This window comes from Oncorhynchus nerka, linkage group LG27 (assembly GCF_034236695.1).
Source record: "Oncorhynchus nerka isolate Pitt River linkage group LG27, Oner_Uvic_2.0, whole genome shotgun sequence".
NCBI lineage: Eukaryota > Metazoa > Chordata > Actinopteri > Salmoniformes > Salmonidae > Oncorhynchus > Oncorhynchus nerka.
The window spans coordinates 75,642,318-75,786,496 of NC_088422.1; the positions used below are offsets into that span (position 1 = coordinate 75,642,318).

The 144,179-nt window shown below is 44.3% G+C and overlaps 5 protein-coding genes across 9 annotated transcripts in view; 3 read left to right on the forward strand and 2 right to left on the reverse strand.

The window, feature by feature from the left end:
• Positions 1-17,734: 17,734 nt before the first annotated feature.
• LOC135565124 (synaptotagmin-7-like) lies at positions 17,735-76,720 on the forward strand (the record flags this gene model as incomplete). Its single annotated transcript, XM_065011166.1, has 9 exons — positions 17,735-18,285; positions 21,415-21,551; positions 58,452-58,467; positions 64,174-64,258; positions 70,683-70,947; positions 71,255-71,424; positions 72,436-72,550; positions 72,789-72,988; positions 73,781-76,720. Coding segments are annotated over 9 exons (1,644 nt in total), but the record flags the coding sequence as incomplete, so codon positions are not given.
• Positions 76,721-100,705: 23,985 nt separating this feature from the next.
• Positions 100,706-103,017, reverse strand: LOC115112430 (succinate dehydrogenase assembly factor 2, mitochondrial-like). Its single transcript, XM_029639490.2, has 4 exons — positions 102,826-103,017; positions 101,894-102,117; positions 101,521-101,630; positions 100,706-101,314 (listed from the first exon to the last, which is right to left on the reverse strand). The coding sequence occupies exons 1-4, from the start codon at positions 102,850-102,852 to the stop codon at positions 101,184-101,186; spliced, it is 492 nt and encodes a 163-aa protein (XP_029495350.1). The 5' UTR covers positions 102,853-103,017; the 3' UTR covers positions 100,706-101,183.
• A 193-nt stretch (positions 103,018-103,210) lies between these two features.
• Positions 103,211-107,131, forward strand: LOC115112429 (cleavage and polyadenylation specificity factor subunit 7-like). Of its 2 annotated transcripts, none has more exons than XM_029639488.2 (9): positions 103,211-103,747; positions 104,106-104,315; positions 104,486-104,589; positions 105,003-105,148; positions 105,259-105,613; positions 105,735-105,856; positions 106,024-106,171; positions 106,273-106,507; positions 106,696-107,131. In XM_029639488.2, the coding sequence occupies exons 1-8, from the start codon at positions 103,664-103,666 to the stop codon at positions 106,505-106,507; spliced, it is 1,404 nt and encodes a 467-aa protein (XP_029495348.1). In that variant the 5' UTR covers positions 103,211-103,663; the 3' UTR covers positions 106,696-107,131. The 2 variants fall into 2 exon arrangements, with proteins under 2 accessions (XP_029495348.1, XP_029495349.1); XM_029639489.2 differs by having other exon boundaries at positions 103,212-103,747; positions 105,738-105,856.
• A 316-nt stretch (positions 107,132-107,447) lies between these two features.
• Positions 107,448-108,528, reverse strand: LOC115112431 (DNA-directed RNA polymerases I, II, and III subunit RPABC5). 2 transcript variants are annotated; one of them, XM_029639491.2, is made up of 3 exons: positions 108,421-108,528; positions 107,894-108,011; positions 107,448-107,728 (listed from the first exon to the last, which is right to left on the reverse strand). In XM_029639491.2, exons 2-3 carry the CDS (start codon positions 107,986-107,988, stop codon positions 107,620-107,622), a joined length of 204 nt encoding a protein of 67 aa, XP_029495351.1. In that variant the 5' UTR covers positions 107,989-108,011; positions 108,421-108,528; the 3' UTR covers positions 107,448-107,619. The 2 variants fall into 2 exon arrangements, with proteins under 2 accessions (XP_029495351.1, XP_029495352.1); XM_029639492.2 differs by lacking the exon at positions 108,421-108,528 and adding an exon at positions 108,221-108,405.
• Positions 108,529-115,952: 7,424 nt separating this feature from the next.
• The window catches only part of LOC115112434 (diacylglycerol lipase-alpha-like), a 39,620-nt gene continuing 11,393 nt past the window's right edge, over positions 115,953-144,179 (forward strand). The window contains exons 1-19 of one of the 3 annotated variants that reach the window (XM_029639494.2): positions 115,953-116,520; positions 116,597-116,705; positions 132,206-132,307; positions 132,488-132,699; positions 136,370-136,471; positions 136,678-136,816; positions 136,949-137,008; positions 137,135-137,222; positions 137,367-137,501; positions 137,644-137,721; positions 137,823-137,947; positions 138,352-138,502; positions 139,202-139,285; positions 140,927-141,004; positions 141,291-141,371; positions 141,603-141,745; positions 143,451-143,519; positions 143,610-143,682; positions 143,820-144,028. In XM_029639494.2, the coding sequence (XP_029495354.1) occupies positions 132,213-132,307; positions 132,488-132,699; positions 136,370-136,471; positions 136,678-136,816; positions 136,949-137,008; positions 137,135-137,222; positions 137,367-137,501; positions 137,644-137,721; positions 137,823-137,947; positions 138,352-138,502; positions 139,202-139,285; positions 140,927-141,004; positions 141,291-141,371; positions 141,603-141,745; positions 143,451-143,519; positions 143,610-143,682; positions 143,820-144,028 (1,922 nt within the window). In that variant the 5' untranslated portion in view covers positions 115,953-116,520; positions 116,597-116,705; positions 132,206-132,212. Of the gene's footprint in view, positions 116,706-132,205; positions 132,308-132,487; positions 132,700-136,369; positions 136,472-136,677; positions 136,817-136,948; positions 137,009-137,134; positions 137,223-137,366; positions 137,502-137,643; positions 137,722-137,822; positions 137,948-138,351; positions 138,503-139,201; positions 139,286-140,926; positions 141,005-141,290; positions 141,372-141,602; positions 141,746-143,450; positions 143,520-143,609; positions 143,683-143,819; positions 144,029-144,179 lie in introns of all 3 variants that reach the window. The other 2 variants (XM_029639497.2, XM_029639495.2) reach the window with 2 other exon arrangements.

Below are 144,179 nucleotides of genomic sequence, written 5' to 3' on the forward strand. Positions count from 1 at the left end.
GAGAAGGGGAGAGGGAGGAAGCAGGAGGATGGGAGGGAGGAGCAGAGAAGGGGGAGATGGAGGAGGGACGGAGGAGAGGGTGGAGGGGAGGAGCAGAGAAGGGGAGAGGGGAGGAAGCAGGAGGAGAGGGTGGAGGGGAGGAGCAGAGAAGGGGAGAGGGAGGAGGGACGGAGGAGAGGGTGGAGGGGAGGAGCGAGAAGGGGGAGAGGGAGGAGGGACGGAGGAGAGGGTGGAGGGGAGGAGCAGAGAAGGGGAGAGGGAGGAAGCAGGAGGAGAGGGTGGAGGGGAGGAGCAGAGAAGGGGAGAGGGAGGAGGGACGGAGGAGAGGGTGGAGGGGAGGAGCAGAGAAGGGGGGAGAGGGAGGAAGCAGGAGGAGAGGGTGGAGGGGAGGAGCAGAGAAGGGGAGAGGGAGGAGGGACGGAGTAGAGGGTGGAGGGGAGGAGCAGAGAAGGGGAGAGGGAGGAGGGACGGAGGAGAGGGTGGAGGGGAGGAGCAGAGAAGGGGAGAGGGAGGAAGCAGGAGGAGAGGGTGGAGGGGAGGAGCAGAGAAGGGGAGAGGGAGGAAGCAGGAGGATGGGAGGGAGGAGCAGAGAAGGGGAGATGGAGGAGGGACGGAGGAGAGGGTGGAGGGGAGGAGCAGAGAAGGGGAGAGGGAGGAAGCAGGAGGAGAGGGTGGAGGGGAGGAGCAGAGAAGGGGAGAGGGAGGAAGCAGGAGGATGGGAGGGAGGAGAGGGTGGAGGGGAGGAGCAGAGAAGGGGAGAGGGACGGAGGAGAGGGTGGAGGGGAGGAGCCGAGAAGGGGGAGAGGGAGGAGGGACGGAGGAGAGGGTGGAGGGGAGGAGCAGAGAAGGGGAGAGGGAGGAAGCAGGAGGAGAGGGTGGAGGGAGGAGCAGAGAAGGGGAGAGGGAGGAGGGACGGAGGAGAGGGTGGAGGGGAGGAGCCGAGAAGGGGAGAGGGAGGAGGGACGGAGGAGAGGGTGGAGGGGAGGAGCAGAGAAGGGGAGAGGGAGGAAGCAGGAGGAGAGGGTGGAGGGGAGGAGCAGAGAAGGGGAGAGGGAGGAGGGACGGAGGAGAGGGTGGAGGGAGGAGCAGAGAAGGGGAGAGAGGGAGGAGGGACGGAGGAGGGTGGAGGGTGGAGGGGAGGAGCAGAGAAGGGGAGAGGGAGGAAGCAGGAGGAGAGGGTGGAGGGGAGGAGCAGAGAAGGGGAGAGGGAGGAGGGACGGAGTAGAGAGGGTGGAGGGGAGGAGCAGAGAAGGGGAGAGGGAGGAGGGACGGAGGAGAGGGTGGAGGGGAGGAGCAGAGAAGGGGAGAGGGAGGAAGCAGGAGGAGAGGGTGGAGGGGAGGAGCAGAGAAGGGGAGAGGGAGGAAGCAGGAGGATGGGAGGGAGGAGCAGAGAAGGGGAGATGGAGGAGGGACGGAGGAGAGGGTGGAGGGGAGGAGCAGAGAGAGGGGAGAGGGAGGAAGCAGGAGGAGAGGGTGGAGGGGAGGAGCAGAGAAGGGGAGAGGGAGGAAGCAGGAGGATGGGAGGGAGGAGAGGGTGGAGGGGAGGAGCAGAGAGAGGGGAGAGGGAGGAAGCAGGAGGGAGGAGGGGTGGAGGGGAGGAGCAGAGAAGGGGAGAGGGAGGAAGCAGGAGGATGGGAGGGAGGAGGGGAAGAAAGACTTGGATAGAGGATGGGAAGGGGATTAGAAGGGAGATAGGAGTGGTGTTGGCGGCCATTGTGTGTGTTGGACTGTGACAGACATAACGACAGCGGGACTGAGGGCGGAGGACAGATCCTTCACAAGGCTGCAGCATTACGCCGTTCCTAGCGGGGAGACATCCATGATACACTCCACCTCTTCTACCCCACCCTCTCCCCCATTCTCCCTACTCTCTCCCACATCCTCTGATGTCTCCTCTCATGTCTCCTCTCTCCATCTCACTTGATTCTGTTTCAACCCCGCTCATCCTGTCACTCTCTCTCACTCTCTCTTTCTTTCTCTCTCTCTCTCTCTCTCTCTCTCTCTCTCTCTCTCTCTCTCTCTCTCGCTATCTCCTTTCGCTCTCTCTCTCTTTCTCTCTCTCTCTCTCTCTCTCTCTCTCTCTCTCTCTCTCTCTCTCTCTCTGTGTTGAGTACCCTTCCCACTCAATCCTACATTGCGTCTGCCTTTCTCCATTTTCTTTCCCCTTCTCTTCCCTCTCCCTCTCTCTTGTCCCACTCCCTGTCTTCAGTGTTATCTTCTCTCTCCTTCCCCTACTCTCTAGCCTCCTGAAGATTTGATGATAGTGTTAAATGATAGATGAGCTCCACTTGATAGCATATTCTTGACAGTTTGAAATCGAGACTTTTCGGAGTCCCTAAAACAACTGTGTGAGTGAATGACTGTGTGTTGGTGGATGGGTGGGCAGTGGGGTTAGGTCATTTCCAGAGATCTGCCCTCTATTGATAAGTGTTTATAACAAACAGGCCATGTAATTTGAGACAGAGAATGTGACAGTAAGTCTATAGTAAAACCCTTTCCTGCTCCAAACTGCCTTTTGAAAACCTTTCATTATAGGGTAAAGGTTTCCTCTACTACATGTGATGTATATGTTTTCAAAGGAACCGAAATGAAAGGAAAATCCATCATTATTTGATTTTACAAGAATCACATTGTAAATATTAGGTTTGGTGAGTAACACCTATTAATCAAGTTAGTTTAGAAACTCTTTAGTATTACTTTGATATGAAACTATAAAAGTATGAGTCAAACCATATCAAATGTATGATCAGAAACACAAGTCATTATAAGATGATGTATTTAAGGCTGATTACCCATCACTCATAGTGCAGGGTTGATGTGTCCCCTCACTGTGCTCTTACACATTTCAAATGGAAGAGCTGTTTTCCAGGCTGTTTGAAGGGTGTAGTACTCTCTTTATTCATTGAAAATGTAATGAGCATTGAAATGAAAAACAAGATTATGTAGCTGTACTTTGTGACAGTGTGTGTTTAGTGTTTACTGAGTGTTTGGCTTCAGTGTACAAATTGTCACACACCCTGCATTCATTTGATACACAAGGCCAGGCCAATCATGTAGCTGAGTTCCAAGGTTTATCATATATTTGCAGTCATCAGATTCATCTCAAAATGTTTCATTATAATTCCACTGACTGTTGTGAATTGTGGAAACAGCATCTATTTTAACACCTATGTTTTATGTATGTTTGGGCGTGTACTGTTTCTGAGTGTGTAGTGTTTCTGAGTGTGTACTGTTTCTGAGTGTGTAGTGTTGGATGTGTGTTGGGAGTGTTGGATGTGTGTGGACGTGTCTAATCCCCACTGTGTCTGATGCTTGATGCTCCATCCGTTCATTCTGTATGGTTAACAGATGTATGGATTATTGCTGTGGAGAGGGTTTGGATTCACATGTAGATCTTGAGAGCTGGCTGTATGTAGTAACGGTCATCAAAATTGTTAAAAGGTTTAAAATCAATTCTAATAACTGCAACAGTTGGACAATAGATGAAGATACTCCAAAAAAATGTCATGTTTAAAATATTTCAGATATTTACTGAATTATAGCACATAAAACACATTACTGGCACAGACAACTAATGAATGGAGTTCAGGCATTCAATTTATTGTACAATTTCCCTTTTTTATGCACTCATACAGTGCATTAAGAAAGTATTCAGACACCTTGCCCTTTTCTATATTTTGTTACGTTGCAGCCTTATTCTAAAATTGATTAAATCGTTTTCCCCCCTCATCAATCTACACACAATACCCAATAATGACAAAGCAAAATAGCACATTTACATAAGTACCTTTGGCAGCGATTACTGCCTCAAGTTTTCTTGGGTATGACGCTACAAGCTTGGCACACCTGTATTTGGGGAGTTTCTCCCATTCTCCACTGCTGATCCTGTCAAGTTCTGTCACTTTGGATGGGGAGCGTCGCTGCACAGCTATTTTCAGGTATCTCCAGAGATGTTAGATCAGGTTCAAGTCTGGGCTCAAGGACATTCAGAGACTTGTTCCAAAGCCACTACTGCGTTGTCTGGGCTGTATGTTTAGGGTCATTGTCCTATTGGAAGGTGAAACTTCACCCCAGTCTGAGGTCCTGAGCACTCTGGAACAAGTTTTCATCAAGAATCTCTCTGTACTTTTCTCCTTTCATATCTCTTTCGATCCCGACTAGACTCCCAGTCCTTGTCACTGAAAACCATCCCCACAGCATGATGCTGCCACCACCATGCTTCACCGAAGGGAGGGTACCAGGTTTCCTCCAGACGTGATCCTGCCACCACCATGCTTCACCAAAGGGATGGTACCAGGTTTCCTCCAGACGTGACGCTTGGCATTCAGGCCAAAGAGTTCAATCTTGGTTTCATTGGAACAGAGAATCTTGTTTCTCATGGTCTGAATGCTTTAGGTGCCTTTTGGCAAACTCATCGTGGGGTGTCATGTATCTTTTCCTGAGGAGTGGCTTCCGTCTGGCCACTCTACCATAAAGGCCTGATTGGTGGAGTGCTGCAGAGATGGTTGTCCTTCTGGAAGGTTCTCCCATCTACACAGAGGAACTCTGGAGCTCTGTCAGAGTGACCATCGGGTTCTTGGTCACCAAGGCGCTTCTCCCCCGATTGCTCAGTTTGGCCGGGCGTCCAGCTCTAGGAAGAGTCTTGATGGTTCCAAACTTCTTCCATTTAAGAATGATGGAGACCACTGTGTTCTTGGGGACCTATAGTGCTGCAGAACGTTTTTGGTACCCTTTCCCAGATCTGTGACTCAACACAAGTCTGTCTCGGAGCTCTACGGACAATTCATTTGACCTCACGACTTACTTTTTGCTCTGACATGCACTGTCAAATGTGTGACCTTATATAGACTGGTGTGTGCCTTTCCAAATCTTGTCCAATCAATTGAATTTATCACGGGTGGATTATAATCAAGTTGTAGAAACATCTCAAGGATGATCAATGATCAACCACCAAAAATGTGTCCTGTATATGCCTACCTGCACTCACCTGCGCTGTCTAGACTGGCTCATTAATTACTTGTTGCGTTCTTGTCACGTTCTGTTGCATAATTCATCAAGTATTTTTTTTATTTTATTTAACCTTTGTCTAACTAGGCAAGTCAGTTAAGAACAAATTCTTATTTACAATGACGTCCTACCGGGGAACAGTGGGTTAACTTGTTCAAGGGGAGAAGGACAGATTTTTACCTTGTCAGTTCAGGGATTCATTCCAGCATCCTTTCAGTTAATGGCCCAACACTAACCACTAGGTTACCTGCCACCCCAAGTATGTCAATAGCAGGATACCCTCAGATTAAAAATCAACACGCTTGGCTCCAGAGTACATACTTTGCAACATCAAATGTAATATCACTATAATCAGTGTTCATTTTCAGAAGAGGCTTTTATTTCATTTGTAAACATTTCAACTGTATTAAATTCAAACTTTTTTCAATTCCTCAAAAAAGGAACACCCATCAAAATAGAGGTATCTTTGTTCTCTTGTGATGTAAGTGTCTAGACGATGCGTTAAATCCCCGACTAAGCAAGCGTTCTTTTAGATGCAATGGATCGACTGTGTATTCCATTGAGCCCATTTCTGTGGTGTGTTTGACAGGTCATTACAAACATTTCCACGGTCGTAACATTAACGGGGGGAAAACGACAGGCACAAGCAAGAGTATGAAAGAGTCACAGGAGTAAAATGAAAGCAATCAATCCATCAAAATTTAAGTGACAAGTGGATTTTTCACCCCTCAAACACAGGAAATAGATCCTCAGGTGGGCGGGGCATGCACGTGCTACTGTATGTGCTGGCTCGCATCCAATGTGTTGCTCTTCTGTCTCTGCCTGGGGTCATTTAGCATATTTTTGGCACCTGATGGTATTCTAAAGGCTCTGTAATGAAGGCTCCGCTGGTAAAGAGTTTTCAGATGTTAACGGCAATCAAGACAGCGCACAGAGAGACACAAGGCAATGGACACGAAGGAAATGATTTATCTCCTTCTCTCTCTCTCATTCGCTCTCTCATTCTTTCTCTCCCTCTGTCTCTCTATCTCTCTCTCTCCAGGGGAAGAGGAACAAGCCTGGTGTGGAAGCAGCCAGCACCCCAGATTCAGTTCAGATTCGTGGCCGAGGGGAAAACAAAGCCATCAAGTAGGTGATGGGGGGGGGGGGGGGGGGGGGGGGCTACTCACTACAGCACAGCTAACTGGGACTGTCAAGAGGATCAGAGGCAAATACCTGGGTGTGCTCAAATAAAAGGCTAAAACACTGAATCCCGCTGAGATACGGAGGGGAAGGAACATATTTAGCAAAGTAAAGGGCGGTTGTGGTTGTTAAATAAGCGTTTCTTGATAACTCTTCATTTTGAAAACAAAAGGCACAAATTATAGCATATTTCATTTCACAGGCTTCAGATAAAGAGCATGTTAAAGTCCAGTAAAATGAGGAACTACATGATGTGTCCCTGAACACTCAATGGAACGGTAATAATGTCTTACTGACAAAGGAAAAAAGGGGACCTAGTCAGTTGTCCAACTGAATGTATTCTACTGAAATGTGTCTTCCACATTTAACCCACCCCTGATAAGCCACTAGTTTACTGTCCAACTGAATGGATTCTACTGAAATGTGTCTTCCACATTTAACCCACCCCTGATAAGCCACTAGTTTACTGTCCAACTGCAGTGTTACTTTATTTTACAGCCTGAAGGTTATTACCTTGTCTGAGTTTCAGTTGAAATTTGCACTACATCCAGAGTTGAAACCTAAAACCAATGTTCTATTTGGATTTCACTAAGGTACCCTTTATCTCAATGCCTTGTAAAGTAAAATAGTCAGAATCACTTAAACAAGCACTATACCTAATATTAAGCGTATCATAGTACATTTATAACTGTAGCCCAATCCCAATAAAAAATAGTATTTGATGTCCACTTTAACTGCAGCAATGTTTTGATGATATATTCTACTGTATCACTGTTTGTTGTTAACATTGCAGTCCTGACTGACGGTGGTCTCTGTCTCCAGCTAACCCAGCAGTCCTCTCCCTCCTCTGTCACCATACCACCTGTCCTCCCATTCCCCCTTTCATCACTCTCCTCCCTGTTTCATTTCTCCCATTCCCCCTTTCATCACTCTCCTCCCTGTTTCATTTCTCCCATTCTCCCTTTCATCACTCTCCTCCCTGTTTCATTTCTCCCTTCTCTCTTTCATCACTCTCCTCCCTGTTTCATTTCTCCCATTCCCCCTTTCATCACTCTCCTCCCTGTTTCATTTCTCCCATTCCCCTTTCATCACTCTCCTCCCTGTTTCATTTCTCCCATTCCCCCTTTCATCACTCTCCTCCCTGTTTCATTTCTCTCCTTCTCTCTTTCATCACTCTCCTCCCTGTTTCATTTCTCCCTTCTCTCTTTCATCACTCTCCTCCCTGTTTCATTTCTCCCATTCTCCTTTCATCACTCTCCTCCCTGTTTCATTTCTCCCATTCCCCCTTTCATCACTCTCCTCCCTGTTTCATTTCTCCCTTCTCTCTTTCATCACTCTCCTCCCTGTTTCATTTCTCCCATTCCCCTTTCATCACTCTCCTCCCTGTTTCATTTCTCCCATTCCCCCTTTCATCACTGTCCTCCCTGTTTCATTTCTCCCATTCCCCCTTTCATCACTCTCCTCCCTGTTTCATTTCTCCCATTCCCCCTTTCATCACTCTCCTCCCTGTTTCATTTCTCCCATTCTCCCTTTCATCATTTCTCCCTCTCCTCCCTGTTTCATTTCTCCCATTCTCCCTTTCATCACTCTCCTCCCTGTTTCATTTCTCCCTTCTCCCTTTCATCACTCTCCTCCCTGTTTCATTTCTCCCATTCCCCCTTTCATCACTCTCCTCCCTGTTTCATTTCTCCCATTCTCCCTTTCATCACTCTCCTCCCTGTTTCATTTCTCCCTTCTCTCTTTCATCACTCTCCTCCCTGTTTCATTTCTCCCATTCCCCCTTTCATCACTCTCCTCCCTGTTTCATTTCTCCCATTCCCCCTTTCATCACTCTCCTCCCTGTTTCATTTCTCCCATTCCCCCTTTCATCACTCTCCTCCCTGTTTCATTTCTCCCTTCTCTCTTTCATCACTCTCCTCCCTGTTTCATTTCTCCCTTCTCTCTTTCATCACTCTCCTCCCTGTTTCATTTCTCCCATTCTCCCTTTCATCACTCTCCTCCCTGTTTCATTTCTCCCATTCCCCCTTTCATCACTCTCCTCCCTGTTTCATTTCTCCCTTCTCTCTTTCATCACTCTCCTCCCTGTTTCATTTCTCCCATTCCCCCTTTCATCACTCTCCTCCCTGTTTCATTTCTCCCATTCCCCCTTTCATCACTCTCCTCCCTGTTTCATTTCTCCCATTCCCCCTTTCATCACTCTCCTCCCTGTTTCATTTCTCCCATTCCCCCTTTCATCACTCTCCTCCTGTTTCATTTCTCCCTTCTCTCTTTCATCACTCTCCTCCCTGTTTCATTTCTCCCATTCCCCCTTTCATCACTCTCCTCCCTGTTTCATTTCTCCCTTCTCTCTTTCATCACTCTCCTCCCTGTTTCATTTCTCCCATTCCCCCTTTCATCACTCTCCTCCCTGTTTCATTTCTCCCATTCTCCCTTTCATCACTCTCCTCCCTGTTTTATTTCTCCCATTCTCCCTTTCATCACTCTCCTCCCTGTTTCATTTCTCCCTTCTCCCTTTCATCACTCTCCTCCCTGTTTCATTTCTCCCATTCCCCCTTTCATCACTCTCCTCCCTGTTTCATTTCTCCCATTCTCCCCTTCATCACTCTCCTCCCTGTTTCATTTCTCCCATTCTCCCTTTCATCACTCTCCTCCCTGTTTCATTTCTCCCATTCTCCCCTTCATCACTCTCCTCCCTGTTTCATTTCTCCCATTCTCCCTTTCATCACTCTCCTCCCTGTTTCATTTCTCCCTTCTCCCTTTCATCACTCTCCTCCCTGTTTCATTTCTCCCATTCCCCCTTTCATCACTCTCCTCCCTGTTTCATTTCTCCCATTCTCCCTTTCATCACTCTCCTCCCTGTTTCATTTCTCCCTTCTCCCTTTCATCACTCTCCTCCCTGTTTCATTTCTCCCATTCCCCCTTTCATCACTCTCCTCCCTGTTTCATTTCTCCCATTCCCCCTTTCATCACTCTCCTCCCTGTTTCATTTCTCCCATTCCCCCTTTCATCACTCTCCTCCCTGTTTCATTTCTCCCTTCTCTCTTTCTGTCTCTCTCCCTTTTTCCAAAATATGTTTTACCTGTGTAACCAACCTTTGTTGTTTCACTTTGACTTATAACATACTATATATTACTCTGTGATTGACGTTGAATATATGTTTAACTCTTTCACTGTTTTCTAATTCCTTGTACAGAGGAAGGTATAATCTATTAATTTGTCCATGAGTCTGGATGCTGTGTAAGCTCACAGAATGGATGATATGCTTTTCCCATAGCCCATCCCCTTTAGACCTATAGACTTTTTACCTTCCTTAATTCACTTGTTTTCCTACTTTATTTTCAAAGACATAAATGTTTTCCTCTGAAACTCTATTAGGAACATTATAATGGAATTACTTTTATAAATGCAGGGCCAGGGCCGGATTACCAAACGGGCACGTGCCCCTAGGCCCCTGACCTCCAGGGGGCCCCTAACCCATTTTTTTGTGTTAAATTGGGGGGCCCCAGATAGCATACGATATCAAAATGTGTGGAATTGCAGGGAATTTGGTTTAAAATTGCAACGTTTTTCTCCGCCTCATGGCAAAATGTATAGAATAACAGGAAATTACCTTGAAAATGGCTAAACCTTCCCTCAGCCTCATGGCAAAATGTGAACAAAAGCATGAGATGAGCTATAAAACAGTACATTCTTCTCTCTGCCTCATGGAAAAAAAGTGTAGAATTGGAGGAAATTAGCACAAAAAAATTTGGCAGCTCATTGCATGATTTAATAATCATGATTTTAATGCAGTTTGGAAGTACAAGCTAGACAGATCTGGGCAGACAGGGGGCAGAGACCAGCATCTGACCTCTGTGACACTGCAGAAAAATGGGCAAATGAGATGGCAGTTGACGATTTAATGTAGAATTATGAATCCCTCCTATGGACATTTTACATTTTTCTCTTGTTGACTTTATATTCACTTTAAAGGACCTGTTCAACAAAGTTCTTGATATAGATTTATTACCCATGGCACTCGCCGACCACCAAGCCATGCTTTGCAGACCCGCTATCAGAAATTACAAAAACCTTTTAATTTACAGGGCAAATCCTTCTTCTTTTATTTGCAACTTCGCTCTGCCATGCGAGCATATGATGTCCCCTGGGGCGAAACACTACCAACACACCCCCTCCGCAACATTTTGAGAACCGGCCTCAACCCAGGGGTCTGTTTTCTGATCTATACTTGCATTTCTTAAAAGCATTTTAGAAGCCCCTGCAATTTACCTACTATAGAAGAGAGACCTCTTACCTTCATTCACTGAAATTAACTGGTCTGTAAATCTCTGTTCTAGAAATCCTAATTATCAGAATATCCATTTTTAATTTTGTCCACAGATCTTATCTTACCCTGCGCAGACTATTCCAAAGGAAAATTAATCCAACCCCAAAATGCTCTCTATGCCTTCAAGGTGCTCCTGGTACCTGTGGGTCGGTGCAACTGTCCTGTGGTGGGAGGTGTGGGTGGGTACAGTGATCCTGTGGGAGAAGGTAAAGGTTTTCTCTCTGCATCATGGAAAAATGTGTTGAAATATAGTAAGTTAGCTGATTTCAGAAATTGGGGCCCACGGAGGTCGATGCCCTAGGGCCCCTACCCCTAATGTGGTAGTCCGGCCCTGTGCAGGACCCCCTACCCCTAATGTATTTCCCAATTATTTTCTACAAATATTAGAGGTGTATCTCTATTGCCTGGATTGACATTTCTCTCATTCATCTATTAAACTAAGGTTGTTTCCCTATCCTGTCTCTCCAAGAAACATCCTTCACTTTGCTCCACTGTGATTGGCTCTGCTGCTCTGACCTATCTTTCTTTCTGTCCCTGAAACTCCTCCCTCCTACTCCACTGTGATTGGCTGTACTGCTCTTACCTGTCTCTCTCTCTGGCCGCAGTGATCTAGACAGGGACTTTTGGAATAACAATGACAGCAGCAACGTGCAGCAGAGATGGAGCTCCTACCCGCCCAAGGAGTTCCTCTTAAACATGTCCCCCTATGCCCCGTATGGAGACCCTCGCCTCACGCCCAAGTGAGTCTCGGTCGCGGCTGGTAAGGGACCCCTCTCTCTGTGCAGGGCTGTAATGAAGCGGGGGAGCCAAGCCTCTTACATTGAGTTCTGTGCCTCCGTACCCCCAACCCTCCACAACCCCCTCAGACTGACTCACTAGAACAACACTACATTCTAGAAACAGACAAACATTGCAGACAAAATATGCATCCAAAGACACAGTACATTGTCTACATAGGAACATGCCACCCTAGTCCACTTACATGCATTTCTCTCTGCCGGACATAGACTAAGTGCTACATGATGCACAAAGTATGTGCTTTATATTCTACACAAGTAGCTCATTTGTCAAGCAGTAGCTCTGAACCCAAGGCATAACCTAATGCATATGTCCCGGTAAAGGTCATTGCTAAGGTCAAATATAATAGCCTAAAGGGGCCAAATGGCATGAGTAATTGATGTTATCCACATAACATGCACATCTTACATACAGTATCTTCTGTCTTGGGAGAGTTCCGTTGATTGGCATTAGTAATTCCTTTTCTTGCAGCCAACAGGGTCTGAAAGGTAAAGCTATTTAGTATGCATTGTTGACCATGCAGAACTAGATTGAGTTGTACAGGGCTGCTACTAGGATGTTTCTACTTGCCTCACCTTAGAGGTGACTGACATCAGTATAGGGATGGCCAGGCGTGAGGTCAGCCTTGTCTCCCTCCAGCCCTCTGATCTTCATCTCGGGTGCGTCGTAAATTTGACCCTATTCCCTCTGGTTAAAATTAGTGCACTACATAGGGAATAGGGAGCCATTTTGGGATACAGAAGGGGGTTGTCTCTAGTGGTGTTACCAGGACAGATCAAATATTAATTGGATGGAGACACTAATAGATGCAGATCATGTCTGAAGCTGCCCCCACTATAAACACTATAAACACACTATTCATTATACTAGCCTTTCCCATCTGGACACATGAATATGTAACATGAATCTTTAAAATACACACAATATAGACATACATAAACTGAACATACTGAAACTGAACATACTGAAACTGAACTTGCTGAAACTTTACATACTGAAACTGAACATACTGAAACTGAACATACTTAAACTTTACATACAGAAACTGAACATACTGAAACTGAACATACTTAAACTTTACATACAGAAACTGAACATACTGAAACTGAACATACTGAAACTTTTACCTAAATGCCAACATTTACCTATATACCAACCAACCAACATTTGAAAAGCCCCCTATTCCTTACAGCCCTGCCAGCCTCACTAACCCTTAACCTCTAACCCTTCACCTCCAGCCCATGGAGTGCTACCATGGAGACGGACAACCCTCAGACCATCTGAGCAGAAACCCTTTATAGATCCCACTCACACAGCCTAATCAATACCCACCTTTCCACTGAAACCAACCAACTAACCAACCATCCCCTAATCTTAAGGGTATTAACCGTAAACCCATTGCCCTCGGTTTAAACCGTCCCCTCAGCTCTGTCATCGAGGGTTGACCGTTGTTTTGGGCTTTTGCTCCTAGTTTTTGCTGTTGTCGTTTTTTTGTCACATTCTATAGGAGTCCTGTGTTGTTCCCTAATCACCTCTCCTCACTCTCGTTGTGCCTCGTGGTTTTGTGCCACCACCACCACCTCCACCACCAGGTGCTATAAGGCTGCCTCTCCTTAGTCAGACCGCCTGAGCCCTCTGGACACACCAGTTACTCTATAGCTGTACAGTACAGTACATTAATCACTAAAGGCTCTAATGTCATTGATGTTTTTCCTGCGCTGAGAAAGTAGTTTTTTTATCTTATTTTATAGCTTACCAGAGAAAAGATAAAGAGAGGGTTTATTCTCAATGGGTGTATTGTCTTTAGAGTTCACGGGATGTGATACAGTGAACCTGCTAGGATCCATTGATCCCTTTTTGAGATCCAGTCAAATGTTTGACCGTTTCACCGTCATGTTACGAGGTCTTGAGCAAAAGGGATGGGAACCCCTGTGCATAAGCTACATATAACTTACCTTATATCTCCCTAAATGGTCAACTCCATCCCTACCCCTACCCCATGCTCACTGTAGAACTGTTGCAGGCTGGACGCACATATCCTCTGTCTAAAGTGTTTTCCCTCTCGGCCAGCAGCTGTGTTCTGACTGTGTCTGTGTGTCTCCACTGAGTGTAGTGACCCTGTAGTGAAACTGTGTCTCGTCTGTCTGCTGTTGTCTCTGTGACGTTGTCTAGGTTACGGCTGCTTGTGCTGCTCTGGGCTACGCGGGAGAGGAATGAAGTGTGTACTCAACAGATTCACTGTGCTGATTAACTGCTATACACTACAATGTATTACTAGAGGCTTTCGAGCCACTCACTCCAACAATGTCATTACACACACCATAATCTTTCAATCAAGCCTATCTGTTTCATTTAACGTTGTAGTTCCTACTGTACATAACAAAGTAGATCAACTGTTTCTTTTAAAATGTAAAGAGGCCATAGATAGCCTACATAATTCAATGATCATGACCCCCTCAGTTGTATTGCAAACACCATGAAGCCCTTGATAGAATAATCCATTTGGTCATGTATATTTAATGTGCAGTATAAAGTACAGCTGCAGAATGGCCAGTCAGTCTAACTGACAGGTACTCAAAACACAGCCAGCATCTGTCTGTCTCAGTCCCACTGCACCCAAACACACACCACTCTGTCACTCTTCCCATCTGGTTCAGACAGACAGACAGATATATACAGTGAATCTCAGCCCACCTCCCTCCTGCTAACCCAGCAGCAGCACAGCATACTGACTTGCTGGATCCTCGCGGCTGGCTGCTACTCCTCTGTATTGGAAACCTGTAGCTGGATTGATAACACTACCCCCATCCTAATGCTATTCTGCTGTGTGGTTCACTTTCCGGGTTGTTCTTCCTCACTGATTCTACTGTTACTATCCACCTCTCTCTCTCCTCCTTCTGTCTCTCTCTCTCCTTTATGTCTGTGTCTGTCTGTCTATCTGGTGCCCCCTGTCTCTCAGTGGGGTGGAGAAGGGGGATGGGGGCGGGGCTGGGTGTGGGAGCGGGGCAGGTCCCAGTCGCAGTGACAGCGTGAGAAGCATAGTGACGGGGCTGGGCCCTGGCAGCAAGGCTGGGCGCTGGCAGACGGTCCAGAGCCACATGCACTCCGGAGGCCTGAGGCCCAGAAAGTGAGTGACATGAGTGACACGGGTTGGCTGGGCATGAGGTCACGCATGGGGGTTATTGCTGAGCAGCGCAGAGGCATGGAATGGATGGTTTGGGGGACTGCAGTCAGAAGCAGCAAGGCTTATATGTGATATATGCTGCATTCGGAAGTGCAGAGATTTATGAAAGGAAGAATGGATGGAAAGAGGGAAGAAACTATTGAAGGAAATAATGAGCTGAAAATGTGAGTGCTTGTACTGACATTTTCTGATGCATGGGAACATGTTGTCATGGTAAGGCTCTGTTGACTAAAGAGAACATCCTCTCTCACAAACAAATACCAAAAGTTAGGCAACGTCTGCCACTGCTTCATCACTGTATTGGACCCCAAAAGATCTACTTTTTGATTTGGAATCTTATAGCAGGGCCGTTCTTAAGACGCCTGAAACCCCCCTCATGTACACTCTTAGAAAAAAGGTGCTATCTAGAACCTAAAACGGTTCTTTGGCTGTCCCCATAGGAGAACCCCTTTGAAGAACCCTTTTGGTTCCAGGTAGAATCCTTTTGGGTTCCATATGCAGTAGAACCCTTTCCGAAGAGGGTTCTACATGGAACTCTAAATGATTCTACCTGGAACCAAAAAGGTTTCTACTTGGAACTAAATGTGTTCTCCTATGGGGACAGCCAAATAACCCTTTTTCTCTAAGAATGTATTACCATTTTAACACTTTCAGTCAAAATCCAATTCCCTTTTTACCTGCCTTCTTCACTCCTCTACTTTTTACCTCCCCCTCCTCCTAATCAAATCTAACTTTTTCCCCATTTGTGGTCTGTAATTGGTTTCTAATTTAAAGGTAGCCATGTGTGTCTATGTTTCTGCTGTAAGATATGTCTCACTCTCCCCTCTCACTACCTCTGCCCCTCAAGGCTCTTTAATTACAAATCTCTGAAGGTTTTTAGTTAGTTGAATTTACTTTCTGGGTAGGAGATATCTGAGAAGCCCTCCTTAAGTTAGCAGGGGGAGGATACAGGCAGCAGATAGAAGGACAAATAGCCTGCTTGTCCATTTGAATGACAGGGTAGGTAAGTCATTTACTATACATGCAGACAAATTAAATATCTATTTGCAGTTGAATGTATTCAACCTTGGACAATAGAGATATTGAAATAGTAGAGAAAAGTACAGTGAAAGAATTAGGTGTTGAGCTTGCTACGTACGGTATGTGGGTAGGAGCTGTAAAAAGCCTAAGACAACTTTATGACACAGGAAAAATGTATTTCTGTGTGAATTGGACTCCCAGATGTCTGGCTGGCCCTATGCCACGTATTCCATCCAGATTTATTGATGAATCATTCTGTCAGTTATGACAAAAATATTTGTTGGACTGTAAAATGTAGCGCATACTGCAGCTGATGTGGAGCATACTGCAGATGATGTGGAGCACACTGCAGCTGATGTGGAGCATACTGCAGCTGATGTGGAGCATACTGCAGCTGATGTGGAGCATACTGCAGATGATGTGGAGCACACTGCAGCTGATGTGGAGCATACTGCAGCTGATGTGGAGCATACTGCAGATGATGTGGAGCACACTGCAGCTGATGTGGAGCACACTGCAGCTGATGTGGAGCACACTGCAGCTGATGTGGAGCACACTGCAGCTGATGTGGTGCATACTGCAGCTGATGTGGTGCATACTGCAGCTGATGTGGCGCACACTGCAGCTGATGAGGAGCACACTGCAGCTGATGTGGTGCATACTGCAGCTGATGTGGTGCATACTGCAGCTGATGTGGCGCACACTGCAGCTGATGTGGTGCATACTGCAGCTGATGTGGAGCACACTGCAGCTGATGTGGCGCATACTGCAGCTGATGTGGCGCATACTGCAGCTTGGCACTGAATGCATCATTGTTGGAGGTGCAGAGTGGAATTATTTTATTGAAAGACTTTTATATGATGTTGCTATCTATGACCTGCTGCTTTCATAGATACATTTCTATCTCTGAATCACATTTATTCTTTATATTGTTATATTTTTCTCTTGTCACTGATAGCTTGGAAGCTTATCCCTATCTTTCATACCTAATGCATCCATCCATATTATTTCTTCCCTACCTCATTCTTTAGATTCTTTATGCCATATAAAAGGTCCAATGATAATACTTTGGATGAGATGAGTGAGAGGAAGGATTTAGGCAGTGGTGATACAGGTGAACAGAGAGAGTGGGAAAGCATGATACTGATGAACTTCAATCAAACCAACCTAATGTCTTATATTATATACAATCCAATCAAATCTGATGGCACTTGTAGATTTTCTGGAATGTTTAAAGCAACGTCCGTACACTCATCAAATTTGCTGTAACTGCTATTAGCACATACCATAAGCCCATCCCAAGACACTTCCATACCCACTGACCATTCATATAATGACTGTAACACTCATTCTCACTAACCACAGCCCATCTTCAGTCAACACATTGTCCTGAGCTGTATGTGAGCTATCTGAAAGGCCGTGGGGTGGGGGGGCAAAATGCTGAAGTATGACTGGTATTAATCTGGTCCACAAATCCCTCCCCTTGGGGGCCTGCCTCTGGTGCTCTCCAGTAGAATTACTACAGCGCTGTGGAGCCCAGGGCCTACTGAAGAGCACAGTCAACACAGCCAAAGGCTGTAAATCCTCCAGCGCTGCACTAGCCTAAGACAGAGGCTGTTTAGCCAGAGCTTACAGTACTCATGAAGGGCAGACATCGAAGGGGGAGAGTAGGGAAGCACTATTAAACTAGTGTAAAAGCAGATGGATGATTAGAAAGACAGAGAGGTTTGAGGGAAGGGAGAGGGTTGTTTGGTCAAATTAATGGGTTGAACTGATGGGTAAGGCAGGCAAGATGAATAGAGCTGACAAAGACCAGTTGACCTAAGAGAAGCAGCATAGTGTGAGACGTAGCTAGGAGGCTAGTGTAAAGTCATCATGGGTTAGAGGAGGACAGATGAATGGGATGAAAAAAAATATGGATAAAAGGAGGAGGAAGAGGTCAAGGTAAATCAGGGAGAAAAGTGACATGAAAAGGGTAAGAGCAGTGGATGGAGTAAAATAGAGATAAAGGCTGTTAGCTCCTGTTTGGTGTTGGGCTGAGCATTGTCAAAAACCCAAGCCTACCCACAGACTGTCAGACACTCACATACAAGCATCTTCTACAACTGTATAACTGCTGCTGAACTGATTTAACCTGACAATGCTCTATTTCCTGTTTTTCATCTCTCCATACCCTCCTTTCTCTATGTTGAACTCTCTGGGCCCGTCCTCATTTTTGTTCCCTCTGGTACTTGTATTGTACTCACACCATCACTCTCCCTCTGTATCTCCTGTTTTCCAATTATGTATCTCTTCTGTCTATCTCTCTGGTTACCACTATCCTTCTCATCTGTCCCTCCTTCCCTCGTCTCTCACGTGCAACTCCTGCAAAACCCTTGTTACCCTCTCTTCCCTTGCTACTCTGTCTGGTCAGTTTTGGGGACCCCTCCCTCTCAGCCGCCTCTACTCTGGAGCACATTCCATCCTCTGCAGCAGCCCGTCCTCGCCCCCTGGTGCGACAGCAGAGTCTCCAGCAGCCTCTCACCCACCAGCCCCCTCCGGGCCCCAATGACCCCCCAGCCACCTCCCAGAGTCTGGGCCAGCTGCACACAGGGCCCGGGGGCGGGGGGCACCGGGGAGGCCCGCGGGGGGTGCGGGGGAGTCCGGCGGGGACAGGTGCTTCCCGGTACAGAGGAGCAGGAGGAGGACGCTCCAGGTCCAACCCAGGCAGCTGGGACCACATGATGGGACAGATCCGCAACAGAGGACTGGATGTCAAGTCTTTCCTGTGAGTCTGCTGATCTAGGAATGTTCTAGATTCTGCTCTTGGTTCTATTCTGAACCTGTCTGCACTGTCCTCTGTCTGTCTCTTTGGGCTTTCTCAACCTCACTGTGTTGTCCTTATTATATAAATTCTCCCCCTTCTCCTCGGGTAATTGTCTTAAAGAGTTTCATATACTGTAAGATTCACTCCCAAAATGCCAAGCCTAAGCCATGTACTGTAGCTGTAATGACATATTTTAACTTCTTGTCTTTTGGCATTACTTGAATATGTTGTGTAATTGATGCATTGTTCTTGGTTATCTGTCTGTATGCCCTTTAGTGTCTTTAGTGTCTGTCATTATCTTTGCATAGGTCACACTTGTCTACCTGAGGGTAGGGGGCAAACTATTTGAGCTAATAAGTATGCTGCAGCTGCATACCATACTCTGATGTGTGTGTGTGTGTGTGTGTGTGTGTGTGTGTGTGTGTGTGTGTGTGTGTGTGTGTGTGTGTGTGTGTGTGTGTGTGTGTGTGTGTGTGTGTGTGTGTGTGTGTGTGTGTGTGTGTGTGTGTGTGTGTGTGTGTGTGTGTGTGTGTGTGTGTGTCACATGTATAGCCTGTGTGCATCAACATAGGTGCAGGGGTTAAGCAGCAGCATGTAGAAACTACACTGCATTGATCTTCTGTCTACAGCATCATTACTCCCACGATGGACTGTCACTATTAGATACAGAGAGAGATAAAGCTAGAGAGGAGTAGTGTGTGAAATACGGAAAGAGAGGGGGTATAGGATGAAGGTTAAACCCAAGGAGACGAGGAGGAGTTGTTGAGGTGAAGAGAGTTCAATTCACTGTGTGGATATGGATGAAAAACAACCACTTCCTAATTCAATTTAGCTATAACTTTAACAATATTCTATGATAAAGCTAAATGTGCCTAATGTACCACTAAATGTACTTTTCACCATACACTTTATGGTTCCCAGAATAATTAATCAACCACTGTACAAAACAGTCAAATTTATTTTTTTATTACCCTGCCGTTAGCAGTACTTCAGTACTTCACAGACCCCTCACAGCATATTGGAGAGAGTAGATCTACTGTAGGTGGAGGAGCGATCTGGAGGCCAGAATCTCCTGACACATTTGATGCTGTCACCGATTTTCCAATGAATCGGGTATTGAAATGATTGGCTGGGGATGAACCATTTGTTTGGTAAACAAAACATTGATTCCTTCTCCTGTGTGTGAACGATGATGGATGTCTGAGGCTGTGTAGGGCAGCTTGCGGACACCCCTGACCCCTCTGCCCTCCACTTGAGTCTCTCTGGCCCATTAACACAGGCCACAGACAAGTGACCGCCTCACTGAATCATCACTCAATAAAAGCAGGGCAAATATGTGGAACATTGAGGGAGAGGTGGCCTTGCCCACAGTCCCTGTAAACATGAATCTTTCTGGACTGGGACCAGGCTCTGGGGGATGGTAGGATGGGAAAAGGTGGAAAGATCTAGGCAATGGAAAGATCTAGGCAATGCTGTAAGGGTTTTCCTGTGGTGAAGGAGAAGCGGACCAAAATGCAGCGTGGTGGTTATTCATGTTCTTTAATAAAGGAACTAGACATGAAATAACTAACAAAACAATAAATGTGCGAAAACCTAAACAGTCCTATCTGGTGCAAACACAGAGACAGGAACAATCACCCACAAACACACAGTGAAACCCAGGCTACCTAAGTATGATTCTCAATCAGAGACAACTAATGACACCTGCCTCTGATTGAGAACCATACTAGGCCGAAACATAGAAATACCCAAAACCTAGAAAAACAAACATAGACTGCCCACCCAACTCACGCCCTGACCATACTAACTAAATACAAAACAAAGGAAATAAAGGTCAGAACGTGACAAATGCGGACTGTCTAATTGTTATGATTTTCTTTATATTGCGGATATGCAGAGATGCAGAGAATGAAGTTGGGTTACTTTTTTCTCCAACATTGTGACCTTCCATTATAGAGCTTTGCTTTTGGTACCAATGAATGAATCCTGCACAAAATGTGCTTTTTTTTCATGAGGAATGATATTTGATTTAATGTGAATGAAATGGTTTGGTGAACTACCACCTTGGATAGTACTTTATTTTGATCATCATGATTTAGTGACTGTAAAGAATGTGTATTGATCTACTTGGATTTTAAAACACAGACAGCATTTCTGTTTTGTCTGCTTCGACTCAAGAGATAAGTATGGTTGCGTTAATCTTTTTGCAGGCGGTCGTGTTCTTTTGATAAATGTCATTTTGAGAGAGAGAGAGAGAGAGAGAAATAGAAATTACATGAAAATAAAATATTTGGGTCAAAGTTGGAGGGAAAGAGAAACTGCTCTAAGAGGGAGGAAAAGAACAAGCAGGATGAATGCCAATACATTTTTACATCGTGATGAATAGCTGTATGATGCACAGACTCCATGTGTCATTTAGGTAGCTGGACATGGAGCAAAACATCTTCAGCCTCCTCACAGACTGCACTAAAATATGATAACTACTACTATTAACTACACACTATGAGTTTGTCCCCCAAAGACAATATGTTGTGATATTCTTGTGCAAGAAGACCGAAGATGATTAGAGAACAATGAAGGTCAGAGTGGGTTTTGTTGAACAGGGGTCAGGAATGTGTTTTGTAAAGGCCCAGTGAGGGAAGGAAGAGAATGATGGAGAGAGTTAGACAGGACAGGGTTCAAAGAAACAGTGACTCACAGCTTTACACAAACCGGGGAAGAGGATCCCTTAGGGGAAGCTAAGGGTGTGTGTGTGTGTGTGCGTGTGTGTGTGTGTGAGCAGAAGTGTGTGAATGTTTGCTTGTTAAGAGCACTGTGTGCCTGGCCCCTTTCAGATTTCAGCATATGACTAAAACCTGTAACACGGTACGCTTCAAAGCTCACAGAAAATAAACCATCTGTGTCTACAACAGCTTGGGTTCAATTAAATGTTTTAAGGGTGAGGTTTTGTATCAATCCAAGTGATAATATGTAAATGTTTCACCAATCAATATCACATTGACCTTTCTTTCCTCTTTACAGTTTTTTTTAACTACATGTCTCTACTCTGTCTCTGTACTCGTTGTGTGTGTGGGTTGTTGTGTGGAGCAGCGAGGGGAAGATGGTTGTTCTGTCTCTAGCCATCGGGCTGGCTGAACAAGATGACTTCGCCAACCTCCCAGATCTACAGGAAGCACCAGCGTGCCAAGAAAACTCAACTCCACCGGACAAATCAAGGTACCAGCCAGGTTACGAACAAAAGAGTGAAAGGAAGAGAAAGAGAGAGAGAGAAAGAAAGAAAGAAAGAAAGAAAGAAAGAAAGAAAGAAAGAAAGAGTGAGTTGAGAGATAAAGCCCTGGTGAAATGAAATAAGAGAGATTGAGGGGAAATAGTTGGTGTAGACTTCTCAGCAGTGTGTGTGATGTTCAGAGCAGATCCTTGTGGTCCAGTTTTGAAGCTGCTGTGTGATCGGCATGATACACAGTGAGAGGGAGCCAATTATGACCCAATGGGGACGCTGTAATTGGATGTCTGACAAAAGCATCTGATTGGTTGGTTTCAGTGTCTTGCTGCTGTGAGAGTCCTGAGTTAGTACATTAGTATCAGGATTAGATATAGTCACCCTGAGAAGGTAGCAGGAAGTAATGAACTTTATTACATATTCAACCAGTTTCTGCTCACCTTGTCTCTGATCCCAGGCAATCAACCATTGCCCAATTCCCAGGCAATCAACCATTGCCCAATTCCCAGGCAATCAACCATTGCCCAATTCCCAGGCAATCAACCATTGCCCAATTCCCTCTCATGATTGAAATAGGAATTAGCAGGTAATAACACTAGAATGTCCTTTCATCAGGTGTTAACTATGTGTCTACATCCTGTCCCACTTCATTGGTCCTAGCCTTACCGCAACATGTTTGTTTACTTTTGCCATTCTAAGTCAGCTTTGGCTTTGCTTCCTCAGTTTTTCCATCTTTCCTTTTTCATGCACCCTAGTTCTTTTCATGCTCCCTCTCATCCTGCCTCCCCCTTGTGCCTCCCGCTCTTCCTCGCCAGCTCGAAGAGGGTTTGATCTGCATGTCTCCGTTCCTCAGCAGGGAGCATGGAGGGGGCGGACTCATTATTCTGGAGTGTGGTCCCCCCGTGTGAAATGCCTGTCTAACCCTTCTTCTGCCACCGACTCCATATGCATTCCCCAACAGCTGTCAGAGACAAACACGTTAACAGGAAATAGGAACCAGAGCAACTCTTGTGGTGAGCTAACAGCTAGATAGGCTGCCGTGTTATCACCTAAAACGTTCTCAGGAGTTGAGTGCTCTGCTTGCCTCCTGTCCCTCATGGGTAGTGGACTGTACATAAATCCCTATTATTGGGTAAGGAGTCCTACTGTGTAAGGTGGTGTAGTAGTGAGTGCTTTTTCATGGTAGCGTTCAGTACATTTCTGTCCCAGATGAGCAATAGAACAACTCTTACATTCATCAGACGGTAGTTCGTTTTCACTGAATTTTTCTGATGTAGACTATTTTGTACTGCATCTTATGATTTCAATACAATTTGTAATGCCTCCTGGAATTTCCACATTTCCTTTCTACTCAGTTCTAAAAGGAACAAAATATGAACGATGGTAGATGGAGTTCTGTGCAACGGTCAGAATACATACGAATCTTGTTCTGAAGGAACGCTATTGTGCTGTATTGGCCTGTGGGTTTGTCCTGTCGTGGTCATACTAATCGTATTTCACGGTCATGCCACGGTTATGACCTGTTCAGCCTTGAAATGCCTACATTGCAGTCACGGTGTGGAGGCACGCCTGCATGCTCATCTTCTCCCTCTTCCTGGCCGGATGCCTGTCCAACACCCGTCTTTAATCAAAGCGATCTGGTGCGAGGCACAGTCGCGTGGGCCAACTTGTCTAGTGTCCTTCCACAATGAATAACCACTTTCAATCATCATCTCTGTCCATCTCCCAGTCTCTCTAGTTACCCCTGTGTGGGTCCCAGTGCCCCTGCCTTGATGGATCCCAGCAGACTGAAGATGATGGAAATGGATGATCCCTCTGTGTGTGTGTGTGTGTGTGTGTGTGTGTGTGTGTGTGTGTGTGTGTGTGTGTGTGTGTGTGTGTGTGTGTGTGTGTGTGTGTGTGTGTGTGTGTGTGTGTGTGTGTGTGTGTGTGTGAGAGAGAGAGAGAGCACACATATGCTGTCAGACAAAAAGAGAAACCTTTGCTCTCAGGTTGCTAGAGAAATGTACACTCACTGCCAAAAGGACAGAAGTATTCACTCAAAGAGAAATGGAACCATTCAGATGCCTAGAAACATACAGTTCAATGAGATTAATAAATACACATACAGGATCAGATGAAAGGGTGTAAACTGACATTGACAGACAAAGCATATACCCGCTGTCCATATACACACCTTACTGTGTATTAGAATAGGATGTCCTTGCATAGACAGAGAAAGGGTCATTGGCAGAGAGGGAAGGTCAATCATTCTCTCAAATGGAGAATATGTTCTGCTGCATCCGTGAGACCTGTCTTGTTTATCCCTGTAGAACCGAGTACAACGGAATATTATCTATTTCGGGCAGAGAGGGAATCTTTATTCAGATGGATGGAGAATGATATGCCTTGGCTCATTCTCAGGAGACAGGAGTGTGCACTCAGATGCTTAGAAGCAGGTAATCAAAGCTTCGTGAGAAGCATAAACTAGAGGCAGCGTAATCTCTGTTTCTTTTGCTATGGCAGCTCAATTAGAAAGGAATCACAGTGTTACAGCACAACTCTAAAGCCAGTGATAACCAAGCTCTATCCACAAGGAGATGAGGGAGGAAAACAATGGAATTATCCTGGAAGTCATTTGTATTTATTAGTAGTCTGGAAAAATTTGTGCTGAGAGATTAGTGATGCTCCACAAAGTAGTCTAACCCCAATGTTGTCTGACTCTAAAGCATGCTACTGCAGCTGCTTCTATGGACCATTGTTCTGTTCTCTGACGATACCATTCTTACAGATATGATATCTGATCCAGAAAGTGTTTGTATTGTAAAAACTCGGTCCAAAGGGTGAGTACAGTATTCTGTAGGCTATACCTTAAAGCTGGTTATTGAAGTTGCGGTCATCGAGTCATGCACTGGTGGCTGAGGTCCATTGTGTCAGAGGCCTTAAGCCTCACGGCTGACTGGAGTCACTGGACTAACCCTCCCACCAACATGCAGTAGCTACGGAGTTTTATCATGGCAGCTCGATATCATTACCATCTCCGAAATAAACTCTGCTCTAGCATGACAGTGGCCCCAGACACGCAGAGAACACGTAAATAAGGAACTCAACACTCCATGCTCTTTGAGCCTGGACCACCAACTCCTTGGAGCCAGAGTTTCTTCATCTGGCCTGTAATCAAACTGAGTCAAGCCTTATAATTACTCTTCTGGCTTGGCAATGGTCTCCATGGCCGCCTCTGGAGCTAGCTCAGGGTAACTTGATTGGCTGGGAACAGCAATATAGGTCAGCACAAAAGAAACATTTTGATAAAATGTCAGCTCTGTCTCAGGAAGTCATTCACCAAGCCTTGCTGAGGCGTTTGAGTCGGAACACAAAGTTGATTAAAGGAAAGCACAGTTATATAATCTGATGGAAAACAGTGAGAAATCCGCTTCGGAAGTCCCGTGTGGAAAAAAGCGCAGCATAAATTCACCTTAATCAATGTCTAAGTGAGAAATGACATCACTACCATCTCTTTACTTTATTAGTGTTTGTGCAATAAGAGGGAGTTTAAAGATCAGTTGAAACATCTACCAGCATTCACAGAGGTATCAACCAATCAGGAAAACTCAGAAATATTCAAACAGCAGTTAGCTGGACAACATATAGTAGATGGCTCCATTAGTTGTATTAAGCTGGAGCGGAGGGAAGTGGCCTGCTGATTTGCACTGAGTGGGATGACACCAGAGCTCCGGCCTCATCCTTCACAGCTTGGGGACCTGTGCTTGTGTTGCACTGCTCTCCTGGGGTGTTGTATGATCAGCATGCCCATATACTGTATGTTTATGGATACAACTCATCTCTCATGTTTTCATCACTCCACCCCCTCTCCCATCATTAGAAACCACCCCTCACTCCCACTCCACCTCACCTCCATCTCCTCCCTCCATCATGCTGCCCTCTACAACACCAACCCCGCTCCTCTCAATTCATCTCTCCATCTCTCATTCTTTCTCACTGACTCTCTCTGCCTCTCATGCAGTCTCTCTTCCTCCCTTGATCTGATTGATCTATTAACCCTTTACTTACCTTCCCTCCCTTTGTCAGCCCTTTCTTTCCCTCCCTCTACCTCTCTATCTCTTTATTCATCTAATCGTGCTTCCCCTGGGGGTGTTGACTGGCGCTCTGATGGGATGATGTCAGAGCTCTGGTCCTCTGTCAGGGTGGATGACTGTCTGCCCAGGCAGCCTGGCTGGGTTACATCTGCATCACTGCTGAATATCACAACAGGGGAATGAGATTCCCCTGTGGGCAGCAAACACACACACACACACACACACTCTCACACACAGATATGGAGATGGCGAAAAAGGAGCAGGGACACATAGACACTCCAGAGATTCACATACACTGTATGTAATCAAAATGCAAAACGTGACTTGGGCTCAGCCTGTTTGGGGACCTGTATTTGATACTTAAGCAAGTCAATTGTTTTTGCAGTGAAGCACCACCGTTTCTCTCCAATAATAGTATGAATAGTATGCTCATATCATGCATATCTCATGGATGCGTGCCTGCTATGAATGGTATTATCAAGAGAACACAGAAAGTTGTTCTGCTCTACCAAACTCATCATTTCCACCTCCATATAACACCATTAACTCTATTTAACTCCATTAACTATCTAACTCCATCTATATCAAGGCACAAGGCGAGACCCAAATGCAGACACATGGGGCGTATGGCAAGAGTATGGTCGTGGACTGGCAAAAAGGTCAAAACCAGATCAGAGTCCAGGAGGTACAGAGTGGCAGACAGGCTCGTGGTCAAGGCAGACAGAATGGTCAGGCAGGGAAGTACAGAGTCCAGGAGGTACAGAGTGGCAGACAGGCTCGTGGTCAAGGCAGTCAGAACGGTCAGGCAGGTGGGTACAGAGTCCAGGAGGTACAGAGTGGCAGACAGGCTCGTGGTCAAGGCAGTCAGAACGGTCAGGCAGGTGGGTACAGAGTCCAGGAGGTACAGAGTGGCAGACAGGCTCGTGGTCAAGGCAGACAGAATGGTCAGGCAGGGGAGTACAGAGTCCAGGAGGTACAGAGTGGCAGACAGGCTCGTGGTCAAGGCAGTCAGAACGGTCAGGCAGGTGGGTACAGAGTGGCAGACAGGCTCGTGGTCAAGGCAGACAGAATGGTCAGGCAGGTGGGTACAGAGTCCAGGAGGTACAGAGTGGCAGACAGGCTCGTGGTCAAGGCAGACAGAATGGTCAGGCAGGCAGAATGGTCAAGGCAGACAGAATGGTCAGGCAGGTGGGTACAGAGTCCAGGAGGTACAGAGTGGCAGACAGGCTCGTGGTCAAGGCAGGCAGACTGGTCAGGCAGGTGGGTACAGAGTCCAGAAACAGGCAAGGGTCAAAACGGGGAGGACTAGAAAAAGGAGAATGCAAAAAGCAGGAGAACGGGAAAACCGCTGGTTGACTTGGAAACATACAAGACTAACAGGAAACACAGGGATAAATACACTGGGGAAAATGAGCGACACCTGGAGGGGGTGGAGACAATAACGAGGACAGGTGAAACAGATCAGGGTGTGACAATCTAACTCAATTAACTCTATCTAACTCCACAAACTCTATCTAACGCCATTAACTATCTATCTCCCTCACTAGCTTTAAGCACCAACTGTCAGAGCAGCTCACAGATTACTGCACCTGTACATAGCCCACCTATAATTTAGCCCAAACAACTACCTCTTTCCCAACTGTATTTAATTAATTAATTTATTTTGCTCCTTTGCACCCCATTATTTTTATTTCTACTTTGCACATTCTTCCATTGCAAAACTACCATTCCAGTGTTTTACTTGCTATATTGTATTTACTTTGCCACCATGGCCTTTTTGCCTTTACCTCCCTTCTCACCTCATTTGCTCACATCGTATATAGACTTGTTTATACTGTATTATTGACTGTATGTTTGTTTTACTCCATGTGTAACTCTGTGTCGTTGTATCTGTCGAACTGCTTTGCTTTATCTTGGCCAGGTCGCAATTGTAAATGAGACCTTGTTCTCAACTTGCCTACCTGGTTAAGTAAAGGTGAAATAAATAAAAACTCTATCTAACTCCATGAACTATATCTAACTCCATGAACTATATCTAACTCCATGAACTATATCTAACTCCATGAACTATATCTAAATCCATTAACTCTGTCTAAATCCATTAACTCTATCTGACTCCATTAACTCTATCTAACTCTGTCTAACTCCATTAACTCTATCTAACTCCATGAACTAATTGGAGGCCACGGAAGGAGAGTTGTATGACATTGAAGCTTGCCTGGAGGGTTGTTAACACAGTGTCCAAAGAAGGGCCAGAAGTATACAGAATGGTATCTAACTATATCTAACTCCATTAACTCTATCTAACTCCATTAACTCCATTAACTCTATATAACGCCTTCTAACTTCATTAACTCCATCTAACTCCATTAACTGTATCTAATGCCATCTAACTCCATTAACTGTATCTAATGCCATCTAACTTCATTAACTCTATCTAATGCCATCTAACTCCATTAACTGTATCTAATGCCATCTAACTCCATTAACTCTATCTAATGCCATCTAACTTCATTAACTCTATCTAATGCCATCTAACTCCATCAACTGTATCTAATGCCATCTAACTCCATGAACTCTATCTAATGCCATCTAACTCCATCAACTGTATCTAATGCCATCTAACTTCATTAACTGTATCTAATGCCATCTAACTTCATTAACTCTATCTAATGCCATCTAACTCCATCAACTGTATCTAATGCCATCTAACTTCATTAACTCCATCTAACTCCATTAACTGTATCTAATGCCATCTAACTTCATTAACTCTATCTAATGCCATCTAACTCCATCAACTGTATCTAATGCCATCTAACTTCATTAACTCTATCTAATGCCATCTAACTCCATCTAATGCCATCTAACTTCATTAACTCCATCTAATGCCATCTAACTCCATCAACTGTATCTAATGCCATCTAACTTCATTAACTCCATCTAATGCCATCTAACTTCATTAACTCTATCTAATGCCATCTAACTTCATTAACTCCATCTAACTCCATTAACTGTATCTAATGCCATCTAACTCCATTAACTCTATCTAATGCCATCTAACTTCATTAACTCTATCTAATGCCATCTAACTCCATCAACTGTATCTAATGCCATCTAACTCCATGAACTCTATCTAATGCCATCTAACTCCATCAACTGTATCTAATGCCATCTAACTTCATTAACTGTATCTAATGCCATCTAACTTCATTAACTCTATCTAATGCCATCTAACTCCATCAACTGTATCTAATGCCATCTAACTTCATTAACTCCATCTAACTCCATTAACTGTATCTAATGCCATCTAACTTCATTAACTCTATCTAATGCCATCTAACTCCATCTAATGCCATCTAACTTCATGAACTCTATCTAATGCCATCTAACTTCATCAACTGTATCTAATGCCATCTAACTTCATCAACTGTATCTAATGCCATCTAACTTCATGAACTCTATCTAATGCCATCTAACTTCATTAACTCCATCTAACTCCATTAACTGTATCTAATGCCATCTAACTTCATTAACTCTATCTAATGCCATCTAACTCCATCAACTGTATCTAATGCCATCTAACTCCATGAACTCTATCTAATGCCATCTAACTCCATCAACTGTATCTAATGCCATCTAACTTCATTAACTGTATCTAATGCCATCTAACTTCATTAACTCTATCTAATGCCATCTAACTCCATCAACTGTATCTAATGCCATCTAACTTCATTAACTCCATCTAACTCCATTAACTGTATCTAATGCCATCTAACTTCATTAACTCTATCTAATGCCATCTAACTCCATCAACTGTATCTAATGCCATCTAACTTCATTAACTCTATCTAATGCCATCTAACTCCATCTAACTTCATGAACTCTATCTAATGCCATCTAACTTCATCAACTGTATCTAATGCCATCTAACTTCATCAACTGTATCTAATGCCATCTAACTTCATGAACTCTATCTAATGCCATCTAACTTCATTAACTCCATCTAACTCCATTAACTGTATCTAATGCCATCTAACTCCATCAACTGTATCTAATGCCATCTAACTTCATTAACTCCATCTAACTCCATTAACTCTATCTAATGCCATCTAACTTCATTAACTCTATCTAATGCCATCTAACTCCATCTAATGCCATCTAACTTCATGAACTCTATCTAATGCCATCTAACTTCATCAACTGTATCTAATGCCATCTAACTTCATCAACTGTATCTAATGCCATCTAACTTCATGAACTCTATCTAATGCCATCTAACTTCATTAACTCCATCTAACTCCATTAACTCTATCTAATGCCATCTAACTTCATTAACTCTATCTAATGCCATCTAACTTCATTAACTCCATCTAACCCCATTAACTGTATCTAATGCCATCTATCTTCATGAACTCTATCTAAATGCCATCTAACTTCATTAACTCCATCTAACTCCATTAACTGTATTTAATGCCATCTAACTCCATCAACTGTATCTAATGCCATCTAACTTCATGAACTCTATCTAATGCCATCTAACTCCATCAACTGTATCTAATGCCATCTAACTTCATGAACTCTATCTAATGCCATCTAACTCCATTAACTCCATCTAACTCATCTAACTCCATTAACTCTATATAACGCCATCTAACTTCATTAACTCCATCTAACTCCATTAACTGTATCTAATGCCATCTAACTTCATGAACTCTATCTAATGCCATCTAACTCCATCAACTGTATCTAATGCCATCTAACTCCATTAACTGTATCTAATGCCATCTAACTCCATTAACTGTATCTAATGCCATCTAACTCCATTAACTGTATCTAATGCCATCTAACTTCATTAACTCCATCTAATGCCATCTAACTTCATTAACTCCATCTAACTCCATTAACTGTATCTAATGCCATCTAACTTCATGAACTCTATCTAATGCCATCTAACTCCATCAACTGTATCTAATGCCATCTAACTCCATTAACTGTATCTAATGCCATCTAACTTCATTAACTCCATCTAATGCCATCTAACTTCATTAACTCCATCTAACTCCATTAACTGTATCTAATGCCATCTAACTTCATTAACTCCATCTAATGCCATCTAACTCCATCAACTGTATCTAATGCCATCTAACTTCATTAACTCCATCTAATGCCATCTAACTCCATCAACTGTATCTAATGCCATCTAACTCCATTAATTCCATCTAACTCCATTAACTCTATATAACGCCATCTAACTTCATTAACTCCATCTAACTCCATTAACTGTATCTAATGCCATCTAACTCCATCAACTGTATCTAATGCCATCTAACTTCATTAACTCCATCTAATGCCATCTAACTCCATCAACTGTATCTAATGCCATCTAACTTCATTAACTCCATCTAACTCCATTAACTGTATATAATGCCATCTAACTCCATCAACTGTATCTAATGCCATTTAACTTCATTAACTCCATCTAACTCCATTAACTGTATATAATGCCATCTAACTCCATCAACTGTATCTAATGCCATCTAACTTCATTAACGCCATCTAACTTCATTAACTCCATCTAACTCCATTAACTCCATCTAATGCCATCTAACTCCATCAACTGTATCTAATGCCATCTAACTTCATGAACTCTATCTAATGCCATCTAACTCCATCAACTGTATCTAATGCCATCTAACTTCATTAACTCCATCTAATGCCATCTAACTCCATCAACTGTATCTAATGCCATCTAACTTCATTAACTCCATCTAACTCCATTAACTGTATCTAATGCCATCTAACTTCATTAACTCTATATAATGCCATCTAACTCCATCAACTGTATCTAATGCCATCTAACTTCATTAACTCCATCTAACTCCATTAACTCTATCTAATGCCATCTAACTTCATAAACTCTATCTAATGCCATCTAACTTCATGAACTCTATCTAATGCCATCTAACTTCATCAACTGTATCTAATGCCATCTAACTTCATCAACTGTATCTAATGCCATCTAACTTCATGAACTCTATCTAATGCCATCTAACTTCATTAACTCCATCTAACTCCATTAACTCTATCTAATGCCATCTAACTTCATTAACTCTATCTAATGCCATCTAACTTCATTAACTCCATCTAACCCCATTAACTGTATCTAATGCCATCTAACTTCATGAACTCTATCTAAATGCCATCTAACTTCATTAACTCCATCTAACTCCATTAACTGTATTTAATGCCATCTAACTCCATCAACTGTATCTAATGCCATCTAACTTCATTAACTCCATCTAATGCCATCTAACTTCATTAACTCCATCTAATGCCATCTAACTCCATCAACTGTATCTAATGCCATCTAACTTCATGAACTCTATCTAATGCCATCTAACTCCATTAACTCCATCTAACTCATCTAACTCCATTAACTCTATATAACGCCATCTAACTTCATTAACTCCATCTAACTCCATTAACTGTATCTAATGCCATCTAACTCCATCAACTGTATCTAATGCCATCTAACTTCATTAACTCCATCTAATGCCATCTAACTCCATCAACTGTATCTAATGCCATCTAACTTCATTAACTCCATCTAACTCCATTAACTGTATATAATGCCATCTAATTCCATCAACTGTATCTAATGCCATCTAACTTCATTAACTCCATCTAACTCCATTAACTGTATCTAATGCCATCTAACTTCATTAACTCCATCTAACTCCATTAACTGTATCTAATGCCATCTAACTTCATGAACTCTATCTAATGCCATCTAACTCCATCAACTGTATCTAATGCCATCTAACTCCATTAACTGTATCTAATGCCATCTAACTCCATTAACTCCATCTAATGCCATCTAACTCCATTAACTGTATCTAATGCCATCTAACTCCATTAACTGTATCTAATGCCATCTAACTTCATGAACTCTATCTAATGCCATCTAACTCCATCAACTGTATCTAATGCCATCTAACTCCATTAACTGTATCTAATGCCATCTAACTTCATTAACTCCATCTAATGCCATCTAACTTCATTAACTCCATCTAACTCCATTAACTGTATCTAATGCCATCTAACTCCATTAACTCCATCTAATGCCATGTAACTTCATTAACTCCATCTAATGCCATCTAACTCCATCAACTGTATCTAATGCCATCTAACTCCATTAACTCTATCTAACTCCATTAACTCCATCTAACTCCATTAACTCTATATAACGCCATCTAACTTCATTAACTCCATCTAACTCCATTAACTGTATCTAATGCCATCTAACTCCATCAACTGTATCTAATGCCATCTAACTTCATTAACTCCATCTAATGCCATCTAACTCCATCAACTGTATCTAATGCCATCTAACTTCATTAACTCCATCTAACTCCATTAACTGTATATAATGCCATCTAATTCCATCAACTGTATCTAATGCCATCTAACTTCATTAACTCCATCTAACTCCATTAACTGTATATAATGCCATCTAACTCCATCAACTGTATCTAATGCCATCTAACTTCATTAACGCCATCTAACTTCATTAACTCCATCTAACTCCATTAACTCTAACTTCATTAACTCTATCTAATGCCATCTAACTTCATGAACTCTATCTAATGCCATCTAACTTCATGAACTCTATCTAATGCCATCTAACTTCATCAACTGTATCTAATGCCATCTAACTTCATCAACTGTATCTAATGCCATCTAACTTCATGAACTCTATCTAATGCCATCTAACTTCATTAACTCCATCTAACTCCATTAACTCTATCTAATGCCATCTAACTTCATTAACTCTATCTAATGCCATCTAACTTCATTAACTTCATCTAACCCCATTAACTGTATCTAATGCCATCTAACTTCATGAACTCTATCTAAATGCCATCTAACTTCATTAACTCCATCTAACTCCATTAACTGTATTTAATGCCATCTAACTCCATCAACTGTATCTAATGCCATCTAACTTCATGAACTCTATCTAATGCCATCTAACTCCATCAACTGTATCTAATGCCATCTAACTTCATGAACTCTATCTAATGCCATCTAACTCCATTAACTCCATCTAACTCATCTAACTCCATTAACTCTATATAACGCCATCTAACTTCATTAACTCCATCTAACTCCATTAACTGTATCTAATGCCATCTAACTTCATGAACTCTATCTAATACCATCTAACTCCATCAACTGTATCTAATGCCATCTAACTCCATTAACTGTATCTAATGCCATCTAACTCCATTAACTCCATCTAATGCCATCTAACTCCATTAACTGTATCTAATGCCATCTAACTCCATTAACTGTATCTAATGCCATCTAACTTCATTAACTCCATCTAATGCCATCTAACTTCATTAACTCCATCTAACTCCATTAACTGTATCTAATGCCATCTAACTTCATGAACTCTATCTAATGCCATCTAACTCCATCAACTGTATCTAATGCCATCTAACTCCATTAACTGTATCTAATGCCATCTAACTCCATTAACTGTATCTAATGCCATCTAACTCCATTAACTGTATCTAATGCCATCTAACTTCATTAACTCCATCTAATGCCATCTAACTTCATTAACTCCATCTAACTCCATTAACTGTATCTAATGCCATCTAACTTCATGAACTCTATCTAATGCCATCTAACTCCATCAACTGTATCTAATGCCATCTAACTTCATTAACTCCATCTAATGCCATCTAACTCCATCAACTGTATCTAATGCCATCTAACTCCATTAACTCTATCTAACTCCATCTAACTCCATTAACTCTATATAACGCCATCTAACTTCATTAACTCCATCTAACTCCATTAACTGTATCTAATGCCATCTAACTCCATCAACTGTTTCTAATGCCATCTAACTTCATTAACTCCATCTAATGCCATCTAACTCCATCAACTGTATCTAATGCCATCTAACTTCATTAACTCCATCTAACTCCATTAACTGTATATAATGCCATCTAACTCCATCAACTGTATCTAATGCCATCTAACTTCATTAACGCCATCTAACTTCATTAACTCCATCTAACTCCATTAACTCCATCTAATGCCATCTAACTCCATCAACTGTATCTAATGCCATCTAACTTCATGAACTCTATCTAATGCCATCTAACTCCATCAACTGTATCTAATGCCATCTAACTTCATTAACTCCATCTAATGCCATCTAACTCCATCAACTGTATCTAATGCCATCTAACTTCATTAACTCCATCTAACTCCATTAACTGTATCTAATGCCATCTAACTTCATTAACTCCATCTAACTCCATCAACTGTATCTAATGCCATCTAACTTCATTAACTCCATCTAATGCCATCTAACTCCATCAACTGTATCTAATGCCATCTAACTTCATTAACTCCATCTAATGCCATCTAACTCCATTAACTGTATCTAATGCCATCTAACTCCATCAACTCTATCTAATGCCATCTATCTCCATTAACTCCATCTAACTCATCTAACTCCATTAACTCTATATAACGCCATCTAACTTCATTAACTCCATCTAACTCCATTAACTCCATCTAACTCATCTAACTCCATTAACTCTATATAACGCCATCTAACTTCATTAACTCCATCTAACTCCATTAACTGTATCTAATGCCATCTAACTTCATTAACTGTATATAATGCCATCTAACTCCATCAACTGTATCTAATGCCATCTAACTTCATTAACTCCATCTAACTCCATTAACTGTATATAATGCCATCTAACTCCATCAACTGTATCTAATGCCATCTAACTTCATTAACGCCATCTAACTTCATTAACTCCATTAACTCCATCTAATGCCATCTAACTCCATCAACTGTATCTAATGCCATCTAACTTCATGAACTCTATCTAATGCCATCTAACTCCATCAACTGTATCTAATGCCATCTAACTTCATTAACTCCATCTAATGCCATCTAACTCCATCAACTGTATCTAATGCCATCTAACTTCATTAACTCCATCTAACTCCATTAACTGTATCTAATGCCATCTAACTTCATTAACTCCATCTAACTCCATCAACTGTATCTAATGCCATCTAACTTCATTAACTCCATCTAATGCCATCTAACTCCATCAACTGTATCTAATGCCATCTAACTTCATTAACTCCATCTAATGCCATCTAACTCCATCAACTGTATCTAATGCCATCTAACTTCATTAACTCCATCTAATGCCATCTAACTCCATTAACTGTATCTAATGCCATCTAACTCCATCAACTCTATCTAATGCCATCTAACTCCATTAACTCCATCTAACTCATCTAACTCCATTAACTCTATATAACGCCATCTAACTTCATTAACTCCATCTAACTCCATTAACTCCATCTAACTCATCTAACTCCATTAACTCTATATAACGCCATCTAACTTCATTAACTCCATCTAACTCCATTAACTGTATCTAATGCCATCTAACTTCATTAACTCCATCTAATGCCATCTAACTCCATCAACTGTATCTAATGCCATCTAACTTCATTAACTCCATCTAACTCCATTAACTGTATATAATGCCATCTAACTCCATCAACTGTATCTAATGCCATCTAACTTCATTAACTCCATCTAATGCCATCTAACTCCATCAACTGTATCTAATGCCATCTAACTTCATGAACTCCATCTAATGCCATCTAACTTCATTAACTCCATCTAACTCCATTAACTGTATCTAATGCCATCTAACTCCATCAACTGTATCTAATGCCATCTAACTTCATTAACTCCATCTAATGCCATCTAACTCCATCAACTGTATCTAATGCCATCTAACTCCATTAACTCTATCTAACTCCATTAACTCCATCTAACTCATCTAACTCCATTAACTCTATATAACGCAATCTAACGTCATTAACTCCATCTAACTCCATTAACTGTATCTAATGCCATCTAACTTCATTAACTGTATCTAATGCCATCTAACTTCATTAACTGTATCTAACTCCATTAACTCCATCTAACTCATCTAACTCCATTAACTCTATATAACGCCATCTAACTCCATCAACTGTATCTAATGCCATCTAACTCCATTAACTCTATCTAACTCCATTAACTCCATCTAACTCATCTAACTCCATTAACTCTATATAACGCCATCTAACTTCATTAACTCCATTAACTGTATCTAATGCCATCTAACTTCATTAACTCCATCTAAGCCATCTAACTCCATTAACTGTATCTAATGCCATCTAACTCCATCAACTGTATCTAATGCCATCTAACTTCATTAACTCCATCTAATGCCATCTAACTCCATCAACTGTATCTAATGCCATCTAACTCCATTAACTCTATCTAACTCCATTAACTCCATCTAACTCATCTAACTCCATCAACTGTATCTAATGCCATCTAACTTCATTAACTGTATCTAATGCCATCTAACTCCATTAACTGTATCTAATGCCATCTAACTCCATTAACTGTATCTAATGCCATCTAACTCCATCTAATGCCATCTAACTCCATTAACTGTATCTAATGCCATCTAACTCCATTAACTGTATCTAATGCCATCTAACTTCATGAACTCTATCTAATGCCATCTAACTTCATTAACTGTATCTAACTCCATCAAGTCTATCTAATGCCATCTAACTTCATTAACTCCATTAACTCTATCTAATGCCATCTAACTTCATTAACTCCATTAACTGTATCTAATGCCATCTAACTTCATTAACTCTATCTAATGCCATCTAACTCCATCAACTGTATCTAATGTCATCTAACTTCATGAACTCTATCTAATGCCATCTAACTTCATTAACTGTATCTAATGCCATCTAACTCCATTAACTGTATCTAATGCCATCTAACTCCATCTAATGCCATCTAACTCCATCAACTGTATCTAATGCCATCTAACTTCATTAACTCTATCTAATGCCATCTAACTCCATCTAATGCCATCTAACTTCATGAACTCTATCTAATGCCATCTAACTTCATTAACTCTATCTAATGCCATCTAATTCCATCAACTGTATCTAATGCCATCTAACTCCATTAACTCTATCTAATGCCATCTAACTTCATTAACTCCATCTAATGCCATCTAACTCCATCAACTGTATCTAATGCCATCTAACTCCATTAACTCTATCTAACTCCATTAACTCCATCTAACTCATCTAACTTCATCAACTGTATCTAATGCCATCTAACTTCATGAACTCTATCTAATGCCATCTAACTTCATTAACTCCATCTAACCCCATTAACTGTATCTAATGCCATCTATCTTCATGAACTCTATCTAAATGCCATCTAACTTCATTAACTCCATCTAACTCCATTAACTGTATTTAATGCCATCTAACTCCATCAACTGTATCTAATGCCATCTAACTTCATGAACTCTATCTAATGCCATCTAACTCCATCAACTGTATCTAATGCCATCTAACTCCATTAACTGTATCTAATGCCATCTAACTCCATTAACTGTATCTAATGCCATCTAACTCCATTAACTGTATCTAATGCCATCTAACTTCATTAACTCCATCTAATGCCATCTAACTTCATTAACTCCATCTAACTCCATTAACTGTATCTAATGCCATCTAACTTCATGAACTCTATCTAATGCCATCTAACTCCATCAACTGTATCTAATGCCATCTAACTCCATTAACTGTATCTAATGCCATCTAACTTCATTAACTCCATCTAATGCCATCTAACTTCATTAACTCCATCTAACTCCATTAACTGTATCTAATGCCATCTAACTCCATTAACTCCATCTAATGCCATCTAACTTCATTAACTCCATCTAATGCCATCTAACTCCATCAACTGTATCTAATGCCATCTAACTTCATTAACTCCATCTAATGCCATCTAACTCCATCAACTGTATCTAATGCCATCTAACTCCATTAATTCCATCTAACTCCATTAACTCTATATAACGCCATCTAACTTCATTAACTCCATCTAACTCCATTAACTGTATCTAATGCCATCTAACTCCATCAACTGTATCTAATGCCATCTAACTTCATTAACTCCATCTAATGCCATCTAACTCCATCAACTGTATCTAATGCCATCTAACTTCATTAACTCCATCTAACTCCATTAACTGTATATAATGCCATCTAACTCCATCAACTGTATCTAATGCCATTTAACTTCATTAACTCCATCTAACTCCATTAACTGTATATAATGCCATCTAACTCCATCAACTGTATCTAATGCCATCTAACTTCATTAACGCCATCTAACTTCATTAACTCCATCTAACTCCATTAACTCCATCTAATGCCATCTAACTCCATCAACTGTATCTAATGCCATCTAACTTCATGAACTCTATCTAATGCCATCTAACTCCATCAACTGTATCTAATGCCATCTAACTTCATTAACTCCATCTAATGCCATCTAACTCCATCAACTGTATCTAATGCCATCTAACTTCATTAACTCCATCTAACTCCATTAACTGTATCTAATGCCATCTAACTTCATTAACTCTATATAATGCCATCTAACTCCATCAACTGTATCTAATGCCATCTAACTTCATTAACTCCATCTAACTCCATTAACTCTATCTAATGCCATCTAACTTCATAAACTCTATCTAATGCCATCTAACTTCATGAACTCTATCTAATGCCATCTAACTTCATCAACTGTATCTAATGCCATCTAACTTCATCAACTGTATCTAATGCCATCTAACTTCATGAACTCTATCTAATGCCATCTAACTTCATTAACTCCATCTAACTCCATTAACTCTATCTAATGCCATCTAACTTCATTAACTCTATCTAATGCCATCTAACTTCATTAACTCCATCTAACCCCATTAACTGTATCTAATGCCATCTAACTTCATGAACTCTATCTAAATGCCATCTAACTTCATTAACTCCATCTAACTCCATTAACTGTATTTAATGCCATCTAACTCCATCAACTGTATCTAATGCCATCTAACTTCATTAACTCCATCTAATGCCATCTAACTTCATTAACTCCATCTAATGCCATCTAACTCCATCAACTGTATCTAATGCCATCTAACTTCATGAACTCTATCTAATGCCATCTAACTCCATTAACTCCATCTAACTCATCTAACTCCATTAACTCTATATGCCATCTAACTTCATTAACTCCATCTAACTCCATTAACTGTATCTAATGCCATCTAACTCCATCAACTGTATCTAATGCCATCTAACTTCATTAACTCCATCTAATGCCATCTAACTCCATCAACTGTATCTAATGCCATCTAACTTCATTAACTCCATCTAACTCCATTAACTGTATATAATGCCATCTAATTCCATCAACTATATCTAATGCCATCTAACTTCATTAACTCCATCTAACTCCATTAACTGTATCTAATGCCATCTAACTTCATTAACTCCATCTAACTCCATTAACTGTATCTAATGCCATCTAACTTCATGAACTCTATCTAATGCCATCTAACTCCATCAACTGTATCTAATGCCATCTAACTCCATTAACTGTATCTAATGCCATCTAACTCCATTAACTCCATCTAATGCCATCTAACTCCATTAACTGTATCTAATGCCATCTAACTCCATTAACTGTATCTAATGCCATCTAACTTCATGAACTCTATCTAATGCCATCTAACTCCATCAACTGTATCTAATGCCATCTAACTCCATTAACTGTATCTAATGCCATTTAACTTCATTAACTCCATCTAACTCCATTAACTGTATATAATGCCATCTAACTCCATCAACTGTATCTAATGCCATCTAACTTCATTAACTCCATCTAACTCCATTAACTGTATCTAATGCCATCTAACTCCATTAACTCCATCTAATGCCATGTAACTTCATTAACTCCATCTAATGCCATCTAACTCCATCAACTGTATCTAATGCCATCTAACTCCATTAACTCTATCTAACTCCATTAACTCCATCTAACTCCATTAACTCTATATAACGCCATCTAACTTCATTAACTCCATCTAACTCCATTAACTGTATCTAATGCCATCTAACTCCATCAACTGTATCTAATGCCATCTAACTTCATTAACTCCATCTAATGCCATCTAACTCCATCAACTGTATCTAATGCCATCTAACTTCATTAACTCCATCTAACTCCATTAACTGTATATAATGCCATCTAATTCCATCAACTGTATCTAATGCCATCTAACTTCATTAACTCCATCTAACTCCATTAACTGTATATAATGCCATCTAACTCCATCAACTGTATCTAATGCCATCTAACTTCATTAACGCCATCTAACTTCATTAACTCCATCTAACTCCATTAACTCTAACTTCATTAACTCTATCTAATGCCATCTAACTTCATGAACTCTATCTAATGCCATCTAACTTCATGAACTCTATCTAATGCCATCTAACTTCATCAACTGTATCTAATGCCATCTAACTTCATCAACTGTATCTAATGCCATCTAACTTCATGAACTCTATCTAATGCCATCTAACTTCATTAACTCCATCTAACTCCATTAACTCTATCTAATGCCATCTAACTTCATTAACTCTATCTAATGCCATCTAACTTCATTAACTTCATCTAACCCCATTAACTGTATCTAATGCCATCTAACTTCATGAACTCTATCTAAATGCCATCTAACTTCATTAACTCCATCTAACTCCATTAACTGTATTTAATGCCATCTAACTCCATCAACTGTATCTAATGCCATCTAACTTCATTAACTCCATCTAATGCCATCTAACTCCATCAACTGTATCTAATGCCATCTAACTTCATGAACTCTATCTAATGCCATCTAACTCCATCAACTGTATCTAATGCCATCTAACTTCATGAACTCTATCTAATGCCATCTAACTCCATTAACTCCATCTAACTCATCTAACTCCATTAACTCTATATAACGCCATCTAACTCCATTAACTGTATCTAATGCCATCTAACTTCATGAACTCTATCTAATACCATCTAACTCCATCAACTGTATCTAATGCCATCTAACTCCATTAACTGTATCTAATGCCATCTAACTCCATTAACTCCATCTAATGCCATCTAACTCCATTAACTGTATCTAATGCCATCTAACTCCATTAACTGTATCTAATGCCATCTAACTTCATTAACTCCATCTAATGCCATCTAACTTCATTAACTCCATCTAACTCCATTAACTGTATCTAATGCCATCTAACTTCATGAACTCTATCTAATGCCATCTAACTCCATCAACTGTATCTAATGCCATCTAACTCCATTAACTGTATCTAATGCCATCTAACTCCATTAACTGTATCTAATGCCATCTAACTCCATTAACTGTATCTAATGCCATCTAACTTCATTAACTCCATCTAATGCCATCTAACTTCATTAACTCCATCTAACTCCATTAACTGTATCTAATGCCATCTAACTTCATGAACTCTATCTAATGCCATCTAACTCCATCAACTGTATCTAATGCCATCTAACTTCATTAACTCCATCTAATGCCATCTAACTCCATCAACTGTATCTAATGCCATCTAACTCCATTAACTCTATCTAACTCCATCTAACTCCATTAACTCTATATGCCATCTAACTTCATTAACTCCATCTAACTCCATTAACTGTATCTAATGCCATCTAACTCCATCAACTGTTTCTAATGCCATCTAACTTCATTAACTCCATCTAATGCCATCTAACTCCATCAACTGTATCTAATGCCATCTAACTTCATTAACTCCATCTAACTCCATTAACTGTATATAATGCCATCTAACTCCATCAACTGTATCTAATGCCATCTAACTTCATTAACGCCATCTAACTTCATTAACTCCATCTAACTCCATTAACTCCATCTAATGCCATCTAACTCCATCAACTGTATCTAATGCCATCTAACTTCATGAACTCTATCTAATGCCATCTAACTCCATCAACTGTATCTAATGCCATCTAACTTCATTAACTCCATCTAATGCCATCTAACTCCATCAACTGTATCTAATGCCATCTAACTTCATTAACTCCATCTAACTCCATTAACTGTATCTAATGCCATCTAACTTCATTAACTCCATCTAACTCCATCAACTGTATCTAATGCCATCTAACTTCATTAACTCCATCTAATGCCATCTAACTCCATCAACTGTATCTAATGCCATCTAACTTCATTAACTCCATCTAATGCCATCTAACTCCATTAACTGTATCTAATGCCATCTAACTCCATCAACTCTATCTAATGCCATCTAACTCCATTAACTCCATCTAACTCATCTAACTCCATTAACTCTATATGCCATCTAACTTCATTAACTCCATCTAACTCCATTAACTCCATCTAACTCATCTAACTCCATTAACTCTATATAACGCCATCTAACTTCATTAACTCCATCTAACTCCATTAACTGTATCTAATGCCATCTAACTTCATTAACTGTATATAATGCCATCTAACTCCATCAACTGTATCTAATGCCATCTAACTTCATTAACTCCATCTAACTCCATTAACTGTATATAATGCCATCTAACTCCATCAACTGTATCTAATGCCATCTAACTTCATTAACGCCATCTAACTTCATTAACTCCATTAACTCCATCTAATGCCATCTAACTCCATCAACTGTATCTAATGCCATCTAACTTCATGAACTCTATCTAATGCCATCTAACTCCATCAACTGTATCTAATGCCATCTAACTTCATTAACTCCATCTAATGCCATCTAACTCCATCAACTGTATCTAATGCCATCTAACTTCATTAACTCCATCTAACTCCATTAACTGTATCTAATGCCATCTAACTTCATTAACTCCATCTAACTCCATCAACTGTATCTAATGCCATCTAACTTCATTAACTCCATCTAATGCCATCTAACTCCATCAACTGTATCTAATGCCATCTAACTTCATTAACTCCATCTAATGCCATCTAACTCCATCAACTGTATCTAATGCCATCTAACTTCATTAACTCCATCTAATGCCATCTAACTCCATTAACTGTATCTAATGCCATCTAACTCCATCAACTCTATCTAATGCCATCTAACTCCATTAACTCCATCTAACTCATCTAACTCCATTAACTCTATATAACGCCATCTAACTTCATTAACTCCATCTAACTCCATTAACTCCATCTAACTCATCTAACTCCATTAACTCTATATAACGCCCATCATTAACTCCATCTAACTCCATTAACTGTATCTAATGCCATCTAACTTCATTAACTCCATCTAATGCCATCTAACTCCATCAACTGTATCTAATGCCATCTAACTTCATTAACTCCATCTAACTCCATTAACTGTATATAATGCCATCTAACTCCATCAACTGTATCTAATGCCATCTAACTTCATTAACTCCATCTAATGCCATCTAACTCCATCAACTGTATCTAATGCCATCTAACTTCATGAACTCCATCTAATGCCATCTAACTTCATTAACTCCATCTAACTCCATTAACTGTATCTAATGCCATCTAACTCCATCAACTGTATCTAATGCCATCTAACTCCATTAACTCCATCTAACTCATCTAACTCCATTAACTCTATATAACGCCATCTAACTTCATTAACTCCATCTAACTCCATTAACTCCATCTAACTCATCTAACTCCATTAACTCTATATAACGCCATCTAACTTCATTAACTCCATCTAACTCCATTAACTGTATCTAATGCCATCTAACTTCATTAACTCCATCTAATGCCATCTAACTCCATCAACTGTATCTAATGCCATCTAACTTCATTAACTCCATCTAACTCCATTAACTGTATATAATGCCATCTAACTCCATCAACTGTATCTAATGCCATCTAACTTCATTAACTCCATCTAATGCCATCTAACTCCATCAACTGTATCTAATGCCATCTAACTTCATGAACTCCATCTAATGCCATCTAACTTCATTAACTCCATCTAACTCCATTAACTGTATCTAATGCCATCTAACTCCATCAACTGTATCTAATGCCATCTAACTTCATTAACTCCATCTAATGCCATCTAACTCCATCAACTGTATCTAATGCCATCTAACTCCATTAACTCCATCTAACTCATCTAACTCCATTAACTCTATATAACGCAATCTAACGTCATTAACTCCATCTAACTCCATTAACTGTATCTAATGCCATCTAACTTCATTAACTGTATCTAATGCCATCTAACTTCATTAACTGTATCTAACTCCATTAACTCCATCTAACTCATCTAACTCCATTAACTCTATATAACGCCATCTAACTCCATCAACTGTATCTAATGCCATCTAACTCCATTAACTCTATCTAACTCCATTAACTCCATCTAACTCATCTAACTCCATTAACTCTATATAACGCCATCTAACTTCATTAACTCCATTAACTGTATCTAATGCCATCTAACTTCATTAACTCCATCTAAGCCATCTAACTCCATTAACTGTATCTAATGCCATCTAACTCCATCAACTGTATCTAATGCCATCTAACTTCATTAACTCCATCTAATGCCATCTAACTCCATCAACTGTATCTAATGCCATCTAACTCCATTAACTCTATCTAACTCCATTAACTCCATCTAACTCATCTAACTCCATCAACTGTATCTAATGCCATCTAACTTCATTAACTGTATCTAATGCCATCTAACTCCATTAACTGTATCTAATGCCATCTAACTCCATTAACTGTATCTAATGCCATCTAACTCCATCTAATGCCATCTAACTCCATTAACTGTATCTAATGCCATCTAACTCCATTAACTGTATCTAATGCCATCTAACTTCATGAACTCTATCTAATGCCATCTAACTTCATTAACTGTATCTAACTCCATCAAGTCTATCTAATGCCATCTAACTTCATTAACTCCATTAACTCTATCTAATGCCATCTAACTTCATTAACTCCATTAACTGTATCTAATGCCATCTAACTTCATTAACTCTATCTAATGCCATCTAACTCCATCAACTGTATCTAATGTCATCTAACTTCATGAACTCTATCTAATGCCATCTAACTTCATTAACTGTATCTAATGCCATCTAACTCCATTAACTGTATCTAATGCCATCTAACTCCATCTAATGCCATCTAACTCCATCAACTGTATCTAATGCCATCTAACTTCATTAACTCTATCTAATGCCATCTAACTCCATCTAATGCCATCTAACTTCATGAACTCTATCTAATGCCATCTAACTTCATTAACTCTATCTAATGCCATCTAATTCCATCAACTGTATCTAATGCCATCTAACTCCATTAACTCTATCTAATGCCATCTAACTTCATTAACTCTATCTAATGCCATCTAACTCCATTAACTGTATCTAACTCCATTAACTCTATCTAATGCCATCTAACTCCATCTAATGCCATCTAACTTCATGAACTCTATCTAATGCCATCTAACTTCATTAACTCTATCTAATGCCATCTAATTCCATCAACTGTATCTAATGCCATCTAACTTCATGAACTCCATCTAATGCCATCTAACTTCATTAACTCCATCTAACTCCATTAACTGTATCTAATGCCATCTAACTCCATCAACTGTATCTAATGCCATCTAACTTCATTAACTCCATCTAATGCCATCTAACTCCATCAACTGTATCTAATGCCATCTAACTCCATTAACTCTATCTAACTCCATCTAACTTCATTAACTCCATCTAACTCCATTAACTGTATCTAATGCCATCTAACTTCATTAACTGTATCTAATGCCATCTAACTTCATTAACTGTATCTAATGCCATCTAACTCCATCTAACTCCATCTAACTCATCTAACTCCATTAACTCTATATAACGCCATCTAACTTCATTAACTCCATCTAACTCCATTAACTGTATCTAATGCCATCTAACTTCATTAACTGTATCTAATGCCATCTAACTTCATTAACTGTATCTAATGCCATCTAACTCCATTAACTCCATCTAACTCATCTAACTCCATTAACTCTATATAACGCCATCTAACTCCATCAACTGTATCTAATGCCATCTAACTCCATTAACTCTATCTAACTCCATTAACTCCATCTAACTCATCTAACTCCATTAACTCTATATAACGCCATCTAACTTCATTAACTCCATCTAACTCCATTAACTGTATCTAATGCCATCTAACTTCATTAACTCCATCTAATGCCATCTAACTCCATTAACTGTATCTAATGCCATCTAACTCCATCAACTGTATCTAATGCCATCTAACTTCATTAACTCCATCTAATGCCATCTAACTCCATCAACTGTATCTAATGCCATCTAACTCCATTAACTCTATCTAACTCCATTAACTCCATCTAACTCATCTAACTCCATCAACTGTATCTAATGCCATCTAACTTCATTAACTCCATCTAACTTCATTAACTGTATCTAATGCCATCTAACTCCATTAACTGTATCTAATGCCATCTAACTCCATTAACTGTATCTAATGCAATCTAACTCCATCTAATGCCATCTAACTCCATTAACTGTATCTAATGCCATCTAACTCCATTAACTGTATCTAATGCCATCTAACTTCATGAACTCTATCTAATGCCATCTAACTTCATTAACTGTATCTAACTCCATCAACTCTATCTAATGCCATCTAACTTCATTAACTCCATTAACTCTATCTAATGCCATCTAACTTCATTAACTCCATTAACTGTATCTAATGCCATCTAACTTCATTAACTCTATCTAATGCCATCTAACTCCATCAACTGTATCTAATGTCATCTAACTTCATGAACTCTATCTAATGCCATCTAACTTCATTAACTGTATCTAATGCCATCTAACTCCATTAACTGTATCTAATGCCATCTAACTCCATCTAATGCCATCTAACTCCATCAACTGTATCTAATGCCATCTAACTTCATGAACTCTATCTAATGCCATCTAACTTCATTAACTGTATCTAATGCCATCTAACTCCATTAACTGTATCTAATGCCATCTAACTCCATCAACTCTATCTAATGCCATCTAACTCCATTAACTCCATCTAACTCATCTAACTCCATTAACTCTATATAACGCCATCTAACTTCATTAACTCCATCTAACTCCATTAACTCCATCTAACTCATCTAACTCCATTAACTCTATATAACGCCATCTAACTTCATTAACTCCATCTAACTCCATTAACTGTATCTAATGCCATCTAACTTCATTAACTGTATATAATGCCATCTAACTCCATCAACTGTATCTAATGCCATCTAACTTCATTAACTCCATCTAACTCCATTAACTGTATATAATGCCATCTAACTCCATCAACTGTATCTAATGCCATCTAACTTCATTAACGCCATCTAACTTCATTAACTCCATTAACTCCATCTAATGCCATCTAACTCCATCAACTGTATCTAATGCCATCTAACTTCATGAACTCTATCTAATGCCATCTAACTCCATCAACTGTATCTAATGCCATCTAACTTCATTAACTCCATCTAATGCCATCTAACTCCATCAACTGTATCTAATGCCATCTAACTTCATTAACTCCATCTAACTCCATTAACTGTATCTAATGCCATCTAACTTCATTAACTCCATCTAACTCCATCAACTGTATCTAATGCCATCTAACTTCATTAACTCCATCTAATGCCATCTAACTCCATCAACTGTATCTAATGCCATCTAACTTCATTAACTCCATCTAATGCCATCTAACTCCATTAACTGTATCTAATGCCATCTAACTCCATCAACTCTATCTAATGCCATCTAACTCCATTAACTCCATCTAACTCATCTAACTCCATTAACTCCATCTAACTTCATTAACTCCATCTAACTCCATTAACTCCATCTAACTCATCTAACTCCATTAACTCTATATGCCATCTAACTTCATTAACTCCATCTAACTCCATTAACTGTATCTAATGCCATCTAACTTCATTAACTCCATCTAATGCCATCTATTCCATCAACTGTATCTAATGCCATCTAACTTCATTAACTCCATCTAACTCCATTAACTGTATATAATGCCATCTAACTCCATCAACTGTATCTAATGCCATCTAACTTCATTAACTCCATCTAATGCCATCTAACTCCATCAACTGTATCTAATGCCATCTAACTTCATGAACTCCATCTAATGCCATCTAACTTCATTAACTCCATCTAACTCCATTAACTGTATCTAATGCCATCTAACTCCATCAACTGTATCTAATGCCATCTAACTCCATTAACTCTATATAACTCCATTAACTCCATCTAACTCATCTAACTCCATTAACTCTATATAACGCCATCTAACTTCATTAACTCCATCTAACTCCATTAACTGTATCTAATGCCATCTAACTTCATTAACTGTATCTAATGCCATCTAACTTCATTAACTGTATCTAATGCCATTAACTCCATCTAACTCATCTAACTCCATTAACTCTATATAACGCCATCTAACTCCATCAACTGTATCTAATGCCATCTAACTCCATTAACTCTATCTAACTCCATTAACTCCATCTAACTCATCTAACTCCATTAACTCTATATAACGCCATCTAACTTCATTAACTCCATCTAACTCCATTAACTGTATCTAATGCCATCTAACTTCATTAACTCCATCTAAGCCATCTAACTCCATTAACTGTATCTAATGCCATCTAACTCCATCAACTGTATCTAATGCCATCTAACTCCATTAACTGTATCTAATGCCATCTAACTTCATGAACTCTATCTAATGCCATCTAACTTCATTAACTGTATCTAACTCCATCAACTCTATCTAATGCCATCTAACTTCATTAACTCCATTAACTCTATCTAATGCCATCTAACTTCATTAACTCCATTAACTGTATCTAATGCCATCTAACTTCATTAACTCTATCTAATGCCATCTAACTCCATCAACTGTATCTAATGTCATCTAACTTCATGAACTCTATCTAATGCCATCTAACTTCATTAACTGTATCTAATGCCATCTAACTCCATTAACTGTATCTAATGCCATCTAACTCCATCTAATGCCATCTAACTCCATCAACTGTATCTAATGCCATCTAACTTCATGAACTCTATCTAATGCCATCTAACTTCATTAACTCTATCTAATGCCATCTAACTCCATTAACTGTATCTAATGCCATCTAACTCCATCAACTCTATCTAATGCCATCTAACTCCATTAACTCCATCTAACTCATCTAACTCCATTAACTCTATATAACGCCATCTAACTTCATTAACTCCATCTAACTCCATTAACTCCATCTAACTCATCTAACTCCATTAACTCTATATAACGCCATCTAACTTCATTAACTCCATCTAACTCCATTAACTGTATCTAATGCCATCTAACTTCATTAACTGTATATAATGCCATCTAACTCCATCAACTGTATCTAATGCCATCTAACTTCATTAACTCCATCTAACTCCATTAACTGTATATAATGCCATCTAACTCCATCAACTGTATCTAATGCCATCTAACTTCATTAACGCCATCTAACTTCATTAACTCCATTAACTCCATCTAATGCCATCTAACTCCATCAACTGTATCTAATGCCATCTAACTTCATGAACTCTATCTAATGCCATCTAACTCCATCAACTGTATCTAATGCCATCTAACTTCATTAACTCCATCTAATGCCATCTAACTCCATCAACTGTATCTAATGCCATCTAACTTCATTAACTCCATCTAACTCCATTAACTGTATCTAATGCCATCTAATCATTAACTCCATCTAACTCCATCAACTGTATCTAATGCCATCTAACTTCATTAACTCCATCTAATGCCATCTAACTCCATCAACTGTATCTAATGCCATCTAACTTCATTAACTCCATCTAATGCCATCTAACTCCATTAACTGTATCTAATGCCATCTAACTCCATCAACTCTATCTAATGCCATCTAACTCCATTAACTCCATCTAACTCATCTAACTCCATTAACTCTATATAACGCCATCTAACTTCATTAACTCCATCTAACTCCATTAACTCCATCTAACTCATCTAACTCCATTAACTCTATATAACGCCATCTAACTTCATTAACTCCATCTAACTCCATTAACTGTATCTAATGCCATCTAACTTCATTAACTCCATCTAATGCCATCTATTCCATCAACTGTATCTAATGCCATCTAACTTCATTAACTCCATCTAACTCCATTAACTGTATATAATGCCATCTAACTCCATCAACTGTATCTAATGCCATCTAACTTCATTAACTCCATCTAATGCCATCTAACTCCATCAACTGTATCTAATGCCATCTAACTTCATGAACTCCATCTAATGCCATCTAACTTCATTAACTCCATCTAACTCCATTAACTGTATCTAATGCCATCTAACTCCATCAACTGTATCTAATGCCATCTAACTCCATTAACTCTATATAACTCCATTAACTCCATCTAACTCATCTAACTCCATTAACTCTATATAACGCCATCTAACTTCATTAACTCCATCTAACTCCATTAACTGTATCTAATGCCATCTAACTTCATTAACTGTATCTAATGCCATCTAACTTCATTAACTGTATCTAACTCCATTAACTCCATCTAACTCATCTAACTCCATTAACTCTATATAACGCCATCTAACTCCATCAACTGTATCTAATGCCATCTAACTCCATTAACTCTATCTAACTCCATTAACTCCATCTAACTCATCTAACTCCATTAACTCTATATAACGCCATCTAACTTCATTAACTCCATCTAACTCCATTAACTGTATCTAATGCCATCTAACTTCATTAACTCCATCTAAGCCATCTAACTCCATTAACTGTATCTAATGCCATCTAACTCCATCAACTGTATCTAATGCCATCTAACTTCATTAACTCCATCTAATGCCATCTAACTCCATCAACTGTATCTAATGCCATCTAACTCCATTAACTCTATCTAACTCCATTAACTCCATCTAACTCATCTAACTCCATCAACTGTATCTAATGCCATCTAACTTCATTAACTGTATCTAATGCCATCTAACTCCATTAACTGTATCTAATGCCATCTAACTCCATTAACTGTATCTAATGCCATCTAACTCCATCTAATGCCATCTAACTCCATTAACTGTATCTAATGCCATCTAACTCCATTAACTGTATCTAATGCCATCTAACTTCATGAACTCTATCTAATGCCATCTAACTTCATTAACTGTATCTAACTCCATCAACTCTATCTAATGCCATCTAACTTCATTAACTCCATTAACTGTATCTAATGCCATCTAACTTCATTAACTCCATTAACTGTATCTAATGCCATCTAACTTCATTAACTCTATCTAATGCCATCTAACTCCATCAACTGTATCTAATGTCATCTAACTTCATGAACTCTATCTAATGCCATCTAACTTCATTAACTGTATCTAATGCCATCTAACTCCATTAACTGTATCTAATGCCATCTAACTCCATCAACTGTATCTAATGCCATCTAACTTCATTAACTCTATCTAATGCCATCTAACTCCATCTAATGCCATCTAACTTCATGAACTCTATCTAATGCCATCTAACTTCATTAACTCTATCTAATGCCATCTAATTCCATCAACTGTATGTAATGCCATCTAACTCCATTAACTCTATCTAATGCCATCTATCTTCATTAACTCTATCTAATGCCATCTAACTCCATTAACTGTATCTAACTCCATTAACTCTATCTAATGCCATCTAACTCCATCTAATGCCATCTAACTTCATGAACTCTATCTAATGCCATCTAACTTCATTAACTCTATCTAATGCCATCTAATTCCATCAACTGTATCTAATGCCATCTAACTTCATGAACTCCATCTAATGCCATCTAACTTCATTAACTCCATCTAACTCCATTAACTGTATCTAATGCCATCTAACTCCATCAACTGTATCTAATGCCATCTAACTTCATTAACTGTATCTAATGCCATCTAACTCCATTAACTCCATCTAACTCATCTAACTCCATTAACTCTATATAACGCCATCTAACTTCATTAACTCCATCTAACTCCATTAACTGTATCTAATGCCATCTAACTTCATTAACTGTATCTAATGCCATCTAACTTCATTAACTGTATCTAATGCCATCTAACTCCATTAACTCCATCTAACTCATCTAACTCCATTAACTCTATATAACGCCATCTAACTCCATCAACTGTATCTAATGCCATCTAACTCCATTAACTCTATCTAACTCCATTAACTCCATCTAACTCATCTAACTCCATTAACTCTATATAACGCCATCTAACTTCATTAACTCCATCTAACTCCATTAACTGTATCTAATGCCATCTAACTTCATTAACTCCATCTAATGCCATCTAACTCCATTAACTGTATCTAATGCCATCTAACTCCATCAACTGTATCTAATGCCATCTAACTTCATTAACTCCATCTAATGCCATCTAACTCCATCAACTGTATCTAATGCCATCTAACTCCATTAACTCTATCTAACTCCATTAACTCCATCTAACTCATCTAACTCCATCAACTGTATCTAATGCCATCTAACTTCATTAACTCCATCTAACTTCATTAACTGTATCTAATGCCATCTAACTCCATTAACTGTATCTAATGCCATCTAACTCCATCTAATGCCATCTAACTCCATTAACTGTATCTAATGCCATCTAACTCCATTAACTGTATCTAATGCCATCTAACTTCATGAACTCTATCTAATGCCATCTAACTTCATTAACTGTATCTAACTCCATCAACTCTATCTAATGCCATCTAACTTCATTAACTCCATTAACTCTATCTAATGCCATCTAACTTCATTAACTCCATTAACTGTATCTAATGCCATCTAACTTCATTAACTCTATCTAATGCCATCTAACTCCATCAACTGTATCTAATGTCATCTAACTTCATGAACTCTATCTAATGCCATCTAACTTCATTAACTGTATCTAATGCCATCTAACTCCATTAACTGTATCTAATGCCATCTAACTCCATCTAATGCCATCTAACTTCATGAACTCTATCTAATGCCATCTAACTTCATTAACTCTATCTAATGCCATCTAACTCCATCTAATGCCATCTAACTTCATGAACTCTATCTAATGCCATCTAACTTCATTAACTCTATCTAATGCCATCTAATTCCATCAACTGTATCTAATGCCATCTAACTCCATTAACTCTATCTAATGCCATCCAACTTCATTAACTCTATCTAATGCCATCTAACTCCATTAACTGTATCTAACTCCATCAACTCTATCTAACTCCATTGTATTAAAGTAGAGAACACAATGAAATATTTCAGAAAATGTCAGTTTTCCACATAAGGCTACGCAGTCATTTGTCATTTGTTCCATATAATGGAAGATTTAAAAAAAAATGTTAGAGATGAGGGACACTTCATCATTTCCATTTCAAACTTCTTTAATCTACCTTTGTTCAATTATCTTTCCCCACAACACTCTCCTTCCCTCCGGTTGGTTACACTTCAAGAAGTCTCAGTGCTTCCTTTGATTTGTTAGTATTGCTGCCCCTTTCTGAAAATCAGGAAGCATCTAAAGGCATTTATCTAGTAGATGACATAACATTGTATGCTCCCCTGCAACACAATATACAAAGATATGCACATCAGAATGTGTTTGTTTCACAGTATGTCATCAGGTCCAGGTTCTCTTTAGCACCTTTAGAACAGAGTTAACACTACTCGCTTTCTTGTTTGTGGAGCAGGGAACTACCGCACCAAAATCAACATTGTAGAAAAAATATGAATAACTCCAGCGTACACGACTTTACCTCTGCATATTTATTGTCAACAAGACCTTGGAAAAGGTTGTACACCAAAACGTTGACAGTAAGTATGCACAGAGGAGTTGTTTATCTATTTCATTTACATTTACATTTAAGTCATTTAGCAGACGCTCTTATCCAGAGCGACTTACAAATTGGTGCGTTCACCTTAAGACATCCAGTGGAACAGCCACTTTACAATAGTGCATCTAAATCTTTTAAGGGGGGAGGGGGTGAGAAGGATTACTTTATCCTATCCTAGGTATTCCTGAAAGAGGTGGGGTTTCAGGTGTCTCCGGAAGGTGGTGATTGACTCCGCTGTCCTGGCGTCGTGAGGGAGTTTGTTCCACCATTGGGGGGCCAGAGCAGCGAACAGTTTTGACTGGGCTGCGCGGGAACTGTACTTCCTCAGTGGTAGGGAGGCGAGCAGGCCAGAGGTGGATGAACGCAGTGCCCTTGTTTGGGTGTAGGGCCTGATCAGAGCCTGGAGGTACTGAGGTGCCGTTCCCCTCACAGCTCCGTAGGCAAGCACCATGGTCTTGTAGCGGATGCGAGCTTCAACTGGAAGCCAGTGGAGAGAGCGGAGGAGCGGGGTGACGTGAGAGAACTTGGGAAGGTTGAACACCAGACGGGCTGCGGCGTTCTGGATGAGTTGTAGGGGTTTAATGGCACAGGCAGGGAGCCCAGCCAACAGCGAGTTGCAGTAATCCAGACGGGAGATGACAAGTGCCTGGATTAGGACCTGCGCTGCTTCCTGTGTGAGGCAGGGTCGTACTCTGCGGATGTTGTAGAGCATGAACCTACAAGAACGGGCCACCGCCTTGATGTTAGTTGAGAACGACAGGGTGTTGTCCAGGATCACGCCAAGGTTCTTAGCGCTCTGGGAGGAGGACACAATGGAGTTGTCAACCGTGATGGCGAGATCATGGAACGGGCAGTCCTTCCCCGGGAGGAAGAGCAGCTCCGTCTTGCCGAGGTTCAGCTTGAGGTGGTGATCAGTCATCCACACTGATATGTCTGCCAGACATGCAGAGATGCGATTCGCCACCTGGTCATCAGAAGGGGGAAAGGAGAAGATTAATTGTGTGTCGTCTGCATAGCAATGATAGGAGAGACCATGTGAGGTTATGACAGAGCCAAGTGACTTGGTGTATAGCGAGAATAGGAGAGGGCCTAGAACAGAGCCCTGGGGACGCCAGTGGTGAGAGCGCGTGGTGAGGAGACAGATTCTCGCCACGCCACCTGGTAGGAGCGACCTGTCAGGTAGGACGCAATCCAGCGTGGGCCGCGCCGGAGATGCCCAACTCGGAGAGGGTGGAGAGGAGGATCTGATGGTTCACAGTATCGAAGGCAGCCGATAGGTCTAGAAGGATGAGAGCAGAGGAGAGAGAGTTAGCTTTAGCAGTGCGGAGGGCCTCCGTGATACAGAGAAGAGCAGTCTCAGTTGAATGACTAGTCTTGAAACCTGACTGATTTGGATCAAGAAGGTCATTCTGAGAGAGATAGCGGGAGAGCTGGCCAAGGACGGCACGTTCAAGAGTTTTGGAGAGAAAAGAAAGAAGGGATACTGGTCTGTAGTTATTGACATCGGAGGGATCGAGTGTAGGTTTTTTCAGAAGGGGTGCAACTTTCGCTCTCTTGAAGACAGAAGGGACGTATTTTTCCTCTAAGTCTCTTTCTCAGCTTGTCATGGTGTCCCTGAGCAAGTGAGAAAAAGTCCCCTCTCTGTCCCCTGGGATGGGACCTGCTGCTTGGTCTAATTAATGGGAGGATAGGTTAGGCTCTCTGACCTGGGGTTAAGGTCATATGATCAGGGTTCGGGTGTCAGGATCTGGCTAGGGATTACAGCATCGATCCCCAGGGGATGTATTTAATCTAAAGTATTGAGTGTGTATTTGTGTTTCGGTATTTGTCGTGTGATGTCATGTGCGTGACAGTGCATATCATTTGTCATTGCTGTATTAAGACCAGACTAAAATTTGGAAGAGTAATATCAAAATGTACAATATCTCTTGGGGGAGAGTCATTGTTCTATAACAGTCTGAGGTGTTGCGACGGGATTGGGCAGAGGAGTTAGAACAGGAGAAGGTTAATGTTCTGTCAGAGCCTGTTGTACGAGGGCAGGGTACAGCTGGGGGTGATTCTACAGTTTTCCTATAGACTTTTCCAGTGAATCAGCTGTTTGCTCCATGGCATCTTCACCCCCCTAGGGGCACGGCGGTATTTGGGTATGGAGAGAGGATGAGTAGGCATGACTGAGGTCAAGGGGCCTGATGACAATGTGGCCTACTGTCCCTGTCCCTGCTCCACAGGAGGTTTAGATTGCCTTGGATTCTATTACCTCCTTATGGGAGGTAATGGTTACCCGGCCGTATCCCTAGGAATACGGCCGGGTCCCATACAACCTTCGGTGGGTGTGTACAGTTTGGTAACCATGGTTACTCCAGCCCCAAAAGGATAAATTATATAACCATTGAATTTGTGAGGGAAGGAGAGCAATGGACTAGTCTTTACTTTACAGTAGCTCATATCAATTGGCTAGTCTTTACTTTACAGTAGCTCATATCAATTGGCTAGTCTTTACTTTACAGTAGCTCATATCAATTGACTAGTCTTTACTTTACAGTAGCTCATATCAATTGACTAGTCTTTACTTTACAGTAGTTCATATCAATGGACTAGTCTTTACTTTACAGTAGCTCATATCAATTGGCTAGTCTTTACTTTACATTAGCTCATATCAACGGTCTAGTCATTACTGTACATTAGCTTGTATTTCGCTGGCTTCCTATCAGTACTCAGAGCCCATCAGAGCTCTCCTATGATGTTTATAGCAGTCCACTACACACATAACCTCCCTCAATATTAGCCCACTACAGTGGTGTAGTGCTGTTGTTTAGGTGTGTGAGTGCAACAATCTGTTAAAAATGATGTCATAACTTCTCAGTCAAAGTTTGTACCAACAGATATAGCGTATTGAATATTATTATAGAATATGCATAAAATGCATCTTCCAATTGCAACGTCTGCACTATGCCCACACATATTGTCTCAAGAAAATGGTATAGTTTATATGTTTATTCGTCACATGCTTCGTATACAACAGGCGTAGACTAACAGTGAAATGTTTACTTACGGGCCCTACCCAAATATGCAGAGAGATCACCAAGTTAGGCATATGTAATTTCAAAATAGGCCATCATCACTGTCAATCGTTAATAATAATTGTTCACGTTTTACTGGTGAAATGCCCAAACTGCGTGAAAAGGAGTGCGTAGCTGGCTGCAGGGAAGTCAGGCGCAGGAGAGCAGAAATGGGTAGCAAACGGAGCCCTTTATTGAGGCGAACAGAACACGGTACATAGAAACTAAACACAAACGGGTTACAATAACCCGGCGCAAACCAGCCTGGAGTACACATACATTTACATATAACAATTCCACACACAGACATGGGGGGAAACAGAGGGTTATATGCACAGCGAGTAATGAGGGAATGCAAACCAGGTGTGTGGGAAAACAAGACAAAACAAATGGAAAATGAAAGGTGGCGATAGCTAGAAGACCGGTGACATCGATCGCCGAACGCCGCCCGAACAAGGAGAGGGACCGACCTCGGAAGTCGTGACACTGCATCTGCATGCAGATCATTTGATCTCAATCAGTTTCATGGGAATATGCATGTAGAGCTTCTTCAATGACTGTTTTGTGAGAGAATTAGAGCAGATGATTTTAACATTCTTGTATTTTGTTTCAATCAAAGCATACAGTATAACCTGCTTAGTGGCGCGCGCTGTGACTATTCAACTTCAGCTAACCATCCTAAAATGTCATTAGAAATGAGGAAGTGTTTTTGGTGTAACAGTATGGTTACAGTGGGGCAAAAAAGTATTTAGTCAGCCACCAATTGTGCAAGTTCTCCCACTTAAAAAGATGAGAGAGGCCTGTAATTTTCATCAGAGGTACACTTCAACTATGACAGACAAAATTAGAAAACAAAATCCAGAAAATCACATTGTAGGATTTTTTATGAATTTATTTGCAAATTATGGTGGAAAATAAGTATTTGGTCAATAACAAAAGTTTATCTCAATACTTTGTTATATACCCTTTGTTGGCAATGACAGAGGTCAAACGTTTTCTGTAAGTCTTCACAAGGTTTTCACACACTGTTGCTGGTAAGTCGCTCTGGATAAGAGCGTCTGCTAAATGACTTAAATGTAAATGTAATGTAAATGTATTTTGGCCCATTCCTCCATGCAGATCTCCTCTAGAGCAGTGATGTTTTGGGGCTGTTGCTGGGCAACACGGACTTTCAACTCCTTCCAAAGATTTTCTATGGGGTTGAGATCTGGAGACTGGCTAGGCCACTTCAGGACCTTGAAATGCTTCTTACGAAGCCACATCTTCGTTGCCCGGGCGGTGTGTTTGGGATCATTGTCATGCTGAAAGACCCAGCCACGTTTTCACTCAAAATCTCACGATACATGGCCCCATTCATTCTTTCCTTTACACGGATCAGTCGTCTTGGTCCCTTTGCAGAAAAACAGCCCCAAAGCATGATGTTTCCACAGTAGGTATGGTGTTCTTTGGATGCAACTCAGCATTCTTTGTCCTCCAAACACGACGAGTTGAGTTTTTACCAAAAAGTTATATTTTGGTTTCATCTGACCATATGACATTCTCCCAATCTTCTTCTGGATCATCCAAATGCTCTCTAGCAAACTTCAGGCGGGCCTGGACATGTACTGGCTTAAGCTGGGGGACACGTCTGGCACTGCAGGATTTGAGTCCCTGGCGGCGTAGTGTGTTACTGATGGTAGGCTTTGTTACTTTGGTCCCAGCTCTCTGCAGGTCATTCACTAGGTCCCCCCGTGTGGTTCTGGGATTTTTGCTCACCATTCTTGTGATCATTTTGACCGCACGGGGTGACATCTTGCGTGGAGCCCCAGATCGATGGAGATTATCAGTGGTCTTGTATGTCTTCCATTTCCTATTAATTGCCCCCACAGTTGATTTCTTCAAACCAAGCTGCTTACCAATTGCAGATTCAGTCTTCCCAACCTGGTGCAGGTCTACAATTGTGTTTCTGGTGTCCTTTGACAGCTCTTTGGTCTTGGCCATAGTGGAGTTTGGAGTGTGACTGTTTGAGGTTGTGGACAGGTGTCTTTTATACTGATAACAAGTTCAAACAGGTGCCATTAATACAGGTAACGAGTGGAGGACAGAGGAGCCTCTTAAAGAAGAAGTTACAGGTCTGTGAGAGCCAGAAATCTTGCTTGTTTGTAGGTGACCAAATACTTATTTTCCACCATAATTTGCAATTAAATTAATTAAAAATCCTACAATGTGATTTTCTGGATTTTTTTTCTCATTTTGTCTGTCATAGTTGAAGTGTACCTATGATGAAAATTACAGGCCTCTCTCATCTTTTGAAGTGGGAGAACTTGCACAATTGGTGGCTGACTAAATATTTTTTTGCCCCAATGTATAGGCTTACTATGCTATGCTATTATATTTGGTTTTGTTATGTAAAATACAAATTAATTATTATGTGATCTTGCGGGACATTGATTAATCTTCAGATTTTTTCCCCCACAAATATTAATGGAGTTAGATAGAGTTAATGGAGTCGTGTATTCTCAACTGTAAAAAGTGAGGGAGCTCCCTCGCTCTCCGGCAGCACTACATCACTGGCCTACTAGTAGGTCTCACTTCAGAGCAGTGAGGGTCTGTCTGTTTATTTCAAAGGATCTTTGACCTTCAGATGTTATTACACTCAAGGGTGTGTCTGTGACCTTTACACCTAACTACAGTATGATACTAGGGTATAACTACCAATATTATTTGGTTACTATTACACTATTCTCTATTGACACTAGGGTATTATGCTATGCTGACTCAGGTTTTTGTGTAGGGCAGTGGATCCAGGGCTGTGTGTATGTGCCTGTCTGTCTGTCTGTCTGTCTGTCTGTCTGTCTGTCTGTTGTGTGTGTCTTTGTCTCTTGTATTAGTCTTTAAGTGAATAATGGGGATGGTGTCATGGGGAGGTGGGTAGGGGATGGTACTGGGAACAGGCGGGCAGGAGGGGGTTTTCTTCTTGTGCTCTCTCTAGCCTTGCAGCGGAGTGTCCCCACCTTTTCCCTTTGGTCTCAGGCTCTGGGCACAGGTAACAATCCATAAGGATATTATCACAGGTCATGGTGAGAAGTAGAGGCCTCGCCTGCCTCCATATGCCCCCGCTAGTGTGTGTGTGTGAGTGTGTGTGTTTGTTTTCCTGGAGGCACTCACCTGCACCTGTCATATGTCCTCCAATTCCGTTGTGTCTTGCTGTTGATGTGGCTGCCTTTTTGCTGCCCTCTGTGACCCCCTGCCAAGCCCCCCATGCTGCACACCTACCCTCCTTTCACTCCCTCCATCCCAGGTGCTTGCTGTCTCTCCAGCCGTTGCCGTGCCAACAGAGCAGCCCATATTCTTTAGCTGGTGATCTGGGAAGGGAAGCAGCAGGGTTTGGTCCAGGCTCCATCAGCCACCTCTGGCAGCTGCATGCCATTACAAGTTGACTGACATGACCCTCACTGTGCCCACACACAACCATGCCACATGTCACGTTAGCCCCACGTTAGCCTCATCAGTTAGCCTTAACAGTAAATATGGAAGAAGAGAGAAGATGACCTTACCTAACTCTATGTAGTTAGAGTGCTTTGTATGGAGTCCCTCCTGTTAGCCTGTTTGGAGTCATTTGTTTTGATGGTAGGAAGTTGATTGAATCAGACTGAGACAGTCATTCCCTGTGGGTGGGACACGAGTCTCTAGACATCGACAGCAGGCTTTGGGTTAGATCCAACCTTTAATGAATCAGCATACAGGGAGATCATAGACTAAGGAAGGAAAGAGAAATGGAAAAGATAGATTAGGACTGAGGGCATAAAGAGGAAGGACAGCAGGAGATGTTGGATCTGAGAAAATTGTCGTGATTCAGTAAAGATAAGATAAACGGAAGACGAGGCAAGATGTGTCAGTTGTTGCGATGTTTGTCACTTTGACCTCTCCACCTTCCATCATCTTATGTCTCCCCTCAGTCAACCCCCTCCCCTGCAGTCTACGGTGTGAATCCTCCTGACAGCTTTCCCCTCCAATCACAGCTATGCCAATCAAGAGACCCCCCTGGAACCAGGCTCATCCACATGACCTGTTTTGCTTACACTTACCTGTCTGTCTGTATGTCTGTCAACATTCATTGTATGTGTCTTTCTCTGTCTGATGCCCCACTCCTTACTCTATACGTGCTCCATTATTTGCCTGTGTCCCTGTCTGTGACTGGGTGTCAACCCGTGTCTGTCTCGTTCTGTCTCTTTGTCTGTCTGATCTGGATAACTCAGTCTTATCCTCGCCAAGTGGATAAACTCTGTTATTTATTTGTTGCTCATTCAACTTCACTGATCACCTACACCTAGGGTTCAGTGATCCATTTGTTTGCTCTATAAGGCACTAAATGGATGTTAGACAGGAAGGGGAATGACTAAAGAAATGGGGGTAAGTGGTGTACGTAGAGTTGCAAAATTCTGGTAACTTTTCCAGAATTCCAAAGTTTTCCAGATATCCTGGTTAAAAGATACCAGATTTCCTGCTTATTCCCTCTTTATTACAGGAATCTTCCAACAGGGATTTCTAGAAAACCGGAGAATTTTGGAAAAGTTACAAGAGTTTTGCAACTCTACCTACACCACTTACCCCCATTCCTTTAGTCATTCTCCTTCCTGTCTAACATCCATTTAGTGCCTTATAGGGAAAACAAATGGATCACTGGACAGACAGACAGACAGACAGAGACAGACAGACAGACAGACAGACAGACAGACAGACATGATATGGTGCGTAGTCATCCCTAGATTCTCAGATACAGGCAGCAAAAACTAGCTGAGAGATTGTTTTGTATGTGCATGTTGTTGCTTGCGCTATGCTAAACTGTAGTATAATTGCACAGTGAAACTCTGCATGCCTCTGTTGTACTGTATATAGGTAAGTGACATCCAGCCAGCCAGCCAGTGTTCATGGAAGGACACAGTGCACTAGAGTTACAGTCTCTCTCTTATGTTAGGCAGCCCAACCCAACCACAGATACTGGATTTGAATTTGTGGACTGACCCTTCACACAGAGAGAGCCCGACCAGACAGAGACATGTCTGTGGTCCTACAACAGTGACTGACCCTTCACACAGAGAGAGCCCGACCAGACAGAGACATGTCTGCGGTCCTACAACAGTGACTGACCCCTCAAACGACCAGGAACACAGACATCTGTAGCCTCAACCACAAAATTACTGATACTTCAGGAACCACAATTACCATCCTCCCTCCTCCTTGATAACCCATATGGCTAACATGCCCACATGCATCCTCTAACATCCCTCTGGATTGGGATTAACCTCACTCAGCCAAACGATTAGTTCCTTGTATCTATTTGGCGGTTAACATGTTGTGTGTGTGTTATGTTTATACCCTCCCACATTACATCTTATCCCTCCTTTTCTCTTTTTCTCTCGCTCGCCTACTTCTTTTTCCTGCCAGACTTTCCGATGTACTGCCTCCAGCCATCCCCCTCCCTCTCTGACTCGTCCTCTTATTTTGCATGCCCATGTCAAGTCTGTTTCTCGTCTCTATTCTTTAGTCCTTATTGTGCTCTCTTACGAAAAGTTAGTCTTGTTTTTTTTGTTTCCAGGCCTCTTATCCTCTCCTATCTCCTCTATTTCTATTCCAGCTTCAACTGAACTATGTTGTGGTGTCTGTCTCTGTCTCACGTTCATTTGAGTCAGTAACCTCACTTTGTTCATTCTGTTAATCCTCCTAGTCTTAGCAAAGACAAATCCCCCCTTTTCTCTGCAGAGATAAATCTTCAAATCTACTTCTTCTTCTGCACTCATCTTTCCCACAGCACCCATTCCTAATCCCACTTCCTCTCCCTCCATTTCTACAGTGCACCTGCACTCTGTTTTTCCTCTTTCTTCCTCTTGTCATTTTCCAGTGTGTAACCTGTAATTAGTGTTGTCTGTCAGTGTCTTGACTTGTGTCACCTGCTATAGCTCAGCATGTCTTCTGCTCACCAGACTGTTACAACATATTGGCTAGGAACACTTTGTCTCCAACACCCAGTCCTCCCCCACCCTGTCCTTCCTCTTTTACTCTTTCGTTCATTAATTGTGCCGATGTTTGTGGCTGTTTCGCAAATATCACACTGCTACATGATTGTAGTGAGAGTGTAAGTCACTAACATTCCCTTGTTACTCCCAAGTCTGGGGACATTATCAGTCACATTCAGATCTGGACTCTGTATAGTTCAGCCCTGACACAAGACCTTGCAGCCTCACCTGTGGTGGGAAGCCATTTGATGAGCTGCAGTTGCAGCACAGACCTGAGGCTGGCTCTTTGTCTTCAGAAGCAGGATTCTCCTAGTGCTCCGTCGGCCTCTCTCTCAGTGTCCGTCCTGACTGTGTCTCTGACCCCCCCACAGCAGGAGCCTGGGTAAACCTGGGAGCCAGACCCCAGATGAGGCAGGCCGCCTCGGGAACTCCTCTGTCACAGACCTGACCAACTCTGTCACCACCAGCGACATTCACATGGTGAGAAAACCTGCTCCCTTCCCCCCTGTCTGTGTTAATGATTGTTCATCTGTACTCCTCTCTGCGTGTCTATGGGTTTGTCCACATCCACCCACTTGTGGCAGCATTTAGATTTGCAAGATGTCTTAAATGACAAAACATGCTAATTACATGACATTTCCCAACCCAGCTTGGCTATCACAACGGAGAAACTCAGCAGAATATGCTTTATTCAGCAAACGCTGGTAATTACGCTGCGAACACAGTGGTGTGAGTGCTGGGTGGACAGGGCGCGGGTGGGGGATGGGCCTGGGTTATTATGTGGGTTGCACGTCTGCGTTATGGAGGTCCCGATGATGCTTAATGATGATACTTTCACTTTGAGGGGGAGCCAACAGGGCCTGTCAGTTGGATCAGACCTGCAGTTGGCCACAGTCTCTTTCCATCTCTGGTCTCTCACAATGTGAGTCGAAGACTTTCACTAGGCCTAGTTAATATCTATAACTTTTTTTTTTATCACTGAGGCACATTTTCTTTTTTTGGGGGGGGGGGGGGGGTCATTGTGATACTACCTATGCAGGATTTTAGAAGTTTTATATGTGTTTATAGAAGTGAGTTAGTTTGAATAATCCCGGTACCCAGAATCAATTATTGCGTGCGCTGGCCAGCTACGTCAGTCTGTCACAATGGATTTTTTTAACATTTATTTTCATTTCACCTTTATTTAACCAGGTAGGCCAGTTGAGAACAAGTTCTCATTTACAACTGCGACCTGGCCAAGATAAAGCAAAGCAGTGTGACAAAAACAACAACACAGTTACACATGGGATAAACAAACGTACAGTCAATAACACAATAGAAAAGTCTATGTACAGTATGTGCAAATGTAGTAAGATTAGGGAGGTAATGCAATAAATAGGCCAAAATACTTTACATTTAGCATTAACACTGGAGTGATAGATGTGCAGATGATGATGTGCAAGTAGAGATACTGGGGTGCAAAAGAGCAACAAAAAAATAAATAATAATAAATAACAATATGGGGATGAGGTTGTTGGGTGTGCTATTTACAGATGGGCTGTGTACAGGTACAGTGATCGTTAATCTGCTCTGACAGCTAATGCTTAAAGTTAGCGAGGGAGATATGTCTCCAGCTTCAGTGATTTTTGCAATTCGTTCCAGTCATTGGCAGTAGAGAACTGGAAGGAATTGCGGCCAAAGGAGGTGTTGGCTTTGGGGATGACCAGTGAAATATACCTGCTGGAGCGCGTGCTATGTGTGGGTGTTGCTATGGTGACCAGTGAGCTGAGATAAGGCAGGGCTTTACCTAGCAAAGACTTATAGATGACCTGGAGCCAGTGGGTCTGGAGACAAATATGTAGCGAGGGCCAGCCAACGAGAGCATACAGGTCGCAGTGGTGGGTAGTATATGGGGCTTTGGTGACAAAACGGATGGCACTGTGATAGACTTCATCCAATTTGCTGAAAAGAGTGTTAGAGGCTATTTTGTAAATGACATCGACGAAGTCAAGGATCGGTAGGATAGTCAGTTTTACGAGGGTATGTTTGGCAGCATGAGTGAAGGAGGCTTTGTTGCGAAGAAGGAAGCAGATTCTAGATTTAATTTTGGGTTATAGATGCTTATTGTGAGTCTGGAAGGAGAGTTTACAGTCTAACCAGACACCTAAGTACTGTAGGTACAGAGTGGAGGTTCGATTAACCTCTCTGGTACACGCTAGCGTCCCACCTCGACAACAGCCAGTGAAATTGCAGGGCGCCAAATTCAAAACAACAGAATTCCCATAATTACAATTCCTCAAACATACAAGTATTATACACCATTTTAAAGATAAACTTCTTGTAAAACCAACCACAGTGTCCGATTTCAAAAAGGCTTTACTGCGAAAGCACACCATGCGATTATGTTTGGTCAGCACCTAGTCACAGAAAACCATACAGCCATTTTCCAGCCAAGGAGAGGGCTCACAAGTCATAAATAGCGATTAAATTCATCACTAACCTTTGATGATCTTCATCAGATGGCACTCATAGGACTTCATGTTACACAATACATGTATGTTTTGTTCGATAAAGTTCATATTTATATCCAAAAACCTCCTTTTTGTTCATGCGTTTTGTCCAGTAATCCGAATGCTCAAGTCCAGACTAAAAGTTTTTAAAAAGTACAATAAAAGTTAGTAGAAACATACCAAACGATGTTTAAAATCAATCCTCCGGTTGTTTTTGTCATAAATAATCAATAATATTTCAACCGGACCAAAGCTTCGTCAATAGAAAAAGAGAAACAAGAAAGGCGTGTTCCCGATCAGGCGCATGGCTGATGTCTGGAAATTTCCACTGGCCACTGATTGAAAGTGCTGTATCTCCCTCATTTTTCAGAGTAAAAGCCTGAAACAATGTCTAAAGACTGGCCACATGTAGAAGAAGCCATAGAGCTCGTGAACTGGATCCTAAGTTTTTGTATGGTGGATAGGCTTTTAATGGAAAAACAGCCTTTCAAAATAATAGTACTTCCTGGTTGGATTTTCCTCTGATTTTTGCCTGCCATATCAGTTCTGTTATACTCACAGACATTATTTTAACAGTTTTGGAAACTTTAGAGTGTTTTCTATCCAAATATGCATATCCTATCTTCTGGGCCTGAGTAGCAGGCAGTTTAATATTGGCGCGCTTTTCATCCAAAATTCCGAATGCTGCCCCTTACACTAGGGAAGTTAATCGGCATGTCTGATTAATTAGGGCCGATTTAAAATTTACATAACAATCGGTAATCTGCCTTTTTTGATGCCAATTATGGCCGATTACATTGCAATCCACGAGGAGACTGCGTGGCAGGCTGACCACCTAGCTAAAACTTATCTTATTAAAAAAAAAAAAATCTTCACATAATCACTAGTTAACTGCACATGGTTGATGATATTACTAGGTTAACTAGCTTGTTCTGCATTGCATATAATCAATGCGGTGCCTGTTAATTTGTCATCGAATCACAGCCTACTTCAACTTGATGATTTAACAAAAGCACATTAGTGAAAAAAGCACAATCGTTGCAATAATGTACCTAACCATAAACATCAATGCCTTTCTTAAAATCAATACACAAGTATACATTTTTATACCTGCATATGTAATAAAAAGTAATTAATATTAGCAGGCAATATTAACTAGGGATATTGTGTCACTTCTCTTGCGTTCAGTGCAAGCTGAGTCGGGGTATATGCAGCAGTTTGGGCCGCCTGTCTCGTTGCAAACTTTTGAAAGGCCATTTATTCCTAACAAAGACCATAATTAATTTGCCAGAATTTTACGTAATTATGACATAACATTGAAGGTTGTGCAATGTAACAGTAATATTTAGACTTAGGGTTGCCACAATACGGTTCCGTATTTCACTGAAAGAATAAATGTTTCGTTTTCGAAATTAGTGTTTACGGATTTGACCATATTAATGACCAAAGGCTCGTATTTCTGTGTGTTTATTACATTATAATTAAGTATATGATTTTATATTTGATAGAGCAGTCTGAGAGGTGGTAGGCAGCAGCAGGCTTGTAAGCATTCATTCAAACGGCAGCTCTCAGCAATGCTGGGATGCACAGCGCTGTTTATGACTTCAAGCCTATCAACTCCCGAGATTAGGCTGGCAATACTAAAGTGCCGATAAGAACATCCAATAGTCAAAGGTATATGAAATACAAATGGTATAGAGAGAAATAGTCCTATAATTCCAATAATAACTACAACCTAAAACCTCTTAACTGGGAATACTGAAGACTCATGTTAAAAGGAACCACCAGCTTTCATATGTTCTCATGTTCTCATGTTCTGAGCAAGGAACTTAAACGTTAGCTTTTTTACATGGCACATATTGCACTTTTACTTTCTCTCCAACACTGTGTTTTTGCATTATTTAAACCAAATTGAACATGTTTCATTATTTATTTGAGACTAAATTGATTTTATTTAAGTATTATATTTCAAGTTCAAATAAGTGTTCATTGTTCATTCAGTATTGTTGTAATTGTCATTTATTACAAATATATATACAAATCGTCCGATTAATTGGTATCGGCTTTTTTCGGTCCTCTAATCATCGTTATCGGCGTTGAAAAATCATAATCGGTCGACCTCTAGTCCAGAGTAGTGATGCTAGTCGGACGGGAGGGTGTGGGCAGCAATCGGTTGAAGAGCATGCATTTAGCTTTACTAGCATTTAAAAGCAGTTGGAAGTCACGGAAGTAGTGTTGTATGGCATTGAAGCTCATTTGGAGGTTTGTTAACACAGTGTCCAAAGAAGGGCCAGATGTATACAGAATGGTGTCGTCTGCGTAGAGGTGGATCAGAGAATCACCAGCAGCAAGGGTGACATCATTGATATATACAGAGAAAAGAGTCTGCCCGAGAATTGAACCCTGTGGCACCACCATAGAGACTGCCAGAGGTCCGGACAACAGGCCCTCCGATTTAACACACTGAACTCTATCTGAGAAGTAGTTGGCAAACCAGGCAAGGCAGTCATTTGAGAAGCCAAGGCTATTGAGTCTGCCGATAAGAATGCGGGGATTGATAGAGTCGAAAGCCTTGGCCAGGTCAATGAAGACGGCTGCACAGTACTGTCTATTATCTATGGAGGTTATGATATCGTTTAGTACCTTGAGCATGGCTGAGGTGATCTGTTTGTTAACTTGGCTTTCAAAGATTTTAGAAAGGCAGGGTAGGATGGATATAGGTCTATAACAGTTTGGGTCTAGTGTCTCCCCCTTTGAAGAGGGGGATGACCGCGGCAGCTTTCCAATCTTTGGGGATCTCAGACGATACGAAAGAGAGGTTGAACAGGCTAGTAATAGGGGTTGCAACAATTTTGGCGAATAATTTTAGAAAGAGAGGGTCCAGATTGTCTAGCCCAGCTGATTTGTAGGGATCCATATTTTTCTTTCAGAACATCAACTGTCTGGATTTGGGTGAAGGAGAAGCGGGGGGGACTTGGGCAAGTTTCTGCAGGGGGTGCTGAGATGTTGGCCGGGGTAGAGGTAGCCAGGTGGAAAGCATTGCTAACCTTAGAAAAATGCTTATTGAAATGATTGATTATCGTATATTTATCGGTGGTGACAGTGTTTCCTATCCTCAGTGCAGTGGGCAGCTGGGAGGAGGTGCTCTTATTCTCCATGGACTTTACAGTGTCCCAAAACTTTTTGGAATTAGTGCTACAGGATGCAAATTTCGGTTTGAAAAAGCTAGCCTTTGCTTTCCTAACTGACTGTGTATATTGGTTCCTGACTTCCCTGAAAAGTTGCATATCGCCGGGGCTATTCGATGCTAATGCAGTACGCCACAGGATGTTTTTGTGCTGGTTGGTGTGGTGTGTGTACATATTATGTTAATAATATGATTAACCTCGTGTTCTGACCCTCACATGGTCTGGGGTTGGAGAGGTGTGTATAGTGTAGGTGGGCTCAGTATGTGGTTGTATTTTGTGGAGTTGTAGGTTCTGTATCTATGTAGGTTATGTGGGTTTCAGGCAAAGCGATTGGGCAACAAGTAAAAGAGAATAAAAAAACAGATTGACCCTGAAAAATGTTGAAAACTAGGTGGGGCAAATTTCAGGAGCGCTGTCTCAAAGACGATGTGTGCATGCATGCGTCCATGTAAGTATGTCTGTGTGCGCATGTGTGTGTTCATGAAAGACAGACAGACATCAGACACCAAGAGAGTGAAGGAGGAGAGATGATCAGATTTTGATCGAGGAGGCAGAGCAACAGCGAGATGTGTGGGAGAGAATACAGAATGTGAGATTAAATTCCAGGAACTGCACCTTGGGCCAAGCCTCTGGTCCCTCTCTATCAGATAGCAGCCTTTTAACTGGATTTCCTTCCCTCCCTCGGGGCCCAGCTCCAGTTAGGCAGGGGGTCTCTCTACTCACAGAATATCTCCTGCCTCTCCGCTCAAGATATGCCTTCTCCCCCATCGCTCCCTCCCTTATCGCTCAGTAAAGCCCAGACATATGACATAACATTATCTGAACGTTAGGCTAGCATGATGGCAGCATTGCACGTGAGTTCCAGTGCTGTTTGACTGCCCCCTTGTGGATGAGAAACAAAGCTCCTTGTTCACCTTGGGTGTTCATGTCCCTGAGTGTTTCATCTGTGTGTTCCATGCTGGGAAAGGGTGGGGGTATTGGGATGAGGGTTGTTGAGTGTACAAAGGAAGAATCTCAATTGCATACTCCTCGCGTTCTCTCTCCTTTCTCCTCGCCTCCGTCTCAAAACCCATTGGATGAGAGTGCCAGAGGTCCCTCCCCTCTGACCTTCTCCAATGTGTTTTGAGAAGGAGTCAAGGAGAGAGGACGCGAGGAGTATGCAATTGCGATTCTACCATCGTATAGACTGGATAAATATTAGAGTTCTCTGCTGCTGTTCTCTCCCAGCTCTCTCCAGGCTCAGAAGAGGACACAGAAGGGCCTGTGGTTGAGAAGCTGGGCCGGATTCAGTTCAGTGTGGGCTACAGCTTCCAGGACTCCACCCTGACCGTCAAGATCCTTACGGGCCAGGAGCTCCCCGCCAAGGACTTCTCTGGCACCTCAGACCCCTTTGTCAAACTCTACCTGCTGCCGGACAAGAAGCACAAGCTGGAGACCAAGGTCAAGAGGAAGAACCTCAATCCTCGCTGGAACGAGACCTTCCTGTTTGAAGGTCAGACTGTGAAATCACCCTGCATACGAGGCTGCGTACCTAATGGCGCCCTATTCTGCACTACTTTTGTTCACAGCCCTATGGGCCCCTGTAGTGCACTACATAGGGAATATGATGCCATTTGGGACCCAATGGCAACTACTGCACATTATAAAAAACACACATCTGGTCTTAGAACTATACACATAACTAGACGTATGGCTATTGGTTATCCTGTATAAAGTCTGAAAGAGTACTCCCTAAATCTCTGTCCAGCACATATCAGCCTCTTATCTGTCTGTATATGTATCTGTCTGTTCCCCCCCAGGGTTCCCCTATGAGAAGGTGATCCAGAGGACCCTCTATATGCAGGTGCTGGATTACGATCGTTTCAGCAGGAACGACCCCATCGGGGAGGTGTCCATTCCCCTTAACAAGGTGGACCTGGGCAACCAGCAGACCTACTGGAAGGAGCTGAAGCCCTGCAGCGACGGCAGCGTGAGTAAAGTACACACACAGACTAGGACAGTTGCAGAGGGACAGGGGAGGAGGGGAGATGAGGGGAGGGGTGGAGAGAGGGAACAAGGAGGGATGACTGGGAGACAGAAGGGGGTAGAGGGGATGGAGGGAGAGAGGGTTGGTGAGAGGGAACAAGGAGAAGGAGGGATGACTGGGAGACAGAAGGGGGTAGAGGGGATGGAGGGAGAGAGAGGATTGGTGAGAGGGAACAAGGAGAAGGAGGGATGACTGGGAGACAGAAGGGGGTAGAGGGGATGGAGGGAGAGAGAGGATTGGTGAGAGGGAACAAGGAGGGATGACTGGGAGACAGAAGGGGGTAGAGGGGATGGAGGGAGAGAGGGTTGGTGAGAGGGAACAAGGAGAAGGAGGGATGACTGGGAGACAGAAGGGGGTAGAGGGGATGGAGGGAGAGAGAGGATTGGTGAGAGGGAACAAGGAGAAGGAGGGATGACTGGGAGACAGAAGGGGGTAGAGGGGATGGAGGGAGAGAGGGAACAAGGAGAAGGAGGGATGACTGGGAGACAGAAGGGGGTAGAGGGGATGGAGGGAGAGAGGGAACAAGGAGAAGGAGGGATGACTGGGAGACAGAAGGGGGTAGAGGGGATGGAGGGAGAGAGGGAACAAGGAGAAGGAGGGATGACTGGGAGACAGAATGGGGTAGAGGGGATGGAGGGAGTGAGAGGGAACAAGGAGGGATGACTGGGAGACAGAAGGGGGTAGAGGGGATGGAGGGAGAGAGGGTTAGTAAGAGGGAACAAGGAGGGATGACTGGGAGACAGAAGGGGGTAGAGGAGATGGAGGGAGAGAGGGTTAGTGAGAGGGAACAAGGAGGGATGACTGGGAGACAGAAGGGGGTAGAGGGGATGGAGGGAGAGAGAGGGTTGGTGAGAGGGAACAAGGAGAAGGAGGGATGACTGGGAGACAGAAGGGGGTAGAGGAGATGGAGGGAGTGAGAGGGTTGGTGAGTGGTGATGTCATTGTGTTTTTCAGGGGAGTCGAGGAGACCTGCTGTTGTCACTGTGCTACAACCCTCAAGCCAACACCATCACTGTGACCATCATCAAAGCCCGCAACCTCAAAGCCATGGACATTGGAGGCACCTCCGGTACAGTACATACAATACTCTGTCATCACCTGTTTCCTGTGCTACAGTCTGTCTACCTTAACATGTGTCAATGTGGTTTCAGTATCTCTCCATCCATACGGCATCCAAAATGACACCCTATTCCCTATATGGTGCAATACTTTCTATGAGCCCTGGTCAAAATAAGTGTACTGTATAGGGATTAGGGTGCCATTTGGGATACAACCTCTGTGTTTAAGTGATGTGTCTCCCCCATCAGATCCCTATGTGAAGCTGTGGCTGATGCACAAGGACAAACGTGTGGAGAAGAAGAAGACGGTGACAATGAAGTGCTGTCTGAACCCCGTGTTCAACGAGTCCTTCCCCTTCGACGTCCCCGCCCACGTGCTCCGAGAGACCACCATCATCATCACCGTCATGGACAAGGACAAGCTCAGTCGCAACGACGTCATCGGCAAGGTACCGCCCCCTCGTAACGCCCAGACCACCAGCCACGTACATCACCAGTCCACACTGACCCCTGCTGGCACATACTGAGACACATGCACACGCACACATACATAAACTCATAACACACACACACACACAATGATCCTGCTCTCACACACACTAACACAACGACACATTAACAGTCACTGTCTCAAGATTGCTCTTACATACTGGCACAGTGAGATTGATATCCATTGATTGTGTGGTTTGTTTGTGGCACACAGAAGTACTATCCCATTGATTTTCTGACACACTGTAACCCTCATACAGGCTTCCTTACTATGGATCCAGTGTCTGATAGTGACCCCTCAGTAAACTAAACACGCCTCATCACAAGCGCTGGCCCTTTCACCCACAGTCTAATCACCAGCAGTAAAACACAGCTGCGGCTTGCTTGGGAGCCTTCATCTCTCTGTCTAAACATGTCTCATTCTCACACAAATCTTTCCCCCTGTTTCCCCTACTTTGAAAATTGCTGAGAGTAAAACAGCTGTTTCATCTTAATGAATCTCCTCAGCTCCCGATATGAATTAAGTTCAGATTAGGGTGATTGGCAAGCTTTATGGTAACAGCAGGGACACTCCAGACTTCAGAGAGTTTAGTTTACCTCTCTCTGTTTGAGTAATATCGATCTCTGTGACGTTAGATATCCTGCTTATCCATCTCACCCCCTCGCTCTCTTTCACTCCATCTCTCTCTCCTCCCTTCCTCCCCTTCTCTTCCTCTCTTTCTTCCCACCCTCCCTCTTGCTCTCTCTCTCAGATCTATCTCTCGTGGAAGAGTGGTCCGGCGGAGGTGAAGCACTGGAAGGACATGATGGGTAAACCTCGTAATGCCGTGCAGCAGTGGCATGCCCTCAAGGCCTGATACTGTAGGTCCAGTCACATCCACCCAGACCACCCCAGCCCCCTGCCCTGCCCTCCCACCCTATCGTTATGCACAAGGCTGACTCGCTGCAGAACATGGGTACAAATAGCCACCCAACGCATCCACCCTACGCATCCACCCTCTCCTCCTGCCTGTCCTCTCTCAGATCCCTAATGAACTTCTCCATCCTCTACTCCCCTCTGTTTAACCGGGTCCTTTCTGAGTCTTGTTGCTTTTAAGTCATACCTTCCTCTCAACCATTGTTTTTTCTCCTTGGTCCACCTTTACTTTGGAGCGGTACACTCTGCCAGCCCTAGGGTGAGCCTCAGCCACCAACAAAAACAGGTTCAAATAGACCATATAAGAACCCTGCGTAAGGAGCTGGTGAGGGGCATGTCTTTCAGGAAACATTATATCTGTGACTGTGTGACAGACTGACCGACAAGGAATCCAGTTCCACCATTAATCCTGTGTCTCTCCATCGTTCTCCTGTGGCAGTGAGGGGAGGCTTCTTCTCTCCCTAATCACTGCTCTCTCTGTCGTCAGAAGCGATCTGGTTGGCTGTTCATTTTTTTTGTTGCTTCCCACATTGACCCTTTGGTCCGTTCCCTTCTGCAAACACACAGAGAATATAACAGGAAGGATTGATAGAGAGAGAGAGGCAAACCAATGGAATAGAAGAGGGCTGGACTGTCTGGATGATAATGGAATTAGACAAGACACTGTCACTCCACCCCGTTCATCATCTCTGATCTCTTTCTCTCCCACCACTGTAGTGATTCTTCCCCGGCTGGACCCCCTTGTTGTCTGTGCGTGCTGTGGGTGATGTGCTGTAACTCCAAATGAAGTTCTAGATGAAAAAAGGGGAAAATGACTGATCATTTACACTGGTCCATGGGGGAAATGTAAAAAGACATTCCTATTTTCTGGAGAGAAAAAAAAAGAATAATGACAGAAAAAGAGTAAAGTCATCAATGTTGTGTTTTGTTTTTAAAAAGCCTAAAGAGACCAATCAAAATGTTCTTCCAGAGACAGTAAATAGAAGCAAAAAGACAGCTATTATTCTGTCGTATTCTCTCTGTGTGTGTGTGTGTGTGTGTGTGCGTGTGTGCGTGCGTGCGTGCGTGTGTGTGTGCGTGCGTGCTTGCGTGTCAGCGAAAGTTAGAGTGTGAATGCGAGTGCAAGTGTGTGAAAGTATTGGGCTTGCACTGCTATCAAATGAATAACGACAATATTACTGATAATAATGATGACAATAATAATCATCAGTATTCTACTGGATATGTTTGAAGACTTGGAGAGGTCACAGCAGCTAAGCAGTGACAGAGAGAGAGGGGTACAGTCTGTGGGGTAGTGCCTGCTACCTGGTGTGGAACGGTAAGCAGAGGAGGAACTTGACATGAACCACCAGTCTTCATCTGAGCTGCTTTCTCTCAATTGCATCATCCACTGCAGATAACCATAAATAAATGCCCCTCTCCCAACCGAGTCAGTTTTGTTTCTAATGGAGCACTAAGCCAATTGATCTTGTCCCCATCAAGGTTGGTAACGTTACCTGTTTGTCTCTCTCAGTCATTTTGTGTAATTCTGCCTGTCTGTTGGAACGTGTGTCTGGCAGTTGGTCTGTAAGTCATTTAGTCAACATCTTATTCATTAGTGTGCATGTTACAGAACACATTGTTATAAGAATATTAGTAGATAAATGTTTAGGGTCTTAGTGGAAGGCTGTTGCATTACTGGCCAAACCCCCTCTGCTCTGTCCTGCTCCTGATGTTAGATAGTTGGGTGTTAGTGGGTCTTCAGGACCAGGGCTGTTTCATTACAGACCAAACCCCCTCTGCTCTGTCCTGCTCCTGATGTTAGATAGTTAGGTGTTAGTGGGTCTTCAGGACCAGGGCTGTTTCATTACAGACCAAACCCCCTCTGCTCTGTCCTGCTCCTGATGTTAGATAGTTGGGTGTTAGTGGGTCTTCAGGACCAGGGCTGTTTCATTACAGACCAAACCCCCTCTGCTCTGTCCTGCTCCTGATGTTAGATAGTTGGGTGTTAGTGGGTCTTCAGGACCAGGGCTGTTTCATTACAGACCAACCCCCCTCTGCTCTGTCCTGCTCCTGATGTTAGTTAGTTCGGTGTTAGTGGGTCTTCAGGACCAGGGCTGTTTCATTACAGACCAAACCCCCTCTGCTCTGTCCTGCTCCTGATGTTAGTTAGTTAGGTGTTAGTGGGTCTTCAGGACCAGGGCTGTTTCATTACAGACCAACCCCCCTCTGCTCTGTCCTGCTCCTGATGTTAGATAGTTAGGTGTTAGTGGGTCTTCAGGACCAGGGCTGTTTCATTACAGACCAAACCCCCTCTGCTCTGTCCTGCTCCTGATGTTAGATAGTTAGGTGTTAGTGGGTCTTCAGGACCAGGGCTGTTTCATTACAGACCAACCCCCCTCTGCTCTGTCCTGCTCCTGATGTTAGTTAGGGTATTAGTGGGTCTTCAGGACCACGGCTGTTACGGACCAAACCCCCTCTGTTCTGTCCTGCTTCAGGACCAGGCTGTTCCATTACTGGCCAGACCCCCTCTGCTCTGTCCTGCTCCAGATGTTAGATACTTAGGGTGTTTGTGGGTCTTCAGGACCAGGCTGTTCCATTACTGGCCAGACCCCATCTGCTCTGTCCTGCTTCAGGACCAGGCTGTTCCATTACTGGCCAGACCCCCTCTGCTTTGTACTGCTCCTGATGTCATCCTGGTGTGACCTGTTCCAAGCTTAAGTCTCTCTCTCATCACACAATGGGCTGAATGATAACTACAAGAGTAATAATATCAACTAAACCTATTTTCTGTTTACATTTGACTGTTTATTTGTGTCTACTGAATGTGTGTGTGTGTGTGTTTGCAATGTGTGTATGAGTGTGTCAACATCTGACTGTTTGTGTTTACCGTGTATGTATGTGTGCTTGGTGTTCACTTTTGCCATTTTCATTTTCTTAATATGGAATCTGTTTTTTGGCTGTTTTTATTCTGTATAAAGTAATTTAGATGTTCAGTTAATTATTTATGTTGTCGCTGATCGCTAAGGAGGAGACGCTAATGATTACTGGGATGTTGGAACGTGACAAAGGGCATGTGTCTACTTTCTATTTGTTGGGGTTTTATGGGTTGGTTGGGGAGGGGGCCATAGACATTCGAGAATCTGAGTGAAGAGAGAAACAAAGAGAAGAGAGAGAGGGGAGCTCATTACATCTGACAATACCACATACAGCATATTCTATTCTAGCCCTCTTCTGTTGGGTAGAGGGACCGTTCACTCAGGCCTGTGTGCATCAGGGGCCTTGTGTTCTGGTTTATCATTTAATAGGTGGCTTACAGAACCACAACATGCTGTCCCTCCGCTCTAGGTCTGGCCCAACACGCTGTCCCTCCGCTCTAGGTCTGGCCCAACACGCTGTCCCTCCGCTCTAGGTCTGGCCCAACACGCTGTCCCTCCGCTCTAGGTCTGGCCCAACACGCTGTCCCTCCACTCTAGGTCTTGCCCAACACGCTGTCCCTCCGCTCTACGTCTGGCCCAACACGCTGTCCCTCCGCTCTAGGTCTTGCCCAACACGCTGTCCCTCCGCTCTACGTCTGGCCCAACACGCTGTCCCTCCGCTCTAGGTCTTGCCCAACACGCTGTCCCTCCGCTCTCACGTCTGGCCCAACACGCTGTCCCTCCGCTCTAGGTCTGGCCCAACACGCTGTCCCTCCGCTCTAGGTCTGGCCCAACACGCTGTCCCTCCGCTCTAGGTCTGGTCCAACACGCTCTCCCTCCGCTCTAGGTCTGGCCCAACACGCTCTCCCTCCGCTCTAGGTCTGGCCCAACACGCTCTCGGTCTGGCCCAACACGCTCTCCCTCCGCTCTAGGTCTGGCCCAACACGCTCTCCCTCCGCTCTAGGTCTGGCCCAACACGCTCTCCCTCCGCTCTAGGTCTGGCCCAACACACTCTCCCTCCGCTCTAGGTCTGGCCCAACACGCTGTCCCTCCGCTCTAGGTCTGGCCCAACACGCTGTCCCTCCGCTCTAGGTCTTGCCCAACACGCTGTCCCTCCGCTCTACGTCTGGCCCAACACGCTGTCCCTCCGCTCTAGGTCTTGCTCAACACGCTGTCCCTCCGCTCTACGTCTGGCCCAACACGCTGTCCCTCCGCTCTAGGTCTTGCCCAACACGCTGTCCCTCCGCTCTAGGTCTGGCCCAACACACTGTCCCTCCGCTCTAGGTCTGGCCCAACACGCTGTCCCTCCGCTCTAGGTCTGGTCCAACACGCTCTCCCTCCGCTCTAGGTCTGGCCCAACACGCTCTCCCTCCGCTCTAGGTCTGGCCCAACACGCTCTCCCTCCGCTCTAGGTCTGGCCCAACACGCTCTCCCTCCCCTCTAGGTCTGGCCCAACACGCTCTCCCTCCGCTCTAGGTCTGGCCCAACACGCTCTCCCTCCGCTCTAGGTCTGGCCCAACACGCTCTCCCTCCGCTCTAGGACTGGCCCAACACGCTGTCCCTCCGCTCTAGGTCTGGCCCAACACGGTCTCCCTCCGCTCTAGGTCTGGCCCAACACGCTGTCCCTCCCCTCTAGGTCTGGCCCAACACGCTGTCCCTCCGCTCTAGGTCTGGCCCAACACGCTCTCCCTCCACTCTAGGTCTGGCCCAACACGCTCTCCCTCCCCTCTAGGTCTGGCCCAACACGCTCTCCCTCCGCTCTAGGTCTGGCCCAACACGCTCTCCCTCCCCTCTAGGTCTGGCCCAACACGCTCTCCCTCCGCTCTAGGTCTGGCCCAACACGCTCTCCCTCCGCTCTAGGTCTGGCCCAACACGCTCTCCCTCCGCTCTAGGTCTGGCCCAACACGCTCTCCCTCCGCTCTAGGTCTGGCCCAACACGCTCTCCCTCCCCTCTAGGTCTGGCCCAACACGCTCTCCCTCCGCTCTAGGTCTGGCCCAACACGCTCTCCCTCCCCTCTAGGTCTGGCCCAACACGCTCTCCCTCCGTTCTAGGTCTGGCCCAACATGCTCTCCCTCCCCTCTAGATCTGGCCCAACACGCTCTCCCTCCCCTCTAGGTCTGGCCCAACACGCTCTCCCTCCGCTCTAGGTCTGGCCCAACACGCTCTCCCTCCCCTCTAGGTCTGGCCCAACACGCTCTCCCTCCACTCTAGGTCTGGCCCAACACGCTCTCCCTCCGCTCTAGGTCTGGCCCAACACGCTGTCCCTCCACTCTAGGTCTTGCCCAACACGCTGTCCCTCCGCTCTACGTCTGGCCCAACACGCTGTCCCTCCGCTCTAGGTCTTGCCCAACACGCTGTCCCTCCGCTCTACGTCTGGCCCAACACGCTGTCCCTCCGCTCTAGGTCTTGCCCAACACGCTGTCCCTCCGCTCTACGTCTGGCCCAACACGCTGTCCCTCCGCTCTAGGTCTGGCCCAACACGCTGTCCCTCCGCTCTAGGTCTGGCCCAACACGCTGTCCCTCCGCTCTAGGTCTGGTCCAACACGCTCTCCCTCCGCTCTAGGTCTGGCCCAACACGCTCTCGGTCTGGCCCAACACGCTCTCCCTCCGCTCTAGGTCTGGCCCAACACGCTCTCCCTCCGCTCTAGGTCTGGCCCAACACGCTCTCCCTCCGCTCTAGGTCTGGCCCAACACGCTGTCCCTCCGCTCTAGGTCTGGCCCAACACGCTCTCCCTCCGCTCTAGGTCTGGCCCAACACGCTGTCCCTCCCCTCTAGGTCTGGCCCAACACGCTGTCCCTCCGCTCTAGGTCTGGCCCAACACGCTCTCCCTCCGCTCTAGGTCTGGCCCAACACGCTCTCCCTCCCCTCTAGGTCTGGCCCAACACGCTCTCCCTCCGCTCTAGGTCTGGCCCAACACGCTCTCCCTCCCCTCTAGGTCTGGCCCAACACGCTCTCCCTCCGCTCTAGGTCTGGCCCAACACGCTCTCCCTCCGCTCTAGGTCTGGCCCAACACGCTCTCCCTCCCCTCTAGGTCTGGCCCAACACGCTCTCCCTCCGCTCTAGGTCTGGCCCAACACGCTCTCCGTCCCCTCTAGGTCTGGCCCAACACGCTCTCCCTCCCTCTAGGTCTGGCCCAACACGCTCTCCCTCCGCTCTAGGTCTGGCCCAACACGCTCCTCCCTCCCTCTAGGTCTGGCCCAACACGCTCTCCCTCCCCTCTAGGTCTGGCCCAACACGCTCTCCCTCCGCTCTAGGTCTGGCCCAACACGCTCTCCCTCCCCTCTAGGTCTGGCCCAACACGCTCTCCCTCCGCTCTAGGTCTGGCCCAACACGCTCTCCCTCCCTCTAGGTCTGGCCCAACACGCTCTCCCTCCCCTCTAGGTCTGGCCCAACACGCTCTCCCTCCGCTCTAGGTCTGGCCCAACACGCTCTCCCTCCCTCTAGGTCTGGCCCAACACGCTCTCCCTCCCCTCTAGGTCTGGCCCAACACGCTCTCCCTCCGCTCTAGGTCTGGCCCAACACGCTCTCCCTCCGCTCTAGGTCTGGCCCAACACGCTCTCCCTCCGCTCTAGGTCTGGCCCAACACGCTGTCCCTCCGCTCTAGGTCTGGCCCAACACGCTGTCCCTCCGCTCTAGGTCTGGCCCAACACGCTGTCCCTCCGCTCTAGGTCTTGCCCAACACGCTGTCCCTCCGCTCTACGTCTGGCCCAACACGCTGTCCCTCCGCTCTAGGTCTTGCTCAACACGCTGTCCTTCCGCTCTACGTCTGGCCCAACACGCTCTCCCTCCGCTCTAGGTCTGGCCCAACACGCTCTCCCTCCCCTCTAGGTCTGGCCCAACACGCTCTCCCTCCGCTCTAGGTCTGGCCCAACACGCTCTCCCTCCCCTCTAGGTCTGGCCCAACACGCTCTCCCTCCGCTCTAGGTCTGGCCCAACACGCTCTCCCTCCCCTCTAGGTCTGGCCCAACACGCTCTCCCTCCCCTCTAGGTCTGGCCCAACACGCTCTCCCTCCGCTCTAGGTCTGGCCCAACACGCTCTCCCTCCCCTCTAGGTCTGGCCCAACACGCTCTCCCTCCCCTCTAGGTCTGGCCCAACACGCTCTCCCTCCGCTCTAGGTCTGGCCCAACACGCTCTCCCTCCCCTCTAGGTCTGGCCCAACACGCTCTCCCTCCGCTCTAGGTCTGGCCCAACACGCTCTCCCTCCCCTCTAGGTCTGGCCCAACACGCTCTCCCTCCGCTCTAGGTCTGGCCCAACACGCTCTCCCTCCCCTCTAGGTCTGGCCCAACACGCTCTCCCTCCCCTCTAGGTCTGGCCCAACACGCTCTCCCTCCGCTCTAGGTCTGGCCCAACACGCTCTCCCTCCGCTCTAGGTCTGGCCCAACACGCTCTCCCTCCGCTCTAGGTCTGGCCCAACACGCTGTCCCTCCGCTCTAGGTCTGGCCCAACACGCTGTCCCTCCGCTCTAGGTCTGGCCCAACACGCTGTCCCTCCGCTCTAGGTCTTGCCCAACACGCTGTCCCTCCGCTCTACGTCTGGCCCAACACGCTGTCCCTCCGCTCTAGGTCTTGCTCAACACGCTGTCCTTCCGCTCTACGTCTGGCCCAACACGCTGTCCCTCCGCTCTAGGTCTTGCCCAACACGCTGTCCCTCCGCTCTAGGTCTGGCCCAACACGCTGTCCCTCCGCTCTAGGTCTGGCCCAACACGCTGTCCCTCCGCTCTAGGTCTGGTCCAACACGCTCTCCCTCCGCTCTAGGTCTGGCCCAACACGCTCTCCCTCCGCTCTAGGTCTGACCCAACACGCTCTCCCTCCGCTCTAGGTCTGGCCCAACACGCTCTCCCTCCCCTCTAGGTCTGGCCCAACACGCTCTCCCTCCGCTCTAGGTCTGGCCCAACACGCTCTCCCTCCGCTCTAGGTCTGGCCCAACACGCTCTCCCTCCGCTCTAGGTCTGGCCCAACACGCTGTCCCTCCGCTCTAGGTCTGGCCCAACACGCTCTCCCTCCGCTCTAGGTCTGGCCCAACACGCTGTCCCTCCCCTCTAGGTCTGGCCCAACACGCTGTCCCTCCGCTCTAGGTCTGGCCCAACACGCTCTCCCTCCGCTCTAGGTCTGGCCCAACACGCTCTCCCTCCCCTCTAGGTCTGGCCCAACACGCTCTCCCTCCGCTCTAGGTCTGGCCCAACACGCTCTCCCTCCCCTCTAGGTCTGGCCCAACACGCTCTCCCTCCGCTCTAGGTCTGCCCCAGCACGCTCTCCCTCCGCTCTAGGTCTGGCCCAACACGCTCTCCCTCCGCTCTAGGTCTGGCCCAACACGCTCTCCCTCCCCTCTAGGTCTGGCCCAACACGCTCTCCCTCCGCTCTAGGTCTGGCCCAACACGCTCTCCCTCCCCTCTAGGTCTGGCCCAACACGCTGTCCCTCCGCTCTAGGTCTGGCCCAACACGCTGTCCCTCCGCTCTAGGTCTGGCCCAACACGCTGTCCCTCCGCTCTAGGTCTTGCCCAACACGCTGTCCCTCCGCTCTACGTCTGGCCCAACACGCTGTCCCTCCGCTCTAGGTCTTGCTCAACACGCTGTCCCTCCGCTCTACGTCTGGCCCAACACGCTGTCCCTCCGCTCTAGGTCTTGCCCAACACGCTGTCCCTCCGCTCTAGGTCTGGCCCAACACGCTGTCCCTCCGCTCTAGGTCTGGCCCAACACGCTGTCCCTCCGCTCTAGGTCTGGTCCAACACGCTCTCCCTCCGCTCTAGGTCTGGCCCAACACGCTCTCCCTCCGCTCTAGGTCTGGCCCAACACGCTCTCCCTCCGCTCTAGGTCTGGCCCAACACGCTCTCCCTCCCCTCTAGGTCTGGCCCAACACGCTCTCCCTCCGCTCTAGGTCTGGCCCAACACGCTCTCCCTCCGCTCTAGGTCTGGCCCAACACGCTCTCCCTCCGCTCTAGGTCTGGCCCAACACGCTGTCCCTCCGCTCTAGGTCTGGCCCAACACGCTCTCCCTCCGCTCTAGGTCTGGCCCAACACGCTGTCCCTCCCCTCTAGGTCTGGCCCAACACGCTGTCCCTCCGCTCTAGGTCTGGCCCAACACGCTCTCCCTCCGCTCTAGGTCTGGCCCAACACGCTCTCCCTCCCCTCTAGGTCTGGCCCAACACGCTCTCCCTCCGCTCTAGGTCTGGCCCAACACGCTCTCCCTCCCCTCTAGGTCTGGCCCAACACGCTCTCCCTCCGCTCTAGGTCTGCCCCAACACGCTCTCCCTCCGCTCTAGGTCTGGCCCAACACGCTCTCCCTCCGCTCTAGGTCTGGCCCAACACGCTCTCCCTCCCCTCTAGGTCTGGCCCAACACGCTCTCCCTCCGCTCTAGGTCTGGCCCAACACGCTCTCCCTCCCCTCTAGGTCTGGCCCAACACGCTCTCCCTCCGCTCTAGGTCTGGCCCAACATGCTCTCCCTCCCCTCTAGGTCTGGCCCAACACGCTGTCCCTCCGCTCTAGGTCTGGCCCAACACGCTGTCCCTCCGCTCTAGGTCTTGCCCAACACGCTGTCCCTCCGCTCTACGTCTGGCCCAACACGCTGTCCCTCCGCTCTAGGTCTTGCTCAACACGCTGTCCCTCCGCTCTAGGTCTGGCCCAACACGCTCTCCCTCCGCTCTAGGTCTGGCCCAACACGCTGTCCCTCCCCTCTAGGTCTTGCCCAACACGCTGTCCCTCCGCTCTAGGTCTGGCCCAACACGCTGTCCCTCCGCTCTAGGTCTGGCCCAACACGCTCTCCCTCCACTCTAGGTCTGGCCCAACACGCTCTCCCTCCCCTCTAGGTCTGGCCCAACACGCTCTCCCTCCGCTCTAGGTCTGGCCCAACACGCTCTCCCTCCCCTCTAGGTCTGGCCCAACACGCTCTCCCTCCGCTCTAGGTCTGGCCCAACACGCTCTCCCTCCGCTCTAGGTCTGGCCCAACACGCTCTCCCTCCGCTCTAGGTCTGGCCCAACACGCTCTCCCTCCGCTCTAGGTCTGGCCCAACACGCTCTCCCTCCCCTCTAGGTCTGGCCCAACACGCTCTCCCTCCGCTCTAGGTCTGGCCCAACACGCTCTCCCTCCCCCTCTAGGTCTGGCCCAACACGCTCTCCTCCGCTCTAGGTCTGGCCCAACAGGCTCTCCCTCCCCTCTAGGTCTGGCCCAACACGCTCTCCCTCCCCTCTAGGTCTGGCCCAACACGCTCTCCCTCCGCTCTAGGTCTGGCCCAACACGCTCTCCCTCCCCTCTAGGTCTGGCCCAACACGCTGTCCCTCCACTCTAGGTCTTGCCCAACACGCTGTCCCTCCGCTCACGTCTGGCCCAACACGCTGTCCTCTGCTCTAGGTCTTGCCCAACACGCTGTCCCTCCGCTCTACGTCTGGCCCAACACGCTGTCCCTCTGCTCTAGGTCTTGCCCAACACGCTGTCCCTCCGCTCTACGTCTGGCCCAACACGCTGTCCCTCCGCTCTAGGTCTTGGCCAACACGCTGTCCCTCCGCTCACGTCTGGCCCAACACGCTGTCCCTCCGCTCTAGGTCTGGCCCAACACGCTGTCCCTCCGCTCTAGGTCTGGCCCAACACGCTGTCCCTCCGCTCTAGGTCTGGTCCAACACGCTCTCCCTCCGCTCTAGGTCTGGCCCAACACGCTCTCCCTCCGCTCTAGGTCTGGCCCAACACGCTCTCGGTATGGCCCAACACGCTCTCCCTCCGCTCTAGGTCTGGCCCAACACGCTCTCCCTCCGCTCTAGGTCTGGCCCAACACGCTCTCCCTCCGCTCTAGGTCTGGCCCAACACGCTGTCCCTCCGCTCTAGGTCTGGCCCAACACGCTCTCCCTCCGCTCTAGGTCTGGTCCAACACGCTCTCCCTCCGCTCTAGGTCTGGCCCAACACGCTCTCCCTCCGCTCTAGGTCTGGCCCAACACGCTCTCCCTCCGCTCTAGGTCTGGCCCAACACGCTCTCCCTCCCTCTAGGTCTGGCCCAACACGCTCTCCCTCCCCTCTAGGTCTGGCCCAACACGCTCTCCCTCCGCTCTAGGTCTGGCCCAACACGCTCTCCCTCCGCTCTAGGTCTGGCCCAACACGCTCTCCCTCCGCTCTAGGTCTGGCCCAACACGCTCTCCCTCCCCTCTAGGTCTGGCCCAACACGCTCTCCCTCCGCTCTAGGTCTGGCCCAACACGCTCCCTCCGCTCTAGGTCTGGCCCAACACGCTCTCCCTCCCCTCTAGGTCTGGCCCAACACGCTCTCCCTCCGCTCTAGGTCTGGCCCAACACGCTCTCCCTCCGCTCTAGGTCTGGCCCAACACGCTCTCCCTCCGCTCTAGGTCTGGCCCAACACGCTGTCCCTCCGCTCTAGGTCTGGCCCAACACGCTCTCCCTCCGCTCTAGGTCTGGCCCAACACGCTGTCCCTCCCTCTAGGTCTGGCCCAACACGCTGTCCCTCCGCTCTAGGTCTGGCCCAACACGCTGTCCCTCCGCTCTAGGTCTGGCCCAACACGCTCTCCCTCCGCTCTAGGTCTGGCCCAACACGCTCTCCCTCCCCTCTAGGTCTGGCCCAACACGCTCTCCCTCCGCTCTAGGTCTGGCCCAACACGCTCTCCGTCCCCTCTAGGTCTGGCCCAACACGCTCTCCCTCCGCTCTAGGTCTGGCCCAACACGCTCTCCCTCCGCTCTAGGTCTGGCCCAACACGCTCTCCCTCCGCTCTAGGTCTGGCCCAACACGCTCTCCCTCCGCTCTAGGTCTGGCCCAACACGCTCTCCCTCCGCTCTAGGTCTGGCCCAACACGCTCTCCCTCCGCTCTAGGTCTGGCCCAACACGCTCTCCCTCCCCTCTAGGTCTGGCCCAACACGCTCTCCCTCCGCTCTAGGTCTGGCCCAACACGCTCTCCCTCCCCTCTAGGTCTGGCCCAACACGCTCTCCCTCCGCTCTAGGTCTGGCCCAACAGGCTCTCCCTCCCCTCTAGGTCTGGCCCAACACGCTCTCCCTCCCCTCTAGGTCTGGCCCAACACGCTCTCCCTCCGCTCTAGGTCTGGCCCAACACGCTCTCCCTCCCCTCTAGGTCTGGCCCAACACGCTCTCCCTCCGCTCTAGGTCTGGCCCAACACGCTCTCCCTCCGCTCTAGGTCTGGCCCAACACGCTGTCCCTCCACTCTAGGTCTTGCCCAACACGCTGTCCCTCCGCTCTACGTCTGGCCCAACACGCTGTCCCTCTGCTCTAGGTCTTGCCCAACACGCTGTCCCTCCGCTCTACGTCTGGCCCAACACGCTGTCCCTCCGCTCTAGGTCTTGCCCAACACGCTGTCCCTCCGCTCTACGTCTGGCCCAACACGCTGTCCCTCCGCTCTAGGTCTGGCCCAACACGCTGTCCCTCCGCTCTAGGTCTGGCCCAACACGCTGTCCCTCCGCTCTAGGTCTGGTCCAACACGCTCTCCCTCCGCTCTAGGTCTGGCCCAACACGCTCTCCCTCCGCTCTAGGTCTGGCCCAACACGCTCTCGGTATGGCCCAACACGCTCTCCCTCCGCTCTAGGTCTGGCCCAACACGCTCTCCCTCCGCTCTAGGTCTGGCCCAACACGCTCTCCCTCCGCTCTAGGTCTGGCCCAACACGCTGTCCCTCCGCTCTAGGTCTGGCCCAACACGCTCTCCCTCCGCTCTAGGTCTGGCCCAACACGCTCTCCCTCCGCTCTAGGTCTGGCCCAACACGCTCTCCCTCCGCTCTAGGTCTGGCCCAACACGCTCTCCCTCCGCTCTAGGTCTGGCCCAACACGCTCTCCCTCCCCTCTAGGTCTGGCCCAACACGCTCTCCCTCCCCTCTAGGTCTGGCCCAACACGCTCTCCCTCCGCTCTAGGTCTGGCCCAACACGCTCTCCCTCCGCTCTAGGTCTGGCCCAACACGCTCTCCCTCCGCTCTAGGTCTGGCCCAACACGCTCTCCCTCCCCTCTAGGTCTGGCCCAACAGGCTCTCCCTCCGCTCTAGGTCTGGCCCAACACGCTCTCCCTCCGCTCTAGGTCTGGCCCAACACGCTCTCCCTCCCCTCTAGGTCTGGCCCAACACGCTCTCCCTCCGCTCTAGGTCTGGCCCAACACGCTCTCCCTCCGCTCTAGGTCTGGCCCAACACGCTCTCCCTCCGCTCTAGGTCTGGCCCAACACGCTGTCCCTCCGCTCTAGGTCTGGCCCAACACGCTCTCCCTCCGCTCTAGGTCTGGCCCAACACGCTGTCCCTCCCCTCTAGGTCTGGCCCAACACGCTGTCCCTCCGCTCTAGGTCTGGCCCAACACGCTGTCCCTCCGCTCTAGGTCTGGCCCAACACGCTCTCCCTCCGCTCTAGGTCTGGCCCAACACGCTCTCCCTCCCTCTAGGTCTGGCCCAACACGCTCTCCCTCCGCTCTAGGTCTGGCCCAACACGCTCTCCCCCCCTCTAGGTCTGGCCCAACACGCTCTCCCTCCGCTCTAGGTCTGGCCCAACACGCTCTCCCTCCGCTCTAGGTCTGGCCCAACACGCTCTCCCTCCGCTCTAGGTCTGGCCCAACACGCTCTCCCTCCGCTCTAGGTCTGGCCCAACACGCTCTCCCTCCCCTCTAGGTCTGGCCCAACACGCTCTCCCTCCGCTCTAGGTCTGGCCCAACACGCTCTCCCTCCCCTCTAGGTCTGGCCCAACACGCTCTCCCTCCGCTCTAGGTCTGGCCCAACAGGCTCTCCCTCCCCTCTAGGTCTGGCCCAACACGCTCTCCCTCCCCTCTAGGTCTGGCCCAACACGCTCTCCCTCCGCTCTAGGTCTGGCCCAACACGCTCTCCCTCCCCTCTAGGTCTGGCCCAACACGCTCTCCCTCCGCTCTAGGTCTGGCCCAACACGCTCTCCCTCCGCTCTAGGTCTGGCCCAACACGCTGTCCCTCCACTCTAGGTCTTGCCCAACACGCTGTCCCTCCGCTCTACGTCTGGCCCAACACGCTGTCCCTCTGCTCTAGGTCTTGCCCAACACGCTGTCCCTCCGCTCTACGTCTGGCCCAACACGCTGTCCCTCCGCTCTAGGTCTTGCCCAACACGCTGTCCCTCCGCTCTACGTCTGGCCCAACACGCTGTCCCTCCGCTCTAGGTCTGGCCCAACACGCTGTCCCTCCGCTCTAGGTCTGGCCCAACACGCTGTCCCTCCGCTCTAGGTCTGGTCCAACACGCTCTCCCTCCGCTCTAGGTCTGGCCCAACACGCTCTCCCTCCGCTCTAGGTCTGGCCCAACACGCTCTCGGTATGGCCCAACACGCTCTCCCTCAGCTCTAGGTCTGGCCCAACACGCTCTCCCTCCGCTCTAGGTCTGGCCCAACACGCTCTCCCTCCGCTCTAGGTCTGGCCCAACACGCTGTCCCTCCGCTCTAGGTCTGGCCCAACACACTCTCCCTCCGCTCTAGGTCTGGCCCAACACGCTCTCCCTCCGCTCTAGGTCTGGCCCAACACGCTCTCCCTCCGCTCTAGGTCTGGCCCAACACGCTCTCCCTCCGCTCTAGGTCTGGCCCAACACGCTCTCCCTCCCCTCTAGGTCTGGCCCAACACGCTCTCCCTCCCCTCTAGGTCTGGCCCAACACGCTCTCCCTCCCCTCTAGGTCTGGCCCAACACGCTCTCCCTCCGCTCTAGGTCTGGCCCAACACGCTCTCCCTCCGCTCTAGGTCTGGCCCAACACGCTCTCCCTCCGCTCTAGGTCTGGCCCAACACGCTCTCCCTCCCCTCTAGGTCTGGCCCAACACGCTCTCCCTCCGCTCTAGGTCTGGCCCAACACGCTCTCCCTCCGCTCTAGGTCTGGCCCAACACGCTCTCCCTCCCCTCTAGGTCTGGCCCAACACGCTCTCCCTCCGCTCTAGGTCTGGCCCAACACGCTCTCCCTCCGCTCTAGGTCTGGCCCAACACGCTCTCCCTCCGCTCTAGGTCTGGCCCAACACGCTGTCCCTCCGCTCTAGGTCTGGCCCAACACGCTCTCCCTCCGCTCTAGGTCTGGCCCAACACGCTCTCCCTCCGCTCTAGGTCTGGCCCAACACGCTGTCCCTCCCCTCTAGGTCTGGCCCAACACGCTGTCCCTCCGCTCTAGGTCTGGCCCAACACGCTGTCCCTCCCCTCTAGGTCTGGCCAAACACGCTGTCCCTCCGCTCTAGGTCTGGCCCAACACGCTCTCCCTCCGCTCTAGGTCTGGCCCAACACGCTCTCCCTCCCCTCTAGGTCTGGCCCAACACGCTGTCCCTCCGCTCTAGGTCTGGCCCAACACGCTCTCCCTCCGCTCTAGGTCTGGCCCAACACGCTGTCCCTCCCCTCTAGGTCTGGCCCAACACGCTGTCCCTCCCCTCTAGGTCTGGCCCAACACGCTGTCCCTCCGCTCTAGGTCTGGCCCAACACACTGAGACTAAGACAGGCGAGGTCTCCATACGTCAGTGCTGACGTACTTCAAAACCCCACTGTGACACACATGCTTTTAGGCACAAGGTGCTCTTAAACAACACCCCTCCCCCTCTCCTCCATATGCTCTCACTCCCCAAGTGTCACAGAGAAAAGGTGAGACAGACAATGATCATCACCTCATTTGCATCACTGCAATCTCCAGGCAGAGCAGAACATAGCAGAGCACCTACCTGCTCCTAAAATAACTGGGAACAATCACCTCCCTGCTTCATACTGAGCACACAAGCAAACGATACATCATTATGTATGCAGACGCAGCATTAAATTGAAAAGATCAGCTAGAATAGGAAACACAGATAAAATGGCACGATACAGGTGAAAATTAATTATTTGTTTGACTTGATTTCCCTGAACTGAAAATAGGTCCAGAAGCCAGGTATGGTCCATTTGCCTGAGGCATTGAGCTTGGATTCTTAGTAGAGTCCTTCCTTGGCCCTAGAAAAGCCCAGTAGCAATTCAAAACACAGATCTAAATAAATCTGAAAACTGATCAGTGGTCACTCAGATTGAAATCACCCTAAATGTCTGATTAGGGCTCTCCACACAGATATTGGTGGAGATACGAGGAGGATTGGCCAAAACAGGCCAGGATTTTGTGACATTGTATAAAGGATCAATTCAAATTGTGTATGTAAAACATTTTCATTGGGGATGTTGATATCTGTATGTCCTTGACATCCCTTTGTCCCATCTCTTGCTCTCTTCTGTTCTCTCTTTAGTCACACATCTGTGGGGTGCACAATCTTATATATCAACCATTTATTTTTTTGAAATCTGTACAGTGTATAAATATATAAATGTGTACATAAAAAGAAGAAACTTCTAAAATAGTTTTTGTTGTTTTTCTAAAGCTGATTTACTGTGGTATTTCATAGTGGCTTGTGGCTTTCTCTCCCTATTTGATTTCCATCAGAGGAACTTAGTAAGGTTTCCAACTGTTCTCACTGGATAGTACTAGTTGAAACAGTAGTTCTGTTGCAGTAAAAACACTGTTGTGAAGAGTCAAGTCTGAAACTCACCTGCACATCTGGCCTTCGACTTGAACATCAAATTCAGTTCATAGAGGAATGATATACTGTACATACACTGCTTTTCTGTCAAACCAAGCTGCATTGATTCCTTTAATTAGATGTGGTTTACTTTCATATTTTCACGGCTACAGTGCCTTGCAAAAGGATTCACCCCCTTGGCGTTTTTCCTATTTTGTTGCATTACAACCTGTAATTTAAATTGATTTTTATGTCGATGTCATGTAATGGACATACACAAAATAGTCCAAATTTGTGAAGTGAAAAAAATGACTTGTTTAAAAAAATGATGAAAATTCTAAACGGAAAAGTGGTGTTTGCATATGTATTCACCTGCTTTGCTATGAAGCCCCCAAATAAGATCTGGTGCAACCAATTACCTTCAGAAGTCACATAATTAATTAAATGAAGTCCACCTGTGTGCAATCTCAGTGTCACAATATCTCAGTATATACAGTTGAAGTTGGAAGTTTACATACACTTAGGCTGGAGTCATTAAAACTCGTTTTTCAACCACTCCACAAATTTCTTGTTAACAAACTGTAGTTTTGACAAGTTGGTTAGGACATCTACTTTGTGCATGACACAAGTAATTTTCCCCAACAATTGTTTACAGACAGATTATTTCACTTATAATTCACTGTATCACAATTCGTGGGTCAGAAGTTGACTGTGCCTTTAAACAGCTTGGAAAATTTTAGAAAATGATGTCATGGCTTTAGAAGCTTCTGATTGACATCATTTGAGTCAATTGGAGGTGTACCTGTGGATGCATTTCAAGGCCTACCTTCAAACTCAGTGCCTCTTTGCTTGACATCATGGGAAAATCAAAAGAAATTAGCCAAGACCTCAAAAAAAAATTGTAGACCTCCAAAAGTCTGGTTCATCCTTGGGTGCAATTTCCAAACGCCTGAAGGTACCACGTTCATCTGTAAAAACAATAGTATGCAAGTATAAACACCATGGGACCATGCAGCCGTCATATCACTCAGGACGGAGACGCCTTCTGTCTCCTAGAGATGAATGTACTTTGGTGCGAATAGTGCAAATCATTCCCAGAACAACAGCAAAGGACCTTGTGAAGATGCTGGAGGAAACAGGTACAAAAATATCTATATCCACAGTAAAACGAGTCCTATATCGACATAACCTGAAAGGTCGCTCAGCAAGGAAGAAACCACTGCTCCAAAACCTCCATTAAAAAGCCAGACTACGGTTTGCAACTGCACATGGGGACAAAGATCGTACTTTTTGGAGAAATGTCCTCTGGTCTGATGAAACAAAAATAGAACTGTTTGGCCATAATGACCATCGTTATGTTTGGAGGAAAAAGGGGAGGCTTGCAAGCCGAAGAACACCATCCCAACCGTGAAGTACGGGGGTGGCAGCATCATGTTGTGGGGTTGCTTTGCTGCAGGAGGAACAGGTGCACTTCACAAAATTCACAAAACTTATTGTGGGAAGCTTGTGGAAGTTAAAAAATATAAAGACAATGATACCAAATACTAATTGAGTGTATGTAAACTTCTGACCCACTGGGAATGTGATGAAAGAAATAAAAGCTTAAATAAATCACTCTCTACTATTATTCTGACATTTCACATTCTTAAAATAAATTGGTGATCCTAACTGACCTAAGACAGGGAATTTTTAATAGGATTAAATGTCAGGAATTGTGAAAAACTGAGTTTAAATGTGTTTGGCTAAGGTGTATGTATGTAAACTTCCGACTTCAACTGTATATACACCTGTTCTGAATGGCCCCTGAGTCTGCAACACCACTAAGCAAGCGGCACCATGAAGACCAAGGAGCTCTCCAAACAGGTCAGGGACAAAGTTGTGGAGAAGTACAGATCAGGGTTGGGTTTTAAAAAATATCCGAAACTCTGAACATCCCACAAAGCACCATTAAATCAATTATTAAAAAATTGAAAGAATATGACACCACAACAAACCTGCCAAGAGAGGGCCACCCACCAAAACTCACAGACCAGGCAAGGAGGGCATTAATCAGAGGCAGCAAAGAGACCATAGATAACCCTGAAGGAGCTGCAAAGCTCCAGAGCGGAGATTGGAGTATCTGTCCATAGGACCACTTTAAGCCGTACACTCCACAGAGGTGGCCTTTACGGAAGAGTGGCCAGAAATAAGCCATTGCTTAAAGAAAAAAAATAAGCAAACACATTTGGTGTTCGCCAAAAGTCATGTGGGAGACTCTCCAAACAAATGGAAGAAGGTACTCTGGTCAGTTGAAACTAAAATTGAGCTTTTTGGCGATCAAGGAACATGTTATGTCTGGCACATTTACATTTACATTTAAGTCATTTAGCAGACGCTCTTATCCAGAGCGACTTACAAATTGGTGCGTTCACCTTATGACATCCAGTGGAACAGCCACTTTACAATAGTGCATCTAAATCTTTTAAGGGGGGTGAGAAGGATTACTTTATCCTATCCTAGGTATTCCTTAAAGAGGTGGGGTTTCAGGTGTCTCCGGAAGGTGGTGATTGACTCCGCTGTCCTGGCGTCGTGAGGGAGTTTGTTCCACCATTGGGGGGCCAGAGCAGCGAACAGTTTTGACTGGGCTGAGCGGGAACTGTACTTCCTCAGTGGTAGGGAGGCGAGCAGGCCAGAGGTGGATGAACGCAGTGCCCTTGTTTGGGTGTAGGGCCTGATCAGAGCCTGGAGGTACTGAGGTGCCGTTCCCCTCACAGCTCCGTAGGCCAGCACAATGGTCTTGTAGCGGATGCGAGCTTCAACTGGAAGCCAGTGGAGAGAGCGGAGGAGCGGGGTGACGTGAGAGAGCTTGGGAAGGTTGAACACCAGACGGGCTGCGGCGTTCTGGATGAGTTGTAGGGGTTTAATGGCACAGGCAGGGAGCCCAGCCAACAGCGAGTTGCAGTAATCCAGACGGGAGATGACAAGTGCCTGGATTAGGACCTGCGCCGCTTCCTGTGTGAGGCAGGGTCGTACTCTGCGGATGTTGTAGAGCATGAACCTACAGGAACGGGCCACCGCCTTGATGTTAGTTGAGAACGACAGGGTGTTGTCCAGGATCACGCCAAGGTTCTTAGCGCTCTGGGAGGAGGACACAATGGAGTTGTCAACCGTGATGGCGAGATCATGGAACGGGCAGTCCTTCCCCGGGAGGAAGAGCAGCTCCGTCTTACCGAGGTTCAGCTTGAGGTGGTGATCCGTCATCCACACTGATATGTCTGCCAGACATGCAGAGATGCGATTCGCCACCTGGTCATCAGAAGGGGAAAGGAGAAGATGAATTGTGTGTCGTCTGCATAGCAATGATAGGAGAGACCATGTGAGGTTATGACAGAGCCAAGTGACTTGGTGTATAGCGAGAATAGGAGAGGGCCTAGAACAGAGCCCTGGGGACGCCAGTGGTGAGAGCGCGTGGTGAGGAGACAGATTCTCGCCACGCCACCTGGTAGGAGCGACCTGTCAGGTAGGACGCAATCCAAGCGTGGGCCGCGCCGGAGATGCCCAACTCGGAGAGGGTGGAGAGGAGGATCTGATGGTTCACAGTATCGAAGGCAGCCGATAGGTCTAGAAGGATGAGAGCAGAGGAGAGAGAGTTAGCTTTAGCAGTGCGGAGCGCCTCCGTGATACAGAGAAGAGCAGTCTCAGTTGAATGACTAGTCTTGAAACCTGACTGATTTGGATCAAGAAGGTCATTCTGAGAGAGATAGCGGGAGAGCTGGCCAAGGACGGCACGTTCAAGAGTTTTGGAGAGAAAAGAAAGAAGGGATACTGGTCTGTAGTTGTTGACATCGGAGGGATCGAGTGTAGGTTTTTTCAGAAGGGGTGCAACTCTCGCTCTCTTGAAGACGGAAGGGACGTAGCCAGCGGTCAGGGATGAGTTGATGAGCGAGGTGAGGTAAGGGAGAAGGTCTCCGGAAATGGTCTGGAGAAGAGAGGAGGGGATAGGGTCAAGCGGGCAGGTTGTTGGGCGGCCGGCCGTCACAAGACGCGAGATTTCATCTGGAGAGAGAGGGGAGAAAGAGGTCAGAGCACAGGGTAGGGCAGTGTGAGCAGAACCAGCGGTGTCGTTTGACTTAGCAAACGAGGATCGGATGTCGTCGACCTTCTTTTCAAAATGGTTGACGAAGTCATCTGCAGAGAGGGAGGAGGGAGGGGGAGGGGAGGAGGATTCAGGAGGGAGGAGAAGGTGGCAAAGAGCTTCCTAGGGTTAGAGGCAGATGCTTGGAATTTAGAGTGGTAGAAAGTGGCTTTAGCAGCAGAGACAGAAGAGGAAAATGTAGAGAGGAGGGAGTGAAAGGATGCCAGGTCCGCAGGGAGGCGAGTTTTCCTCCATTTCCGCTCGGCTGCCCGGAGCCCTGTTCTGTGAGCTCGCAATGAGTCGTCGAGCCACGGAGCGGGAGGGGAGGACCGAGCCGGCCTGGAGGATAGGGGACATAGAGAGTCAAAGGATGCAGAAAGGGAGGAGAGGAGGGTTGAGGAGGCAGAATCAGGAGATAGGTTGGAGAAGGTTTGAGCAGAGGGAAGAGATGATAGGATGGAAGAGGAGAGAGTAGCGGGGGAGAGAGAGCGAAGGTTGGGACGGCGCGATACCATCCGAGTAGGTTTTTGGCACAAACCAAAAACCTCCCATCACCCCGAGAATACCATCCCCACAGTGAAGCATGGTGGTGGCAGCATCATGCTATGGGGATGTTTTTCATCGGTAGGGATTGGGAAACTGGTCAGAATTGAATGAATGATGTATGGCACTAAATTCAGGGAAATTCTTGAGGGAAACCTGTTTCAGTCTTCCAGAGATTTGAGACTGGGGCGGAGGTTCACCTTCCAGCAGGACAATGACCCTAAGCGTACTGCTAAAGCAACACTTGAGTGGTTTAAGGGGAAACATTTAAAAGTCTTGGAATGGCCTAGTCAAAGCCCAGACCTTAATCCAATTGAGAATCTGTGGTATGACTTAAAGATTGCTGTAAACTAGCAGGAACCCATCCAACTTGAAGGAGCTGGAGCAGTTTTGCCTTGAAGAATGGACAAAAATCCCAGTGGCTAGATGTGCCAAGCTTATGGAGTCATATCCCAAGAGACTTGCAGCTGTAATTGCTGCAAAAGGTGGCTCTACAAAGTATTGACTTTGGGGGGGTGAATATTTATGCACACTCAAGTTCTTTTTTTCTTTTTCTTGTTTGTTTCGCAAAGAAAACATATTTGGCATCTTCAAAGTGGTAGGCATGTTGTGTAAATAAAATTATAGTAAATAAAATTGGTAGCTAATCTAATGAGTAGCAACATGATAGAGCTAGCTCAGTTTGGACTCCGACCAAAGTAAAGGGACTATACAGGAGTATGTTTTGACAGGCTGTAAAAGGGGTTTCTAAGTGCTGGTTTACACACAGTTGTATTATTTTGTCCTTTTCTCAAGTGTTTAAAACACACCACAACCCACACACATTGCTTCCCACACAGTTCATTCCTTATGCTCACACACTGTAGTTTAAACCAGAACGAACACAAGAACAGAATAGATCTTCAGTCTTTTACAAATCCACTTCCTACATACATCTGCCCTACTCCATCCTTTGGGCTTCTTTTTAATACATTTTATTTTCAATAGTTCATTGCAACTATTTATCTTTGACATATGGTTATTTTTGAGTCAACTACAAAAACCCTGTTAACTCTGAGCATGAAGGAGAGGGGATGTGTGCATGTTCGTGTTAAGTATTCTAAACCGGTGCACAACAGAAGTTTTTCCTGACCACATGACCTTGCAGGAAAATTAGCCCTGAATACAGGTTATTAGTAGTAGAATAGTGAAACTACTACAGTATTTTCTCTCTGTTGTACAGCTCCCTTCCTGCAGGCTTCTCTCAAGTACAGAGAGAATGAGAAGACATGTTGAGGAGAGGGAGAGAGACGGTGAAGAAAGAGAGAGGGGTACAATTTTAATTCCAGGGGAGCAGAGATTGGCGGTAGTGTAGAGCGGAGGATAAAACTGAGAGCTGTCACGACACAGAGACACAGCGCTAGAAGAAGACAGGAACACGTCGGCCTGGAGATGGGGAGAGTGGGCGGCTGTGGGCGACAGACAGATCCACACTCCAAACAAGCTTAACGGGAATGGAAAAACATGAACTGTGCAGCACATGAAAGCCTGATGTGTAGAATTCACAGGTGCAGCGTATCATTTAATAGTGAGAGAACAGGGATAAATTATATTACAGTAATTTAGTAGATGCTCATATCCAGAGCGACTTACAGTAGTGAGTGAATACATTTTGGTAATGGTCCCCCATGGGAATCGAACCCAAACCCTGACGTTGAAAGCGCCATGCTCTAACAACTGAGCCACACGGGACCATTGCCATGTGAGGAAAAGGAAACGGGACCATTGACATGTGAACAAAGGAAAGTGCACATTGAGTTTGTGTTTGATTAAAGTCACACCCACATGATCTAAGTTTACCTCATGCAGTACAGGAAACAATATGTTCAGATACACGTGTACAGACGCTCCTACAGAATGTGCGCTCTGAACATCCACATCAGACAACTGTTTCTCAGCAGGTTTCTAATTCTTTCCAATTAAAACCTAATCAAGACAAACAATTAAGAAGTAAGATGATAAAGAAATCAATTGAAGAAATATGAAGATACAAACTTGACACAGGCCAATACATATTTGACACTAGTGGTGTTGGAAATAATGACACCCAGATGAGTGGCCGAACACAAAGTTATACAGACAGACTGACCGTCAGTCAGGTAAATAGCCGAACACCGGCAGAGACAGATATAAAAAAGGACAGACAGACAGAGGTCAGAAGATGTGTCCAGTCCAAGTCTCTGAAGTGGGACAGACAGCAGCTGACATCACAAACACACACCCAGCATGTCCATGCAGGAGCTGTACGTAAAATGATTTTGTGTGGCAATTTAATCTATGATCAATTGTGTGCAGATCACCACTTTAACGCAGAAGATTTATGCCAAGTGGTTTTATTATTTTACTGCCAAATGAGGAAATAGCCTGGGTACAGACTATTGAAGACTACTGAAGTGCGAATTGTGTTTGTGTTGGTGAGCTGAGACTGTTCCCTCAGGTGCTGGACATCATCTTTTAAATCATAAATGTCTTCTGTAATCGCCTGAGTGTCCAGCACAATGGTTCTGGTGACTTGCGGGTAAAACCAGGCAGAGGGAAGGCTTGTCTCATTTCTGTTCTAATTCTCTGCACACCCCCTAGCCAAAGGGCACCTTATTTCCGTACCCCCTTATTGTTCTTATTTGCCTGACCTTCGGCATAGCAAGGTGCCTGAGAGCTAGGACTGTGCCAAGGGCTAACATATTGTGTGTTGTCTCTTCGTGTGCAGGGCAAATAAAAATAATTCCACTAGCAGACCTCCAGTTGTGGCAGCGTCCTAATTAAAAGTACACAACGCAGAATGAACCACGCTACATGTGCTTCAGGGCAAATACAATCTGCAATTTAAGTACTGATACTACACTGCTCAAAAAAATAAAGGGAACACTTAAACAACACAATGTAGCTCCAAGTCAATCACACTTCTGTGAAATCAAACTGTCCACTTAGGAAGCAACACTGATTGAAAATAAATTTCACATGCTGTTGTGCAAATGGGAATAGACAACAGGTGGAAATTATAGGCATTTAGCAAGACACCCCCAATAAAGGAGTGGTTCTGCAGGTGGTAACCACAGACCACTTCTCAGTTCCTATGCTTCCTAGCTGATGTTTTGGTCACTTTTGAATGCTGGCGGTGCTTTCACTCTAGTGGTATCATGAGACGGAGTCTACAACCCACACAAGTGGCTCAGGTAGTGCAGCTCATCCAGGATGACACATCAATGCGAGCTGTGGCAAGAAGGTTTGCTGTGTCTGTCAGAGTAGTGTCCAGAGCATGGAGGCGCTACCAGGAGACAGGCCAGTACATCAGGAGACGTGGAGGAGGCCGTAGGAGGGCAACAACCCAGCAGCAGGACCGCTACCTCCGCCTTTGTGCAAGGAGGAGCAGGAGGAGCACTGCCAGAGCCCTGCAAAATGACCTCCAGCAGGCCACAAATGTGCATGTGTCTGCTCAAACGGTCAGAAACAGCCTCCATGAGGGTGGTATGAGGGCCTGACATCCACAGGTGGGGGTTGTGCTTACAGCCCAACACCGTGCAGGACGTTTGGCATTTGCCAGAGAACACCAAGATTGGCAAATTCGCCACTGGCGCCCTGTGCTCTTCACAGATGAAAGCAGGTTCACACTGAGCACATGTGACAGACGTGACAGAGTCTGGAGACGCCGTGGAGAACGTTCTGCTGCCTGCAACATCCTCCAGCATGACCGGTTTGGCGGTGGGTCAGTCATGGTGTGGGGTGGCATTTCTTTGGGGGGCCGCACAGCCTTCCATGTCAGAGGTAGCCTGACTGCCATTAGGTACCGAGATGAGATCCTCAGACCCCTTGTGAGACCATATGCTGGTGCGGTTGGCCCTGGGTTTCTCCTAATGCAAGACAATGCTAGACCTCATGTGGCTGGAGTGTGTCAGCAGTTCCTGCAAGAGGAAGGCGTTGATGCTATGGACTGGCCCGCCCGTTCCCCAGACCTAAATCCAATTGAGCACATCTGGGACATCATGTCTCGCTCCATCCATGGATGGATGCATCCTGGGGATGCTTTAGTCCAGGTCTGGGAGGAGATCCCTCAGGAGACCATCCGCCACCTCATCAGGAGCATGCCCAGGCGTTCTAGGGAGGTCATACAGGCACGTGGAGGCCACACTCTACTGAGCCTCATTTTGACTTGTTTTAAGGGCATTACATCAAAGTTGGATCAGCCTGTCGTGTGGTTTTCCACTTTAATTTTGAGTGTCACTCCAAATCCAGACCTCCATGGGTTGATACATTTTTAAAATAATTTGTGTGATTTTGTTGTCAGCACATTAAACTATGTAAAGAAAAAAAGTATTTAATAAGAATATTTCGTTCATTCAGATCTAGGATGTGTTATTTTAGTGTTCCCTTTCTTTTTTGAGCAGTGTATTTGACACTCTGGCACTCACAAACTCCCACTCACCAGCATGCAGCCCTACAAACACACACAGTGCAAACATACACACACACTCGCACAAACATTATGCACAGCAGGTGCACCCATTCACACCTGATACACTTTTCATTATAGCCAGGTCTTCATACGTTTACTCATTCATGGTGAAAGGAGAACCTTGCCTATTAATTTCATGCAGATATCTAGCTACATTATGAATAATCTTAGCCTGAGTAACTGAGCTGAAAGCTAATTACAGACATCAAGGACACAGGGCAACCCACAATAAGCTTAGCTATATTAATTGTTTTGGTGCCTGCATCTCTGCCCTTAAGAGTGAGTATTGAGCTTCATGTTTTTGAATCTGCATTCCCAGTACGTTACGTTAAACCTGTGATTAGCAGTGTGCAGTTGAGGTGCAAAAAGGGAATAAACCCGTAGTTTTGCTTCCCCCTGGTGTCCATGCATTGACACTGTAACCCACATTTGTGCACATTTCAGAGAAATTAGCTTTTTTTGTGCGTAAGGAACATTTCTGGGATCTTTTATTTCAGCTCATGAAACCAACACTTTTACATGTTGCGTTTATATTTTTGTTCAGTATAGTTAACTCACACATCCGTGTACTAGTCATTATTTTAATTTCGTGTTGAAGGTCTTATGAATAAGGCCGGTGATGCATGTAGCTGTAGGAATTATCCTTGTCAAGGAGGTACATTTCTCTGGTAAATTGTGAGATCATTAGCATTCTCTGAGGGTGTTTTCACACTTGGTCCTTTTCAGAAAAAAATGTGTCGCTTACTTTTTAGTGCAGTCTGATTGTCTGAAACCCCCAAAGGAACTCAGACCACTCATAGAGCCCCCGAAGCGAATTTAGACCATTTCGAGAGGTGGTCTGAGTTCGGTTCGCATGAATTCCACGGTCCGGCTCCCTTTTTTAAGGCTATGTGAACATAAAGCTCCCCAGATTCGCTTGTCATTATTCCCGCACCACACACTAGACTGCAGCAACACCGTTTCCCCTGCAATTGCCCCTCGCATTGGTGCCACAAATTAGATAAATTAGGGGGGGGGGGCGTGTGCTATTTAAGGATATTGATTAGCGATTGTCAAGGATGCACAGAAATGCCATAATATGCGTTTAGTTTTTAGTTCAGATTTTTTTTTTTTTGCAATATGTGATCTATAGGCTAAGAGCTTCTTACGCTGTTTATTCGAATGTGGGGTTTGAATAGTGTGAGGAGACGATAGCATAATTTGGTAAAAATCACAACATAGGGTACAAAATCGATTCTAGCTCTTAAAGGGGCAGTGGCCTACAATGGGTGTAAAATGTTCTACAGCATTATCTTATCGGCAGTAATTATTCTGCAATTTATTCTGTTACCAATAATATTTACATGTTAATAGTATCTTCTAATTATTCTGTCTCATTTTTAACTAAATGCAATCTATTAGCTTCCAAAATGTAAGTAGGTATATGGTATATCTAGCTGTCTGATAGCATATTCTGATGGAATGGCTTGTCCTGCACTTTGTAAAAACCCACAGTGCATTGAATGAATGTTGGAAAAAGATATTGGTTCCTTTCTAAACATAGCAATGTGAATGCAAAGAGGACTCAGACAACAAAATAGGTGAAGTGAACTGGCACAGGAGTTAAGTCCTCATTCAAAGGTATGGGCAGTGTGAATACAAAGACAACAGATCTTTTGCTCCTTTTTTTTTTACCCTCAGAGTTCACTTTAAAGACGACTGAGATCAGTTATTTTAAAGAAGATTATAATGTGAAAACACCCTGAGAGGGATGTGTCAGCCAGGCTTCACTGGCTCCCCTTATCCAGGTATTCCAGGTTGGGTGCGTCCAGCCTTTGTTCCTGATCTTTGTTCTTTGTGAACTCCTTCAGTAGGTCCATGATTTCACCTGCGTACACATCAGGTACAGGCTGGGCCTCTGTTGAGAGGAGGGAAAGACAACACATATTCAGTTAAATTCAACTGACATTTCATATCTCATATAGAATGGGCAAGTCAGCAGATCAGCTTGAAAATAAGAACTATTTCTAAACAACAGTATAACTAACTATTATATGGCTTTGCTTGCCCTGGTGTAGATCAGAGTGGATAATCACAGATAAGATAATATCATTATCTCCTCACCTGTTGCCCAGTAGTAGATGTCCCAGTCGTTGCTAGGCTCGTTGATCAGTCTGTCATACTGTCTTAACTGGGGCTCGTTCATTGTATTAAGATATTGTTTGGCAAACAGGCTGAAAGGGGAAAGACTATTTGATTGGCATGTGCAAGTGTATGGTTTTGAAATGTTTCCAAGACTCAGATACACATATTGTAAGTTGCACACTATAATTAAATCATGCCTCTGACCACAAATATGCTGCCTGTCCTTAAACCTGATGGTTTATACATGTTTTATCTATCGTGGGCTCTATCATAGTATGAGCTTTGCTCAGGATTAATTAGAAGACTAAAATCAATACTAAAATATATACAGTATGATTAGTGGTCCACTCACCTGAGCAATATGCAATTCTCCAGCATGCCCCTCTTTCGGCTTTGGAAGAGCAGGCGCCGTCTCTTGATGTCCATGGTCTCACCATCCTTCTCTGTCCAGGGGGGCAGGGGGATCTCAATTATGTCACCCCTAGAGTCATCAGGTGCCTCTCCTTTGTAACCCCGTGTAGTTACTAGTTCTGCCACAGCTGGTCTCCATGACGCCTGGCATACCCCACTTACCAGCTGGACAAGATAAACAACATCATTACCAACAACTGGACTGACTGTACACAACAACATGGAGATGGTTTTAATTATACACATGGTTAGTAGATGTTATTGCGAGTGTAGCATAAGCATTTCGCTACACTCGCAATAACATCTGCTAACTATGTGTATGTGACCAATAAAATGTGATTTCATAGTTTAATTGCTATAAAAGTAGCTTACAATGACTGTCCTGTAGGGTACTCACAAGTCTGACAGGCAAAGATCATAGCGCCCCTAGGCTAATTCAGATGACAGTACGAGTGAAGAGTACCTTTGTCCTTGTGCATAATTTTACCTAGCTAGCTACAACTATGTATGAAATGGACTGCTGTTCTTGCCAGACAGCATACTTCCTTTAGCTGTAAAACATGAGGTTGGTTGCATAACATTATCTGCTGCCCTCCCATGTGGTATGGTTGCACAAGTGTACCTTCATATCCTACACAACTTTACCGTTCAGTTTGAAAAGAGAGAACAGAAAATTACTTTCAAACTCAGTAGTATACTACAGTAGGTTTATGGGCAAACTTGAGTTAGCTTCAGTCAGAATAGACAGTATTTCTAGCCAGCCTTGACATTAGTTATCTAGATAGCAAACCGACAGTAAAAACGTCAATGAGGATACAAGGTTAACTCAGATAGTCCGTGTAGCCTCACGTTTGTATTCAAAATACGACTCACTCTTTTAGCAATGAAAACAGACAGCATTGTGTCTTTCTTCCTTGTAACTGCTGAATCCTGATGTGACTGTTCTTGTTGACTCGAGAGTAACCAGTGTCCTAAAATTATACAAGTCCCTGCTAGCCAAAGACAGTCACATAATTACAAGGGGAGCACAGCAAGAAATGCCCGCTCTAGCTTAGGGAAATAATTGGCGCCATATTGGTAAGGGCAATTATTACTTATTCCAAATTATTATTGAAATGCATGTTAAACAATATGAATTGCATCAACATGTCACACATTTACATTATATATTCACGTATGTAAAAACATATTATTTAGCTGATAGCTAAACATTTTTTTTCGGAACGTCGTAATATCATGCCTGATTCACACCGGAGATATTTGAAAGATGCACTCCTCGATTCCGCTTCTGTTCTGATGTAGCAGCAACAAGCTAGCTGAGTGCTCACCTGAGTTATCAGTTTTTGCATGCAGACTTACATTACAATTATATCACATTTTGAAAGTATAATATTTGTTGACATTTTAATCTGGGTTGGTAATTTATTTGTTTGCCTTTGGTATTCCGTCCACGCCAGTTTCCCTGCAAGGGGAGGGAATGCTAGCTAGCCATTTAGCGAACGTTCGCTACCTAGCTATTTAGTTCAATATTGCGGTGCTAACTGGGTAACGTTAGCCAGCTGGACTAGCAACATCAATAAAACATAGATACCCGGAAAGGTGCAAAACATGCACTTTTAGTTATTTCCTTGCGTTTATTGCCAAGTGTCGATTGCTGAGAGAAAACGTTGCTAACGTAGCCAGAGGCTGCACTGCCAACCCAGGACTCGGGATGGCGGCTAAAGCGGCCGATGGTGGTGGTGCAACTGACCTCATAGACATCTACGACGAGAAGTTCAGTCAAAACAACGGGGAGGTGAGACAGGCCGAGAGCGATTATGATAAGTGCTGTAGACATGAATAGTTGTGAGAAGCTAAAAGTGAATGCAGAAGATTATTGAAGTGGGAACTAAAATAACTTGTTGGATGGGGTTGTTTGATTTTTAGCATGATCAACATGTCAACATCTTAAATGAATGAATGTAAATAGTTACATTTAGAATATATGATAAAAAGTCATACTATTCAATTTCTTAACCTTGATATCAACAATGCTAATGTGGCGGTTAGTGTTCTCTTGTAGTTTGTCTGATTCTTCAGGGATGGTCATTGTGAGTGATAAGCTAGGCATTGAGGGATGGTGTATATCTTCTTTCCATCTTCTCTCTATATAGGATGGAGATTTTGCAACAACGGCAGAGGCAAGTGATCTTTATGATGACGTGCTCACTGGCTCTGTGAGCCGGGAAAGGAAATTCTCAGAGAACGCTATGCCTCTCAACAAGGACCAGCCGACAAAAGAGGAGAGCAAACCAGCAATACTGTACACTTACAGTGGAGTGTGGAACAAGAGACTGGCTGTATATGTGGGCAACTTCTCCTGGGTGAGTCTCCCACCACCACCATTATCTTCAATCCAGTCTGCTAATCTATTAGCCTATGTTCGGTAATGAGATACAGCCACCTAGGCCTATTACCTTTCTGTCCCTATCCTTAATTTTTACCCATCTTCTCCCTCTTTCTCGCCTTTGTCTTCCTTTACCCCTCTCCTCAGTGGACCTCCGACAAAGACCTTATTAACGTGGCGCGCACCTTGGGTGTGAAGGACATTGTGGAGATCAAATTTGCTGAGAACAGAGCTAATGGCCAGTCCAGGGGGTGAGAGTTAGGCCTATCCACTGGGCATCATTCTAATCTAATGTGATCTATTTCTTCACTGTTTATTAACTGGGTGTTTTGTAATTTCATGACTGGGTCTGGCCATGGTGTTCTAGGGAGACCTGGAGACACACCTATTGAGTCAAATTAGTCTTCAAATAAATATGATGCTCCAGTAGCTAAGCTAAATACAGAACTTACAGATAACTACCAATGTTTTATTTATTATCTGTGCATGATCCAGAGCCAAAGTGTTGTCTCCAGACCCTGAAGAACTGGACAGGGCTGCTCTGGTGGTCTTCTGATGGCTAGTTGATTATGTTGTGATGGCCTTTCAAAGCTCTGAAATAGCCTTTCTTTCCAGCTGGTAACATTAAGTATACTAGCTGATATTTGTATTTTACTCTCTATAGATACGCTGAGGTAGTGGTGGCCACAGAAGAGTCATTGCAGAGGTTGCTGGAGACATTGCCAAATTGTCATGTTAATGGGGAAAAGGTGGACTGCCGCTTTGCCACACGCCAGAATCTTGCCGTGTTTGAAGCCCAGGCTAATAAACGTAAGCACACATCTACTTACAGCAAATAAATAGGTGGTCAAGTCTTTCTCGGAAGCGATATCCAATACTGCAATAGAAACAAAAATCAAACTGTCCCTCCTTTTCCATAGGTGTCCCCCAGCGCTCTAACTCAAAGGAGTCGTCAGATACTGGGGATAAAAACACCTCCGTCTCCCCTCCTGTGCTCAACCAGAACCACTCCACTATCCCTCACACTATCCACCCCCAACACATTCACAACAAACCTCCCCCTCTGTCAGTCCCATACTTTAGGCTGCCTCCTCCTCTTTTCCCTCACCTTCCCCCACACATCCCTCCTCCCCCCATGCCCCACCTTTTCCCTCCACCACCTCTACGTCTCCCCAGCCATCCTCCACCCTCCCTGCATCTCAACCCCGCCTTCTTTCCTCCAGCACAACATGACAACTACAGTCAACAACACAACACACAGTACAACCGGCACAGGTGAGCTCATCCACTGTACTTTATATTATGGAATGTTTACCAATTAATACAAAAACATGTCTATCACAAGTTGTATGGATATGTATGATGATGATCAGTAAGGGAGTGTTTCTTTCTCTAGCAGCAGGGACAGTGAAGCGCCCACACCCCAAATGCCAGAGGGAGAGTTTGATGAGCTGATGAACAGAAACAGAGCCATCGCCAGCAGCGCCATCACCAAGGCTGTGTCTGGAGCTACTGCTGGTTAGACTCTCACTGAAAAATGCCTACAGTAGACACTCAAATACAGATTCATGATGATAAATCTAGACTAGAGACCCAAAGACATTGACATGTGCAGTACACAATGCAGATCATGGTCATCTTAAATCCTGCTATTGTAATAAACTCTGTAACCTCGCCTCATGTAGGAGACATGCCCCTGGCCATTGAGACGCTTCTGACTGCCATTGCTGTCATCAAGCAGTCAAGAGTGTATGGGGACGAGCGCTGTCGAGCGCTGGTCACCTCTCTGAAAGACTGCCTCTTTTCCATCGAGAGCAAGTCTTACGGCTCCAGGTCAGTGCTGGAAAAATTGTTCGTACCTCTCATGGACTGTTCTTTCATCACAAATGGAAATTGTAATGTGGCCTCACTCCTAACTTGTTCTCTCTTTGTAGGAAAAGACACCGTTCCCGTGACAGAGAACATCGTTCCCGAGATAGAGAGCGGGACAGGGAAAGAGAGCGGGACAGAGGCAGGGAAAGGGAAGAGTCCTACAGCCAGGAATGGGAGGCTGCAGGAATGTCCCGCCGGCACCGAGAACGCTCCCTAAGTGGGGAGAGAGATGGGAGAGACCGGGAGCGTGTTCGGGAACGAGATAGACATAGGGAGCATCGCGAGCGGCACCGCTAGGTAAGCTCTCTGGCCCTGTCGTATCTCCAACACATCTCCCCTCTAATTCTGTAATCTACGGACTACCACCACTTACTCACATCCTGAAATACACCACCACTTCTAATTGCCAAGCACCAGTTTTTTTTCAGTCTCAACCTTTTGTATTTATGCACTCCTGACAGAACTTTTGTCTGTGATCTTTTCAGGTCATTCTAGGTTGTCTTTGTCCCTGTCAGGCTGAGTAGGAGGGGAGGCAGGACTTTATTTCTGCACCAAGCTGCTTAAAAGTCTGGGTTAATGGATGAACTGATGGTGAGACAAAATGAATGTCCATAGCCCCCCCCAAACCTACTGCCCCCATCTCCACGTTTCCCTGGTATTCAGCAGCCACCAAGCATTTTACCTTCTAATCTTGGCCATCACCAACCCCCTCTTTCACAGTGATACTGTCTTTGTAATTTTATTTTTGATTATGAATTGACCGTTTCAGGGTTGTGGCTACAACTTTTGTTGTTTGACACACCTGCATGCACAAAGCAGAAGTACATGTTTTTTATATGTTGAACTGTGTAGTGTTTTTTTTCCCTCTTCCCCCTTCTTTTGTATCAAATTTGAACTGATTAAAAAAGGCTGTTAAAATGAGTTGGAACAAGTGTTTATTGCAACAAGTGGACAAGGTAGTTTTCATTGCCTGACCCGTGCTGCTTAAAGGGGTTGGCCTACTGTCTTGTTTATTTACGCAATGTAAATTACATGACTTCAATCAATAAGGCTACAGCCACTTGCCATGTTTTTGTCAGAAAGAAGCAGGAATTCAAAGACACCTAGTGAAATGAGCCTTGCCTACCAGGGTTCATTGTTCTCTCAGGATACAGAGTGCATGCGAGAAAGTGAAACTAGGTCACTGAGCCAACACAAAGAAGCCATATTAAAGAACTGACTCCGCTTTACAAAGCACTTATAAGTGAGTAGTATTTATTGATTTATTCAACAAAACAGTTACGATTCAAACAAGGTGTGAAAATAGTCTCTTGGATGTCAATCCATCAGGGTGCACTGCCTCACTGGCAGGCAGCCAGGGCTTGTCCATAAATAAGCCATATGATTCTTGTATGTGGTTGTTGTATCCATCATTTCTCCAGGGGTGCATAATTCAGCAACTTCTCAATGAGGTCTACATGAGCCAGCAGCATCCTCCGACAGCAATACCTCTTCAGACCAAGAGCATCAAGGGCATCACTGACAACCAAACAAATGGGAGACACTGGAGTTTGTAATAGGTTTGTCAGGAGTAGCCTATGTAGCTACTAATGAAATAAGTGAACACTACAATATTTGGAGAAAGGGATTAATTTTAGGGAAATACAATGTAAACAATGACCACAGCAGACATGAGTCTCTCACCCTTCAGTGTATTCAGCTTGAAGGAGGCCAAGGTACGCCTCCCATTTATTCCCAACGATTTTCCCACAGGTGAAGCACCGGACTGGGATAATCATTTTGATCCGATCCGACTGGGGCCCTGAAAACAAATTACGAAAAAATGTATGCACTCTACTGTAAATTGCTCTGAATAAGAGCATCTGCTAAATGACACGTGTTAAAATAAAAATGTAGTTAATGTTAACAACCTAGCCAGCCAACGGCACACGGGTGACTTGAAGAAAAAGGTAGATATCGAAAAATGCATAACTAAACGAAACCGCATAGCCTATCAATTTTGTAGATAACTTTGTTTTACTGACGCTCAGTCTTAGCGCGAACATGTCAACAAGCGTGCTATCTAGCTACACAGTACAAGCTAGCGCACACGTTTTCAAAACCGTTGCATAGAGCTAGCTAATTAACCAAAAAGTGTTAGTACACAACACAGCCATGCTTTATATCATGGCGAAATAGAGACTCGAACAATAAAGTAGTTATTGACTCACTGTAAAGTAAAATATGTTCCGCAGTAACCCTTGCAAACAGACAAGAAAGCACACAGGAAGAACATGTAGCTAGCTAGGCTAACGCGCGTCGCTCCTCCCTCAATACTGGGCCAGTGTTGCCAACTCCTCAGTAAGGAAAGTAGCTATTGGCTGTCCTCGAAGTCGCAAAATTACGTCACCTAATTTGCACAATTGGCAATATGCATGTAATTGTGATGGATGCTGTAGGAGAGAGGGAAAAACGTCGTGGGAGAGACAAAAAGTGAGTAAAAAACACCCTAAATATGTTTAGAACTACAAATGAACTTACTCTGTTGGTTCTTGTTTTGTTTTTTTTAATGTCACAATTTCAACCCTCCTTTATTTTATTTTTTATTTTGGTTTGGTTTGTAACCTTATGGTCTACTTAGCAGCCTACAACAAGTCACACAAAAAAAACAGTCTGTACGTGGAGGGGTGAACATCTCCTGCTCTGACTGCAGCTGGGAAGGACTGCTGTGCTACGACTGGGTGAGTGCTTTGGGACGGGGTCTAGCCCACGGCAGCACCCGCTGCTCGTTGAGAAAAGTGCCGTGAAAGCACGTATCGTTCTTAGTCTCCAATAACACCAGAAAAAGTCGCTAGATTTGTCGCTTGTTGCTTTTTTGAAAATGTGTTGCTAGAGGAGTCTGAATACACGCTAACGACAAAGTCACTAAGTTGGCAACTGACTGGGGCATGTCCATGGGCTGAAACTTTACAGGGGGTTCTAGAAATGTTGTAATTGAATGAGCTGCACCTCATTCATAGCTCCATTTACCTTTAGCATGTTGTTGTTTTCATGGTACACATGAGATTTTCAGAATATATTAGGGGTCTGTTTAGAATACGACTCCCCCCCCCAGTTTTCTATTTTGGACTAGTCCAATACTAGATTCAAATCAGGAAATCCAATTTTATTGGTCACATACACATGGTTACTAGAATACTAGATTCACATCTGGAACTGGCTAATGTATCTCTTTGAGAATTCAGATTTTTAAAACAGCACAATGTTTAGAAACCCTATTGGCCAGCATGATAACATTTAAAATGTCTCCCTTTCATGACCGCTAACATGTGAATGGTGGACATAATACAGCCTAAGCCAGTCAGTCCTATTCATATCAGTGATGATGGCGGAAAGGAAACAATGAGAGGAGTGCTTCAATCTCAACACAATGAACCCTAGCTATTTCTATTGGTGGAGAGTGTAGGACACAACATTATTCACAGCTATCAAAGAGACCCTTTAGTCTATGCAAGAGCGTCCATTGCCTTTAATAAAGGTCAGGTCAAGTCACAAGACAACCATTTGGATTTACACAAGGAGCTTTGGGGGCAGGGGGAGGGAGTGTGCAAGAGGGAAAATATGTTATATAGGGAGCTGGGATATCAAGAAAATATAGGTTTAATCCCCATCATAATCACCAATATCACATCATCATCTGGTTCTCATTCTCCATTTACAATAGTATTACCCATCAACATTTCACCATCATTGCCATTTATTTTAATATCATACAGAATGTGCTAAAATGTGAAGTCCTTCTGGAATTATTGCATTTATACGCTCTTTGAGACCAAGGAAAATAACTGCTAGATTTGATTTCGTACTCTGTGACATGATGACTAGGCTATTTGAACATGTGTTCGCAGAATATGTGTCTGTTCTGTTGCTGTGCTGGAGGTATTGATATTGCATCATGGTACGCTACATGCCAGGGTTCAAGCAAGATGTTTGATTGGGTGTTAAAAATCTCGTAGGCCTCTTATAAAATAAAAAAAACCTGTTTGTATGTTATCAAAAATAGGAGAGCTTCTCTGTAATTAATAGGGAAACAAACAAGGAAACAGTCTCAGTTGATCTACTAAATAAATCCATCTATTTCTCTACTCCCATCAATAATGCATGCTTTCTACTTGAATTCTAGGTTCATCAAACTATCAAAAAATATTACAAAATACACCGTAATGCATGTATTATCATTTCATCATACTTTCAACACTTTCCTGGAGGTTGGAGATGGATGTACTATATTTGTGTATTTGCTGAGCATGACTGGCCAAGCTACCACATACATTGGTACACCACATATTGCATGTAGAATATTTAAATTCTGAATCAAAATTCATACAATGTACAGTACTATTACAGTAGCTGCACAGTCTCTCACACTAACACTCTCTAACATGTATGGTCTTCAAATAAATAGAGGCTACACTATTGCTCCAGAGAAATTGTAGTAAGCTGTTAATAGCAAGCTGTTAATACATTTGACAAATGGACACACCAAGGGATTTCAGTGTTTTAACACACAGGGTTAAAATATAATATATATAATATTTTTGGCAATTTAGTGTATATGCTTTTAGTTTATACTCCATTTGTGTCACCAGGGCAGTAAACACAGGCAGCCAGGCATAACTTTGACTATAATCTTAATGTACATATTGATTTGGGATATAGGGGCAATTTGACTATGAAATGTTATTACCTCAGCATCCGTAGAGACTGAAATGGAAGTGTATTACATACAATTATTTAAGTTACTTCATCTGTCACACTATTATCTGCTATTACTGACATCACACACAGCCTTCCCTAAAACATGCAACTTCCCCTGAATTGATATAACGATATCTCCTGGTCTAAAACCGTTATTCAAAAGGGTTCACATCTAATCTGCAAGGACCAGGTATTTACAGCAAAAGAAATACGAGCATAGAAATAGCACATACTAGGCACCAGGGTTGGGATCAATTCCATTTAAATTGCACTCAGAAATTAAACAAAATTCAAATTCCAAATGTTCTATATTGAAAATGATTCAAGATAATTGGAATTTCAGTGTACTTCCTGAATTGACTAGAATTTAAATGAAATTGACCCCAAACCTGCTAGGCACTCACAATAGTTTGTTTAATATACCTCATACTTCACTTCATATGACCTTTTTCAAATCAAACAATATAAAGTTACTGCATTTCTACTTCTAATTTATGTATTAGTAGACCCAGAAACATCAAAATGTTTATCAGTGCATACTGGATAAATAGGGTGTTCAAGTACTGTATATATGTGTGTGTCCAGTGTAACTGTTGGAGTGCATTTGTATGGTGATTAAAAGCGTGTCGCCCTATAATAAGTAGGTGCAGTTAGAGAGGTGGAGCAAATTCATGCGTGAGTATACTAGCAGGGGCCCAAAAATATATTACTTGAATGTTCACTGATGTTTTTATTCACTACAAGCTAGGTCAGACTGAAATAAACTTAAGAAGCAAAGTGGCTCCCCATCTCTACCAGCTGCATGATAGTCTATGAACCAATCAGCAAGTGACTTGTTAACCCATCAACCAATAGGTTTTTATGATGAGTGGTAGTGATTAATTTCTTCTTGCCAACAACAGTGCCCCCAACAGGATGGCACCAGCAGCGATGATGGCACCACCAATGAGGAAGGGCTTCAGGCTTTCCAGGGAGTCTGTGCTGGCCTCTGCTGCCTCCTCCCCCTCTGGTGCCCCCTCTGGTTCAGCTGAGCCATCCTCCACTGGAGGCTCTTCCACAGGGGCCGCTGGGGGTGGAGGCTCTACTGGAGTGGGGTCGACCTTTTTAGGGGGAGCTGTCTCCTTCTTCTCCGTCTTCTCTGCTTTAGAGGATGCCTTGGGCGCTGGTGCCCCGCTCTTAGCCTTAGCTTCCATAGGATCCAGAAACAGGTGGGGTTGGTCAGAAGTGTCTTTCAGGTCAGCACTGCTTTACTGATGGAAAACAGCAAACCGAGGCAGACAGATAATCACACAGATTAGACTCTATCTGCTCTACTGTCCCTTGGTGTTATTATACAGACAGGGAGCATCAACATACACAGGAAGTATTTTACACCTCCTTATTCACTGCAGAATGAAGCATCATGTCATCATGTTGCTTCATGTCAGTAGAGACAGGGCCATCATGTGACCTTGACAGACAAGATGACATAAACAGAACCATATTATCCCTGCTGTATACATTATCTGGTTTGTTTATTACATCTGTAGAGCAAACTTCCAGTGGAAGCAACACTTTAAATCCAGCATCCTGTCAAGAGCAGACGGAGTAATCACGCTGCTGCAGCTGCTAAAAAAGAGCCCAGTTGAGAGGTGCATGCATGTCTTCTGCACTCACCACACTGTCTGATGTGTGTTAATCCAGTCTCAGCAATAAATATTCTCTGTATATTTATTTATTTCTCTCTCCCTGTCTATCTCTAAAATGGCATGAGTCATACAGTATGTACTGTTAATGGAGGTCAAGATGGAGGAAAGCAGACCGGAATAAGGAGAGGAGAGAGTAATAACATAGTGGAGATACAGAATGATCCAAAGGCAGGAAAATAAGAAAGAGAGAGAGAGGAATTAAAGAAAAAAACAGAGAGATACTAAAACGGATGCATCTGAGGATGCTCGATGCTGGCACAGGATATGAAGATAGGAGTTGCACAGGCTGTGATAATCCCATTGACCAAAATACTGAAATAGCATGAAGGGTGAGGAGGTAGAAATCTGAGAGTACATACCCTCAGGCTATTCTGTTCTCCTCTCCAACAGCTCTGTAACAATGGCCGGAAGGATGGAGGGATGGAATTGCTGCTCAAAAGCTATCAGCCGGAACTCGGTAATGTCCTCAAGACAGAGAGTGAGAGTAAGTAGAGAGATGGAGGGCACAGTGAAAACAGGGAGGGAAAGGAGAAGGACTGGGATGTACCATCTGGGCTGCAAACAGTGGGGGTGTCTATCTTTAGACTGCATTGTGTCTTGGTTCAATTTAATGTATCTCTCTCTGCCTAGCCCTAGAGTATTTTTTTAAAGTAAATTCTTGTAAAATTATTGTAGAAGCCTACTATAATAATTACTACAATAGTAATTCAATTGTATATACTGTACAAATATATAATATAAATATTTGCATACCCAATGCGTGGCATCATGCTGCCTCAAAATGTGTGTATTTGTGAGTCACATTTGTAGAGGGGAAAATGTGCTTGTTTGTGTGTTTCAAATTTGATCTCAAGTGTGTTCCGTAACTGGATTTAGTTGAGTACTTTCTTGCACCACTGTCTGACTTTATCTAAATAAAATATCTCCCTGTGATGCTAAGGGGATGACATCATTCAAATAATACAACCCTAGTTCAGTCAAATACTACAGTATGCCTACATTGTCATTTTTGTAATTTAGCAGACACTCTTATCCAGAGTGACTTAAAGGAGCAATTAGGGTTAAGTGCTCTGCTCAAGGGCACATCAACATATTTTTCATCCAGTCTGCTCTGGGATTCAAACCAGAAAACATTTGGTTAGTGGCTCAACACGCTTAACCGCTAGGATACCTGCCTACCATTGTATTCTACCGACACTGTGATTATTGAGCTGTCGGTAGACCATTCCATTCTTGTGGGCCGGCTAAGGAGTATTGGTGTCTCTGAGGGGTCTTTGGGCTGATTTGCTAGCTACCTCTCTCAAAGAGTGCAGTGTATAAAGTCAAATCTGCTGTCTCAGCCACTGGCTGTCACCAAGGGAGTACCCCAAGGCTCGATCCTAGGCCCACGCTCTTCTCAATATACATCAACAACACAGCTCAGGCAACAGGAAGCGCTCTCATCCATTTAAATGCAGATGATAGTATTTTACTCAGCGGGCCCCTCCCTGGATTTTGTGTTAAATGCTCTACAACAAAGCTTTCTCTACCCTTAACCTTGTTCTGAACACCTCCAAAACAAAGGTCAAGTGGTTTGGTAAGAAGAATGAATGCCCCTCTTCACAGGTGTGATTACTACCTCTGAGGGTTTAGAGCTTGAGGTAGTCATCTCATACAAGCACTTGGGAGTATGGCTAGACAGTGCACTGTCCTTCTCTCAGCACATATCAAAGCTGCAGGCTAAAGTTAAATCTAGACTTTGTTTTTCCTATCGTAATCACTCCTATTTCACCCCAGCTGCCAAAGGAACCCTGATTCAGATGACCATGCTAGATTATGGAGACATCATTTATAGATCTGCAGGTAAGGGTGCTCTCAAGCGTCTAGATGTTCTTTACCATTAGGCCATCAGATTTGCCACCACTGCACTCTATACTCCTCTGTAAACTGGTCATCTCTCTATACCCATCGCAATACCCACTGGTTGATGCTTAGTTATAAAACCCTCTTAGGCCTCGCTGCAACCCTCATCCTCCACATACAACACCTGTTCTGACAACACCTGTTAGCGACTGGAACGAGCTGCAACAAACACTCAAACTGGACAGTTTTTTATCTCAATCTCCTCATTCAAAGACTCAATCATGGACGCTCTTACTGACAGGTGTGGCTGCTTTGTGTGATTTATTGTTGTCGCTACCTTGCAATTTGTGCTGTTTGTCTGTGCCCAATAATGTTTGTATCATGTTTTGTGTTACTACCATGCTGTGTTGTCATGTTGCTGCCTTGCTATGTTGTCTTATAGGTCTCTCTTTATGTAGTGTTGTTGTCTCTTGTTGTGATGTGTGTTTTGTCCTATATTTATATTGTTTTTATTTTTAATCCCAGGCCCCTGTCCCCGCAGGAGGCCTTTTGATAGGCCGTCATTGTAAATAAGAATTTGTTCTTAACTGACTTGCCTCGTTAAATCAAATAAAAAATAAACATTGTTTTCTGGGCCTGGATGCTTTTGTCTTGTTTTTGACAATTCAATTATAACATTTTAAACCATTTCTCACCACTGTAGTAATGCATTAAGGTGGTTACCTCCATGTACTAATAATACTAATATATGGGAGGAAGCAGGATATAGTAGGGTGACTTAGAGTAGGTGGAACATCATGGCAGATGCCTATAGCAACATTCCTGCAATTCCTAAAACACACACAGCAGTAATGTACGACATTAACAAGCATGGCCCAGTCAATACTCAAATAAATGTCAATGCAATGCCAACAGTCAGGTTTTGTGCCTATGTGCCTTGTAGCCTATACTGTAAGATGAGCTTATGCGTTATATACAACAAACTTACAACTCTGAAAATCAGTATCCATTTGGGATATCAAGTAGGCCTATATTCAACAGTGTCGACATTACTAAGAATGAATATTTCAGCCAGCTTATTTCTATTTTAGGGTGATGCCTGACAGTCTGCCATGGACAGATGACCCAAAGCTGTTGAGGTCGCAGCAGACTGATGGCTATGGGGTAGCCTTCCCAAGTTGTGTAGTCTAATAGTGTTAGCCTATTAATGGAAAATGCATTTGGCTAATTATGTGCTTGTAATAATATTTGTTTTGCTGATATTTTAAAGAAAATGTGGTCTGCCCATGTTTTGCATTTAGAGCCAGTCTGAGCGCAGGGCACATCTATTTAATAAAAGTGTAGCTCAGGAAATGACGCGGGTCCACGCCCAAGCTCTACAGTTGGAGATTCCTCGATATTCACAAACCACCAGTCGTGCATTTCACAGTATGCCAGTGGTTTATACAGTGCATACAATCGCCGAAGCCTGCGTGAACGACGCAAATCCAACTGACTCTATTGTAGGGCGATGGATGACGTAAAATTCCTACGTAAATGACGCAGTGGTGATTCGGTGTTTGATCCGCAGCTGCGGAATAGGGAATGGGAATAGAAACGACGTATATTTTCAGGGGTAAAAAATTGTTCTGTCGGCTGGTATTACAACAACCAATTTCTTGGGACCAGCTACTTGAAGTAGTCTGATTGGGTTCGGGAGTTGTCCGGTTGGTTGTCACATGATACAATATAAAAAGATTGTGTAGCGATTTATTTGTTCAACTTCACTCTCTGTCAGTGAGAAACATTGTATGGATGAACCTCCCGGCTCTCCTACATGGCGTGAAGAGACATCGGTCAGCGGATATCCTACATATCGACGACGTGTTGCAATTGATCGATTAATTAAGACCTTGAATTCCAAGGCAGAGTAAATGGAGCGCGTGTCTGCACTGTTTTGACTGTAGGTTAGGGTATGATCCAGCTGCGACCCTTATCTGATTGCCTGGCCCGGATTCCAGTGGAACCTGTCACTTGAAATACCTTGGTTGGATTCATAGGGAGGTACGTGTGTGTTCTGCCAGCCACGGTTCAGCGCAATATTGTCGCTGCGGAGTTTTACAGGGTTTATCCCCGGCAGAGCACTGGTCCAGGTCCGCGTGGAGGAGAGCTCGAGGTGGACAAGAGTATGATGGGAGAACGAACAGAACCGATGCAGTGGGTCTTGGCAAGGCATCGTCACAATACAGGTGAGAAAGAAGCCCAACGGCGGATCAATGTAATGGGATGGGGAGGGGTGTCATACAGTGACAGCGTGAATTTCTTACCTATGTAGACAATAACCTTTTCTAAAATATCAACTGGGGTAGCAATATTACTCAAGCATTTTTTCTTAGCTTTACCTACCTTGGTGATAAGGAAGAGATTAGGCAAATTCGGACATTCGGTTATATGGCTCAACAATTAGTGGCAGGTCCATTATTGATTTAAGGAAGGCTCAACCCACAGATTAGGCCAGATGTATTCAAACCTGTTCTCGACCATGTCTTTAGTCCTTTATTATTGCATCATTGTGGAGTCGTTCTGCAGAATGTCCAGTGTTTTTGCATTGCTCTCAATAACCCTTTAGGACTGGGCGGGCTATGATGCTCATGTGCAGACATGCAGCAGGTGGAGAGAGACTGGATAAAGCACATGTAGTTCAATGGGTGAAGACCGAGCCTTTTATCAGCCTCATAGCTGGGCCTGCAGAGATAAATGCTTGTCATACCAATAGAATGAATGCCCAGTCACAATCACTTTATTTCCATGAGTGCCAATATAGTTTCCCTAGGACTGCCAATATAGCTTCCCTAGGTGCTCTGCATGTTTTCTTGAAGGCTCGAACATGGACAAGTGGATCATGTAAGATATGTGAGTTTGTATTACAGGTGTATGTCTGTGTATCAAGCATGATCTGTTTGCAGTAGTGTAAAAGTGATGATGTTCTGAAAGTTGTTACTACTTGGAGAGAGTTGTTATGACTGTTGTGTAATACTAGAAGACAAAAGCCAGTGGGCAGAGAGATGCAGTGTACATGGATTACGGTCACATTCAAAGTGTCTTCAGTGGATTTGAGACCCAGTTTGCCCCCTAAAGCTGGTTTAAATCCCTGTAGTAATCTTGCATTCAGACTCAGTTTACCCAGGGGCGTGTTCATTATGCTGATTCTGTTGCAAAGCATTTCTTAAACGGAAGCAACTGGAACATAACGGGGCGGGACCTACCTGACGTTGTCCAATAGAAACTCTAGTTTTTTTTTACTGTGTTACAGTTCAAATACTGTAAAGATATAAGTTGATCTTAAATAAATTCATTAGGCCCTAATCTATGGATTTCACATGACTTGGAGTACAGATATGCATCTGTTGGTCACAGATACCTTAAAAAAAAGATAGGAGTGGTGTGGATCAGAAAACCAGTCAGTATCTGGTGTGACCACCGTTTGCCTCATGCAGCTCAACACATCTCCTTCGCATAGAGTTTGTCAGGCTGTCGATTGTGGCCTGTGGAATGATGTCCCACTCTTCAATGGCTGTGTAAATTTGCTGGATATTGGCGGGAACTGGAACACGCTTTCGTACACTTTCATCCAGAGCATCCCAAACATGCTCAATGTGTGACATGTCCGGTTAGTATGCAGGCCACGGAAGAATGGGGACATTTTCAGATTCGAGGAATTGTGTACAGATCCTTGTGACATGGGGCTGAGCATTATCATGCTTAAACATGAGGTGATGGCGGCAGATGAATGGCACGACAATAGGCCTCGTCATGGTATCTCTGTGCATTCAAATTGCCATCGATAAAATGTGATTGTGTTCATTGTCCGTAGCTTATGCCTGCTCATACCATAACCCCACCGCCACCATGAGGCACTCTGTTCACAACGTTGACATCAGAAAATTGATCACCCACATGACGCCATACACGCTCTCTGTCATCTGCCCGGTACAGTTGAAACCAGGATTTGTCTGTGAAAAGCATACTTCTCCATAGTGCCAGTGGCCATTGAAGGTGAGCATTTGCCCACTGAAGTCGGTCACGACGCCAAACTGCAGTCAGGTCAAGACCATGGGGAGGATGACGAGCACTCAGATGAGCTTCCATAAGACAGTTTCTGACATCTTGTGCAGAAACTCTTTGGTTGTGCAAACCCACAGTTACATCAGCTGTCCGGGAGGCTGGTCTCCGACGATCCCGCAGGTGAAGAAGCTGGATGTGGTGGTGGAGTGGTCACACGTGGTCTGCGGTTGTGAGGCTGGTTGGATGTTCTGCCAAATTCTCTAAAACAACGTTGGTAGCGGCTAATGGTAGAGAAATTAACATTAAATTATCTGGCAACAGCTTTGGTGGATATTCCTACAGTCACAACTGCACGTTCCCTCAACTGTGGCATTGTGTTGTGACAAAACTGCACATTTTAGTGGCCTTTTATTGCCCCCAGCACAAGGTACACCTGTGTAATGATCAAGCTGTTTAATCAGCTTCTTGAAATGTCACACCTGTCAGGTGGATGGATTAGCTTGGCAAATTAGAAATACTCACTAACAGGGATGTAAACAAATTTCTGCACCAAAGTTGAGAGAAATAAGCTTTTTGTGCATATGACAAATGTTTGGGATCTTTTAGCGCATGTTGCGTTTTATATTTTTGATCAGTACAGTTGAAAAACGTTCCATTTGGACTAATAATTACGCTGCAGTACTGTGGCTCTGCTGCTTCTCTACCTTAGCAGTGAGAAGAGGACAGGTTTTCTTTACTTTTTCCTTCTCAACCTCTTTCCAAACGTTTATGGAACAAGCTTGATTTCAATACCTGGGATGAGACTGGAGTGTGTATGTGTGAGATGTACATTCATGTTGCACACGCACAGATCTGTTTCCAGTAGAGGTGCTATTGAGATTTTGCTTTGGTCATTTCACAGCAACCACTCCCTAGCCAATAATTCCCATCACAACATACAAGTGTCACATTCTGGACTTCATGACAACAATCTACACGGATTTCTCCAACATAAGATTAAATCTAATATGGGAAAGATCACACTGGTGGTATGGCCATATTATAAATGAAACTGCTTTTCTCAGACAGAAACCTGGTGTCCCTGTTTGACAAACACAACCATTTAAAAGCCTAATAATCCATTAGATCTACAGTAGGGGGCTAAGAGGTTCCTAGCCACAGTACAACAGAATACTGTCCGTTTTGTTTACACCTGCTTCCACTTACTCCCTCCCTGCTGACTCCTCAACCCCCACAGAGTACCTCTCCTCTCCTGACGGTTGTGTCTTTCACAAAGTGTGTCTGAAATGGCACCATATTCTCTATAGAGCCCTACAAACCCTGGTCAAAAGTAGTGCACTATAAAGGGAATAGGGTGCCTCTTTTTGACAGCCTCAATGTGACAAACCACATATAATGTATGTCATTGATGTTTTTTGTATTAAAAGAGGGATAGGTTTTATCTGGAGTACTGTGATGGTCCTGGCATTTTTGGACTACAAAAAGACTGTAAATGATTGACTTGTGAAGTAATTTACCGCTACAGTTTATTAGGAGCTTATCAAGTCACATATGGTCATACATTAGGACCAAACATTTTGTAGAAGAAAATACTATTAAATAAATGTATACAAATACTGAGCTATATTGTATGCAACATTTTTGAGGGAAATTATATTATTTTTTGCAAATGCATTTTCTCAAGAGAAATATATTTAGTTTAACAAGTAATATTTCTTCTAAAAAAGGTGGTCAAAATTATTGCTTCCCCTGTTGTCAATACCTCACCCTGCGAGAATAACAGCATTGAGCCTTTTTGTTTAAATGTTTTGAGATATGAGGACGCATTGGGAGGGATCAGTCTTTTTTTCCTCATCTTTATCAAGGGTGCCAATAATTATGGACCTGACTGAATGCCACATACTGTATTTGTTCTAGTGTGTGGTGGTGAGAGGACACAGGTGTTTGTGGAAGCATAGGGGGGAAACTCCCAGTGCGTTGTGTATTTTGCGAGCCCAGCCTTGCGGTGTGAGGACTGAGGAGGATATTAGGGGTGAAGTGTATTGGTGAGGTGTTCGGGATGAATAGGGGAGAGATTGGGACATTATCGAGAGTCCACAGGGGGATGTTAACCCAGGCTGGCAGAGCAGTGCAGTTGCAGCAGGGCCCTGTCTCTCCCTCCCTCTGTCTCTCGGCTCCCAGCCCTGTACCCGTCTGCTCCAGCCTCCATGTGCAGCTCTCTCCCTTTCTGCCTGGGTCAGTGTCACACTATACACAGAGCTTCTCTCTTGTGAGTTGCTACATACTCATCACACGTTCTCCTCCTCCGTTTCTTCTCCTAGTAGGCCTACTCCTCCATTTTCCTCCTTCACCACTTTTATTACGACATCCTCTTCCATGCACCATCCAGCCTACCTTTAACATGAAATCTCTAGCCTGTCTCTCCCTCTTTTCCTGTCTCATCTATTTGCTTTATCCATCCATCTTTCTCCCTGGACTCACTTCTTCTCACTCTACCCACACGCTCATTGTCTATTCATATTTTAGAAGACATTTGTGACCGCGAAAACAGTGTCATGCGTTTGCACCATTTCCACAGTGAAGAAACCTACATTTTCTAGCTAATCCAGGTTCTGGTTTTGGCTTCATGCCGCTCTTTCCCTTTTTTAGACTGAAAGCCATGTGCCACTCACTCCCACTCTCCCTCTGCCTCTTTCTCTGTCTTTCGCTCACACTCCCGCCCACTCAATCCCTTTCACCTCTCCTCCCTCCACACTCTATTCTGTGACTTTGTGTGATAGTATATGCATTTGGATGTATGTGTGTAAATATGAAGTTCAGATTGTGTAGCCCACTTGTTAGTGTGTACTCATTATGCATTATGTGCAGTGAAGTCTCTGTCTTTTGAGTCTGATAAAAAAACATGAGCTGGCACACCCAGAGAACATTATTTTATGTAGAGGTGCTGACTAACGGAGAATAAACTATAAGATATAAAATAGTCGCACACTCAATATATTAACTCGGCATCCGAAACGTTGGTGATTTACCAAATAAATTACTGGGAGTTTTTATATATATATATTCATTTTGATGTCTGAGCCTGGACAGAGAAAATAGAGCCTTCCTGTTGCATAGAACCGTGTGTTTTCTCCCTGATTTATGAGAAGAAATTGCATTACTGTATTTAAGGATTTATTAGAGGTATTGGATCAAATGTATTATTACAGTTCAATGTCAGTGTTTTCTCTAAATAACTTACTTGAAAGTGTAACAAAAGTCCTCCCATTATGAGGATAATGACACTAAGCCTTTTTCTAAAATGTTTTATGAAATTGAAGTACACTGCCTCCTGAGTGTCATCAAAGTGTCAAAGATCCACCAACATATTTTACAGAATGAGGTATTTTCTGCAAACCCACTTAAAATGTATGCCAAACAAAAACTATTGATTTTAAAGTTTATCAACCCATACAACTCTATGCACAAGGAGTAATTCAACAAATGTACACTGAACATTTTACAAAACCACATTTATTGAAAGAACTAAGCAAAGATGGTAACATCATTTAGGTAAATGGTCACAAACTGAGTGATATTTCTTTTCCAAAAAATGTCTGCTCCAAATTCAAAGATGTCTTCAGAAAGAATGGGGTGTCAGCTGTGACATGACACCTTGAGTTTGAAAAACTCTCAGTACAGCTGTGTTCAATACAATACCAGAAATTAGAGTACTACATTATACTCTAATCTCTACTTTTCTTTACTCTACTGTCCAAACCTGCGACACATAGACGTCTATGATTGGTTCAGATTTGGTCCGGGCTGAACCAAATCTGAACCAATCATGGACATCTATGTTTAGGCCAGATGAAGGTTGGTCCAGACGTCTGTGTTGAAATAAACTCTGCTCCAGACTGGACCAAAAAACTATGACTGTGGACATTGAAATCAAGGCCAGGGTGGACTGACAACTCTGTCCGGTGTCGGTCGGTGCTCAGTGGGTGAAGATGCTGGTTACAGTAAATGGAATGAGAGGGAGGTCATGGGTAGATGTCAGTAAGAGCTGGGAGAGGTGACATGCATACCTCTTTAAGGAATACCTAGGATAGGATAAAGTAATCCTTCTCACCCCCCCCCCCCCCCCCCCTTAAAAGACCTAGATGCACTATTGTAAAGTGGCTGTTCCACTGGATGTCATAAGGTGAAAGCACCAATTTGTAAGTCGCTCTGGATAAGAGCGTCTGCTAAATGACTTAAATGTAAATGAGAGCGAGGTACGTGGTCAGTTGCACAAATGAATGCATTCAACCAAAATGTGTCTTTCACATTTAAGGGTGCAATATGCAGAAATTACTCCTCCATTTTGAACCAGCGACCTTTCTGTTACTGGCCCAACACTCTTAACCGCTAGGCTACCTGCCGGTAGGGGTTGTCCAGAGTTTTCACATTTTTGCTTTGATGACCAGATGACAGAAATAGAAAGAAAACCGTTATCAGCTGAACATAACAGTATGGCAGTGGAAGGGAGGACGGTAGCAACTGTGATTTGTGACTGTTAGGATTTCCCAGTGTAGCCAGTTTAATTGCAGATATTCTGTTACCGATTTGGTAACACAATTTCAGTTTTTAATAACCAAATCATTCATAAACAAAATGTATCATAGTAAAAACACTAGCTAGTTGATAGGTCTCTACCTTCTTACTTCTGTGAACTTTAATTATCCTCCCTTCTCATGTGGGAGAAATATTTGAAAATATCTTAAAGATATGTGGGGTTTTGATAATGGAATTTTAAGGCACAAGGCAATGTTTCTTAAACTACTGAACAAAAATATAAATGTAACAATTTCAAAGATTTTACTGAGTTACAGTTCAGATAAGGATATCAGGCTATTTTAATTAATTAGGCCCTAATCTATGGATTTCACCTGACTGGGAATACAGATATGCATCTGTTAAAAGATCATTTAAAAAATAAAATTTGGGGCATGGATCAGCAAACAAGTACGTATCTGGTGTGACCACCATTTGCCTCATGCAGCGTGACACATCTCCTTAGCATAGAGTTGATCAGGCTGTTGATTGTGGTCTGTGGAATGTTGTCCCACTCCTCTTTACTGACTGCGAAATTGCTGGATATTGGTGGGAAGTTGAACACGCTGTTGTACACATCGATCCAGAGCATCCCAAACATGCTCAATGGGTGACATGTCTGCGTATGCAGGCCATGGAAAAACTGGGATATTTTCAGCTTCCAGGAATTGTGAACAGATCCTTGCGACATGGGGCTGTGCATTGTTATGCGGCGGATGAATGGCACAACGATGGGCCTCAGGATCTCGTCACAGTATCTCTGTGCATTGAAATTGCCATTGATAAAATACAGTTGTGTTCATTGTCCGTAGCTTATGCCCGCCCATACCATAACCCCACCGCCACCATGGGGCACTCTGTTCACAATGTTGACATATGGGTGAGTATACCGCTCTCCCATACCATACACGCGGTCTGCAATCTGCCCGGTACAAGCAACGTGCCAGTGGCCATCAAAGGTGACCATTTGCCCACAGAAGTGAATTAAGACACTGAACTGCAGTCAGGTCAAGACCTGGGGAGGACAACACGCATGCAGATGAGGTTCCCTGTGATGTTTCTGACAGTGTGTGTGTGTACCAGTGTGATGTTGTTCCCCTAGATTATGCCCCAAGTTGCACACAAGGACCAATTCAAATAGGCCAGGTCAAGAGGGGATGATAATAATAATAATTCTGTTTTTTTATTTAATTACAGCTGCATAGCTAATGTTTTTCTTTGGTGTGCAAACACTTTTTCATATCAATATTGTACATGTGACTGTAAAAGTTTTGTATATTTTGGTTTTGCCCATCGTGGGTTATCTGTATTTCCATACCCCCTTATTGTTCTCTTTTGCCTGACCTTCGGCTAGCAAGGTGCCTGAGAGCTAGGACTGTGCCAAGGGTTAACATAATGTGTGTTGTCTCTTCGTGTGCAGGGCAAATAAAAATAATTCCACTAGCAGAACTTCAGTTGTGGCAGCGTCCTAATTAAAAGTACACAACAATGCAGAACGAACCACGCTACATGTGCAGAAATTCTTAAGTTGTGCAGGTGTCCGGGTGGCTGGTCTCTGATGATCCCGCAGGTGAAGAAGCTGGATGTGGAGGTCCTGGGCTGGAGTGTTACACGTGGCCTGCAGTTATGAGGCCGGTTGGACGTCCTGCCAAATTCTCTAAAACAACGTTGGAGGTGGCTTATGGTAAAGAAATGAACATTAAATTCTCTGGCAATGGCTTTGGTGGACATTCCTGTAGTCAGCATGCCAATTGCATGCTCCCTTAACTTGAGACATCTGTGGCATTGTGTTGTATGACAAAACTGCACATTTTAGAGTGGCCTATTATTGTCTCCAGCACAAGGTACACATGTGTAATGATCGAGCTGTTTAATCAGCTTCTTGAAATGCCACACCTGTCAGGTGGATGGATTAGCCTGGCAAATTACAAATGCTTACTAACGGGGATGTAAACATTTCTGCACAAAATATGAGAAATAAACTTTTGTGTGTATGGAACATTTCTAGGATCTTTTATTTCAGCTCATGAAACATGGGACCAACATGTTACACGTGTTTATATTTTTGTTCAGGGTAAATGTGTTTTGTGTTTTTATGATATTCTTTTAAGACTTTTTCTGGTAGATGTTTTCTAAGACTCATTTTTCATATGTTTGACAAGAAATTGACGCCTTTGTTTATCCATTTTTTTTAGGGTAACGTTTACATAAAAAATATATATATTCCTTAATTTCTCAAATATATATATATATATATATATGACTCGTAGTTTTCATTTGACATGCTCCTATGAACTTAACATGTTGGTGCTCATGAGTAATTTTACATGGAAATTACCCATAGCACCGGTTCCAATCCAAATTCCAATGCTGTTTAGCAATCTCCAGGGGCACTGAATAAGGTCAATAACATCAAGAATTTTATCAAGTACCATGACATTTTAACCAAAATCCTGGTTGCCTCTGCCAGGAGACTGAAACATGTGAATCTTCCAGCAAGACATTGACCCCAAGCACACATAAGTCCATAAGTATAGAGGAAGGATATAGAAGGATTCTGTATGGAGGAATGGTCTATGATCAATCCCAATGGTTTCTCCAATCTTATAAAACATTTTAGAAAAAGGCTCAGCGTTGTTATCCTTGGAGGGTGCTGGATTTTTGAAAACCGAAAGATCCAATAATTTTGAGCCCTTTTCTTTACGATTTTTATTTTTTTATTACTTATTCAACAAAATCTCTTTGAGAAATTATATTTTTAGGTCATACAATTGTTTGTATTTTTGAGGCACACAATATAGCTCAGTATTATTTTTATACTGTATTTTTTTTGGCTTGTCTTTATCAAGGGATCCAATAATTCTAGATACCACCATATACACAGTCCCCTCCAAAGGCATTGCAATGAGGTGACAGCTAGCTTTCAGATTAAGTGTCAAAGAATGTCAACCAGCCATACCGACAGAGAGGCTGAAGCATTGGACTGGGGATAATTGGACTGCATTTAAATAACTAATCTACTAATCACACATCAAATTACTTACCAATATACCTCCATCTATCCTACCTCCTCAAATTCATCAGGCCTCAAATGGCTGTGAAATGAAATGTGGGTCCAAGTTGGTGCTGATGGTTTGGAGTGGGTAGGTGTGGGTCATAGAAAATCTCATCATAGTAAAGTAATTGAGGCTATCAGGTAAAAGGCCACCTAGGGTGATAGGCAGTGTGTTTGATAAGAAGTTAACCTGATTTTACCAAGCTTTTTGAAAATGAATTTTCTCTGTTTGATTTAATAGTAGGCCTAGCCTATATGAGAGCAGCCTTTTTCTAACCTCACCTGAAGGAAAGCATTACAAATACCACAATTTAGAGCTTTATGACAGTAATGGGAGTGATAACCTGGATTGTTTATTTTCAAACCAGTTGTATTGCTCTCTGTGTTTGCAGAGATGAGCTAAGGTCCAGAGACCGTCTATTTGCTTTTATGGGCGAACCCTCCTGAGTTGGCCTAAAACGGAGAGAGCGAGGGAGGCAAGATGTTTGCTTACCAAACTTAAACATGAAGCATCACTGTGTGACCCACTTACACTTGACCTGATGCAAATGGCACGTGGAGACTGCCGCAGTTAGACTCTAAATGCTGTATGAGACAGGAACAGTTTTTGGTTTAATGTGCTGCATAAACAAGCTTGGCACAATAAACCTGCTGTAACTAGTATGTGAAATAGGGATCCGGTGTTAAACCTACTGTCAAATGTAGTATAGCTCACTAAACAAATGGCCGTGTAAAATAGTTAATTGTGAACATGACTTTACCCATCTGTATGGGCAACAAAAAAAACAAAAAAACTTTATTTAACAAGGTAGGCTAGGTGAGAGCAAGTTCTCATTTAAAACTGCGACCTGGCCAAGATGAAGCATAGCTGTGCGACCAAGAACAACAACACCTAAACAAACGTACAGTCAATAACAGAAAATAAAAATAGAAAGATCTATGTACAGTGTGTGCAGATGTAGGGAGGTCGGCAGTAAATTGTCCATAGAGGTGAAAATAATTACAATTTAGCATTAATACTGGAGTGATATATGTGCAGATGATGATGTGCATGCAGGTAGAGATACTGGGGTGCAAGAGAATCTGTGGGATGATTTGAAGCGGGCTGTCTATGCTCGGCAACCATCAAACCTAACTGAACTGGAGATGTTTTGCAAGGAGGAATGGTCCAAAATACCTTCATCCAGAATCCAGACACTCATTAGAGGCTATGGGAAGCGTCTAGAGGCTGTTATTTTAGCAAAAGGAGGCTCTACTAAATATTGATGTGATTTTTCTATTGGGGTGCCCAAATTTATGCACCGGTCTAATTTTGTTTTGATGCATATTGCACATTTTCTGTTAATCCAATAAACCTAATTTCACTACTGAAATATTACTGTGTCCATCAGTTATTTGATAGATCAAAATGAGATGTGACAAGAAGGTTTGCTGTGTCTGTCAGCGTCGTGTCCAGAGCATGGAGGCGCTATCAGGAGACAGGCCAGTACATCAGGAGACGTGGAAGAGGCCGTAGGAGGGCAACAACCCAGCAGCAGGACCGCTACCTCCGCCTTTGTGCAAGGAGGAGCACTGCCAGAGCCCTGCGAAATGACCTCCAGCAGGCCACATGTGCATGTGTCTGCTCAAACGGTCAGAAACAGACTCCATGAGGGTGGTATGATGGCCCGACGTCCACAGGTGGGGGTTGTGCTTACAGCCCAACACCGTGCAGGACGTTTGGCATTTGCCAGAGAACACCAAGATTGGCGCCCTGTGCTCTTCACAGATGAAAACCGGTTCACACTGAGCACATGTGACAGTCTGGAGACACCGTGGAGAACGTTCTGCTGCCTGCAACATCTTCCAGCATGACCGGTTTGGCGGTGGGTCAGTCATGGTGTGGGGTGGCATTTCTTTGGGGGGCCGCACAGCCCTCCATGTGCTCGCCAGAGGTAGCCTGACTGCCATTCGGTACCGAGATGAGATCCTCAGACCCCTTGTGAGACCATATGCTGGTGTGGTTGGCCCTGGGTTCCTCCTAATGCAAGACAATGCTAGACTTCATGTGGCTGGAGTGTGTCAGCAGTTCCTGCAAGAGGAAGGCATTGATGCTATGGACTGGCCCGCCCGTTCCCCAGGCCTGAATCCAATTGAGCATATCTGGGACATCATGTCTCACTCCATCAACTAACGCCACGTTGTACCACAGACTGTCCAGGAGTTGGCGGATGCTTTAGTCCAGGTCTGGGAGGAGATCCCTCAGGAGACCATCCACCACCTCATCAGGAGCATGCCCAGGCGTTGTAGGGAGGTCATACAGGCACGTGGAGGCCACACACTACTGAGCCTCATTTTGACTTGTTTTAAGGACATTACATCAAAGTTGGATCAGCCTGTAGTGTGGTTTTCCACTTTAATTTTGAGTGTGACTCCAAATCCAGACCTCCATAGGTTGATAAATTTGATTTCCATTGATCATTTTTGTGATTTTGTTTTCAGCACATTCAGCTATGTAAAGAAAAAAGTATTTAATAAGAATTTCATTCATTCAGATCTAGGATGTGTTATTTTAGTGTTCCCTTTATTTTTTTGAGCAGTGTGTAAGTGTATGTGTGTGTGTGTGTGTGTGTGTGTGTATATATATATATATATATATATATATATATTAGTTATGAAATTGTGAAAATGTTAATATTCCACCCATGAGGCCACTAGGTCATTTTAATACAGGAAAGGGTTTTAATAATTGTTTTGAGTGACGTCACTGGACAGACAAAGCATTATGCTGAAGAGGTTCCTCTGGGTGTGCTGTGTGGGGAACAAAACATTTCTCACATGCAGGGACTTGTCATACAAACATTCCACAAAACACATGTTAGTTGGATTCACAGATCCAAATTAGATTCACAGATCCAAATTAGAATAGATTGTAGTAGTGAGAGATTCTATGACTCACATTTGACAGAAAATAGAGAACTGTCTTGCAGAGTGGCCTGAAACCACTTACACAATACTACATTTCCCCAAAGGAACACGATAAAGAAATTAATTTAATGGACTGTCGTTTCTCTTTGCTCATTTGAGCTGTTCTTGCCATAATATGGATTTGGTCTTTTACCAAATAGGGCAATATTCTGTATACCACCCCTACCTTGTCACATCACAACTGATTGGCTCAAACGGCTTAAGAAGGAAAAACATTCCACAAATTAACTTAACAAGGCACACCTGTGAATTGAAATGCATTCCGGGGGGGCTACCTCATGAAACTGGTTGAGAGAATGCTAAGAGTGTGCAAAGCTGTCATCAAGACGAAGGGTGGCTACTTTGAAGAATCTCAAATGTATCAAATATATTTTGATTCGTTTTAACACTTAAAAAAAAATATATACTACATGATTCCATGTGTGAAATGTAATAGTTTTGATATCTTCACTATTCTACAATGTAGAAAATTGTAAAAAATAAAGAGAAACCCTGGAATGAGTAGGTCTGTGCAAACCTTTGACTGGTACTGTATGTTCTCTCTTCAACTGGTTTTGGGACATTTCTAACAGCTTAATATGGTCTCTGCATTTCCAAGCTGAAGGTGCCATCCACATTCCTAAAATGTTCTTCTTTGAGGTCTTTATGACCTGGAAGTCTCTTAGTATCACTTAGCTTTCCTGCCATGTTGTTGATGCTGAGTCTGTTGAATAAAATGGCTCATTATTATATCCCTACAATATTTCTCAATTATTTCTTCATGTTACACCACGAAAGAAAACGCTTTCAAAAGTTTTCCAATTCAACAGAACCCCAGTTCTACCTACCTAAGTGCATTTGATAAATGTTTACCCAGTGTCTTACACATCTGTAGGGTGATGGATGCCCTATGCTAAGCGCATGTGGTGGCCTGTGGGTTTAAGACATACACTGATGAGAATGATTAATATCCTCGTTTTGAAGCTACAGTAGAAAAACCTATTTCAGCAGAGGTCACTGGACGGCGGAACACTGCTTGAGTGGGCTCTGGGGAGGTCACTGCCATATGGGAGGGCTTGGAGTTGGACAGTGGATATTACTGTGAGATGAGCTGGGTGTTGTCAGTATGAGCACTAATGGAGTACAGCCAAACCAAGGAGTATGGATCAGCCTGTGTTGTAGTACTTGGGCTTACAAAACATTTTTTATCATCAAAGGAATTTATCCCAAATGAATTCTACTGTATGGCTGTATTCCATACAGTTTCTATGACCTGGGTATTGTGGATTTGTGTTGACTGGCATACAGTTACATGTGTAGTTCCTAGAATAGCCAGTTGGCAAAGGAAAGCTGTTTACGCCTGCCATTAAAATCCATACTCTTTGTTAGAGGCCCTAAAAGGCAAGCAATGTTAATAGTTAATATGTAACCTATTATACTTTCTGAAAGACGAAGGGACAGTTAGGGGTTTGAGAACAGAAACTGCTTCTCCCTACAATTATATTTTATTTTTATTTCACCTTTATTTTACTAGGCAGTTCAGTTAAGAACAAATTCTTATTTACAATGACGGCCTACACCGGCCAAACCCAGATGACGCTGGGCCAATTGTGCACCGCCCTATGGGACTCCCAATCACGGTCGGTTGTGATACAGCCTGGATTCGAACCAGGGTGTCTAGTGACACCTCTAGCACTGAGATGCAGTGCCTTAGACTGCTGCGCCACCCGGGAGCCTTCTCATCAGTCATCTCCTCCGTCAATACCTGTCCCAGACTTTTCTAAATCTAGGCCTAATCAGATTCAATAAAAACATATGGGCTTATTGGTATGGGAGAGTGTGCTGCTTCACTGATCCTATTAATATAGCCTTTCCAATTAAAGTGGTAGTGTGTTCCACTGGCAAGATTCCCATGGGGACTGCAACCTGTATCTAGGCTATAACACACGGCCTGGAGGAGAGGAGGGTTTGGAGTGATGACGTCACTGTCTCAAGTGGTGGAGGACAGACCTCTTACATTGTGGCACCTGCTATATTTCATTAATCTAATTTTTTGTTTTGGCCTAAATGACAAGGGATTTACTCTTATTCCTTTTTTCCCCTCTTCTCTCATTCCCCTCCTCCTTCCCTCTTCTCTATAATGTGAATCACACCCACAGGAAGCCATGTGGCAGAGCAGTAATGTTGTCCTAACCTGTAGTGAGACCATATAGACCTGTCACACTGTTTTACCCAGCCTTTATTGAAGCATACACTAGACATCGTTGTCTTGAAAATCATGGAATATGTAGTTGCCGACTTTATGCAGTTTTAGGATCCCTGCCCCCACGCTTTATTTAAATTCTCTATAAAAATGAGTCACAAACTTGGTACACTGTTACACTAGGTGTTCCTTACACGGTTTTAACCATCTGCTACCCATGTGTTTTGTGACAGTGGACTTTGCTTCTGTTTTGACCAAATATGCTAACGGCATACCACTATAAGCTAAGGCTAGCCACCTCTCCAGATCCCTCACGCTCTCCCTCTCTTTTACTTCAGTTCAATTTAGGCCTAAGGCACTTTTGACTTGTTTTAGACTGCCCTTTTGGATGAAGGGAAGAATGAAAAGGGGTGTTCACGTTACCAGAGCATATGGTAACAAACAGACCCATTAAAACAAGTCCTCTCTCATTTACCTGGGCCACATTATCCACATAAACTATCTTAGCCATTATCCCACTGTCTCCCTCTCACACTCTCTTTACCTCCATATTTCCATTTCACCTCTCTTTCCATCTGGAGAGTTTCATTGTGAGAAGAAACAGAGCGTACTGATAGTTCTGCTACAGTCTGACTGATGCTGCAGAGCTTTGAGGAAGTCTTGGCTATTGAAAGCTGGTCAGTGGGGAAAGAGGGTCTGGCCTTTTGATCACGCCATGATGTGGACATTGCTTTTTTAAAATTTCTCGTCCTCTCTTGCTTTCTCAGAGGGCAGCGATGCTGGGTACTGTGGGCAGGATTTGTTAAAGCCAAGGGTGTGTGTTAAACCACTATTTTAAGCGCTCTTTTGTTCAAGGTTGTGAAGATTTGTGTCGTAATGTGCTGTTCTTCCTCTCTCCCTCACAGGGCAGTGATGCCTGGTATGGTGATGTTTCGGCGGCGCTGGTCAGTTGGCAGTGATGACCTAGTGCTGCCCGCCCTCTTCCTCTTTCTACTGCACTGCATCTGGTGAGTACTGCGTTTGGATGTTTTTCTCTGTGAGTGTATGTGTCTGTCTGTGGTCCGGAGTCCCCGCACCAAGCTAAAAGTATGAAGCTGTATATGAGATGGAATATTTACCCCCCCAAAATGTTGTCTGAACCATGGATGTGTCATCTGTGGGACCATGCCCCTCTCTCCCCCTCCCAGGCTGGTGGTTCTGTCTGTGGTTCTGTTCGGCCTGCCCTATGGCTCGGACCAGTCCTGCTCGGTCACCCTAGTGGACCATGGCCGGGGGTACCTGGGCATCTTGGTCAGCTGCCTGATCTGTGAGAGCGCTATCATATGGCTCAGTATGAGAGGCAGCATCCTCTACACACAACCCAGAGAAGCTGTGCAATATGTCATCTACATACGACTAGGTAAGACACACCAGCATGTTATCACAGACACACTATATATATATATATGTATGTACAGTGGGGCAAAAAAGTATTTAGTCAGCCACCAATTGTACAAGTTCTCCCACCGAAAAAGATGAGAGGCCTGTAATTTTCATCATAGGTACACTTCAACAATGACAGACAAAATGAGGGGAAAAAATCCAGAAAATCACATTGTAGGATTTTTTAATGAATTTATTTGCAAATTATGGTGGAAAATAAGTATTTGGTCACCTACAAACAAGCAAGATTTCTGGCTCTCACAGACCTGTAACTTCTTCAAGAGACTTCTCTGTCCTCCACTCTTTACCTGTATTAATGGCACCTGTTTGAACTTGTTATCAGTATAAAAGACACCTGTCCACAACCTCAAACAGTCACACTCCAAACTCCACTATGGCCATGACCAAAGAGCTGTCAAAGGACACCAGAAACAAAATTGTAGACCTGCACCAGGCTGGGAAGACTGAATCTGCAATAGGTAAGCAGCTTGGTTTGAAGAAATCAACTGTGGGAGCAATTATTAGGAAATAGAAGACATACAAGACCACTGATAATCTCCCTCGATCTGGGGCTCCACGCAAGATCTCACCCCGTGGGGTCAAAATGATCACAAGAACGGTGAGCAAAAATCCCAGAACCACACGGGGGGACCTAGTGAATGACCTGCAGAGAGCTGGGACCAAAGTAACAAAGCCTACCATCAGTAACACACTACGCCGCCAGGGACTCAAATCCTGCAGTGCCAGACGTGTCGTCCTGCTTAAGCCAGTACATGTCCAGGCCCGTCTGAAGTTTGCTAGAGAGCATTTGGATGATCCAGAAGAAGATTGGGAGAATGTCATATGGTCAGATGAAACCAAAATATAACTTTTTGGTAAAAATTCAACTTGTCGTGTTTGGAGGACAAAGAATGCTGAGTTGCATCCAAAGAACACCATACCTACTGTGAAGCATGGGGGTGGAAACATCATGCTTTGGGGCTGTTTTTCTGCAAAGGGACCAGGATGACTGATCCGTGTAAAGGAAAGAATGAATGGGGCCATGTATTGTGAGATTTTGAGTGAAAACCTCCTTCCATCAGCAAGGGCATTGAAGATGAAACTTGGCTGGGGTTTTCAGCATGACAATGATCCCAAACACACCACCCAGGCAACGAAGGAGTGGCTTCGTAAGAAGCATTTCAAGGTCCTGGTGTGGCCTAGCCAGAAAATCTAGAAAATAGAAAATCTTTGGAGGGAGTTGAAAGTCTGTGATTCCCAGCAACGGCTCCAAAACATCACTGCTCTAGAGGAGATCTGCATGGAGGAATGGGCCAAAATACCAGCAACAGTGTGTGAAAACCTTGTGAAGACTTACAGAAAACGTTTGATCTCTGTCATTGCCAACAAATGGTATATAACAAAGTATTGAGAAACTTTTGTTATTGACCAAATACTTATTATCCACCATAATTTGCAAATAAATTCATAAAAAATCCTACAATGTGATTTTCTGGATTTTTTTTTTCTCATTTTGTCTGTCATAGTTGAAGTGTACCTCTGATTAAAATTACAGGCCTCATCTTTTTAAGTGGGAGAACTTGCACAGTTGGTGGCTGACTAAATACTTTTTGCCCCACTGTATGCATGTCATGCTTAACATAGTGCCTTCGGAAAGTATTCAGACCCCTTGACTTTTCCACATTTTATTATGTTAGTATTTTCCTTAAACTGATTCAATTGTTTTTTTCCCTCATAATGACAAAGCAAAAACAGGTTTTTAGAAATGTTTACTAATTTATTTAAAAAACTCTAAACGGAAATATTACATTTTATTTAAGTTTTCAGACCCTTTACTCAGTACCTTGTTGAAGCACATTTGGCAATGATCATAGCATCAAGTCTTCTTGTGTATGACTCTACAAGCTTGGCACATCTTTATTTCGGGAGTTTCTCCCATTTCCTGCAGATCTCAAGCTATAGGTTGGATGGGGAGCGTTGCTGCACAGCTATTTTCGGCTCTCTTCAGAGAAGTTCGATCGGGTTCAAGTCCGGGCTCTGGCTGGGCCACTCAAGGACATTGAGACTTGTCCCGAATCCACTCCTGCTTTGTCTTGGCTGTGTGCTTAGGGTCGTCGTCCTGTTGGAAGGTGAACCTTCGCCTCAGTCTGAGGTCCTGAGTGCTCTGGAGCAGGTTTTCATCAAGGATCTCTCTGTACTTTGCTCTGTTCGTCTTTGCCTCGATCCTGACTAGTCTCCCAGTCCCTGCCACTGAAAAACATTCCCACAGCATGATGATGCTGCCACCACCATGCTTCACCGTAGGGATGGTGCCAGGTTTCTTCCAGAAGTGACGCTTGGCATTCAGGCGAAAAATCTTACTTCTCATGGTTTGAGAGTCTTTTTAGGTGCCTTTTGGCAAACTCCAAGCGGGCTGTCATGTGCCTTTTACTGAGGAGTGGCTTCTATCTGCCCACTCTACCATAAATGCCTGATTGATGGAGTGCTGCAGAGATGGTTGTCCTTCTGGATGGTTCTCCCATCTCCACAGAGGAGTGAACATTGGGTTCTTAGTCTCCTCCTTGACTAAGGCCCTTCTCCCCCGATTGTTCAGTTTGGCTGGACGGACAGCTCTAGGGAGGGTCTTGGCGGTTCCAAACTTCTGCCATTTAAGAATGATGAAGGCCACTGTTTTTGGACATTCAATGCTGCAGAAATTATTTGATTTTATTCCCCAGATCTGTGCCTTGACACAATCCTGTCTCGGAGCTCATGTCCTTTGACCTCATGTCTTGGTTTTTGCTCTGACATGCACTATGGGACCGTATATAGACAGGTGTGTGCCTTTTCCAAATCATGTCCAATCAATTGATTTTACCACAGGTGGACTCCAATCAAGTTGTAGAAACATCTCAAGGATAATAAATGGAAACAGGATGCAGCTGTGCTCAATTTTGAGTCTCATAGACAATGTTCTGAATACTTATGTAATGTTGGAATCGGCTAAACTTTGAACATTGGGATATTAAATAAATGATAGAGACGAAGCATTGAGTAGAAAGAATCTGTAGCAACCCAGAAAGCTTTGGAATGTGTTTGATGGAGGAGAGGAGAGCGATGTGTTGATATAGGCAAGACAGATAGATATCTGTGAATTAGGTGAAGGAGGGGTTGAGATCAGGAGGTGAGGGGTGAGGTCAGTTCCCCTTAAGGGAGTAATCAGGGTTAGTATCTGGTTACCTTCTTTCTCTTGGGCATAAACTAAGGATGGAGAGAGGGAGTGTCTTAAGTAGGATGTATATAAACTGTGATGTGAGATGTATTGATGTCTGATTACAGCTGTACAGAACCTTTGGGAATGATTCAACTTGGTTAAAGCTTCTCTAGTGTTCGTGAGTTATTTACTCTGAAAAATAAGAAGCTAACAGTAAATAAGGTATTTAGTTTTTTTGCAAAAATGTTGTTACCATTTCTAAACTTGTTTTATGGGGTATTGTGTGTAGATTGCTGAGGATTGATTTCTTTTTTAAATCCATTTTAGAATTAGCCTGTAACTTAACAAAATGTGGAAAAAGTTGAGGGGTCTGAATACTTTCTGAAGTATCCTGTCTAATTTCACAATATTGAGTAATGTTGTTTCTCTTCCCTCCCTGCTTTCTCTCTTTCAGCCATCTTGTTGGTGGAGTTGGTATATGCAGTGGTGGGGATCGCCTGGCTTTTCCAATACTACCAACCGTGCTCTGATGTCACTGCCAAGAACCTTGCTTTGGGTGAGTTAGATGAGGAGTACGAGGGAGCAGCAATCACTAGAGTAAATATGTTGTAGACTAGAGTAATCTTCAAAGAGAACAAGGACGGACTTGTAAAACAAAGTAATGGAGTAGAAATGCCCATGGGCATGTTTAGCTTTTCTTACACCATTGCGTGGTTCGTTATGAAGATCACAATATATCAAAACTATCCCGTCTCCCCCCAGGGATTGTGGTGTGCAATTGGCTGGTGATCTTCAGCGTGTGCTTCACCCTCATGTGTACCTTTGACCCCACGGGACGCACATTTGTCAAACTGAAAGCCACCCGGCGACGCCAACGCAACCTCACCACCTACACCCTCAGGTTGGTACCCTCATCCCTGCATACTACAGTCTGTACATCCTTAGGTTGGTACCCTCTTCCCTGCATACTACCGTCTGTACACCCTTAGGTTGGTACGATCTGCCCTACACACTACCATCTCTAAACCCTCAGGTTGGTACCCTCTGCCCTACACACTACCATCTCTACAGAGTATACCACCTGCACCCTCAGGTTGGTACCCTCTTCCCTACACACTACTACCATCTGCCCTACACACTACTACCCTCTCTGCCCTACTCTGTCCACACCCAGCACAGCACACTAAGCTAACCATCCTGCTGTACCTCCCTTCCCCAGACACCGGCTAGAGGAGGGCCAAGCCAGCAGCTGGAGCAGGAGACTAAAGTTCTTCATGTGCTGCACCCGAGCCCAGGACACACAGTCTGTGAGGGAAATATAATTATTTTTCCTCTATCCATCACCCAACGTCCTGTATGATATAATCTATTCAGTGAGAATCAATGGTTATGGTTGGGATCCATTCTTGTGGTTATTCATGGTTCAACCTCTATCTCTCCTCTCCCGTTAGGATGCGTATTCCGAGGTGGCCAGCCTGTTTGCAGAGTTCTTCAGAGACCTGGACATTGTGCCTAGTGACATCATAGCTGGCCTGGTGCTGCTTCGCCAGAGACAGAGGTCTAACAGAGGTGCCATCCTGGACCAGGTAACAGGGGATGGAGACCAGTGTGGAGAGAGAAAGAGAGAGGGATGGGGGGAAAGGCTACAGGTAAAATGGTAAGAGTTGGAGGGCCTGTTTGTGTTTGACAGTCTTATTAGTGTGTGAAATAGTTGTTTTTCTCCCTCAGGCCAACAATGACATTTTAGCCTTCTTATCTGGAATGCCTGTAACTCGCAACACCAAATACCTGGACCTTAAGAACTCGGTGAGTGTGTGTTTGTGGATTTATATTGAACCTCTAAGGCAGCGGTGTAGCCTCTGTCTCTGTTTTGGATGTATTTTTAACATTGTGTGTGTGTCCCTCAGACGGAGATGGGCATGTACAAGGAGGTGTGTTACTACATGCTGTTTGCCCTGGCAGCGTATGGCTGGCCCATGTACCTGATGAGGAAGCCTGCGTGTGGGCTGTGCCGCCTGGTCAGCTCCTGCCAGTAAGTCTGCCTGCCTCCCTCCCATCCCATGCACTTACACCGGTTTCACATTTCACATTCATCAGTATTGACAAAGTGGTAATCCACTGGGACAATAACACTCTGGTCAGACCCCACTCTCTGACACAGTGGGTAAACAATGGAGCACTGACACACAGCGTGTTCCACTCCACTGTTCAGACAAAACACTGACCCACGCACTAACCACTTGACTAGTGATACAAAGACCTAAATACACTGAATCAAACACGTTTGGGTTTTAGACTCACACACTCAATTTAAGGACCTATTGTAATAATCTCTCTCCATCTCTCCCCTTTCTCTCTCTTCCTCTCCATTTTCTTCTCTCTCTCGTCTCTTTGTCTGTCCTCTCTCTCTCTCCTTCTCTTCTCCTCCTCTCTCAGCTGTACATCAGGGTCTGGCTCTAGGCTGTCCCAGACAGTGACAGTGGAGGAGGATAACTGTTGTGGCTGTAACGTCCTGGCTATCCGCCGCCACTTCCTGGACAGAGAGCTGAAGCAGGTCCACGTTGTCTACACATCCTGGCATGACGCGGTGAGTACCAAATGGAAGGGTGACAGACTTAGAGGTCAGGGGTCAGTCTGGACAATTACCAGGCATGAGTAGAATACAGAAGATACAACATGCAGTGTTAGTAGAAGCAATTTGCAAAGTACAGATGAACAGGTGTATGATTTGTCATATTGTCTGTCAGTCAACAATTTGCTGTATCACTCTCCTTGGAATTGTTTCTCGAAATGACTTCTTGCTGATATATTGCACTTAGTTCCCTCAATAATATATGTAATATAACACCTTGCATGTAATATAACACCTTGCATTGCTCTGTACCAAGGGAAGTAAATCACACTGCCAATGGTCTGGCTGGATAAATACTATCCAAATCACATCCAAAATATTCCACCTGTTAATTATTTTCTGTTTGCAGAGGGACGTTGCCGTAGCGAGAAAACGAGCACTCAAAACACACTGACTGATTTGTAAAGCAGACTTCTCTGTTAACTGGGCCAAGTCTGACTTTCCACCCATTAAACCACACCATGCAGGCTAGCTAGCAGAGGGTCTGGACTCTGCAGACTCTCATCACAGAGGGAGTTAGGCCAGGACACTCCATGATGGAAGTCAACATTATAGTCCTTGGCTGTTTCTTCTGCATGCCTTTGATTGATGTGTGTAACCAAAAGAAATAGATTTAGCTGCTGCCTCTCACTATTCTCTCTCTCCCCTTCATAGGTTTACGAGACACCTTTCTTTGTGGCTGTGGATCATGGGAAAAAGAAAGTTGTCATCAGCATTCGAGGAACCCTGTCCCCCAAAGTAAGACAGTGACAAACTAATGACTCACAAGTGACTGACCAGAGAGTCCTCAAACTGCCATGGTTGTGTCCCAAATGGCAACCTATTCCCTACACTTTTGACAAGAGCTTCTGGTCGAAAGTTGTGCATGTAGTGTTTAAAAAGAGAGAGAGGGTGATGGCACCTCCCAAAAAGACTGCAACAACCTACACAGTCCACTATATAGGCCAAAAGGTGCTATTTGGGATGCAGACGATGACTCACAAGTGAATGACCAGATAGTCACAAGTCCAAATCAGTCAATCATGGAGCACAATACAATGTTATGCAGTACAACGACTTTCAGTGAAGTTAAATTCCTCGCAGTTCTATGACATCAAATTCCCATGAAGTCTCCATCTTCAACTGAACTCACACACCTTCTCTCTTGTTGGCTGAACATTCTCTGGGCTCAATTTTGCTCAAGTACTGTAAAATCACTATACTCCGCAGCACGATTTATGAGGTAACTTTTATTTTTTTCTTTATTTTACCTTTATTTAACTAGGCAAGTCAGTTAAGAACAAATTCTTATTTTCAATGATGGCCTAGGAACAGTGGGTTAACTGCCTGTTCAGGGGCAGAACGACAGATTTGTACCTTGTCAGCTCGGGGGTTTGAACTCGCAACCTTCCGGTTACTTGTCCAACACTAACCGAGGAAAGGAGAATATTATTTAACTGGAGCAGAAAGAATGTGTTGCACTTGCTCGCAGTATTCAGAACTCGCCTCGAATATGTGTCAACCCATCTATTTAAAATGTCATGGTTATTTTTCTCACATCAAAATATTTTTTTCTTTACTTAAGGAAATGGAGCACCTTTTCTCTCTCTCACACACACACACACACACTCTGTCTCTCCTGTCTTTCATCTTTTGTTATCACCTCCTCCAATAAAGACATTCTCTGGCAACTAAGAAAGTATTTTTTAAACCTCCAGATTTGGTCTAGATGTGTCAATGTGTAGTTCATACATGCATAATCTATGAGCAGAATTACTGTCTCACCTCAATTAGCCACGAAATCCCTAGTTTGAAAGCGACTGTTTCCTTCAAGCTGTGCCGTGCCATTTTCTCTACATTTCCCCCAATTTGGCCCAGCCCCCTAGCAATTTGAGTTCTGACCAATGAGTTCAGTCCCTCGCATTTGAAAGGGAAAAGGGATACCTAGTCAGTGGCACAACTGAATTCATTCACCCGAAATGTGTCTTCCATATTTAACCCAATAACTAAATCAGAGAGGTTCCGTGTGGCTGCCTTAATCGACATCTGCCTTGATCAAGGGCAGAACGGCAGATTTTTTTCCACGTTTCCAACATGGGGATTCGAACAAGCAACCTTTCGGTTACTGTCCCAACGCTCTAACCGTTAGGCTACCTGCCTCTGACTGACAGCTAGCATAGGCCTGTCCAGTGTAATCCAACGAGGTTGCTGGGAGACCGAGAGCAATGATATGGCGTACATATCTGCACATGTGAAGTAGTACGCAGTTTTCAGGGACCACTTTTGGCTCGTGAGTGCTACTTTCAGAACTAGTCGCTAAAAAGTTTACAAAAGTACCAGAGAATCTCTTTAAGTGCATGTAGTAGTATCATAACGTGTGTGTGTGTGTGTGTGTGTTAGGATGCCCTGACTGATCTCACAGGGGACTCTGAGCGTCTGCCAGTGGAGGAGCAGCATGGAAACTGGCTGGGCCACAAGGTAAGAATGCATTCACCCAGCCAGACCTAGTCAAATCAGAGGTTCCCTTGGGTGTCTCTTCACCCTTTGTTACAAGCCATCCCCAAGAGATATTGGTCCAATGTGCTCCCAAAGCACAGGGACCATTTCACTTCTCAAAAGTGGAATGATTTATAGATGTAAAATGAGTGGATATTAAAATGATTTAATAAAGATGCTGAAGTGAAGAAAAAATGAATGGAATATTAGTCTGCCTCTCTCTCTCTCTCTCTCCCCTATTCCCTCCCTCCTTCTCTTCCTCTCTCAGGGGATGGTTTACTCAGCAGAGTACATTAAGAAGAAACTGGAGCAGGAAATGATCTTGTCACAAGCCTTTGGAAGAGATTTGGTACATGAGTGATGAATATGTGCATATGTCTCAGTGTGGAGTGTGGTTGAAAGGATTTGTGCATATTGGTTGAAATGTAATAGGTTTGCATAACTAACACTTTCATGGGATCAGAGCATTAGAAGAAATAGAAGATTTTGTTGAAGGGTGTGTGTGTGTGTGTGTGTGTGTGTGTGTGTGTGTGTGTGTGTGTATACGTGTATACAAGTCTAATCCGAATGTTTTTCTCAGGGTAAGGGAACCATGCACTACGGGCTGGTGATAGTGGGACACTCCCTTGGTGCTGGTACTGCAGCCATCCTGTCCTTCCTGCTCCGCCCCCAGTACCCCACACTGCAGTGCTACTCCTACTCTCCACCAGGTGGCCTTCTGAGGTAAATATGGCCTTCATCATGTCATCAAACCATATGGTAGATGTAGTTGCTCGGCCCATTGCTTGTAGCCACTTGTAGCTATTGCAACAGGACAGAAAGCACCAAGACCTACTCTGATCAAGAGAACTTTGCATCAGACATCCATATCCCATTCCCATCCCCTGGAATTGTATTGAGAAAGAAATTACCAATAATACTCAACACGCACACTGAAACGCTCACCTTCAACCGTCATAAGATCACTGTGTAACATGTCCATCTTTCAGTAGATATTAGGCTCTGTTATGGGGCTCGTTTCTTTCAGTAGATATTAGGCTCTATTATGGGGCTCGTTTCTTTCAGTAGATATTAGGCTCTATTATGGGGCTCGTTTCTTTCCGTAGATATTAGGCTCTATTATGGGGCTCGTTTCTTTCCGTAGATATTAGGCTCTATTACGGGGCTCGTTTCTTTCCGTAGATATTAGGCTCTATTATGGGGCTCGTTTCTTTCCGTAGATATTATGGGGCTTTCCTATTATGGGGCTTGTTTCTTTCAGTAGATATTAGGCTCGATTAGTTTCTTTCGGTAGATATTAGGCTCTATTATGGGGCTTGTTTCTTTCAGTAGATATTAGGCTCGATTATGGGGCTCGTTTCTTTCGGTAGATATTAGGCTCTATTATGGGGCTCGTTTCTTTCAGTAGATATTAGGCTCTATTATGGGGCTTGTTTCTTTCAGTAGATATTAGGCTCTATTATGGGGCTTGTTTCTTTCAGTAGATATTAGGCTCTATTATGGGGCTTGTTTCTTTCAGTAGATATTAGGCTCTATTATGGGGCTCGTTTCTTTCAGTAGATATTAGGCTCTATTATGGGGCTCGTTTCTTTCAGTAGATATTAGGCTCTATTATGGGGCTCGTTTCTTTCAGTAGATATTAGGCTCTATTACGGGGCTTGTTTTTTTTTGCCTTGTGGCAAAGCTGAATAACCTCTATAAAGCGGCCAGTCCCCTCAAACTGGATTTGCAATGTAACTCATAGTGAAAGAGGTTGTGTGAACATATGCCCTGTTCCAGTGCTCTGCCAGTCCAGTGCTGTTCTGAGAAGGTAATTTGTGGTTAGAACTGGTTCTAGATTATCTCTGCTGATCAGATGAGGTAGAGGCCTTTTGTCAAGTCCTCCAGTTTCTAGATTATAGCATAAAGCAGGGAACTCAGAAGCATCATCTCTGTATACACCAGTGTTTTCTGTGCTGAAATCTTTTTTCTTCTTCATATTTGTCAGTCGTGACTCGTGATCTAGCCTGTTTGTCTCTGATCTCATGTATTGATATTGATTAGATCCCAATCCCGTTTATGACACCACTGTCTATCTTGAATGCTTTTTATCGAAGGGCAACTCATCGCGGGCCTTGATGCCTCTACACATCGACGTTTGCTGTGGAGAGATGTTTAATTATTTAGCTCGTGATTTTTGTGTGTGGAAAACATCTGGCTGGAAATTCAGCAGCAACAGTTTCAGTGGTGGCGGAGGGAAAGAGAGTACACATCACACTCTTACTAGACAAACACTTAGTTTTTCTGACCCGCTCTTCCTTTTTTTACATCCTCTTTCTCTTTTTGTGTCTCTGACAAGCATTTCGCTACACCTCTGTAACATCTGCTAAATATGTGTATGTGACCAATAACATTTGATTTGACTCTCCTCATCGTTTTGTTTCTACAGTGAGGATGCCATGGAGTACTCCAAAGAGTTTGTCACTTCTGTCGTTTTGGGAAAGGACCTTGTCCCAAGGTATGTCATCTATGTAGAAACCCCACCTATTTCAAGTATCGTATGTCATGATGTACAGCTGTACTCATTTCTCTCCTGTTTGTCTCATAGGATTGGTCTCTCTCAGTTGGAGGGGTTTCGGCGCCACCTGCTGGAAGTCTTACAGAAGAGCGACAAGCCAAAGGTAGCGCATGTATTTCTAATTAGATAGCAAACTGTGTGTGTGTGATCAAACCCTGTATATTCTACAGAAAGGAAGCATCAACACTGTGCTCTAACTGCTATCAGTATAGGTTGTAACTGCTGATATCTCCCTGCCAGTGGAGGATCATTGCAGGGGGAACTAAGTGCATTCCTAAGTCCGAGCTGCCTGTGGACGACGGCCCCCAGCCCCAGACAGCCCCCGTGCCCCCCAGCACCCGTCTCTGGCTGCATCCCAGTGATCTCAGCATCGCCCTGTCAGCCTCCACCCCCCTCTACCCCCCGGGCAAGGTCATCCACGTGGTCCACAACCACCCCTCAGAGACATGGTAAGAGCCCTGGCATTACAATGATGGCACAAGAAAGTTTATTTGTCACATTCACAGGGTCACAGATTTCATTTCAGGGTACTGTGGAATCCTCTGACCAACAATGCAGGTCAAAGAGAAGTGAGTGAAACAATAGTACAAATAATATTAG

What these genes read in the sequence shown, in the direction of transcription:
- LOC115112429 (XM_029639488.2), top strand. Translation starts at nt 103,664, where the DNA reads ATGGCGGCTAAAGCGGCCGATGGTGGTGGTGCAACTGACCTCATAGAC. An exon ending in ACACAGTACAACCGGCACAG is followed by an intron (nt 105,614 to 105,734) that starts GTGAGCTCATCC and finishes TTCTTTCTCTAG; the next exon opens with CAGCAGGGACAGTGAAGCGC. An exon ending in TGTGTCTGGAGCTACTGCTG is followed by an intron (nt 105,857 to 106,023) that starts GTTAGACTCTCA and finishes CGCCTCATGTAG; the next exon opens with GAGACATGCCCCTGGCCATT.
- LOC115112430 (XM_029639490.2), bottom strand. Translation starts at nt 102,852, where the DNA reads ATGCTGTCTGTTTTCATTGCTAAAAGA. An exon ending in CTGTTTTCATTGCTAAAAGA is followed by an intron (nt 102,118 to 102,825) that starts GTGAGTCGTATT and finishes TATCTTGTCCAG; the next exon opens with CTGGTAAGTGGGGTATGCCA. An exon ending in GAGAATTGCATATTGCTCAG is followed by an intron (nt 101,631 to 101,893) that starts GTGAGTGGACCA and finishes TTCCCCTTTCAG; the next exon opens with CCTGTTTGCCAAACAATATC.
- LOC115112431 (XM_029639491.2), bottom strand. Translation starts at nt 107,988, where the DNA reads ATGATTATCCCAGTCCGGTGCTTCACCTGTGGGAAAATCGTTGGGAAT. An exon ending in CAAGCTGAATACACTGAAGG is followed by an intron (nt 107,729 to 107,893) that starts GTGAGAGACTCA and finishes TTTGGTTGTCAG; the next exon opens with TGATGCCCTTGATGCTCTTG.